At 42.8% G+C, this 143,677-nt stretch overlaps 6 protein-coding genes across 17 annotated transcripts; 4 read left to right on the forward strand and 2 right to left on the reverse strand.

Moving 5' to 3' along the window:
• Positions 1–25,903: 25,903 nt before the first annotated feature.
• On the reverse strand, positions 25,904–30,205 carry paqr7b (progestin and adipoQ receptor family member VII, b). The gene is made up of 2 exons (XM_086218790.1): positions 30,024–30,205; positions 25,904–27,550 (listed from the first exon to the last, which is right to left on the reverse strand). The coding sequence occupies exon 2, from the start codon at positions 27,542–27,544 to the stop codon at positions 26,486–26,488; it is 1,059 nt and encodes a 352-aa protein (XP_086074916.1). The 5' UTR covers positions 27,545–27,550; positions 30,024–30,205; the 3' UTR covers positions 25,904–26,485.
• A 6,888-nt stretch (positions 30,206–37,093) lies between these two features.
• On the reverse strand, positions 37,094–39,933 carry stmn1b (stathmin 1b). The gene is made up of 5 exons (XM_086217289.1): positions 39,809–39,933; positions 38,490–38,522; positions 37,798–37,970; positions 37,480–37,671; positions 37,094–37,393 (listed from the first exon to the last, which is right to left on the reverse strand). Exons 2-5 carry the CDS (start codon positions 38,503–38,505, stop codon positions 37,334–37,336), a joined length of 441 nt encoding a protein of 146 aa, XP_086073415.1. The 5' UTR covers positions 38,506–38,522; positions 39,809–39,933; the 3' UTR covers positions 37,094–37,333.
• A 3,476-nt stretch (positions 39,934–43,409) lies between these two features.
• serinc2l (serine incorporator 2, like) lies at positions 43,410–49,724 on the forward strand. The gene is made up of 10 exons (XM_086217290.1): positions 43,410–43,533; positions 44,195–44,356; positions 44,641–44,828; positions 44,918–44,997; positions 45,088–45,225; positions 45,332–45,501; positions 46,182–46,272; positions 47,267–47,417; positions 47,505–47,714; positions 48,282–49,724. The coding sequence occupies exons 1-10, from the start codon at positions 43,495–43,497 to the stop codon at positions 48,418–48,420; spliced, it is 1,368 nt and encodes a 455-aa protein (XP_086073416.1). The 5' UTR covers positions 43,410–43,494; the 3' UTR covers positions 48,421–49,724.
• A 5,639-nt stretch (positions 49,725–55,363) lies between these two features.
• On the forward strand, positions 55,364–101,398 carry hivep3b (HIVEP zinc finger 3b). 4 transcript variants are annotated; one of them, XM_086218797.1, is made up of 10 exons: positions 55,364–55,602; positions 78,632–78,677; positions 85,653–88,018; positions 88,507–88,796; positions 89,102–91,129; positions 91,890–92,032; positions 97,572–97,747; positions 97,836–97,937; positions 98,630–99,225; positions 99,660–101,398. In XM_086218797.1, exons 3-10 carry the CDS (start codon positions 85,996–85,998, stop codon positions 100,317–100,319), a joined length of 6,018 nt encoding a protein of 2,005 aa, XP_086074923.1. In that variant the 5' UTR covers positions 55,364–55,602; positions 78,632–78,677; positions 85,653–85,995; the 3' UTR covers positions 100,320–101,398. The 4 variants fall into 4 exon arrangements, with proteins under 4 accessions (XP_086074923.1, XP_086074921.1, XP_086074920.1 ...); XM_086218795.1 differs by having other exon boundaries at positions 78,588–78,677; positions 98,627–99,225; positions 99,660–101,397; XM_086218794.1 differs by having other exon boundaries at positions 98,627–99,225; positions 99,660–101,397.
• A 690-nt stretch (positions 101,399–102,088) lies between these two features.
• On the forward strand, positions 102,089–108,120 carry LOC147253556 (endothelin-2). Of its 2 annotated transcripts, none has more exons than XM_086217292.1 (5): positions 102,089–102,180; positions 105,709–105,859; positions 106,019–106,132; positions 106,692–106,757; positions 106,866–108,120. In XM_086217292.1, exons 2-5 carry the CDS (start codon positions 105,726–105,728, stop codon positions 106,915–106,917), a joined length of 366 nt encoding a protein of 121 aa, XP_086073418.1. In that variant the 5' UTR covers positions 102,089–102,180; positions 105,709–105,725; the 3' UTR covers positions 106,918–108,120. The 2 variants fall into 2 exon arrangements, with proteins under 2 accessions (XP_086073418.1, XP_086073417.1); XM_086217291.1 differs by lacking the exon at positions 102,089–102,180 and adding an exon at positions 104,973–105,062.
• A 6,759-nt stretch (positions 108,121–114,879) lies between these two features.
• phactr4b (phosphatase and actin regulator 4b) lies at positions 114,880–143,043 on the forward strand. Of its 8 annotated transcripts, none has more exons than XM_086218801.1 (17): positions 114,880–115,046; positions 116,310–116,437; positions 121,989–122,076; positions 122,650–122,694; positions 128,203–128,373; positions 129,602–129,682; positions 130,983–131,510; positions 133,510–133,854; positions 134,755–134,886; positions 135,851–136,376; positions 138,018–138,331; positions 138,428–138,626; positions 138,804–138,859; positions 139,244–139,305; positions 139,387–139,524; positions 141,327–141,403; positions 141,482–143,043. In XM_086218801.1, the coding sequence occupies exons 4-17, from the start codon at positions 122,682–122,684 to the stop codon at positions 141,495–141,497; spliced, it is 2,658 nt and encodes an 885-aa protein (XP_086074927.1). In that variant the 5' UTR covers positions 114,880–115,046; positions 116,310–116,437; positions 121,989–122,076; positions 122,650–122,681; the 3' UTR covers positions 141,498–143,043. The 8 variants fall into 8 exon arrangements, with proteins under 8 accessions (XP_086074927.1, XP_086074928.1, XP_086074929.1 ...); XM_086218802.1 differs by having other exon boundaries at positions 116,313–116,437; XM_086218803.1 differs by lacking the exon at positions 116,310–116,437.
• Positions 143,044–143,677: the final 634 nt, after the last annotated feature.

Genomic DNA, 143,677 nt, shown 5'->3' on the forward strand with positions numbered 1-143,677 from the left:
CTGCTCTTGGTTTAAGGTATTAGACTCAATTTCTGCAGTTAGATCCCTCTGAATCCTGCTCACCGCTCCTTTAAATAAAGCATTTCCCAGTAGTCCATTTCCCTCCGCGCAATGCTGAAGCACATGCTAAGACAATAAACACCCGAGGAAACCAGTTACCTTAGCTTGGATATATCTAATGATTCTGTATCCTAAAGTCACCTTCTTTTCAAGTGTTCTCTGATTCAGTATCAGAAAGCTTTATTATCATGGCACAAAGATAGTACAAAACACATCTTTTCCACAGTACACAACGGTGTACACAGCAGCAGCAGCAGCTTGTCATGATGACAGCTTTCTGAGGCGAGAAGATCTGGGAATAAGGTCGGAGAGAAAAGAATCCCGAACAAAGAAAAATGCCCGTTTTTCTTTCTATTCATATCCACGTAAACATATCCACACAGCACACACAAAGCGTCTGCTAAATGAAACTGTAGAAATTGTAGCACACTATAGAAGATAAACCTGATTGTGATCTGCGACCGTGACACCAAAAAAAAGGGAGTAGAAACCTAATTACCTGACCAAGTGTGCTGTGACACAGTTTGAGCTTGTGAAGAAATAGGTGGACCCTTTCGAAAAAAGCAGATCAAGTAGGATTCATCAAGGACAGTAAACAAGATGAGACCTCAGTGACAATGTAATAACCCTGCATCCAAGTGTGAAGGAGGACCTGGCGGAACTTTGGCGCGTCCTCCTCTAAACTCAATAACCCTCCCGGAGGTCACACTCGTTTTACCTTTTCATGTGTTAATGTCACATATGAAGACGTTTTAGAATTCCTTCACTGGAGGAAGAAACTCCAAACCACCCTGAGAGGAATGAGATGCTCTTGTAGAAAATAATACCAGCTATCGGAGGTGTGTATCTTCATTCCTTGATTATGTTTTCAGTCGTGTGTGTGTGTGTGTGTGTGTGTGTGTGTGTGTGGTGGTTGAGAGGAGGGGAGCTGTTGTTAGTCTGCTTTGATGAGAGATATTGTGCGATGCTTTGATTATACTACCTTCACATTGCCAGGTGTTAGTACATCTGTGCAAAACTCCTTGAAGAGAAGTTTTGTTTTTTTTGTTTTTTCTAGTACACAATGTGAATAACTTAATTATTCTGCCACACAGGAAATTACGGAAAATTGGAAAATAAGTGGCAATTCTGTTTGTGATGCTCTGTAGAATCTCGGGGGGGGGGGGGGGGGGGGGATCATGCCATCTGGGGGAAAAAAAAAAACCCAAAAAGTGCCGCTGGAGCAGGTAGTTTCAGTAATGTTCTCAGTGATGCTTCAGCAAGATGGATGCAAGCCTTTAGTCTCAAACACACTCTCCCTTTTAAAAGATGAAGTCCCTTCCCACTCTGCAAAACAGCCGTCTCTCCACATTTCTCTAAATCTATCTCACTACTCCTTTCATTTCCCTCTCAATTTCCTCAACACATGACCATCTTTGCAATCCCTCATTTTTCTTCAAGTCCCTCAATCCCCTCTTTTCTCACAACCCAAGCTAAAATTGCTTCCCTTACTGTCTGTAATAAGTACTACTTCAGTGATTTGTGTCTGACCCACCACCTCACTCCACTTTGGGTTGATATTAAAAAGAAATGAAACCTTCGCAGCCCGTAATCGGAAGGATGTGTCAACCTTTAATAGCATTTTTGAACTGATGCCTTTACCCAAATAAACCCTGTATTTTACAGATGCATGATAAAGCTGTGAATATTTTCAAAAGAGGGTTTTGAAAGAATCGCATTCATTCAAGGATACTGCACTCAAATCAAATATAACTATAAAAGCATCAACATAAAGAACTGGAGGGGCCTTGAAAGCCTGCACAAAGACAGAAACGCTCTGTCAACCAAATACATATCTTTGTTTATTGCTCCACATTCTTTTTTGTTTCTCCCAGTTTGGGTGGAGACTGACTGAGAAAGTCGGTCACAATGTGTCCCATCTGCTTCTTAGCCAAGAAGTTTCCACTGTCCTCCTTCCACAAGGAGTGTGTGTGTGTGTGTGTGTGTGTGTGTGTGTGTGTGCGCTGCATATGATGGACCGCCCAATTTGACCTTATTCTGTTGTCCCTTTTCTCCCCAATTGTACAATCACTCTATTTCTGCGCTGTCCCAGTTGGTGCTCCAACCCTTCTGGGAGGGCTGTAGATCTCCACGTTACATGTGGACTCATCCAACCACTTCCAGTCACCTGACAGTAATCCCCAATTTCCACTACACACAGCTGCATCACATGTCCGTCCTCCAGAGAGGTGCGGTTCCAGCCAGTAGTATGTCAGACACATTGTACCAAGAATGTATTTTTACACACCCGGCTTTGTCAGCTTGCCCGGATTCTCTACTGGTTCTATCACAAGCACTTAGAGTACGTAGTTGTTTTGTGTCCTTTTCTGTCCAGTTCGATTTTCTTGGTGAAAACTGATGCACCGGGCTGCACGGTGGTGCAGTGGTCAGCACTGTGGCCTCACAGCAAGAAGGTTCCGGGTTCGAGTCCCGGCTCGGGCACAGGATCTTTCTGTGTGGAGTCTCCATGTTCTCCCTGTTCCTGTGTGGGTTCTCTCTGGTACTCCAGCTTCCTCCCACAGTCCAAAGACATCAAGAGAGGACGAGGCTGATTGATACTCTAAATTGACCGTAGGTGTGACTGTGAGTGTGAATGGTTGTCTGTCTCTATGTGTTGGTCCTGTGATGGACTGGTGACCTGTCCAGGGTGAACCCCGCCTCTCGCCCGTAGACGCTGGGATAGACTCCAGCCCCCCCCCCCCCCCCCCGCGACCCTTAACAGGAATAAGCGGAAGACAATGGATGGATGGAAGACTGACGTTCTGTTTGTCAAAAATAGACTCGTGGTGTATTCTTCATGTGTCGCTTCTGGAGGAAACTCAAGCCGAGAATGTCCTTGACCAGCTCCAGCTGCTGTGGCACGGCTATAACGTGACACAGCCGCATGCATGGTGGAATTTAAGGTTAGTATCCTGGGTGCATGGGAGCATCTGCCTCCCCCATGAGCAACTTCATCAACAGTTTTTCCCTCATTTTTTACCGTTTTCCTCTCAGAAAGGTATCTCTACATTACAGGTGATTCACTTGAATTTCAAATGTTTCCATTTTATGAAAATTTCATTTGCTACTTCATATTTTTTATTATTTTAAAAGTCAAACCATAATTCCATAAAATAAGATCCAGAAGATTAAAGTCCATGACCGCATGTGCAGTAGTCAGCAGTTTTGCCTCCACTATCATGTCACAGTGTCGATCATCCAGCGATGAACAATAATGTTATACTTGTGTGTCATTCTGTAGTACTGCATCAGCAGTTGTGTACTCTGGTATCTCTCTGTAGGCGCTCCAGCTCCAGTCAGCCACGGCGCTCTCCTTTACCTCCGCCCTTTCCTCTTAGATGTTATTATCATCATGTATCACAACCAAATTGCTGCATTAGCGCCCTCTGTTGACTGTCAGTGTATCGATCTGGTCAAACAGAACAATGATTGTGGTGACCAGCAACCATCCTGGGCTGCCGGCTGTTATAAGATTCTCAGGAAGGTCCAGGTAATTCGTTCACCACGGATCGTCAGTCTTAAGGCCAATGTTCCCTCCTTGGATCAAAGGAAATTCCCGGCATTCCGTTTACATTTGCCTTTGGACTGAACTGTCTGACTCGTGTTTCTTTGTAGGTAATTTACCATCTAGTACACACCGAAGAATCCTCCCACATCATTATTTAGATCATTTTACATCATTTAATTCCCTCAACTGGCTTCTCTTGATCCTGTTTTAATTATGACTCACTTTTGCTTTGCTCATTGTCTCTCCAGGATGAATAAAAGGCCTCATTTGACGATGAAAACTCTTCAACCAGTGCCTTGCTGGTACAGGGAAAATCTCTCATATATGCCGAGGTCATTTGTGTCATAAAGCACCAGAAGAGCTACAAAGTAGATCTTGAGATAAAATTGTCTCTGTCAATGGCTCTTACAGAGAAAAGTAATATGGTAGATGGCTTCAAAATGGAAATTCCAAAAATTTCCATGCTTGCTGGGCAACTGCTGAAGTACAATAAAAAGTTTCAGAACAGTCATGGAGTTGGCCTTTAGTCAGTCCCGATGACAGTAACCCTAAAAGAGCAGGTTTCTGCAGTTTTCTCCAACATTAATAATATATTTACAGGCCGTTTACAGCTCCAGTGTTCAAAGACCTGTCACTCCACCAACAGCAAGTTCATCCTGTCTCAATGTTACTGTTGATTCATGATGTTTTCATTCGAACTGTGACTGTAAAGATCCAATATTACGCTTTCAATACAAGAACTGCTACATTTTTCTCATCACATATACGTGTATACGGCATCTTTATGACGAGCAGCATTTTATTGCCTTACCAAACCCTCCTATACTGATTCTCCCAGCTTCCTTACATTCACGAGAAGTAGGGGTGCAAACAACGTACATCAAATCCGGCGCCTCCTTGGAGATCTTACTTCTATATTGCTTACAGTATTTCCTCTCTTAATGGAGCAGACTTGTTGGACTTGAGGTGAACTAATGAGGGGTTAGTGGAGTTGTCTGTGAGGCTCCAGCAAACTATCTTCTTTATTCAAGCGAGCATTATTATCATTAATGCTGTCATTTTTGAGAGAAATGAGCTTAAGCTTGACATGTGCTTTCCAGAACACAGAAACGTTGTTCTTGGCATAATTTGAGCAACAAAAAGAGCCAAAATGAAACTTCATACAATAGCTTCTTCAATAAATGGCTCAGTGTTGAAAAAGCCATTTGAAATTGTTTAATGTGCATCAAGCTTGGTACTGGATCCAATGTCCGTCTGCTTATAACTGCCAAGACTTAGCAATTATCTCCATACTGAGTACCGTTTCGTGGTAGTGAGGCAGGAGGCATGAGCAGAATAACATCTCATACTATGGTTGAGAAAAAGACTGTTCTGAGGCCCCCCCCCCCCCCAAGTTAATCCCTGTAGATTCACCACAGAGATACTAAAATCGGCGAGGCATCACTCAGTACATCATACTAATGGCTCGCAATAACTTAGCAAAGGAGTGAGGGGAAAAAAAACAATTTATTGAAAGAGGACGATGGTGCAGATGTGTGCTGCTATCTTAGAGATAGAACTCAGAGAACCCATCAGAGAGAGAGAGAGAGAGAGGGAGAGAGAGAGCGAGAGAGTAATACCCAATGTGCTGGATAGATCAGATACTTTCCAAGTCTAAAACACAGACTCCCTGAGGAAGAGTGAGCAGATAAGAGGGAGGTGGAGCAGCGCGGCCCGAGGATCAGGTTGTGAGGCTTGAGCTCGCGGGTTGCTTGCACTTGAGCACAACAGATGGTGTTCAGTGTTGAATGTAGAAAAACAGAGGAAACTCATCAAGTTCGACTCATAGGTCACGAGCACAATGCCAAGAATGAAAGAAAATGTTTCCCCCGAACCAAGAAATCAGCAGTGGAGTAAATCTGTCTGTCACAAAAATGATAAAGTTGAGCAGTTAGCAAAGAATGGTTTCACATTTATCCCTCACAACTGAAGGATGCTTCCTGTATCATTAGACCTCCATCTGTGGTATTTGCACTGAACAATAATAACCACGTTTGCATCGCTAAAACTACAACTACCATCCTCCACCCCCTCATATGTACTTGCATCCTCTCCCTAACAACACTAACAAGCACACGCGACAGGTGCACAAGCCACCAAAAGGCTTCACATTGCCCTTCAAACTCAAAATACTTCTGTTAAGCCATATGGAGTCTTAGTTTATGTCAATCAGCCAAGTTTTTACGCAACTAAAGCGATTCGTAATTGCACGAGAGAGAAAAAAAAAAGAGACTGACCTGGTTTCAAGATGTAAAGCAAACAAACACTGCTCATCACAGGGTTCAACGTGAGAACTAAATACAGCACTTACTGCATCTTGATGAAATGATTCATGTCGCTGGAAACTTGCTGAAACCACTAGAAAGATTTCAGCGTGTCAGGACATCCCAAACCGTCATTAAAGTTCTTATTGCATATTTTTCATTCCGAGTTCTGAAAACTCTCTTCCTCAGATCCTTCAATCCAGACTCAGGTCTGATCTGTTGCTCTCCACTATTCCCTCACCTACCTCTGCCATCTGTCAGAGAAGGGCCCCGGCTGCCAAGCATCTCCTTTGAAAAGATTTAAGGCTCATTCTGTCACACACCCAGCATTTTCTGGGATAAACTAATGCTGGCTCCACACTAGAGGATAATCAGGTAAACAGCAGGTCTGACTCTCTCATCATTCAGGTGGAGGTACTCCTGAACTTGAACCCCTTGCCCTCTATTTTCAACGCTCTTACGGGTGTCCTATTTCTTTTGGGGATGGAGGGGTAATGGTCATCTGACCCACCAGATGGCACTCCAAATGGAGCAGTGTCTGATGCAAGTTGATGTGAAGTGGTAGAAAAGAATTCTACAACTACCTGAATGTTTTGGCCCACCTTAAGTTTCAGCGTGGTTCACAGGCAGTACAAGAGGAGCATAATATCCTGCAAATAATCACGATACCTCCAGTTCCCTGACTAGCATAACTCATGGGCACCTACTTCTGGAGACCGCATGGTAGACCCAGAACATGCTGGAGGGATTATATATCTCGTCTGGCCTGGGGACGCGAGGATCCCTCAGGAGCAATGTTGTTGCGTACATGGCGAGGGAGACAGACCGCTTACTGAAGAGGCTGCGACCAAGACCTGATTTCATTAAATGGATGGATAATCATGCACAAGTCTAAAATTCGTCTGAATATCTGTTGATTTAAAGATCTTATGTGGGATGAGATTTGCATTTATCATTGGTTTAGTGAACAGAGAGAGTAAAGCGGAGCAGGAGTGAGTCCTACAGCCTGGAAGGAAGCTCGCACTGCTGAATGTCCACTCCCTCATATCAAAATATGTGGATTTTTTTGGACTGGTTTTACCTGAAGTGGTGTCTGTGGTGAACACACACTTACCATATTTTAAGATTTTGTTCAACAGCATCAAATAAGTCAGTAAAAATAATGGTCCTGGTTTTCAGTGCTACTCAAACAGCACTGACTTAAAAGTTGCTAAATGAGACTAAAGCGGATGTAGAAAACATCATGCTGAATACAGAAGAAGCGTGAAGCTAGTTATGGTGACACTGAAGTCACTGAGCACGGAGTCGTTTGTTCATAGCACAACGTTAGCTTTTTACTTCTAATGATTGCATTGAGTTTCAGAAATTGTAAAAACTGTAACGATTACCTTGCTGAACGAAATATTCAAGTCTCATAAACTTTTGCTTGTCACAAAGTTTATTTCCTGCAATAATCCAAACGGCACTTTAAAAATCTCATTTGGCTTTTATTAGAAAGGTGATTCTGACATCTGGGGACCTGCAAAAATGTGTGCGTGTGTGTGTGTGTGTGTGTGTGTGTGTGTGTGTGTGTGTGTGTGTGTGTGTGTGTGTGTGTGTGTGTGTCCTGCAGCACTAAGACGTGACAGATAAGGCCTGTAGAGACCAGTTACAAGCAGAAGATATAAATAAATGTCACTTATCTGGATAAACCTCTACATTGACAGCAAGATTCCAATAAAGCATTTAGCTGTTACATGAGAAACGAAACTACAGTATAAACTGGCTGCTTGTTCATCCGTGAATGGGAGTGCTTGGAGGCTTATTAAATGAAAGAGCTATTAATTCCTGTGCCATCGTTACAACACAAAGAGATATCAACACTTTTCTTCCATCTTGAGGATTTCACTTAAGCGCTGAATGGACGTCAACCTGAAAGTTTTTGTCATGGCATTTTAATTATCAATCTAATTTGCACACTGTGTTAAAAACAAAGTGGTAGGTTTAGGTTTTTTTATTGTAAAAAAATTACAGCCACGCACAAACAATTTCAAGATGAAACTGATGATGATAAAATTATGTCAGGTTTCAGTAATCGCTACATCCACAGCTCTTTGGCAGGCACCCACAGAACCATCAGACACTAAAATCACTGATTTACATGCAACAGCATAGTTCTGTCTAACTAAAAATGATAATGACATCAGCTTAGAAAGACAGTCATTGAGTACAACTATAATTACAATTCAGCACAATTAAAAATCAAACATTTATGCCTGACAGGGAAAAGAGTTTCTGCAAAGGGATGTTTAAATCAGAGCAGATCAAGAGGTTCTGCTGGCAAAAAAAAAAAAAAATCTTCTTGAATGGTGGTGAAGGAGCACTGGGAATTATTTTAAATAGCATAAAAAAACAGTTCTGTCTGTGATATATCCATATCATAATATGCAGCCGCCACTTCGGTCTTTATTTTGAACATAGTGTGCATCCCCGTATCTTTTTATATTCCGTTGGCAGCCCACTGTGCACTGTATTCTGGGACAACAAATCCGCCATGTTTGTGTCTTTTATTATCTTTGATTACACCCCCACACTGCTCTGGGGTGAATAAAAGTTTCTCCTCAAAATTTTCCCGGAATACTTTGAGGTAGGCCTTTCAAAGCTTTGAAATGTTATTGTCCCAGAGATACAAACTTGTGCTTGATTAAATATTCCGTTTAAATTCCCTTGTGTTATCATGAATGGACCCCTACTCCTTATCACCTCGTGCCAGTCCCCTCCATAAATATTTACCCCAGAGAGACGTGCCTGCAGAAGAATACCAACACTCTGTCAGCAGACCTTCATGCCAAGGGGAAGAAGAGTGCGGCATGCCATTGAGGATTGGATTAACAGTGAGTAAATTAATACGGCAGCTGCTCGTCCTCTCATTCACTTGGCTGTAATATGTTTATATTCAATTAGTATGTGTTCCCTCTGCGTTACCATCTGGGCTGATATATGTTATCATTTCAGTCTTATAGGAATCAGTCTGAAATATATTTCATTGACTTCTTTTAGCTTCAGAAGGGAAAGTACTGGTAGATTTTAGCCCCCTAGCTCAGTGATGGAAGGACTACAGGTAAAGCCATGTTGGTTGGTCTTTATTGTCACCATGTTGTTCCTCAAGAGACGACCATAAGTCAATGTAGCACAAGGGAGCCGTGATTACAGTGCGGTTCCCATCTCAATCAGGTGAGCAACTGTCCCGCCAAATACTCATGGAGTTACGGTAAATAACGACCGCCCCTTCTGGTGCGGACAATCTTACGCCCTGACATCAAGGAACACGGAGACAGAATCGCCCGATAACCAATGTCTGTGTGAGAGGGTCCACAAGCATGGCAGAACAGACCCCCTGTGGTGCTGACACATCATCCGCAACACCAAGATGCTACACAAATTCCACACTGTGCCTAAATTACAACTAGGTTGTGTGTTTGTGTGAAAGCAAGAAAAGTTATTTTTCTGCCGTTCTTGTGGAATCTGTGTAAACGTGGCGTATCTCTCTCCCGAGCTGCTCACCCAGCCATGGATGAGTCTCAGTAGCAGGAGGAAAAAAGCTGCAGCCGGGGCCTGGAAACACAAGTATCATCTGAAAAAACACATGCATTTGTAACATAAATAAACAAGTAAATAGAGTGTTACACCTTGAGCTCGGGATAGGGACGTTGGTCAGAATGTCCTGTTTTGTTTTGTTTGTTTGTTTTACAAAGGGGTAAATACCATGATTTTCAGGAATATGCTGCCCCCTATTGATCTGGAGTGTGAAATCTGATGTAAACCAACAGCAAAATTATCCTTTAAGTGGTTGTACCAATGCAGCAATTTAAATAAATTCAATAAATGTAAAGCTTCTCCATCAAAAATCCCTCTCAAATAGAAGTACGATAGCAGGAAAATGTTGGCTAGTGAAGGTTCAGTTTGGTCCCTGGTTAAACTGTGTGCATTCTCCAAAAATCAGAAATGGGAAAAGGGAATTTATATCATCTTTTACAGCCTAAAAACAACCTTCAAAATTGAGTTTAAATGTTTGATATTGTGAATATATGACAAATGGTAATTGTAGGCAAAGACTAAATGGCATCCTATTTTCTGAAGCAACAAACAAGAAAAACAAACATTCAAAAATAGTTATCATGGCTGCTGGTGACTGAATTGAGCTGGGGAAGTGAGCTGTGCATTATTTTGTGTCTCTCAGAAATTGTTCATTACTTACGGATCAATCTTCCTCATGAATGAGGGCTGCATTCACCTACTTTTATGGAGGAAAATAGTGACTAACTGTTCAATTGAGCATTTACAACATGATAAACGATCATGCAAAGGCCAAAGCGCAAGCTGACATTATTACATTTTAGATTTGACCACCTTCAAGGTTGATCACTTCAGTACATTTCACACCGAACTCCTCCTGATGAGCTGGTTGGCTATTAAATCAAGATGCTTTTTCTGAGATATTATTCTTTTTTTTTTGTTGAAAAAAAAAACCCCAAAACATAACAAAAAAAAAACCTAAGGACAAATATGAGAAATTGTGATACAATAGTAAGTTTACTTATTTGTTCTTCATAGAAATAGTCGATCTGACTGTCAACAGCAGCAGAGGGAGATGAGTCACAAGTGCATGTGGGTGTGCGCTTCATTAAACCACAAAGGCCTGCTCTTCACATAGCTTGAAAAACACTGTGGGCCTTTTCAAGGGTATATTCATTTACAGGACTCTTGAGTTTACACCGAACTGCAAAAGCACTGTTATCCTCATGGCTATGAGAAGGGAGCACATCATCAATCTTTCATAAAATCTACAGCCTGATTTATTTGGACTTGAAAGTGGAAATGCTGGAATAAATTCTTAATGCCTTCATCTTCATATTGACTGCAAATTCAATGTACTCAAGATCTTATTTTGCCTGTACTAATTTTTCACAACCCAATTTAATAAATAGGGATATATTTTACTATGATATATCTAACTGGTAGGGCTGTACACACACACACACACACACACACACACACACACACACACACACACACACACACAGCTCAAAATTTTCAGGGTCCATTTGGATTTTCAATACAGTAATATTTCTCTTTGTTATTCTCTTTCTGGACGAGAATAAAGTGTAAATGTTCTCTGGTTTTGTCTGTTCACTGTGGTACTGCAGCTTGTAATGAAAGAAATGAGGAGGAACACTGTTATTGACAGTTGCATCTGCAGCAAACTCTAAAAAAAACACATGGCTGTGCAGCATGCTAGCGCTAACTCTCGATGTCTCTGGTAGTGGGGACTGCTAGTGTAAGCTAGCAGGAACTGCTCATTTTATTTAGTTTTGGTGTCTCTGAAACTGAAATATGGCGTATCTGACATTTAACCACAACAGGAGACATCTGAGTGAATTTCAGGATGAATTTCCGACATAGGTTGTTTTTGATGACAGCTAGCATGGCTGGCTAATTGCTATGCTAGCTGAGCCTCTAAGTTAGTTGGCTGTCAGCAAGCAGGCAGTTATTACTGACTGTCCACAGTTCAGAGGAGCCGTACATGGGTGAACAATGCTGAACTTAGCCACTGGCAAGAATGTCTGTGGTGGTGTGATGCCAGCGAGAACAGGTCCTGCTAACATTAGCATGCCAGGTAAGCAAACAAGACTGGTTAGCGCTCAAGATGCAAGGCAACAAACGGCTTTAATGAGAATTGTAGGTTTTACCGAGATAAGAGTACCAAAGATGAAAAAGTTTTAACACCTATTATTCTGCCTGAAAGATACTTAAGATGTAAATAAACTATAGTCAGGCAACAACACCGACAGTTCTCCTCCTTTCTGGAAGAACTAAGCTCAGCTTGAAAAATCTCAGTCGACTTGGGGGTTTCCAAAAACACTGAGTCTCAGGGGGCAGCCTTACTAATGGGTCATTAGCCCCTCAGCAGTAAAAGCTCCATGGTTTGTCAAAAAAATATTCTAATCTGTCCAAATGTATGTGCCGAAGCTCTGCTTTTTCACGGATTACACAGGAAACACGTTGACTTTGTATACATTCCCCTGCTCCCAGAGAAGCAGCATTTAGGTTTATCTGGATGCAGTTCTTCACCTCCACCCAGCATCATTAAAACTCTCTCAAAACAAGTTTAAAAGTACTTCTCTCTCACTGTGGAGAGACAGGATTAAAAAAAAAAAAAAGCCCTTAATCAGAAACAGTGTGACAATGCCAGAGTTTTTATCAGCGCTGCCCCTCCTCTGTGTGATTTAGTTAGTGCGCCTGTGCTGTCAGCCCAAGCGCCATCTATCAGCCTGTGTCGATTCACGGAGCCGGGAGCTCCAAACCACAGCGATTGCCTTCACCCTTTCCTTGTTTTCGCTTAGACACTTCTATTTAGATTTTGTCAAGATACACTCGTCACATTATAGCTATTGTTTCAGAGTGATAGGCATGGGGGTTCTCCCTTTTTTGTTCATCAATCTTCACAGTTCTTATGTTAAGTTTCCCAATTCAGCCCCGAAAAACAAGATTTACACATGTTTGCATGACTTTATGGGATCAAATTGTGGTTCAGTTGAGGGAAGCAGGTCTTAAATGAGGTAACCGCATCACCATGTGTGGCTCCAGTACTGCTTGAAGCGTTCCACTGTGTTGAGCTCTTGATATCGAGATTTTAATATGTCAAAATAAACACGCTCACAAGAAATGTTCACCTGTGTAGTTGTTAGTGATAATGTCAAGGAAAATTAGCGAAGCTAACGGTAAATAAACACCCTTTCTAACATAATATTCCCAGTTCTACTATGCAAAGCACTTTCAGTACTCACTTCCTTGCATTATTATCGTCTTTTCTTCCTGTATAATGCGCAAAATAAGACGTATGCTTCTGTATGCACCACGTATAGGCCCTAGCCGTGTGACATGCCATCTGGCTTCTTTCCCAGCTCAGACTTTTTCTGTCTAAAATACAACTGTGATATAGATGAGGCATTTTACTATGGAGCCTGTTTCAGGTGAATCTAAATACATTTCATCTGGAGAAAAACTTTGATAATTGCAAAGTCTAAAAGAACAAAGAGGGAAATAACATCTCAGCACTTTCTCTCTCTCTCGATGTCATTTTACTCAGAGTGGAAAATTATTCTGTCCTAAAGCTAGAATACACTGTGTGTTTTTGGGCCGTCTCAGGTGAACAATTACTAAAAATGTCAATGTCTCTGGCTGTGGCTCCAAGACGGCGGTCAGGCGTAGCACTGTGAGAGTGGTTCAAAGACGGCCGTTATCGCAAGCTCTCCACCGAAGAACGAGGACGTGACAGAGTCAGACATCTAGGAACCGTCACTGTATGACCGCCGCTACCGCCTACGTCTACTAACAAACCAGGACCGCGTCGTCAGGTTGACTGATTCGGGAGGTGGTATCATTGCATCGTCTGCATCGATGACTTCCCCAAGTGTTAAGATCCACGTTGCAGAGTGTTGCTGGAACTGAATTTATAAAATCAATAAAGAAACTCCAGCTACAGCCCTGAATGGCAATAGAGGCAGTGCGTTCAGTTCAAGCGTAATGTTCTCTCCCTCTTATAGTTCCTTTTTGTAATCTTTGTAGTAGCTACTACACATAATTAGCCTACAGGTACTTTTTTACTACTGCTTTATTCTATAATTGGTGCACAACTACTCGCACAAAATCTGTCTCCCACAGAACGTTCAACTGTTGCCAACAAAAAAAGCCAGTTCGAGCTGTAGAAAAGGGATCAGAGAAGGTTGCCATATTGAAGTGGGTCTCAGGTCTTTGAAGAAGAGCACGTCTATTCAGCAAGGCTGAGCCAATATACCATATACCGCTATTTCCTTTCTTCACCTCTGAACCTCCACAAAATTCAATTTAACAATTTCTGTACTAATCCTCAGAATGGATGTAATCCTTGAAAAAGTCACAACCATAATTGAGCCCATCCAGTTGCATAATCCAAGGATTGTATTCAGAGTTACTGCTGAAACTCCAGATAAATCGGGCATATGAGTGATGGTCAATTTTACTCAAGATATTTATCACTTTTTGAAACCACAAAAGGGACTTCCAGTTGACTTGTTTCAACTGTAACTCCGTTCTAAAACGGCTTCAACATTGATGCAGAGCAGCGGGGTTGGCCTTCTATATCCCAACTCCCCACACCTTCGGGGGAAAAAAACGTAACATTGCCGCATGCAGTGCATGGACGATAACTACACTTTATCTTAAGATGAGGTGCATTTTGAATAGCCTTCATTTATTTCTCAATTAATATGTCAGCTTTTGATTTTAAATTTTTCAAAGGAAATGTTTATTTACACGTCTTTATTGTGTGGGAAAATCCCACGTAAAAAACACTCGAATCCACCATCACATTTTTTCATCTCACACACCCTCTAGTGGCACCCCCGCCATCTCTGGGAATCCCTGATGTAGAATATAGGATATATGTCATGCTGCATATGGAAACTGAACAGAGACATTATTTACTTACTTATTTACAGATTTCAGATCAGCTGAGCAAGAGTTTCGAAGATGTAGAAGAAGCAGGATAGCTGAGAGTTTTCATTTCAATAATCTGACTGATAGAACCACAGCAGCAGGCAAATTTATCAGAGAACTGCAGATCGAACAATCGGTGATGCTCAACCCTCAAGGCCAAAGAGTTGATCCAGTGGTCATCAAGCTTCCTACATTCTCGAGGTTCCAGATAATCTGTAAAAAATTTACTTCCAACCATTTCTGCCCACAGACAGATGAATTAGCATTTCTCTCCTCTCACGTCAGCTGGCACAGAGGTGAATCACAGGTCGGACCGTTTAACTGACACCTCATTCGACCAATCAGAGCACTCGGTCTCCGTTCCACAGGCTTCAATGTCCAACACGAGTTAACAATGAATATGAATGCGGTCCCTCATTGTCCCAAGATAAAATCAGAGCCGTTTGCAACAGATTGTGTCAATGACTGATGTTTGAATAGATAGAGAGATGTGCTGATTAAGTCTGGGAGCTTCAAGACAAGAAAATACTCAACAAGAAAGCTGGACCTGATACATCTAAGGTGTAAACCGAGCAAGAATTACCAACGCTAGTTGCAGGATTCAGTCAGTCCAGTTATTAGTGGGTTGTTGTTGTTTTTTTCAAGGAAATCATTAAGTCACATTTAAGTTGACCTTTCACCTTTGACAGGTATAAATTTACAGACATTTTCACAGAACAAAATCCTGTGTCATTGCTCCTTCTTGCTTTTTGTTTGGCTCTGACAAAGCAGAAATATAGTCAGTAGAACTGATCAAATCAAGACATACGTCCAAAAACAAAAAGACAAAGATCCTAACCTTGGTGTAGCGACAAGTTTAAGTCACAGTAATCATTCATCTCTTTAGAAAATGAAGCTGTGTGGTTCTGTGGCATTAAAATGCCCAACACATTCACCCCAATACAACTGAAGTCTCTCCACTCGCAGCTTTGGTGAAAAGGATCATTTTTCCATTACAAAAATATCCTTACGAGATTCAACAGAATCTAGATGGTTCAGACTGAAGCCATTTTCTCTGACATCATTTATCATTTGTGTTACTAGACATTTCTTTGGTATTTTGTCATAATAACCATGTAAAATATTGAATTATGTTTTAAAACAAATGGTTGTTTTTGAGGTCACAGTGACCTTTTGACCACCACATCCTTGTGTCAAAGGGAGTATTTGTTCCGAATATAAAGGAGTTCACCCAGCGCCTCATCGCCTTCACACTGCTAAGAGTATCTTCTGTGGAGCTTCAGTGACCTTTGACCCAGAATCACAAGAACTGAAAGTCCATCACTGCAGTGTGGATATTCACTGATGACGAGGGCAGTTAGCACAGACCTGAGCAACTGCAGTGGGGCAGAGCAATAGTCTACATGTTGAATTAATCCCAATCCAGATGCAGGTAGGTGACAAGGAAACCAAGCAAACACAGGAAATAAACCAATTAACACAATAGAAGGGTAGAATAAAACAGGAAGTGACCTGAGAGGGTAATTTGTGGGTGGGGGTTTGCACTTTAAATTGCATGACAATCTCTGTTTGATGTAAATCAAATACTTTTCGCCAATATTATGTTTAATTCTTGTGAACACTAGGCGATGCTGTGACTTGAACTTGATGTCTCGTGTCCTGTGTTTGGAAAAGTTGTAATCATGCGGTGTCCAGTTATGGCAGTTTTTTTGCTCGTTAGTGAAATGTCAAAACTGGCCACAGTGACGGTGCTTAAAGAGGACTTGTTGTGCTTTTTGTCTTTTCTGACCCGTAAATGTCAGATACTCTTGTGTAACACTAACAAGTCACTGGATGAGGTACATGCATTAAGAGGAAAGCCCTGCAGGCTGTTTCAGACAGCTCTGTACGCTGTTACCAGCTTTTTTTAAAAGCCATTTTTATCAGTGAAGTCGAGGCGTCCTGGACAGCTCTATATCCACCTCCGAGCCCTCGCTTGGCGTCAGAAGTCTTACTGCTACTTCTTGCTGGCTTCATAATGTACCACCTGCAATGTCTCCTAGAAAATGTTTTTTCGGGTGTGATGAAAAGTTAACTTTGTTTAGCTTTCCTAAAGAGTCAAGCACCAGGCAAAAGTGGGCAGAGTTGCTTTTTCCAGGAAAGAAAAAGAAACATACCTACGTGTTTGTTTGCTCTCGGCACTTCAGTCCGGACTGTTTTCATAACTTGGGCCAGTATGAAGCAGGACTGGCGGCTAGCCTGAAGCTAAAGGAAAGCGCTGTTCCTTCATTACAAGGTTTTGTGGACGAGTCACAAGCCCAAGCTGTAAGTAACATTTTAGCAGAGCCGAGCTGTGTTGATTCTGTGTCGGTAGTTGGACAATACGGGTTGTAAGTGACGTTGCTGTGTCTGTGACTGCGGGGCTGAGACGAAGTTCTCTGTTTACTCCGAGATGGGCAGCGTTTGCCAGCATTTCGGAAGTCCTCGTCGTGGTGACCAATCACGGTGGAGTGGGGTTGGTGGGAGCTGTACACAGAGGAGGTCAAGGGGAGTGGTGAATCACACAGTCCATGGAGCAGGATTCAAAAATACCAGAGAGAGACAGCGAGGGGCTCAGCACCCCGAAGATCGGCAAAGCAAATCAAATCAAATCAAATCAAGCAAATAAAAAAATTAGTATAATAACTCTCCTTTAATGAAAACTCACGGTCTTCACAGCTACCCATTACTAAGTGTTGAAGCCACTCTAAAAGTTTCACCAAACCCTCCTTGGACCATTCTACACTGCTCTGCCAGGTTTTGGTTAAATCCTGCTGACAGGAACAAACACCCTGGAAACCTCCCCTTGCTGGTGGAGGTTAGAATAAAAGCCAAAGATACTTCACTCATGTTGGTCCCCATAAATAAGTACAATACTTTCAAAAATAGCAAGACAAAATGTTCCGCGGTGCGACAGGGTACACAAAATTGCTTCTCTTCCCATTAGGAGCGTAACACAGTGAGAGATCTACCTCCTACCACCTATATGTAAAGTAGAGGTCACACTAGTACACATGCCAAACACCCCATCTTGACTGGAACAATAGATAATAAATATATAACTGGGGATTTTTTTGGGGGGGGGCGGGGGGTCAAAAATGGTTTCTCATTTTCTATAGCAACAAGCATGAAAGGCTTGTTCAAACACTTTGGTCTGAAAATTGAAACCAGCGCTGCAGGTGCATGAGAAATTGAATGGTGTGTATCAAGGAAGAGAGATGAGCAGGGGAAGCGTACAGATACCCCCCGACAAAAGGATCCTGAGCCATCTGGAGTCTTTTGAGAAAACTCATACTGTGATGGGAAGGGGAGGAGGAAGGGAGGACTGTACGCCAGGTGATGGATTTTCTGAAATGGAACATAAAGACTTCTATGAGTCACAATGAGAAAAAGGGAAAAGCTAGATTGGGAAAGAAGGTCACGGGGGGTTGGGGGTTTTGTCAGTGCAATAATTTATTCGCCGCTACAAACGCCGCGATGCAAAGTTTTTCTGCAGAATGAAGCAATTTAGGATTATTATTTAAGTTATTAGTAATTAGATGGTAAGAAATCTAAAGGTTTCAGTAGAACTGGGCGCCAGACTTAGAGTATCAGTTATAATGTCTCAACTCGTACTGAGCAAAAGGTTATTCCAACAATAACACCCGTAAAACCCAGAGGGCTATACACCCCTAAGCTGCACTAGCATAACCCTGCTGTGAGAAAAACACAACATCCAGACTTCTTTTACTTCCCTACTTTCTGGTTATCTAGGTATAATATGCTGGGAGTGTGTAACCCTGCTGTACACAGAGAGGTGAAGGGCCAGGAGGAGGGAATTAATTATCCTTGAGCAGCCGTGAGCTTTGGCAGTAAAGAGAAAGAGAGAGGCCTTAGATAGAGCCCATGCAGTACATGCCTCCTCCCCACCTCCACCAGCCTCCAGTATCTCCTCAACCAGCTCATGATGAATAGGCCTGATCAGCGGGGCGGCCTTATTGGTGAAGCAAGTAGTACAGAAGCAACCGCAGAGATGAAGGGGACGTAGGACGTGTCTCTTTCAGGACAACGTGAATCTATTAGGTGTGTAGCACATTCTGACAGTCTGGGGAGAAAAGTGCGAGGTTATAAATCGCCAGTGAGGATAATGTAAAGTTTGGCTGATTTGGTGGACCTGCACTACCGGTTATATTATTATCAGGCTATGAAATGAGCCACTGCCTCATTAACTTTGTGTGACACCAAAGCTAATGGCACGCTGCGACTTTAGTAATCATTCTAAAATTGCATTGATTGGCTACTGGAGACCCACAGTTTAAAATTTTACGTGTTTCCTGGAGCAATCCTCTGCAGCGTCTTCTGGTTTGTAATAATACGGTGAGTGATTAGGATTTGTGGTAATGTCAGAATAGAACACAAAGGACACATCTGAGATGGGATTGCAAAAAGTATTATTAAAGAGACGTTAACTGCCAAGTGTAGTTCTGATTAAGTTCAGCCCGTGATGCAATTTTTTTGCATAATCCTAAGAATGTCCGGCAACACCAGCAATCAACGAAGTGTGAAAGCCCCTCTTTTGAGAACCTCGAGCTAAATGCCAGACATTCCTTTTCGTCGCGTCAGCAAATGCAATAGTCGTGATAATGATTTGTTTATGGTAGGGATATGTTTTGGCACAGAAGTCCTTGAGTTATTGAAAGATCACGTTTAAAATACGAATAAATAAATGAGACAGCAAACAGCTGATGTCTTGCTAAATAAAACCATCCAATTATTGTGACAAGAACAACAGCTGCGATCATGATTATGGGGTTATATCTGAATCCTAGTGCATACGAAGAGTGACTAAAATATGCCCTAAACACAAACTGTAACCCAGGACGAAGGTCTACGTCAGAAACACCTACCCAACGATTAGAAGAAGGCACTCTCTTAAACCTCCTTATTCCGTATTGTGTGATGTCAGGATAGCTAACTATTTAGCCAAGCTAGGCTAATACTGCTGTATTAGCTAACCTCAGTTGATACCAAATACATGAAACAAGTTTGTCTTTAGTCCTTTATTAGTTCTGACTTCAGGAAAGCAGAAATAAGGTCAAATTATCCCAGAAACTATTTTAGCTCTTAATATTTCTGACAAAGTCACATATCCTTTGATGACTAATATTCTTTCACCTGGTGGCACGGTGGTGCAGCGGTCAGCGCTGTCGCCTCACAGCAAGAAGGTTCCAGGTTTGAGTCTCGGCTCCAGCACAGGATCTTTCTGTGTGAGTCTCCATGTTCTCCCTGTTCCTGTGTGGTTTCTCTCTGGTACTCCAGCTTCCTCCCACAGTCCAAAGACATCAAGAGGGGACGAGGCTGATTGATACTCTAAATTGACCGTAGGTGTGACTGTGAGTGTGAATGGTTGTCTGTCTCTATGTGTTGGTCCTGTGATGGACTGGTGACCTGTCCAGGGTGAACCCTGCCTCTCGCCTGAAGGCTCCAGCCCCTGCCCCTACAAACCTTAACAGGATAAGGGGTAGACAATGGATGGATGGATTTTTTTCACCTCCACTGAAAGTGTCAGAAAAGCATCATTGTGATGAAGAAGCTCAGTGTCCTGGCTATTCATGAAATGGTAACCTGGAGGTTAGTTAGCTTAGCACAAACTATAACACAGGGGGAAACAACTATAATGGTTTGCTCTCAACCGGGAATTTGTAGGAGACTGAAACAAATAATTCCAGGCGAGAATGTGATTTAAAGCTACAAGCTAACTCCATTTGATGATGAAACTACTCTAAGAGTTTCTCACGTTTTCCTTCTAAGGTCCCAGCAAATGTGAACTCCCCAGAGTCACTGGTTCTATTTCCTCGTTTCCAACACTTGTGCCCTCTAGCTCTTGTCAGTCATCGGCTCAAGGGACGCTGCCCCTCAGTAGGAAGTTGGTGAATCAGAAGAAAATGAGCTCCCCATGAAGCTTTTTTTTTTAACGCCATCAAAGCAGGTGAAACATAACACAGGTTAGTTTGTGGGCTCTAAAAGGTGCCGTAGGTACATTTGCTGAAAAACTCTCACATTAGATTCCAGTCTGCGTAATACTACAAACTTGCTTCTTATTTAACAGAGCGTGAATGAAATCCTTGTGAAAAACTCAGTTCTCTAAAAATCAGATTATTTCTTTGAGTCTATCCCAAAACAATGCCAGATGTTTCAAAACCCTGCTTGAGCGTATAGATTGAGTGCTAAATGTTATCCACCTTTAGCTCTGTCTGCCGTATAAACATTTTAAACAAAGAATTCAGGGAACCTTTCAAAGTCTTTACCCTGCCTCTTGTATCCTTCTGAGGCCATGGAAGATTGTACTTTCTGTTTCCATTTATTTATTTTAATTGACAGTCTGATAATGCTGTGTTCAAAATCTCATAAGACTTCATCTCACTAAACAAACCGTTTTTCACCACACAAGAAAAGCGAGAGGCCACGTTTAAATGGACACAAAATAGTTGGCAGGAGGTTCGTTTAAAGAAAGAAAAGTTGTCTTGTCACCTGGTGAAAAGAGAAGGTGGTTTAATAACTGAACAAAGCTGCTCCCTCTTGCAAGTCAACCCTTTAATTACAAAACATGATAACACACTGAGGCCAACCAGCATCACCTCGGCAACCTCGAATCAAATCATACAAAGCAAATGAGGCGTTTAGGAGATGGGGTGGGGGTGGGGTGGAGAGGAGCTAGAGCTTTGTAACTTCTGGTACTGAGAGGAACAAAGTCAGCAAGAGAGGAGTGAGGGAAGAGGAGGAAGAAGCACGGCGAGCTACTCCTGAAGCAGACGTTTGAAGATTGATGGAGTCCAGGGCGAAGCTATTGATAGTTAGGAGGACAGGAAACAGGCTGAGGCAATTATCTCGGGCTCTGTCATTAGACTATTATGAATTAATCACAACCAAGGTGGAGCTCACTTCTGCTTTAAATTTCACTCATCCTCCAACACTGGAGCTTTTTAATCAGCAAATCGCGTGAGTTTATTTTCTCTCTCTCCCTCTAAGGGTATAAATGTTACATACATGCGTTAATGAGAACTTGCGAGCTCACCGGGTCATTAAAGATCCTGATAAAAACCCCAAAAAACGAAATGGGGCGTCATAAATCCACACTAAGACGTAACAAATGAACAAGAATAAAGTTTAAAACAAACAAACACCTAAAGTCGCCCCATCTATACAGAGCGTGCATATATGCACATCAACCATATGTTCCTCGCACGCGCATGGCGCTCCAAACTGTTCCCACTGACGTTTGCATGACTCGGCTGTGAAGCAGACATTTACTGGGAATAATTATCTTTTGTTCATTTGAAGTGCGAGTGGTGGTGGTGATGTGATCCCACTTTCAGATTGCTTTGAATGAATAATCCAATATTAGCGGGGCGTCTTTCGTGACTGACCGGCTGGTTAGTGTTCGACTACAGTGATGCACGAGTATCAATTTAGGGAAGATGAGCAAATCTGTTGTGCCCCCTTCTGGAAAAAAAGTTAATCCTTTTAGATTCCTGGATTAAAATCAAGCTCATGAAAGTGATTTAACATCTCTGTCAGTTCAATGTATTTCCAGGTTTATGATCATGCACACGTAACAGGAGCGAATGAAGAGCTCATGCTGGTCAAAATCAAGGCTATAATGTACTTCTATTTGTTTTTATGATGACATGCCTTTGGAATAAAACTGCACTTCAGATTATTCACAAGTTTACCAAAATAAAACCCTTTCCTCTTTCTACCTGAGAATACCTTAGTTTTACCTGAGCTGAGACAAATGTTCTCACCTTTGCCAGCGACCTGTATCTGTCATAGCAAACAACAACGCTGCCCTCTGGGCGGGAGGAATCTATCAAGTAGAGCTGGGGGGGGGGGTGAGAAATCAATCAAACTGCTGTAAATTTATTATAATCTATCTTGACAGATTCCTCTATGAGGCTGAAAATTGAATTTTTTTAAAAAATTAAGCATAACATAATATCCAAAGTCTTTATATGCCTTCTAAGCCTAATAAGGCTTTAAATACATTTTACATTTTCCTTCATTTCCAAATGCTGCACTTTGTGAACCTGGAAAGAAAAAATTGAGATTCAAATACTATTAAGTTCTGTTCATTTGAAAAATGTGTTATAACTGGACACATAGGACAGCTTTTCTAATTTGACATTTGAGGAATTTGAATATATTCGGATTGAATTCTCCGCTTTTTTTCCAGTGTTGAATTTCAAAAATGGTCTGACTGATTTCAGTCCAATAATTTGACTAAATTACCTCCATCCAAAATGACGGTCTGAAGAATGTTGCAGTGGTAAACACACTTTTTGCAAACACAGTTAAAAACTTATAAATAGTTGTGTTTCTATAAACTAAAGTATACGGCGTATTGAAGGAGCGTATTTACCATATATTCCATAATCATAGGTGTGATTGGCAAAGGGCAAAAAGGTAGGACAATATACGGTGCGCTTACCATGACATGACACCCACACACACACACACACACACACACACACACACACACACAGTGACGTACATTGATTGAAATACAGTGCACAGTGCAAAACAGTGTACATCGTTTCTCAGCAGAAAGCTTCAATGCCTGCAGCCGTAAAGAAAAGTTCATGTGGACAAGGAGCGGACAACAAAATCTCTTTTAGTTTTGAACTCTTCCCTCAATTCGCTGCATCACTAACACTTCTGTATGAATTTGAGCTTTTAATGAGACTGCCATGTTCACTGTTATCATTGAGTAACCAGACAAAACCACTAGCATTGGCAACACCAAGAAAATCATTGAACGAAAAGGAAGCTCAGCAAGAACTATGGAAAAAGAAGCAACAGTTACCTGGTATGTGTCTGACTGGTTGGATACAACGGCTGAGTGTGTGTGTGTGTGTGGGGGGGGGTGGGGGGGGGGGGGGTTAAAGAGTGTTTTCAGGTGCAACTGTACGTCCTAAACCCTCATAAGTCTCTGCTTCGTAATTATACAACAAATACACGACAAACAAAAACATACAATATGAATCAACACTAGTGCTTTTGTTTCTTGGCAGCAAGCTTTTTCAATGCCTGCAGCTGAAGCTTTTGAAAAAGCTTTTGGCACTGACAGCTGCGGACACTAATAAGTCTTTGGCTGCCTTCTTTTTTCCGTTGTCGGCTTCATCTAAAAAAAGAAATAGTTCGCTCCAGCCTTCCAAAATTCGTAAAGGCTAACACAACAGATTGTTCTGCAACAATTGCAGGCTCTTTGGTTGGAGCTCTGCTCTCTAGTAGCCTACTTGCAGAAACATGAATTGACAAACACGTTAGCGGTGCCGGTGAGCGTCATTCCAGGCCTGTCCGTCTTCGGTCTATGGTCTTACAGTATGTAGGGCAGGCACCCGTCTGTAGCTGCCTGCATGAGGGAGGCCTATGGATCATTTTATTTCCACAAGTTTAATTAACATACCAGGCTATGCACCCCCCCCCCCCCAAAAAAAAAAGCCGTATTTCCGTCAAAATCTGGAAAAATCACACCCCTGTGATACCTAATCCACTTTCACAATTAAGATTGAAATCACTGTGGCCTTCCATATCTTCCCTAAACTGTAGAGAAAAAATGATTGAGAAGCTCAAGTGGTTTTAACACTTTATTTTCTTAAATACCACAGAATATTAGTACAGTCACACATGTTTCAGAGGCAAAAGACATTCTGATCCCTCTCACCCAACTTCAATAAAGAGATGAAGGGAAACCTGGGTGGCCCCCACACACACACACACACACACACACACACACACACACACACACACACACACACACACACACACACTTTTACAGAATTCTGCATATATCCCAGTTACATTTTTTTTCATGCGATTCAGTCAACAACAACAAAAAATACTGGTCACAGATCTTCTGAGTATGGGGGGGGGGGTGTAATCCCAGTTAGAAGTAATCATTTGGCCTTTAATTAAGAGCTGCAGGATCTGTTTGCAAACTTACCATCCTACATCAATACATGTCTTAAAAGTACAAAATTTGTCTCAGGTACAATTTGGGAGCTTCATTATCGCAGCCAACCACTTAAATAACTTTGCACGATAAAAGGAGGCCTCTTGCACAACCACGCAGGTCATTGTGATTCAAGACATGTGCGAATGTCAACAACACAAAACCAGAATACTCACATTAACAGTAGAAATCTCCATGCATGTAAACACAGCCAGTGTTGTCAGCTACAGTATATACAGTGTCCATTCAAACAGTGCGTCTACGAGAGCGGGTCAGTAAAATTCACCGTTAGAAGATTCATATTGGAGGGCTTGTTGCAGTCAAATCATGTCTGACCATCTCTGAATTCATCAGTGCCATCGCTGATGCAATAAGGAATTCATTAGACACCATCATGGACAGAGTGAAAGATCATTTGTGATGTTATAATTTAAGACTTTGTGAGTTCAAAACACTTAGCAACATCATCAGCGAGCCATGTCTGTGAGATATTTCCAGATCAGAAGTCATCGCACAGGGAGAAAAACACAGAGAGCAGCCGTATGAAAAGATGTTATTAATGTCTGCAAAGTGAAGGGACACCGAACATGAACCGAGTAATAATGCAGACAGCAGAAATGTGCTCCTGGAAAAACAGGCATTTATCACTGAGTGTTATTAACTTGAGAGGGAAAAAAAATAACATTAATTGAATGTTTGTTTGTTTTTTTCTCTCTACAGAGACACAGCTTTGTTAAAGGGGAAGAAAGATGGCTAAGTTTTGGTGGACATTCACGCCCTAAAATCCAGAGTATATACCAGAAGACATGCTTTGAGGCACAAACAGTCATACAAAAACAACAAACGATACAAAAGCACAGACACAGCTTTTGAATCTGATCAAGTAACAATGAACACAATGCATGCGAAAGCATTGACATCATGGGATGTGACAAGGCAAAAGCTGAAGTTCCAGCCCTTTGAATAAAATATATTAACATTTCCCCAAAGAGACATCAGTAATCTTTTTATCTTCTTTTAACCAGTTCTGAGTGCCAGCCTCAACATGATTGAGCAGAACGGCGTCGCCCAAAGAAAATATCTCCTTTTAGGACGTACAATATTTGGTTTTCAAATTGGGTTCTCAACATTTCTGCGCGATGCTCTTCCCTTTGTGCTGCACAGTGCCAGTGCCTTGATTTTTTTTTTTTTTTTAAAAAAGCCCCACTTTGATCCCTTAAGAGGAGGGCAGACTAAAAAATGAAAAAGAAATCAGGAGTCAGACAGGTACATCAAGGACACCAATTTAAATTGGACTGGAATCGGTACCTGACTGCAGTATAAAGATGTTAAATTCTAAAAAAAAATAAATGCTTGAGTACTTTGAAACTGTACAGCTTGATTTAAGCGATACTTCACCCAAAAAAAGTGCATTTTTCCTTTCAAGTACTCACAAATCGATGTCTTGAGCTCACAAAGATCCCCCCCCCCCCCCCCCCTCCTGCATCACTTCTTTGGGACCTCAGAATGCAGACAGAATCAGCCATGTATATTTAGCTTGAAGCTAACTGAGACTGACTGCTAACAACTGCAACTAACAGCTGTTAGCAGGTCATTATTGGCTTCACGTTAAGTACAGGCGGCTGTTTATTTCTGCGTTCTGGAATCAAAACTGAGTGGAGCAGGAAGAAAAACATCTCCATGAGCTCAACATGCCTGACGTGTTCGTACTCAAAAGGAAAAAACAGGTTTCTTCAGTGAGGTAAAGCTTAGATTACAGATTCTTCTGGTCACTCCCCCAGAACCTTTTGGAATGGTGAAATAAAAGTAAAGACAGACACAACTGGTGACTAGTAATTGCTACAAAAAAATTGTGAGTCTTATTTCCGCACAATGTAAAACACAAAAACACACTAAACCATATTTTTTGTTCACTGTTGTTTGGCAGTTCACACAAAGAAATAAGAAGTCACTGTCACAAACCGATAACTTTAGATGTCAAATATTTAAATTACTTTTTATTACAGGTTTAAGTAAATTAAACTTGGGGTTTTTTTTGCACATCGTTTTTTACTCCTCCTTCTCGTGGAGAGAGGTGCGTACACGGTTGCGCACGTAAAAAGCAGTGAGAGCACTGCAGCACGTAGTGAAGATGAAGAGTGCAACGGCATCGTGTGCAAGATCGCCATGGAGACGCTCGTAGAGGGGACGGCGCTCTGTGAAGTCAGTTCGCAGCGCTTCGATCTGCATCAGGGTGCACATCACCACGAACACATGAAAAATCTGGTGGCCCTGACCAATGAAGTCACACCTCCCAGGGAGCAAACTCTCCGGGTGAGGGCAGGAGAAGAAATAGGCGCCGATTAGGAAAAAGAGCACATGGTAGTAATGGTACGCCACGACCGGGTCGGAGCAGCCTTCGTGGTAGCAACTGTAGATGCGGTGAACAACTGGGCTTATGTCTAAACAGTAAGCCAAGGCTGAGGGCACCACTTGGAATAGCTTGTGGACAAATTTGGGCAGCTCAGGGCTGGCGTATTTACCGTAGCAGCAGCCGAAGCAGGTAAGCCAGGCCAGGAAGGCTGCAGCAGGTAAAAAGAGCCCTTGCACTCTTGAGTGCCAACCTTCCTCGATAGCATAATAGTAGTGGGCTAGAGCGCTGCCGTACTGGTAGACAGCCACACCTACGTAGTCGAGAAAGTAGAAGGTGTAGTGGGAGAGCTCCGACTTGGCAGAGAGGAGATGAGCGAGGGCACTGCAGGAGAGGTAGGTAAAGGCTGCCAGCAGGACAATGAAGAGGGGTTGAGCATGAGGGTCTCGCAAAAAATCAACCGTCTCTGAGATCTCCTGCCACTTCACCAAGATGATGAGGGCCGCCAGCAGATGGGTCCATACATTGATTGTCTCATTGTGCCTTTGGAAGAGGGTGAGGAAGTAGTAGCGCCAGCTTTGGTCCGGCTGTCTGTAGCCGGTGAGGATGTGACGCTCTTGGAATACCCAGGGAACATCCGACACTTTCACAGTACATGGCAGAGTGGGGAAGGCCGACTCGAGCAGCTGAGGGATCTGACGCAGCTGCTGAGCATTGATAAACAGGCGACCAATCTGCTCCATCACCACCGTCGCCATGGCAAACTGGAGGCAGGAGAGGAGGATGGAAAAAATGAATGAATGGCCTGGGTTTGAGCTTCTATGGTGTCAGACCTGAGTGTGTATCTGCGACTGTAGACTACTACAATACTACCACAAAAAAGAGAAGAGCATTCACAGTACAATGAAGAGCCTAGCCTCAGCCAAGGAGACCACATGTAAGCGTTGCAGAATCAACCAGGACCAATTCCAACCTTGGCGAGGAGCAGAGCTTGGACCATGTAACAACCCACTCCATTCTGGTACGGATACGCCAATTTTTTTTTAGCTCTCATTAATATTGTGAATACATTTTTGGAAGAGTGGGGAACCTCACACTAAGACAGGGATGAGGTCAAAAGAATGTGGTCCTGATTTGCCACAGAGCTCTACAGCAGGGACGGTACTCCTAGAAGATGAATGTGGTATAAATGTCATTTCAGCCAACCCTGCGTGTTTATTTGTGTACAGAGGAGGGAGGCGAGATGCAGTCGCATGTGGTCCCTCCAACGAGCATGGAGGAGTTGGAGGGACTGTCCACTTGTGATTAGATCAGCCATTCTCCATCTAACAGGTTCTAACAGTCATTGGTTACAAACATCAACTGCAGACAGAATGCTGACCAGAGAACAGCACATCCATCCATCCATTTTCTATACCACTTATTCGTTAAGGGTCGCAGGGGCTGGAGCCTATCCCAGCTGACATTGGGTGAGAGGCGGGGTTCACCCTGGACGGGTCACCAATCCGTCACAGGGCCATCACGAGCAATTAAGGTTCAGTATCTTGCTCAAGGATACTTGGACATGGGGAAGTGAGGCTCGAACGGCCACTGGACCTCAAAGCCATGAGAGCAACACAACTTCTGTACTTCACAATGTTAATGAGTTACGGCTGATCTAACATACTGGTAACATGCTGACCTGTGACCAGCTACAAGTAGAAGCCTGCGACTACCTGTATGGGTTCCATTTTTCCTTGAGAGAAAACATCTCTGTTATCAGCAGCTCAAAATACTCACAACAACAGACAATAAATCACTTTTCCAAGTCTCACTGTCAGGGATTTAAAAGAGGTTACCATGATGGGTATTGGGTACTTTCTAAATGCTACAGTTGGTGTAATGCATATTTGATAGCACATTTAAAAGGAATTAATGGGGGAAAAAATTATATTTTCCAAATAAATATACAGACTGAGCAGGAATTTTGTATCTTAAATGTACAACATTTTTGAACCTGCCAAAACTATGTCATTGCTGTAAACTATTGAGCCTCTGTGAATAAATTTTCAGCTGCGAAAAATGTTCACTCGCATAGTTTCAGCCCTGCATTTCTATTTTGTTTTGTTTCCAGCCCCTAAATTTATTTGTGTGCTGCAGATTTTTTTTTTTTTTTTGTCTTGTCATTTGCATTGTTGGCAGCTTGTTAGCACGATAGGTTACCTGGTCATTTGGATAGAATCTATTCTTATAAAGTTGACTTGCACTCATGGTGTCATGTACACAACCACGGTAAACTGTGGCCCAACGCTTGCCCACACGCACACACACACACACACACACACACACAGAGCAAGCAGCAAGGCGGATGCCACGGTTTACACACTTGTGCCTGACCTCTCCTCCTCAGCCATTACTACAGAGGAGCAGCGACATCAGAGCCCTGGAGTGCGACGGTTATTAGACTGCGAACGTGCATCAGTGTCTGTTTGATACGATGATAAGTTTCTTCTCAAATACAACCTCGGTCTGACTTTTAAGTGGGAGGAAATCAAGGAGCTGTGCATCGTAGCACTCAGATCTGGCCTCTGGGGCTGCAGCTGGTTTGATTGCCTTCCATACATTAATGTTGGCATAAGATCATGCCAACGTTTGGAACTGATTTTCTCTCTTCACACCTTTTTAAGTCCATGCTCTTAATTTCCCAGCGGTGTATGTGTATGTGTGTGTGTGTTTATATGCGTGTGTAAGGTGATGAATAGAGGCCGGGGTTCAAGGAGGAAAGGCGTGGAGTGATGAACGGGGACAGCTTACGTAACATAACCCATCCGACGTCCCCACCCTGTTTCCTACAACCATTGCAATCCTCCTGAAATATTCATGAGAGGAGAAAAAATTGCTCTATTGTATCCAGGAAGGATTTTACTGGTTTGTGTATTAGACCTGTAGGGCCTCGGTGGGCCTTGATGCTTCCTTCAAATGTGCACCTGATCGACATGCCTGCTCAAATTTGATATCTGAAAATAATTATCCCTCTACCCGCGAGCCCGGGGGCTAGCTTAACTCCCCCGTGAGCATCCCACAGCTCGGCGGTTTGCTGCTCGGTGTTAAATTAGCAATATCACGCTTCCCATTCATGGAAAACTTGACGGTTTAGCCTCGAGGCGCATTTGAACGTATTCCAAACTCCATTTTATTGTTTTCTCTGGGAAAAAAAAAATACCATGATAAGAAAAAACGCGAATAAGAATGACATACCTTTAGAAGGCGAAATCAGCCAAGAGTCTTGAATTTAATAGTCGACGAATGATGCAGAGGCAGAGGAAATATTAATAACATTGTTTGACAATGTGGCGTTACATGGTGGAGGGGAGATGACCATGACGAGAGAGAGCAGCAGCGCCCGGCGGCTCCCTCGGCTCTGACGCTGGGAGGATACGGAGACGTCTTGACGAGCCGCTCTTCCAACCAATCAGCGAGCACGGCGCTGCTGTTTCTCAGACCCCGTACGTAATTTTGACCAATGGCAGCCGTCGTCTGCTGTAAAGCCCGCCCACTCACCACAGAAATTCTTCCACTGTCAAGATGTGACACTTTCATGAGGCATGTCTGATAGCCGGGCTGTCAAACCTGTTTCTTGTCTTGTAAAGATCTAAAATGTGGTTAGTTGATTTATGTCTTTGAACATCTTGCCTATGATCTATGTTACCAGGGAAACTAACGTCATCAGTTTTTCCTGCATACTGTGATGATAGTAATAAAACGAACTTTATTTTGACAGTTACCTTTAAAAAAAACCTCATACAACCTGCTTAGCACTCCTATCAAACAACATCAGTGAGATGACAAATGTGTGTGTGTGTGAGTACACAATTTCTTTGCTTTAGTAGAAGTAGAAATACCCAGACCAATTAATATTCAAGTGAAAGCAAAAGTTTACATTAAAAATTATACTCAAGTAAAGTAAAGTATTAGACTTTAGAATTAGACTTTTAGACTTCATTCGATGACATGTTTGCATAGTCTTGGGCAAATGTGTATGTGGTGATCAAAGCCCCAGAGATTAAAGATTACAGAATGACAGAGATCAGGCACTGTTCTGATAGAATGATTAAGATCAAAGTCAACTACGGACTGGTAGGTTTTGTGATGTCACAAAACCCCTGGCCCTGCCCCTTAAAGAAAAAGGGGTGGGGTCATGTTGTAATCCATCATCCTCTTCCGCTTATTCCTTACTAGTAAGGGTCGCGGGGGGTTGGAGCCTATCTACGGGCGAGAGGCGGGGATCACCCTGGACAGGTCACCAGTCCATTGCAGGGCCAACACATAGAGACAGACAACCATTCACACTCACAGTCACACCTACAGTCAATTTGGAGTATCAATCAGCCTCGTCCTCTCTTGATGTCTTTGGACTGTGGGAGGAAGCTGGAGTACCAGAGAGAACCCACGCAGGAACAGGGAGAACATGGAGACTCACACAGAAAGATGCTGTGCTGGAGCCGGGACTCAAACCCGGAACCTTCTTGCTGTGAGGCCACAGTGCTGACCACTGCACCACCGTGCTGCCCCATCATGTTGTAATGTCAGAGATAAATAAGGTTTGAGTGGACCTTTAAAATATACAAACCACTCTGCACAGGTGTTTAAAATAAAATCTTACACTGAGGCACTGAGAAGATATGATTTGTTTCTAAAATAACAGCTGAAAAAAATAAAAGCATGATTTCTCTGTGTTTTCAGCCTTGATGTGGACCTTTCAACATTTGACTCCGTTATCTGAGGGGTCACACGGTAGAATAAGGGGTGAGAGACAGATTCCTGGACGGTCTGGAGCAAGAACGCGGGGATTTAAAACTAATCAAAAGAGTATTGAGTGGAATTTGGTGAAGAATAGGGTAACGGTGTAATTCAGCCAAAGATGGAGTCGTGTGTGGGTACACCAAGTGGTCACTGCTGTAGTCTGTGCTAAGTGTGCTACATTGTTTAGACAAGTAGATAATGAATTACTGTAGTCGCGTCACAGTTGCTCAGCTATGTTGGGGGGTACGAGTAGCCAGAATGGGTCGAATGTAAGAACCTGGGTTATGAACCAGGTTTCTAAGGGGATGAGTGATACAACCACAAGCACTGAAGCAAAGACTGAAGACGCAATGCACGTGTATGCAGCTTGCGGAGAACATGGAAGAGCAGAAATGTAGTTTTGAATCATATAAAACCTCTTTCAACAAAATAAAAAGCCTCAAGAAGAGAGAGTACATGCCTGAGTAATAAAAGAGCTAAAGCAACAGCGTGGCTCCTGTCTAGGTGATGACGATGAGGCAGGCTGAGAGACAGTTATCAAGAAATTAAAATCTCCTACCAATAACATCTCACTCTGTTGAGGACTAAAGATCCAGTATGAAAACCCTTTTGTTCACCTTTATCTTTGATGCCCGTGGTCCCGCTACGGTCTCGACCCTGGTGTCAGGACCATTTCTCTGGGTTGGTCTTAGTGGGGTCTGACACCCGTGGCCGATTTTGTGCCCTCGAATGCTCCTCAACATCAGGATCCTTTACCGTCAAATGTAACTTCTGTTGTCATCGATTGTTGCAAAATGTGTAATTTGTTTGACCTGCCGTGTTCTTAGTTTCTGACCTTTTTGGCTCATTCAAACAGTTTTTTTTAAGGAAGTTTTTCCTCACTGTTAAGAATCTAAGGACAGAGGCTGTTTAATAAAAACTCTGATTTCAGTGAATTCCATCCATCCATCCATCATCTTCCGCTTATTCCTTTCTATTCAGGGTCACGGGGGGCTGGAGCCTATCCCAGCATCTACTGGCAAGAGGTGGGGTTCACCCTGGACAGGTCTCCTGTCCATCACAGGGCCAACACATAGAGACAGACAACCATTCACACTCACAGTCACACCTACAGTCAATTTAGAGTATCAATCAGCCTCGTCCCCTCTTGATGTCTTTGGACTGTGGGAGGAAGCTGGAGTACCAGAGAGAACCCACACAGGAACAGGGAGAACATGGAGACTCACACAGAAAGATCCTGTGATGGAGCCAGGACTTGAACCTGGAACCTTCTTGCTGTGAGGCCACAGTGCTGACCACTGCACCAACGTGCCGCCTTTCAGTGAATTCAAGTTTTATAAATATAACTTGGTTTATTGATCGATTGAATGAATAACATGCGGTTTCTAATAGAAAACTGCTGGTTTCAGAGAGGGAGGGATGATCGTACAGCACACAGTGAAAGCTGGATCTTGTCATATATGGAGTACATTCACATGACAGTTTGTTGAAGATTGCAGTTGTTATTTTTTTAATCACCCACTTAAATTTGGGTTGTGGTTGTTTTTTGGTTCCACCAACTGATTATACACCGCTTGCATGAGTCATCCGCTTTATGAGAACACGCTAATAAATGAAGCAGATAGCAGGAGGGGATCTCTTCCTGCCAGCTTGACTTTCCATCAGTAAAAACCACAAGAGCTCAGCGCATTGTGACGTTGGCAGCCGCCCGGAGGATAAATGGGACGGCCTCTTGACTGAAGAGCGCACTTCTTACATTTAAATATGCCTTTGATTTTAGTGTCAAAAGTCAGAAGGCCATTTCTCATCTCAGGTTCCAGGATAGAAGCAGTACAAGTATATTATTTAACTTAGAATTGTTAAAGTTGACAAGGCGAGGCAGTAATATTTATTTCGAGGTGTATTCAACAGGTATATATGCACATTCATATATATATATATATATATATACATATATATATATATATATATATATATATATATATATATATATATATATATATATATACAGATAGATATTTGCTGTAGATACCAAAAGGTCATTTTTCATATTTTAAACACAAAACATAAAATATAAGATTGAGCTTGAGTTAGTGAAATCATTATGAATCATTAAAAACAATAAAAATAAATGAGAACATTTATAGGGACAGAATCCTCACTCAGGACAGCATATCACATAGATAGATAGATAGATAGATAGATAGATAGATAGATAGATAGATAGATAGATAGATAGATAGATAGATAGACAGACAGACAGACAGACAGACAGACAGACAGACAGACAGACAGACAGACAGATAGATAGATAGATAGATAGATGGATGGATGGATGGATGGATGGACGGACGGACGGACGGACGGACAGACAGACAGACAGAGAGGTAGGTAGGTAGGTAGGTAGGTAGATAGATAGATAGACAGACAGACAGACAGGTAGGTAGGTAGGTAGGTAGGTAGGTAGGTAGATAGATAGATAGATGACAGACAGACAGACAGACAGACAGGTAGGTAGTTAGGTCGGTAGGTAGGTAGTTAGGTAGGTAGGTAGGTAGACAGACAGACAGACAGACAGACAGACAGATAGACAGACAGACAGACAGACAGATAGATAGATAGATAGATAGATAGATAGATAGATAGATAGATAGATAGATAGATAGATAGACACTTCACCTTTGCGCCTGCCATAAAAAAATGACGGCGTCTGATGGAGATTTATTGCAAAGCCCTTTTTTTGCAGAAATAATGACACATACACTGCAACAGCCCATATGGCTACGTATTGTACAGATGAAATATTGCTCAAGCCGTACAGCCTACGATCTGTTGCACAACCCTGACACCCTTTCCACCTCACTCACTCTCACGGCAGCTGCTCTTGCTGTCATATTTCAATTGTTTTGATATCTTATTGTTATTATACGTGAAATGTAGATGTTTTTTCACCGTGATTACATATTGTTTTGTGACTGTTTTAATATTGCAGGGATTCTTTTGTCTGAGATGTTGCGCCTGTCTCCTGCCCGATGGCTACGGATGCAAATGAACTGAGGAGGTCAAATAAATGAAAGACAAATAATCAGTAAACGTAGTCACATACTCATCAAGACATCGAACACAGGACATTCAACGCAATAAGATGAGATATTAATGTTACTAGGAACATGCGCTACATCCGACACCATTGTGCGGGCTTATGAGACGCTAACTGAATATGAAAAGCAAGTGCACTATGAATCCACCCGTCACAATCATTTAACACAAATATATGGCAAGGTAACAAGAAGCAGCAGGTGACAGGCTGAGAACATGAGGTGTGATTGAATTGTAGTGCTGATGAGTATTAATGAAACATCTCTTCAACTTGGCTGGGACGGAGCTGCAAAGCGAGGCTGGAAGTTGTTTGTCGAGGTTGGATAATTTAATCAGTTCCTGCTGCAGTCGTTTGGAACGTAAACTGAATACAACATGAGTATTGTGCCTTATAGGGAATATAATCAGGCTTCATTCAGGGTCCAAATACACTGCGCTGCATTAAAAATAATGGCAGAGGCGAAATAGAAGTGATTTAAAAATGTCTCCATTCTGACATCAGTAGGCTCTAAATGAAATGTGCGACGGAGGTGTGGATTTCTGGGTTGTGCCTACCACATGACGGTGGAATCCTACTGCTTCTCCACAGCCTGTGTTGCTCCTTTGTCTTTGCGTTCGGTGACAATGACTCCTTTATCAAGCTCAGACGGAGAGGAGCTGCGTTGGGCCCTCGCTCAAACGTCCCACAGACTGAATAGTACAGGATTCAGGGTGTGTAAAACCCCAAACACCTGCTCACTGAAGGATTTATGACACGGAACAGAGGAAGCAGAATTGGAAGGGGAAAAAATGTCAGTGTCATGGGCAAGATGGTACCACCGGCTGGGAAAAGGAGCCTTGGAGTTCAGCTGGCCTTTGTCGCCTGAGCGTCACAGAGTGAGCAGGCTGGGCTGGTGAGTCCAGCTGCATCCAAACACATGACAAAGACAAGATTGTGCAGCCCGACACGAACCAGTATATTTATGCATGTACAAGTCAAACAGCACTGTGAATACAAAGTGTACCATCACAAAAAAAAAAACACACCACCAGATCGCGAGATTAGGATGGCGACGGCAAGTTCACAAACAAGCAGCGTTGCTGTTTGTAGGGTTTAAGCACGGAATTATTTTTTTTTTCCCGTTGTTGCAACTTGTCGAAATATGTTAGAGGACTGTAATAACGAACATCAGAGCGCTGCAGATGAAATTGTCGAGCGGCTCTGAGCGACATTTGGCGTGACAGGTTTGACACTGCCTACAAGCCTCTGCAGATGCCAGCGAGTAAACAAGCCCACAAGCTCTGACAAGTCTGACTGCTTACTTTGCAGATCATGTAGCATTCAGGTGTTCTCAGGAGGTGTTTCATATCCCAGAGAAAAATCATTCTAGGTTCTGTTGCACCTAAGAATTCAGAGTATTTGTGAAAAAAACAAACAAACAAAAAACGATGTCAGGTACTGACACGAATCATTTCAACTTGATGTAGTCTGCATGAGAAGAGATGAAGAAGTGCTGGATCTGCGAGATTGTTGTCTGGTATATAAAGCTAAAAAAAAAAAAAAAGTCTGCTCCAACAAGTCTGGCTACAGGTGCATGTTGCAACTTTGTCTTCTTCCACTGTGTTAATTACAGCTGATTAATCTTGCCTGTGGTGCAGTTTAAAATCTCCAAGGTGCTTCAAAGACATTAGAGATGCAGTTGAGATTTTAAAACCGATCAAAATAAACTAAAGGAGGAGCCCAAAACTAGGATGTGTACTCTTATGACTAAATCTCATCATTCTGATGACTGGTCATCATCACAGGTTATGGGCCCATGATTTGTAAACTTTTGACAAATTAAAAAAATGTTATCTATCGATTCATGATTTTTCTCTATGCCAAGTTTAAGTATGGTGCCAGCCATGCACTTTTGTTTAAAGAATCGCCGCTAGATGGCAGCAGTGTGAATATCATTGCATTTTCGGGATTTGCATTCTCACTGCTGACCAACAGATGGCGACTTGTATTTTCAAAAGAAAAAAAAAGTCTGATTATATGAAAATCCATCAGAAAATGACATCACTTGATTTATTACCTTTTCATGGAAGGATTTTTTTTGTCTCTGTAACTAGTTTAGTCTTATTTAAAGCAGCACGGCATTCATTATGTAAATTACACTCCCACATCGAGGACAATTGACAATAAATCAGGGTTTGCTTTAGGCCAGATTGTGATTGATCTGTTGCTAAAATTGCAAACTGAGGGCAAACCAGGGGAACTCAAGGCCAGAATGAATGGCTGACGCTCCAGCCTGTGGCAGCAGGGTACCGCAGTCGCATTAAAACTTCATATATCCACATACTGGTCGTTTTATCAATGTTACAAACATCAAATCATCTTAGTTTTCACCTCACACACACACACACACACACCAGGACAGAACAACATCAAATTGTGAAAATTGATTTTAATGATACAGCATGTTCCAAAATCGAGCGGTGGAACACCAGACTGAAAAATAGTTTATACCTCAACAGTTCAGCGAACAGCTGCCAAAGAGAAATCCAGGAGAAGGGCGAGGACGCTCCACATCTAGGCTACATCACACAGTGAAATACTTCACTACCACGCAAACTAACAAACACAGCACATCAGTTAGAAAAATAAAGCTTATCTTTGGAGATGGGACAAGTTCAAGAACCAATTAATGCCCCCCTTCTTTCATGTTCTCCTTGTTTTTCCTCACTTCTTCCAGCTTCTTGTCCTAAAGAAACAAAAAAATTAAAATTAATACTGCTTTTAGGCCCCGCCCCCCTCCAACATTCAAGACGAAGCCCGCGTCCATCTTACCTTCTCCTTGAATTTCTCATTGAGCGCAGCCATTCGTGCGCTGCGGTTCTCTTTGCTCGCCTCAATTTTTTGAGTCATTTTCTCTTGTGTCACCTTTTTGAAGTTGCAATCTTCCTCCAGAGCTTTCTGGATGACTTCCTTCTCGTGCTCTCGTTTCTCGGCCAGTTGTTTCAGCACCACGGCCTCCTTACTCTGACCAATGAACGACCAAAATGAAAAAAGACAAGAAAAAAAAAAAAGACCTTCAGCAGCAAGAATTTCTCAGGTTTTTTTTTTTTTTCCTTTTTAAACTCTGGAAGCAACTGATCCTGAAGATACCTTGCGTCTCTCCTCTGCAGCTTCCAATTTCCTCTTAATCTCATCCATCGATGTTTCCCGTTTCTTGAGGGGGGACAGAGGAAAATCCCCTTTGGCATCGGGGGTTGGGGGGCTTAGGATGACCTCGAATGCCTGACCCGACGCCCGCTTGTTCAGCTCCTTCACTTGGATTTCTGTAAAAATGAGACATCTGTAAGCGCTTCGCTAATGGAACAAACTGAGATGGTGCATCCATGTCCTGCTGTGGGTAATGACAGGGTTAACCTGCACCCCCACCCCTCCCTCCTCCTGCAGTCTTTCAGGGTCACTGCTTTGTCCGAGAGGTCAAAAGGAAATAATGATCCCAATAAGTGTGGGGCACCCTGGCGATTTTCTATTGTGGACGACAGGAAAACAACATGTGACAGGACCACCGGGGCCTGCTGTGAATATCATTGGTGCCACACGATGCACCCACAAAATCAAATCACTCACTACAATAGATTAATTAATCTTGCGGCATGATTTCAAGAGTTCCTAACCACAGTAACTTCATTTTCTACAACTGCTCAAATGAGAGCCTTTCATGGTGCGACAGTTTGATGATTCTGCTTGTTGAAGTGGAGGAAAATCGGAATCCTTCTTAACTGAATTCCAGGTATGGTTGCCTCCAGAAATACTGGTTATTAGCATAGACAGGAGTTTAAACCCACCTCCAACGGTTTCCATCTCAGCTGAGTTGAGTTCTGTAATAGAGGAATGAAAATAGAAGTTAGAATCATGCGAGATATAATTTTATAGCAAGAGGACCAGCTGTCAGCGGCAGCAGGAGTAGTAAATGTGACAGTTAGCGATCGTGTTTGGCTAGAACATTGATCAAGCATGCAGACATGCAGGGAACAAAAACAGTTCTTCTACTGGAGTTCTCTACAGAATCACAACCCCGCGCTTATCGCTCATTTCTATAAATACGCCTGAGAAAAGTTTGATTGCTGCCAAACACAAGCAGAGGAAACCGCTCTACTCAAACACCAACAACTGCTCAGCGGCCCTTACAACATGACAAAAATCTGTTACCAGTCACAACATGTCACGCCATTACCACTTTATCGATGCTTCAACTATTTCTAAATGATAGCAGGAGATGGACAAAAGTACAGATAAAGTTTCTAACATTTAAAACGTGCACAATTGCATGCAAGTAAAAAAAACAACAACACATACAGTATATATGGAGAGAGAAAAGTCCCCGTATGCACACTTGAAATACATAAGTTAGTGTAAACTCTTAAGTGGGATTTAAGGACATTATTATTGATGTAATTTCGACTGAAAACATCCTTCAAATGGGGTTCATTATAAGACGTGCCTGACTTTTTCTAAAGGTTACAGTCAAATCGTAAAATTCACTAGAAAATCTGTTTACACATGAAAAATAAATGTCGAACTTAAATGTGGTTCGACGGAAAATAAAGAAACAAAGTAAACCAATAACAACCAAAATAGACTTTTCAAGGAAAAAAAAAACTGACTGTAACGTTATGTAACAAAGATGTGCTTCGATTCGACGTAAACACGTATCAAAGTACATCAATGTAAACCAAATTGTACTTTTCTCATTCGACGTAAACTGATAAGGGACGTTTTTGATGCAAATATCTATTGCTTTCCCTACATTTTCTGGCTAAATTTAGTTTGCCACTTCTTCAGACCTGGGAATTGCTGTTTTCATGTTAACAACTTTTCCAGGTTTCCATTACCGTAATAACCCGATATATGTGACGGGAAAAATATGATCAAGATTCTGAAACCAACTGTAATGAATACAAAGAGTTTTCATATTGAAATCACGTGTCGCATCGTCCACTAACGACCTTTGTGCGGCGGTTAGGACCATGAAACTCCGTTAAGTTGACTTCGGTGATGTTGAAACAAACTTTGAAAGCTGCTAAACGCGCGAATTCACCTTTAACTCCATTAACAAAAAGAATGAAAGCCTGTTAGCGCATTTGCATAAAACCATTGTTCTCACCGTCGAGTGGACAGCACGGCAGCAGGGTTCCTTGTTCTCTCTGTCCGGACCGCCAACCTCAGTATCTTCGCGCAAAAAATCTACCCAGCTTTACGTCACAGCCATTATTTACACTGATTGGACCAAATCCACCAATCACAGGTGCGCTTGTTGATCTTAGCGCCAGGAAGGAAACTGGCAGAGATGTTTTTTTGTGTTTTTTTTAAACTTTATTTCAAGTCGTTCAAAATACAAACAGTTAAGGCACATTTTGACAAATGAACTTAGGAGATGTTGAAGCAGCTTCAAGGAATAAAAGAAAAGAAATACTGATAAAAAGGAGAACAGAAAGAAAACATGACTGTGAGGGTCTCATTCTAGAAGAGAAAAAAAAGGTCCATTAAAGAAAATAGAAAAGAGGCTCTGGGCATTACTGTTAGTCATGTAACACAAGGATTTTTTTTTTTTTTTTTGGAGAAGATTCTTCCATCCGTTGATGTGGGGCCTCGCCTTGAGGTATTTGCATCCATGAATAAAAGATTTCGCAAGTGCAATTAAATTGTTCACCAAAAAGTCCAAGTTCTTCTCCTTTAAATGAACTCCCACTTTAATAGACACGTAATTTGTTTGGTTAAAAACAGCTCTGTAGGGATAACCAAAACCATTCCTAAACACGCTCACGTTCAAAGAGAATAGTCAGGAGGGAAACAGGCACAGACGTAAGCTGACATGTACTCACCCAGCAGCCGTGATGTGAAAACGGCTGACGTCGAAAAAAGAGATGTCGGGGGACTTGCTGTTAAATAAAGGTTTAATTGATGAAAGAAATATGAATGAAAAATGACAAAATATTAGGAGCAGCTGCCACAGCACCAATAAACTACAGCCAAAAATGAGCTCATCTCTCAGACATTTTCGATAATAACTGAACACCAGGACCTTCCAGAAGGAGGGTTGCTCATAGGGCTGTTCTTTTATACGCGGTGTGAAACCTCCTGATGGTTTTAATGCTGTTCATCTGTCTAAAACAAATCAGGCCGAGGTTCGTTAGCATCCTAATGTCTTACCATTGCTAGGATAAATTGCTCAAGGTTGACCTCCCTGTTGTTGTCTTGATAATGCACCAACGGACTGAAATGTCTTTGCAGTGTCAAATAAGGTTGCTTTATGGAAAGAAAATGCCTTGTTCAACATGTGACACGCCCCCCACATACACGCACGCACACGCACACCCTCACGACCCCCAACAGATGTAGATTTAGATTGACTGCAGCAGTTGGAAACCCGTGGAAGTTATTTTCAAAAATGCGGCTGGTGTCAACCTAATCTAAACTAACCATACTATAAGATTTCCACACCGACACTGCAAGGTCCTGTGCTTGGAGCTGGGGATCCACATATAGGCTCGATATTGGCAGATATCCATCCATCCATCTATCGTCATCTTCTGCTTACTCCTACACATTAAGGGTCGTGGGGGGGCTGGAGCCTATCCCAGCGTCAACGGGCGAGAGGCGGGGTTCACCCTGGACAGGTCGGCCAGTCCATCGCAGGGCCAACATAGAGAGACGAACAGCCATTCACACTCACACTCACACCTACAGTCAATTTAGAGTATCAATCAGCCTCGTCCCCTCTTGATGTCTTTGGACTGTGGGAGGAAGCTGGAGTACCAGAGAGAACCCACACAGGAACAGGGAGAACATGGAGACTCACACAGAAAGATCCTGTGCTGGAGCCGGGACTCAAACCCAGAACCTTCTTGCTGTGAGGCCACAGTGCTGACCACTGCACCACCGTGCAGCCCTTGGCAGATATCCATCATCTTTAAAGTAGATCTTCTTTTCTCATCATCAAAAAATTAATAAATGTATGAGTTATGGGCTTTTTTTCAAGTGTTTTCCAAATTCTGACTGTTTACATATGTTTTTCAGTATGTAGCTACATAATGTAATAACAATAGAAACTTTTTATGTACAGAGATGAAAAAAAACTCAGTTTGTATCAGCTAAACCCTCTAATATCATACATCCCTGGTTGCAGCAGTTGTTCAGAAAGGAGCAGAAACACAGGAACGAGAAACCCACGGGGATGGTGGAGTAAACTGGTCTTTGAACATAAATATTACTGAATCAAATAGTATCTCTCCTGCTCTGTGTGTCGCTCTCCGTGGTGCTGATTCAGCCCATCAAGATCTCTGAAATGAAAACCGTTCGTTTGTTTATTTGTGTGTTTCTGAACTAAAAAAAAAAAAAGAAAGAAAACTGCATTTTTAAAAAATGAATTCTCTGGTCAGTATGCTTAGTGTTCTTCCTCCCCAGATCCAGACAAGATAACTTTGTCTCCTCTGTGCTGCGTTAGAAAGCTGAGACCCACAGACACCAGCTGACCGCTAGTTAGCTTAGCACAATAAATGGCAGCGGTTGGGTAGGTTAGCATACCTGTGTCTAACCATCTTTGCTTCCAAAAATTCTTTAGTCCTCCTCTGGGTATTCTGGTTCTAGTAGATAATGTCCCAGGTCTTGGCTTTTCTGTTCTCATCCTCTCTTTCGCATTTGGCTATGATCGACCATAGAAGCTCTTCTAGTCATCAACAAACACCAAAAGTTTTAAAATACTGCATAAATCACTGCACCCAGTTAGAAAAGCAGTTTTGGCCGTATATATGGTTGTTGTTTCATTAAAAATGTTACACACAACCCTAGTTATATTAATGTAGACAGACATAATTTTGGAGAAAAGTTTGTGTCTTTGTGGCACAATGGTGCAGAGGTCAGCACTGTCGCCTCACAGCAAGAAGGTTCTGGGTTCAAGTCCCGGCTCCATCACAGGATCTTTCTGTGTGGAGTCTCCATGTTCTCCCTGTTCCTGTGTGGGTTCTCTCTGGTACTCCAGCTTCCTCCCACAGTCCAAAGACATCAAGAGGGGACGAGGCTGATTGATACTCTAAATTGACCGTAGGTGTGACTGTGAGTGTGAATGGTTGTCTGTCTCTATGTGTTGGTCCTGTGATGGACTGGTGACCTGTCCAGGGTGAACCCCGCCTCTCACCCGTAGCCACTGGGATAGGCTCCAGCCCCCCCCCCCCGACCCCTTTGTAGGATAAGAGGAAGAAAATGGATGGATGGATGAATGATCAAGTGACTACAACTTAACCATGAAAATACATCTCCTGTGTATATCAACATAGAAACACTTGCTGTAACTTAGTTCCCCAGTGACCCTTAACAGGAGAAGCGGTAAACAATGGATGGATGGATGGGTTAATGATGGGATTTGTTTTGAAAAGCTGCAGCAGAATCATGTCTTTTCTGTTTGAATATATGTGGGTTCCAGCTTGATAAACGGTCAAGAACAAATGATTTTAGACACAGATAGGAGCTTTATAACTTCACATGACATTGGGGCAAAAACATAAAAGAACGAGTGTGTCGAGCAAAACTAATAGGGTCTTCGCCTGAAGTACCTTCTGGCTCAGGCCCTAATCATTATTATTTTATGGGGAATAACTAAGGAGAGACGGGGGGGACGCCTGTAGATTAAGTATAGCAATAACACTCCTGCCTGGTAGGTGGCGACAGTGCCCATAAACGCTGGTTGCTCGCCGCCATTTAAAAGAAGAACAGAATATTTATCTGTCGAGGTCTAAAAAGAAACACACACGACGAGAACCACCAGCCTGTTAATATCTGGATTTGTATGTCACCATGGGAGCTTGTCTTGCGTTGTGCTCTTTAGCAAGCTGCGTAAGTAGGCTAACATTATTTCATGTTTCCTGTATAACAATGGTTTTGACCAAACATTCGCGTTAGGTTGACTTAAAGCTCGCTAAGATAGAAAGGTAGAGATGAGCGTGTAAGTAAATACTGCTTGTGTCTTGACATACGAGTCCGTTAAAAGGTTAAAATCCTCTGTCTGCCGTAAGCCGGACGTGATATATTTATGGGAAGTTAGCATTCTAAGCTCGGAGATGTCACCACAGTCAGGCCGCTGAGGCACCAGGCTCGTCATTCTGCTGGCGTCTCTGAAGGCGGTGTCTTATTTCTCTTTGACCCTGGAGTCATTTATGATTCACTTTTTCCTGCTAACCCTAAGAGATTAACCCAGCTCAAGAGGGACTGTGAATATAGCCTATAATGAATTTGGTGTTCCCATTAGAAATGTGTATGAAGCTTACATTTCACGTTTAATGTCCCCATCCCTAATGCATCACCAGCGTAGTACCTCTTCATTTGAGCAAAGCTTATTTATGTATTGAGCTAAAGAATTACAGTCGTGCATTTGGCTTATTTTTATTACTATTATTAGTATTACTATTAGTAGTAGTAGTAGTAGTAGTAGTAATTTTATTTTGAAATTCATGTCCATGCATTTATGCTGTTGTATTTCTGGGCTCCGTCCCCGCAGGCCTCCTGTCTGTGCGGCTCAGCACCATGTCTTCTGTGTGGCTGCTGTCCCTCCTCTAATAACTCCACCATCACACGACTGGTGTTCTCCTTCTTTCTGCTACTGGGAACCCTGGTATCTGTCATCATGATCCTTCCTGGAATGGAGGCACAGCTCCGCAAAGTGAGAGCACTGCGTTGTACATGACATTTGCTTAGCAAACTGAAGCATATGTTTATTGTACAGATAGTGTGATACATCAAGGACTGTTGCACTAGTAAATAATTGTTGAAAAAGAGATGTCTCTTTTGACTGTGTATATACATGGTAATATGGCTAACTTGCACTGAAATATGTAGCAAGATGACTTGTTGCGTTGTAAGATTGTTGTGGATTATTTCGAGTAAATACTATCTCGATCATCTTATTTAGGAGTTAATTTTATGTATTTCCTATATCTTTTGTAGATTCCAGGATTCTGCCAGGGAGGAACATCAATACCTGGTCTAGAGAACCAGGTCAACTGTGATGTCATCGTGGGCTACAAGTCGGTGTACCGTATGTGCTTTGCCATGACCTGCTTCTTCTTTTTGTTCTCTGCCATCATGATTGGCGTCCGTAGCAGCAAAGACCCACGTGCAGCTATTCAGAACGGGTATTTATATGCTTTATTTGTCTTTTTAGAGTTGCATGATCCACTTTTGTCTTTTTCCTGAGGGCGGGGTTGACCTTTTTGTTCTTCAGGTTCTGGTTCTTCAAATTTCTGATCCTCATTGGCATTACAGTGGGAGCCTTTTTCATCCCGGATGGAACATTTCACACTGGTACAAATATAATCAGTTAAATTACAATTTTGTCTTTCCTTTATGAGCAGTTTACTTCTACATATCTGATGTGTCGATGTCTCTTTCCAGTGTGGTTTTACTTTGGAGCCGTGGGATCCTTCATCTTCATTCTAATCCAACTAATTCTCCTCATCGACTTTGCTCACTCCTGGAACAAGGTGTGGGTAGGAAATGCTGAAAATAATGACAACAAATGCTGGTTTGCAGGTACAGATGTTTAGCTAATAATTTTTCATATAAATGACCTTGTTATTTTCAGCCCTGCTCTGTGGTTGAGGCCATTAATGTGCATTTATTCTCATGTCTTTCCCAGGCTTGCTGACCTTCACGATCCTCCACTACGCCCTGGCCATCACTGCTGTTGTGCTGTTTTACGTGTACTACACACTCCCAAATGATTGCACGGAGCACAAGGTCTTCATCAGCCTCAACCTCATCTTCTGTCTCATCATCTCCATTGTCTCCATCCTACCCAAGATACAGGTACGGCTTACTGGCCCAGCTTCTCTCATGGTCATGCTAATGCAGATTAATCCGAACAAGCGTCTCCTTGCCTTTTTGACACCTCAGCCTTTGTTAGATATGAGGAATGACTGAAACTTCTACCTAAAGTTTAGCTGTTGGAAAGCAGGGTCAGCCGTCAGTCAACATTCTGCTGGTTTTTCTCAGTTTGAGAAGACAAATTCTGCTGTTGGCTTGTTTTCAGTTAAATGACTACATGAACTCACAGATTCCAAATCCACATTTCTGCCATGAGATTTTTTTTTTTCATAAGCATTTAGAAAGCAACTGATTAGAAGAAACAACCTTTTTTTGATGTTTATTAGCCTATGCATGTGCGTAGCTTAGCTCCTCCGAGGAAAAGGGATTACTGCTTCATCATCAGAAGTTGCTGTCATTGTCAGTAAAATGTTTTATGAAGGAATAAATCATGATCTTCACCCCTCCGTGCCTGAGCAGGAGCGTCTAGCTTTCCTTTGCAATACAACATTCAAGCAATAGTTGCTTCCATTGACTTTATTTAGGGTAGAAGTTGTGATTGTACAGTCGACTGAATCAGAGCATTCAGCAACGTATTGGTGATTATTTTCATGGTGTGGTTTTACAGCATGGAGCTCAGTGTCACTGCATGTGAAAATCTGCACTCGTCATGTTTGTTTCAGGAAGCCCAGCCTCACTCTGGCCTGCTCCAGGCGTCGCTCATCTCCCTCTACACCATGTATGTCACTTGGTCTGCCATGACCAACAATCCAAGTGAGTTTCCTGTTGCCTCTTTTAACGATTGTGTTGTTCTCCTTTGGAATTAATGTCAACGTCACCTTTTCTATGAATTTGCTGTTTTATCTGCCGCAGCATTTTGATCACACCGGTGAGTCTTTCAGTGGAAACCCTGTAGGAACACAGAGTTGCTTTCTGCTAGTAGTTTGTTCCACCATCCTTGTCTGGTAATCTGCCTTTAACGCAAAAGACACTTGGTCAGTGTGTGTAAGCTAGCAGCTAGAATACACCGTGGGCACGAGCGCAGGAAAATCACCCGTTGTTGCACGCCGCCTCTGTTCTAATCAACAGAAGCTGCTACACAGCAACTGCAGCAGGAAAGCTTTCTATTTTTGTGCAGCTGATCGTTTTTCGATACATAGATTTATTTGAAGATTGAAATACATAAAACGATTTTTCATGTGAAGGTCATATCAATCACCATATGCGTCTCAATCTCAAATTCCTATGCAAGAGGCAACAGCAAAATGTTTTGGGTTGAATTTCTTTCCATTACACATGAAAATAAACAAAGTGACTATGCGTCCATACCTGTTAGTGAGTGATCAACATTGAACGATGCAGTCTTATAGAAGTGGAGATCTACTGGTATCAAGGCTATTCTGCTAGTGTACATGCTCGCTGTATTTTACCTGTTCAAGTGAATATTTGAATTGTATTGAAAAAGCATCATAGAATTGGATTTAGTTTTCCTTTGAAAAATGTAAATGAACCTTTAAAAAGTCTGTTTATTTTTCTCCCTCTCCGGTTCAACGGATGGATGTTAGTGTCAGTATGTTGATATGATGAGCAGTTGCTCATGTACGTATTCAAAAGTCTCAAAGAAACTTTATTTTGCATTTGGAGTCGTGCTTCTGCAATAGAAACAATTCTCGGCAGGTAGGTATTAATCATGTAAATCTGTAATATCCATAGCCTTTTATACGCTATTAAATTTGTGTGTGTCTGTGTGTGTGTCTGGATGTCTTAGATCGGAAGTGTAACCCCAGCCTGTTGAGTCTGGTGTCCAACATCAACACGACGGAACCTTCTGGCGACGGCCCCCCAGGACAGCTGCAGTGGTGGGACGCTCAGAGCATCGTGGGTTTGGTCATCTTCCTCTTCTGCACTCTTTATGCCAGGTAGGTTTTAGCTTTGCTACACTTTTTTTTTTTTTTTTTTTTGGTTCTAGTTTTGTAATCTTTTCAATTGTTGTCCCTTCCCGCTAGTATCCGTTCATCCAGTAACACCCAGGTGAACAAGCTGATGCAGACAGAGGAGGGCGAAGGGTCCAGCGGGGAGGGCGTGGTGGGCGAGGATGGCATACGCAGGGCCGTGGACAACGAGGAAGAGAAAGTCTCTTACAGCTACTCATTTTTCCACTTTCATCTCTGTCTGGCCTCCCTGTACATCATGATGACCCTCACAAACTGGTACCAGTACGTATGTTTCTGTCTGAGCTTAAGTTGTCACCAAACTATGCAATACCCCCCCCCCCCTTTTTTTTTTAAAATTAATTCATGTCCAAAATGAACAGCTGTTACTATCAGGTACAACCACCAGAGGGCGCACACCTCCTGAATATCACTTCCCAAAATCATCTCCGCTAAATCCTCATCTGTTGTGGTGCTTGTCAGGAGCATTGTGACAAATATCGACATGACAACGAAGCTGTCGGAGGGGAAAAGGCTGCATTTTGCGGTATATGGGGGGGGGGGTGCATCAGAGTATAAAACAATGAGATGTAATAAAAGAATGCATTCCAGTCTAGTGCTGATATCTGGTCCCTGGTACTCAGGGGAAAAAAACAACATTTTCTTGTACATAGAAAAAAACTGCACCAAATTATGTGTGTGTCTCACACTTGAGTCTTGTACTGATTTGGAATCCCCAGGTCACATGACCTGGAAGCTACTGAAAAAGTGTTGTTGTTTTTTTTGTTTGTTTTTCACTCCAATATTCATATCAATATAATAAAGACTGTTACCTCCCTGTCCTCCTCGCAGACCAGACACCACCACCCAAGCCATGCAGAGCAGCATGCCGGCCGTGTGGGTGAAGATGACCTCCAGCTGGCTGGGCCTGGGTCTCTACCTGTGGACCCTGGTTGCCCCCCTCCTCTTCCCTGACAGAGATTTCAGCTGAGCATCTTTTTACCTATGTTTGATTTTATGTTTGTGTCTCCATGCCTCGCGTAAAGCGTACCATAAACGAAGTGTGAAGGGTATTATCAAAGGAAATCCATGACAATCCTTATTTACTTTGTCAAATCTGTAAACTGCCTTTACTGTTATTGTACATCTGTTGTTTTACTCTTCAGAGTGATGATGATTAAGTCCGTAGGTTTCTCACTTAGGCAGGTTTAAGTTGTTCTATTTGCCGATGACTCACCGACCTTCTGCCTGATTACGGTGCGTCTGCATGAGCTGTGCTGGTTTTTGCTGAATTTTAGGACTGTCGCAGAGACTCAGAAAACAAGGCACTTTCTCAATACCTCAGATATTTCAGATTACCAGTTGAAGACCAGTAAGATCAGACTTCTCGGATTGGCCAGGTCTGGAATCCCCCTGATTAGCCGTACTATTTTAGTCCTGGGGTCTACGAAAGGGGGGAAACCCTTCAGAGGAACCCCAGGAAGAGGTGAGTGTGAGCGTTAGATAAGACTCGTGGGGCCCACCCTCCACATGCTAGCAGGGCTTTCCTTTAACTGCTCCAACTGTATGCAAAACCTGTGTCGTTGAAACGCCGACGAGACCGCCAGTCTGTCTAATCTCAGCTTTTCCTCGTCTGCTCCAACCTACCCTCATGTATCTGAGGAATCTTCAGACGGAGATGATGAGATCTTTAACACTACCTGCGCTCTCACACTTGCCATTATTTCCAGACATTGTACGGTATTAAGAGTGGTATTAAGAAAAAAAAATTCTTAAATGTCAAGATGTAGAAAACTATAACAAAGCATTTCAGAAATGCTGTGACTCGTCTCGGCGTACAGTATGTTTATGGTTGTAATGGTACAGTAATTTTATGCATTATATAGCACTTACCTCAATCTCTGTATGAATGGAATACAATGAAATAAGTATATTGTGTACTTATGGGGGGGAAAGGGTTTTGATACAATCCTGCAAATATCATCCTTGTATATCTCAAGTGTCAATTATTGTAAAATTCATGTCAATGAATCGGATGTCTGTTTCTGTGGTAATCTAAAATAATTTTTTTTAACAAACGTTTTAAATGTACATTTTAACATTTAGAATTGAAACAAAGGATTATCGAGACAGAATTAGCAGTGTTGTAACATTTCAAGGTTATCAAGTGCCTTCTTGTTGTCCAAGGTTTCAATGCGAATGAGTCACTTGCTTATTTTCCTTGTCTTACACGCGCTGTAAGACACACGGGACATTAATGTATACATATTGATTTTAATAAAGCTCTTTTTCTCACTCTGTTTAGATGTATGTTTTATGCCCAGTAGATGGACTGAATAAGACTATTTTTGACAGGCGCATTGTGAAGCGGAAGCCAAATATTTGATACAATTTTAGTCCTTTTTTTGTTGTTGTTTGTTTATGTACAGTTGATTTAAGGAGTCATGTGACTACCCTGGACGCTATTAATCTCTAGTGTGCCACCAGAGTGATAGCTCATCCTTTTAGTGTCCGTTCATCTAATCAGATTTGGGTGGTGAGGTACCAGAGTTGAGGAGGGGCTAGCAAACTCGTCACAGCACGTCCTGTACTCTCAGGGAGGTGCTGGCTGTGACCGAGGCAAACATTCTTGACACTTTCCTGTGGTGTGAGTGCTTTTCAACTGATTATTGTAGAATCCAGCCTCCCCACCCCACCCACCCCCACGCCATGTGTACTCACTGGAGTCCTCTGCACTCTCTGTAATGACTCTTTCCTGGCAGTTGGTGACACTGTCTTGTCATCTTTTGCTCTGCTAGTTATCCTCCAGTGACAGAAGTTTAGTTGAATAACCGGATTTCACTTGTTACCCGGCTGTAAATGAAGTCAATCCCTGGATTGGACGTGTCCCTCGTTCTGCCACAGAAACACAGACCTGTACTTGCTTGCAGCTCCTCTGTGTTATTTCCTTCTGGCCTGGCTGGCAGACGGGGGTCTGTTGGTTTTGGCAGCCACGGTCCCCCCAATCCACTTGGCACTGTCTGGAGCTGCACAGGACGCACACTACCTCCTGCATATGGACATCCACCCACCCGCAACACCTCCCCTCGCTGGGCCCTGCCAGGTCTGCTGATCACAGTTCAGTGATGATGAGGATGAATTCTCAATCCTTCTGTAGCAAGAGAGGAGGGCAAATATTTCCTTAAACTTATACTTTAAAGCGCTTTAAACCCAAACACAAAGTGAGGGATCTACACAGTGAAAATGTAAAAAACTTAAATGAAACGAATACAGCTAGAGACATTATTTACACGTCTCATTGAAGTTTGATCAGTTTTGATATAAAATGCCATTTAAATATTAATGTGAAATTTCATCATGTATTGTGTGTCTAAAATCGAATCACTTTGTCCTCCAGTGCGTGTGAATATTTTACCCATATATGAAGACAGTCGTCTACGGTCAATGGCTGTCATTGGCAAGGTGTTAAGAATAAACGGTATTGCTTTATTGTCCAAGTAAGGAGCACTTGTAGGTCAAACTGAAGGAATAAATTATATCTTGTGGCCTCAAAATAGCAAAATTGAGGGAGCAAGTTCAACCTTGTGGCTTTGACATTTTTTTGTTTTGTTTTTGTTTCTTTGCATACACACAAAATAAAATCTTTCTACGACGACTCCGGGGCTCCGTAGTTTGAGAACTATTTCCATCGTTGTTATAGTTTTGAAGCGCAGTCACACTGTCGTGCTCAGTACAAGCAATGCCAAGACAAAGTATATCTCTGTTTCAGGCTGTAGAATATAGAAAGAGATTCTTGTCTGTTTTTTCTTTCGTTTTTTTATTGACCTGACCTGAGTTGAACTGACACATGGCTTCATGGGTTCGACGCATTGCATCCAATTTTGTGTAAACACAATCATCATCATCATCGAATACTCAGACACTGTTGTAATCTCACCACCGGCTGTGATGTCACTCCTCTAAAAAGGAAAACACACGGCAGCATTTCTTCCAAATCTCTGTTCTGTCTTTATGGTTCATATTTAATTGCTGAGATAATCTGACTCTTTAAGGAACCTCTCTCACGTCTTTAAGTTTTACGAGACTAAAGAACGCTTTGCGGTATCAGTTACACGTGGAATTTAACAGCCTCTGAATGCTGCCGACAAATTAGCAAAGCCTCATAAATCACGTTTTTTTTAAATTCCCTTGTTATCATCCGAAGAACAATTGTGAACTCTCAAAGATTTAAGACACTCATCCTCTTTACCCATTGGTTCCATTCTCATAAATCCCGCCTTCATTTCCTCTGTTATCATCAGAGGCAATTTGTCGCTGTAATAAGAGATCAGAGGCTATAATGTGCTGATTATGAACCACTTAGTACAGCTCTGCAGACATGCTTGGCTAGACCTCCTGGGATTGCTAATTGCGGATTGACTGAACGGTTAGGTCCATCACTGACCTTATCCCTCTCCTTTCCCCACATTAGTGGGAAAATGTCAACATATAAGCGTATTCTGAAGTTAGAAGGTCGCGACGGTGTTGTCGTGATGTTTCAGCGCTTTTTATTATTGCGACAAATGATCCTCTCCTGCTTCTGATTTGGAAAGGCGCTGTTTTGTGCACCCCTCTCCACCTGTTTGACAAAATGACTGGAAATGCCTGTCTGAGGTGTAATTGGGTTTTAAGAGTAGGATCCAGGCCCATTAAATTATATGCTGCATGCAGGGGAGCTAATTGAGTTTGGGCCCTGCTGGTATACTGCATGTGCACGGGAAACATTTAGCAAACATTAAGGCCCAATTAGGCTTTTCAGGATGAGAGACTTGTTACTGGATAATGGGGACGTGATGATGCTGATGCCTGTCAGTGGACATTGTTAACCTAATGAACTTCTCATTTTCTTACACTTTTTTTTCCTTTTCTTTTATCGCGTAAACCCTCACTGCAGAGTAAGCTGGAAATCCAAAAGTGTGTGTGTGTGTGTGTGTGTGTGTGTGTGTGTGTGTGTGTGTGTGTGTCGGGTTCTCTTGTGCGCATGCTCCCCCCCAGCTCTGAGGAGCAGCTGATGCTGTTATATAACAGTGAGTGCAGCCGGCGTCTGCTGTGAGCCAAATGCCAGGCCGGCCTGGTTACATAAGCCTGTCAGAGTCATATTGTAGCAGTGAGGAGCGCTCGCTCACACCACAGCGTGTCCCTGCTCCGTCTCTCACTTCCTCCCACTGTCTTTATTCACTCTCCTCTTTACCTACAACTTTCTCTACCTATACCCCTCCCCCTCCCCCCCACCTTTCCTTCCCCTTCCTCTTCGCCGTTGTGCTGTTGTCAACACTGGAGGACAAAGGCTTAGCTGGTGGGCCTCCGCTTAGATGGAGGTTGGAATATGGCGCTCTTGGCCTTATTTATATTGTTTCTGGATTCCTATTCAGTCCTGGTGGACATTTGAGCTGAATGAAAATGTCCCATCTATGGTCAATGACTGTTGTTGGCAAGGTGTTAACAATAAACAGTATTGCTTTATCGTCTGTTAAAGTATGGAGCCCTCGAGTGGTCAAATTGAAGGAATATAACTTGTTGCCTCAAAATAGATTATTATGTCGATTAAGTTATTTGCTCCAATGTCTCTGAGTACACGAGTACACATGAAATTGTCTGTCTTGACTCCTTGTTTGTTTCTGAGTAGTTATAAAATATAATTTTAACCAAATCAAAGGCAGTTCTCCACCTTGATCCTCAACTCCCCCCTCAACTCCCCCCCCCCCCCCCCCCCGGGAGGCCTACCTCACACTCTGGCTGATCGGATGGATGCTGTTCACTTACATCCAGAGTGTGTGTTTTACATCAAGCACTTCTCTAGCAGACACTGTGAGACTTGTCGTTCAGTTTTTGGAAATCTTATAATCCCCCAAGGCTATCATGTTCCTTTATTTAGGCTTTGGGTTCCTTTTGTGCACCATGGCGGTTCTGTGTCACGTCACTCATGACCATGATTCCCAAGAAGAAGAGATCCTGCGTGTCATTGAGACCAGTCTTGCTAAATAAGGGATGAATAAACTCTGAGGTAGGTGTAAAGATGCTTGGACTAAATTTATTAGCTCATAACGAACAAAGCTAAGTGTAAAGATGAGGTAAGCAGCTCCTTTCACCACCACCTGGGATCAGGGATCTAGGATGATGTCCGCTGGCCTTCACAGCAACATTACATCTCCAGGATACCCAGGCTGCCTCTGCGTGGCCGTCGCTCTATCTGACCATCACCATCCCACCTCTGATGGTCGCTCAGGTACAGCTGGACCAGATTGGTTGAGTCATCAGGTCAGCATTAAAACTGAATGGTTAGAATAAAAGTAAACTTCTAGTCCAAAATGTGTTTTTCTTCTTGATGCACAGTTGAATGTTTGAGCTGTGTAGAATGATGGATGTGCAGAGTTTGATGTTACATTCAGTGGCGAAAGTGAAAGTTTCCTTTGTGCTCAGTGAATATGTAGTCTCAAGATATACTTCACCCAAAATGGTGTATTTTGCCTTTCAGTTACTCATAAATAGGAGTATGGCGCTTACAAATATTTTTACGTGTCTGCAGCACTTCTTCGCGACTCCAGAATGCAGACAGAGCCAGCCACGTATTTCTAGCTTGAAGCTAATGGCTCTCAATAGCCAACAACAACAACAATCAGCAACAAAACTACCATGATTATAATGTGGTAATCACAGCTGTTTTCTACACCAATGATGTGACACACGTCATAATAATGCCAAAAAGAATTGTGTATCATGAATACATGTGGAGAGTGTAGCTTCAGTTACATTAACTGACCCCCAGATAGCAAGGAATGCATGTGTGTCTCTGCATTTGGCCTTGAATGACAGTGGGCTGCTGGCTAAACCAGCATTGGTCCATCTTTAATGCTCCGTATCTGACGCAAGTCTTTATATTTGGGCCACATCTGGACCACAGTGTTCCAAAATAGCTCCAAACATGCCTGGCATCTGTGAGATGATTATAAATATCAGGATTGCTGAGGTATAGCAGAAAGAGTAAGTCAGTGTGTGTGTGTGTGTGTGTGTGTGCGTGTGTGTGTGTGCGCGCGCCCGTGTGTGTGTGTTTGTGTGAGTTTACCTGTTTTTTTTTTTGTTTGTTTGTTTTTTTTGCTCCCCCCTATTGGAGACCTTTTCTGGTATAAACACTAACCTTATCAGGATCTCTTGTCCTCATGGGGTCCAAAGACGGGTTCTAATGCTGCACACCATTTCTGAGTTCCTGGTGGAAGTTGGAATTGAGGTGTGTATTGAGGTTAGGGTCAGGGATTAATTGGTTAGGGTTAAGATAAGAATTAGGGCTGCGATTAGGTTTTCCAATAGGACTGGAGGTCAATGGAATGTCTTGATAAGAATAGCTGCACACTGTGTGTGTGTGTGTGTGTGTGTGTGTGTGTGTGTGTGTGTGTACTTGCTTTTTGTTGTCTTTTGGAGACCTTTTCTGATATAAACACTAACCTTATCAGGACCCCTAGTCCTCATGGGACCAAAGACCGGTCCTAATGCGGTAGAACTTAATTTATGAACACCTGGTCAAAGTTAGAGTGAAAGTGTAAATTGGCGTTAGCTTGAGGTTGAGGTTAGGCATCAATTGGTTAGGGTTAGGATTAAGATTAAGGTTTGGGTTAGGATATTCACATGAATGGAAGTCAGTGGAATGTCCTAATAAGGATAGCTACGCAAACCTGTGTGTGTGTGAGTGAGTGTAGCAGAATCATAAAGATATTTGTCAGATCAAATAAACCGCATGACTTTGCTAATTACAATTAACTGTATTAACCAGGAACTAGTCCTCTCACCAATGGCTGCAGCTCACACTTCATTAATATTCATGAGGCGGGCCGGATCGCGCCAGCCCACTGGCAGAGGCTGAGAGGGGGGCGGGGCCCATTGGACCTGCCGTGCGGGGTGGTTCGGAGCAGTGGAGGGTGCTTTGCGTAATGTTGTTTTGTTGTGACGATCAGCTGAACGTGTCACTGTCCGGTCTGACACAGCAGCGGGAAGCGCTGCGAAGCCCTGCGGCTCACACTCGCCTGAAGCCCGGCCACCGAGAGCGGCTCCATCCGGCGGCGCATCATAATCCAGGAAATGCGGACTCTTGGCTCATTCGCTACGGGATAAATGGCTGCAGCGGCCGCGCTGTAGCAAGCTGGTAAATATGAACCGTCATATCATCGCCGGGTTAGACCAGCGGCTGTCAGAGAGAGAGAGAGAGAGAGAGAGACAGAGAGAGAGAGAGAGAGGGGTGTTTCCGTGTGAGGAGTGATACGGTGTGAGGCTGAAGACATGGGCTCTCTGGTGTGTTCACAGCGTGAAGTTGAGTCGGTGTGTAAATGAAACGTGGTCCGAGAGGAGCGGATGGTCTGCACCGTACAACGGTAGCATCCATTTTCAGGTCTTCCTGGGACTGTCGCGGCTTTATTTGCTTCATCTGCTGCAGATACGAATGACAGCTCCATTCACCGCTAACGTCCTCATTAATGTAGCAGCTGGAGGGAGCAACAACCAGCAGGAATGTCACGATCAGGCCTGGGAACTTATTAGTAGCGGGCTACACCTACACTTGCCAGATTTTTAGAGGGTGACATCATGCTTTCTTACACAGCTGATCCAGTGTGGGAGGCTGGTTTTGGTTCTCTGTAGATTTTCATACTGGTTTCATTTTAAGGTAATGGACATTATTGTTGAAATCAATCCATGTGTGTGACGTGTGTGAGACAGTCTCATCAGAAGTTGTAGTATTGTATGTGCAGAGCAGTCCCACCATCTTTACGTTGGCCATCATTCACAATTTTTGGATATCGCCACTCGTACCCATACCTTGACTTCCTGAACGATATTTTTTCAGATACTGATTAAAATAAACTTATTATCAAATGAAAATTACATTATAATAAGTTACTTTTTTAACTTTGGATTCTAACTTGCTAGAACAAACAATTTCATTAGAATTAAAATTTGCTAAAATTTGATTTAAGTCTATTGGCTGTTTTAACTCGTTAAATTTTTCAGTGCATTGACATTATTTTCACTTAAAGGAGTTTTGCAGCATCAAAAGATTAACTATAACTTGGAGATTTAGTCCTCAGCAGTTGAAATGTGCTATTGAATGACACTGCATTTTTCTATCCTTGTGAAGCAATTAGATCGGTGCCATAAAAGTTTGGTACTCAGCTCTAAACCTCTTCCTTTCTAATGTTTCTAATGCTGGGTGATGTGGCGAAAACAAAAAAAAAGAATATCCCGATATTCTAGAAGCTCTACTTTCATTATATCACAATATCTGCTTGGGTATGAAATATCACGTGCACTTTTATGAGAATCGTGATTGAAACAATTGAAACTGACAAGCTTATTTTGCGAGAAATCTTGCTTGCTATTATAATTTCAGAAATAATAATAATAATAACTACTGTACTCGGTGGTGCAGTAAATGGCTGAGAGCCTCAAGAGACTTGCTGACTGCTAGTTAGCTTAGCACATTGAAGGGTAGTGAGTGGGCGGGTTAGCATACCTCCATCAAAAGCCACCAAATACCCTTTTCTTTTCTAAATGGTTTTTGCCTGCATTAAGATAACTTGTATCGTACGTAACATTCACTGTGAGACAGACATTCAGAACTGCAGCGTAGAACAGATTCAGATGTACTGCTGAAACTAATGAGTGGGTGCAGTGATGTGATGCAGCACCTTTGTTGACGACTAGAAGAGCGACTGCTGCTACTAATCATGGATTTTGTAAGAGAGGACGAGGAGGATTACTGCTGGACAAACCTACATCCTCAACCTGATCTATGAGAATCAGAACACACAGAGGACGACCTCTGGAACACAAGCAGGCGAGACCGAGGCATGCTAACCTACCCATCCACCAACATTCCTTGTGCTAAGCTAACTGGCAGGTCTCCTTAGGTTTCAGCTCCAAAATGCACACAGAGGAGACAGAATAAAGGTGTCTATCTCCTTGTCTGGCTCTGGAGAGGATGGTAAATAAATATTTTTTTCAAAAAGTTGTTCGGTTAACATTCCTTGCTGGAAACTCACAGAGCTCAGTTAGAGAGTTCATGAATATAAATGATCCTTGTCAGACTGGAAACAAGACAAATTATCAACAACATCTTTTATATTATTGACTTCTTTGCTCAGTCAGAGTCTCGCTGGTGACTGGGTTCTCATTTTTTGTAACCATCGTTACTACATTACAGCTCATTTACTGTATATAATTCACATCTCACATCAGGTGAACTTTTAAGTCATTGCATCTGTAGTGCCAGTGTGGCAGGAAGTGGGTTAAGGGTAGTTCTTGAACGGTGGAAGACCACAAGCTGCTGAGAAGTGCCTTTTATATAAGTGCAGGTTCATAGAAACAACTTGCTACCCAGTCCAAGGGAATTTTTTCATCGTAAAAAAGAACAATACTAGTGGCAATGCTGCAGTGTCCTTCCCCAGCTCCTTCTGCGCCTGAACTGGAAATTACTCTAAAGTGTCAGGCCACAGCGGTGAAGCGGGATGAGTGGAGAGAGGCCAATATGCAATTATTTCTTATTGAATCAGCACAAAGTGGCAGCCTTACAGGGCTCCACTCCGGTCTGGATCAAGACCACTTGTGGTGCTGGCTGAGGAAAGGCGCTAGCTCAGCAGGCACCCAAGGAGAGCGCTGCTCCATTTCCTTGCACATTTCGGAGAGTTTGACATCATGAAGCATTTGGATCGTTGAGAAAATCTAGGTTTGGGGGATTACTGCCATTTATGGTTCGATGGGGATGAAAGCTGCGAGTCAGACAGCCTTTGATATTTTTATTTCATTGGCAGAAACATTAGAAAGTAGCTTGTTAAGAATAATGACTACGTTTAAGCGCTGGAAACGAGCGTGCTATTAGCTGTATAGCTGTAGAACCTGTTTTCCTACCAGTCAACAGTTCAGCTAAGCCAATTTATTACAAAAAGCTCTGGTATTCAGTATTGTAGCTGTTGACTTGCGCAATGAGTTTGCTCAGGTACAATAAAAGTGAAATACAGTTCTTGTCAGCTCCAGCACTGATTACAGTAGACCTTAGCCAGTTATTGAGGCAGGTTGTGTATGTTTCTTTGCTTGTCTCTGGCAAGCAACACCCCAGATGGAAAAGGGTAGTTTACTGCCAATTAGCATAGCACCACTCAACACTTTATACTCTATATTCCAACTTTCACCTGGCAAACGTTCTCTGCTTTTCCATCTCTCGCACACTGAGTGCAGGTGGCGACGTGTTGATTTGAACACATGAAATGCCAACAGCACTGAGGGGGTCATGTGGAGTTCCTGAGACACACCTCCAGATAACAAGGTCTGATAACACTCTGAACTTCAGGGACTACTTGGCAGGGTTTGTGTTATCTAGAAAGAGGGACTGTTATAGGTGTCATTTCTGTTAAAGAAGTGAGCAAGGGTGTTAGATGGCAGTCTGGCTGACTTCACGCGTGACTGTTGGCTTGACACAAGTATTACATGGCATGTACAAGCATGTCTAAGTTGTGTTTTCTTTGATGCAAGAAAGATGGCATTGTTATGAGACTCCTACAAGAGAAAACACAAGCATGCTTGCCCAGGCTGTAAAATCCCAGTGGCTGGTGGACACAACTTTTTCATGTCCCTGCTGCTGGTCATTAATCTGCTCTCTGAAGGGCCCGAGAAGAATAGACCCACTGTGGTGCTCGGAGACCAGGAACCTTGGATACGCACACAAACACAAACAAATGCCCCACTAGCCTCATATTTTTATTCAGTTGCATTGTAATGTACTATGAATACATCTTTTATGAGGATGATTTCTGTTATTAAGTCTTACATGTTTGGTTTTGTATCATTTGGGGTCAGTGTATGTTGGAGTGTGTATGTCCGTGTCTGGCCTCCACTCAACTTCAGTCCCGGCCAGTGTGTTGGCTGCCCCTTCAACTGGAGATAGAATATCCTCATGTTTGCCAGGGAGCAGAGTCTACTCCGTATGTGTGTTAGTGAGGCTGCCTGGCCCTCTCCCATGTGTGCCACCTCCGGTTATGTAATGATATATGTGGACAGTGATGTATAACCAGGCAGGCAGCACTGGTTGTGCAGAGAGAGGACACACAGCTGAGTGATTCAAACACTCCCGTGATAAGAGTTAATCTTTACCCACCTCAGCACAGTCGCCGACTTCAGTGCTCGCAACACCAATCAGAACACGCCACGGGTAGAGCTGGCTATTGGCAAGGACATGATACAGACCCCATACATGGATCATGATATAATTCTATCACAATATATATCAATATAATAATAATATGGTAACATAAATACTGTGACGCTCTACACAATGAACTGAAATTTTTCAAATAGTGCTTTAAAGTCCAATTTTGCTGTGTACCACGTGGGTAGTCTAATAATGTTTACATTATCAATAAGTCTACAGACAACCTGAGTCAAAACTATGTCATTCAGAATTTCTGTTCCTATGTGATAGAATTAAATTTGCATGCACGCTATGACTTAACACACTAAATATAGCTGTCAAAACATCATATTAAAAAATACAGTACACAAGTACATAAATTATAAGTGTAAGTCTTGTGTCACTCACTGAAGAGTTAGCCTGCTAAACCGAACGCAAAGTAGCAAGTTAAATTGAACAGAAAACTAGCACGCTAAAAGTCAAACAGAAAACCAGCACGCTAAAAGTCAAACAGAAAACTAGCACGCTAAAAGTCAAACAGAAAACCAGCACGCTAAAAGTCAAACAGAAAACCAGCACGCTAAAAGTCAAACAGAAAACCAGCACGCTAAAAGTCAAACAGAAAACCAGCACGCTAAAAGTCAAACAGAAAACTAGCACGCTAAAAGTCAAACAGAAAACTAGCACGCTAAAAGTCAAACAGAAAACTAGCACGCTAATCATCATGTTAATTTAAAGTGAAAATTAGCAAGTTAAATTGTAATTGCTCTTCGACTTACATATCATTGATCAAATGCACTTAGCCCAGTAATATCATCAAAGCTTACCTGACTGGGGTCAGATAGTTACATTCCCCCAAAAGCCTTGCTAGCCTGCACAGTGTTAATAAACTGTGAATACCGGAGAGTTGATATGAAGTACGCCAAAATGTCTGCTTTATTCATGTTTATTCACAATAATTCCTATAATGTATAAATTCCTCTATATTTCCATCCATTTTTCTATTCTTTTGCAAAAAAGGTAAAAATAGCAAAAATTCAAAGGCTTTACTTCCAGTGGATAATTTCCTTTACGTTTACACAAATTCACTGGATACCTCCTACCCCTTGGCAACTGTATTTCTGACTATTTTCTATTGTTCTACTGTATATATTTGTCATTGCTGTGAAGGATATTTTGTGTGTTCACTTTCCACAGTGGCCAGTGTTGTGTAATAGTACGATTGTAAGCTTTTGTGCCACACACCACAGGTATGTCTGGGAAGGGCTCGGCTGGGCCGTCATGGGTGAGATTTGTGTAATGGAGAGGAGAGGCCAACGGCTGTCTTAAAAATAATAGCACACGCGCAGGAGCAGCTTATCAATGACTGTAAATCCAGGTTTGAATGAAGGATTAAAACCTCGGTTTCAGGGGAGTGCAGAGTTCTCCAGTTCAGTGCCGTCCTGAAAGATAGATGTACGCCTTGTGTGTATTGATCAGTGAAGCAGAACAGGTATTATATTTCACGAGTAGCTCCTCCAAATCTCCCTCCTTCCTCTGTCTTGATACATCAGGGTCCCAACATACCCTCGAACCACACCCTTCACAAAAGCAGCTGCTTAGATCATGATCTCCGCAATCATCTGCATTAAAAACAACTGCGCGGATGTTTATTTACATTTATTTTGGGGCCTCTGCACCCATCACTGCTGAGTCTCTCTCCCTCTGTATAAATTCATCCTTTCCAATCCTCATCCCAGGGTCTTTGTGTTACTGTGGGAGGCATCCCTGCAGTAGCTCAAGCCGAGACGGCACGTAAGGATTGAAGGGGATTTCTACTCTGCGGGAGGTTAAGAGCACTTTGGGGAAAGTCCTTCCAACACTGTCTGGGATCCACTGAGCAAATCAAGCTGATGCTCCAGCACACACGCACGCACACACACACACACACACACACACACACACACACACACACACACACACACACACACACACACACACACCACCAGCACACTCCAGCACAGCCTCCCCTCTCTCTCTATTATTATTATTATTATTATTATCATTATAATACCTCACTCTCTCAAACTGGCATCAGCATTAGTCCCTCTATCAGTTGTGCCCCACATGAAAATAGTCCAGTCCACCAAGTAGAAGGCGAGGTGTGAGTGTGGGTAGCACACTTGTGCATTTGTTGTCGCCTTCGTCGGTGAGTGCCCTTCGGCAAGCTGTGCCCTGACATTGTCAGGTAAGGTCAGTGGAAAGAATGCCTCATTTTAGATGCCGTTAATTATGCAGCTGTGCGGTCGACTGCCATCACTTGGGAAGGTCATTTGTTCCTCATCTTATTAAAGGACACAAAACTCAACAGATTTTGGTGTGTGTGTCGGGGTTAAGCTGCGTTCTTTTTAATGGTGGCTTTATGAAGTTAAAACTCAATTTAAAAGGCTTACATTTGTTTTCTATTCCATGTCAATGTTCCCAAAGCTGTTTATATATATATATATATATATATATATATATATATATATATATGTTTTGTTGTTGTTGTTGTTTTTTTGCTGATGCATCAATACTGCAGCCCCTAAGCGAGGGCGTCTGTTTCACCTAATTGAAGGTCAATATTTGCTTGAGCGTTCCCACAGACAACTTTCCTAGCTTGGTCTAGACGGGACACAGGCTACCACTGTGCTTCAATAACATCAGACGGACTGTCATATTCTAGCCTAACGCCAGCAGACGAGACCAAAGACGGATCCTAACATCCATAGCAGCAGAAAGGGCTCTCGGGGTCAGTTATTGTTCCCACAGCAAATGCCCTTCTTCATTGTTTGGTTTTGTTAAACTAATAAAACTTACCAAAAGATTTAAACTTTGCAAAGCGCTCTCATATATTCTGCAGGGGGATGGTACCAAGTTGAAATTTGCACATGGCTAATTAAATTCAGCAACCATGGGAATTTCCCCAGGGGATTGTAAATTAATTTATTTCTTATGGAGACAAGGGCTTCGAAAATGGTAACAGTTGGGGAAGAGAGAGAAGGAATGCGGGAATCAGTAGTTGGTAAATATTTCAGGGGTCCACATCTGGTGAGTCTAGCTAATTCTACTGGTAAGCTGGTGTGGTGTACAGAGCTGAAAGAACAAAGGCCTAGACAAGAAAATCAGCCCATTTAGAATCGGGATGATACGCTTTCTTCACAATTTGATTTAAATTTCTACTCCACTCATGTTCTAATTCAGTATTATACCATGTTTTTGTTGGTTTTTTTCTTTAAAGCAAAAAAAACTGAAACAATGTGAAAAAATGTTGAATCAACAGTTCTAGAAACGAGGGGTGCAACGGTTCTACGAGGCCAGGGTTTTGTCCTCATTGTGTTTTTTTGGGGGTTCGAGATTTTGGTTCGTTTTGTTTTGCACAATGAGTAGAAAAACATCCCGAGCAAATGACCGAAAAACATAGAGACACCCGTACTGAGCTGAAATGAATAAATAACATAAATAAGTACAGTCGTTACTGCTTCTTTAGTGCCCCTGCTCTTCTCTGCACTTCCATATGTGTGATATAAACTTATGTAAATGTCGTTTGCTGAGGGAACCAAAAAATTCCAGTTCATGTGCAAATTGAACCTGGGGTGTATTGAACAGCTGGGACGATATTTTCATCCGACTCTACTGAGAGTATCTTTTAGGTGTGAGCTTGAATTAGGAAGCTGCCAAGCCTGCATTGAACTGCATGCAGCACTAAAATGGTAATTTTATATTTTGCAGTGTATATTCTGTATGATGGGTTGATACAGAAATGGAGGAAAAATAATTGCCTGTAATTAACTTGACCTGTAGTATAGAAACAACCAAGAATCCAATTGTTCCGTTGCCAGGCTAACAGCTTGGCCCCTGACACTGTTTGTCTCAGTTTGTTTGTCGGTTCGTTCACACGTTACTACATTCTGAAACTATCATAAAATTTGCTGCCCAGGCAGTGAATTCTAGTGTCTGTGACGATCCTCTGTTCCTCTACTCGTCATCTACCGGCTTAATTAGCTCCAAATTCTTCACAAACTCTGTGGCAGGTTGTCGCATCGTTTGGTATAGGCCGTTATGTTGCCATCCAGTTGAACTCATGATCCCTTAACTGCTCATCGTTACTTTGGAATGTTTTCTATAACTTTGGTTTCTGTCAAATTCTATGCTTAACTGATGACATCCCAACCAGGCATACGTGTCTAGTTAGAAAAACCAGAAGAGGAGAGCTGGTTGTGAAACCAGGAAACACTTGGATTTGCCCCTTGAATCTGTCAGCTGGGATCAGCCGTGTTTATTATCAAAAGACTCATTGTATTATTAAAAGGTAACATTTGACTGACTGAGGAAAGAATGCTGGCCCCTCTGTTCATGTCATGTGACTTGAACTGCTGGGGAGTGCATTCGCAATCCTCCAAGTTGAATATTGTTCCGACCCACGATGCACTGCAACGCCAGTGAGGTGATCATATGTCCCATTTGTCTCACTGTCATGGTGGGTGAACAGCTGAAGATAAATCAGGAGGTCAGGAGGACAACATTTGATTATCTGTAGCGCCAACATTCCCCTCCTCCCTCCATACGAGGGTATCTTTCAGTAGCATAGTATTGTCTGCTTCCTCATCTAGAAAGTTCTGCTCCTCTGGAGAGGATACCCTCCTCCTCCCTCTTCTCACCACAGCAAAACCCCAGAGCTGCTGACACAAACTCACCCATTGTAATTGAGAAAATAAACAGCGCTGCTTGTCATAGGGCTGCATGTTTATCCTCCGCTGCTGCATGTTACAGCCACGGTTCCCGTCACCTTTTGGAGGACCAGGGATGGATATGATGGGATGGTTTGTAGGTGAGGGAGTCATGGGATCCACGGCACATAATGACATGGCATCATGTTGTAGAAGGACAGAGAATGCTGGAGGAGGCTTCTCTTCGATCGGAGGTGTTAGAGTGTTGTCTGTTATGTAATCCTGCTGTCCTCAACAACCTGAGGCCGTCAGCAGCACCGCTGTTGCACCCAGGTAGTCCCTCCAGCTTTGCACCGTCAGCGCTGCTGCGGAGCAACTCCAGCCAAGTTGCTGCTGGTACTGATTTTTCATCAAGTTTAATATGCTTAATGGCACTGTGCTCACACTCTGTGGGACCCCCTTGCCCCGGTGGAGGCTGATTGACAGTAAGGAGGAGGTGGGGCAGTAAAATGGCACTCCTGGTGCATCTCTGGCTCAGGGCTAGATGCTATATTTCACCCTGACACCCACAGCTGTAGGGGAAGCAGGAACTGCACGGCTGGTAGCATGTGACCGGTGGAGGAGACAGAGAGTTCAGCTCCCTCGACTCTCCTTGTACTCTAGGACCCTCTGTCTTTCTAGTCGATGCCAAAAAGCCTCTACAGTGGTTGCTATCTGAGAAGCTGATTGGGATTCTAGCAGCTGAAGCAGCAGGGCTTGTTTCCCACTCGCTGCCCCTGAGTAGGTGTCCATTACTGTGGGAGTGCCCAAATTACAGAGAGGAGGGAGATCAGGAGAAACCCTAGTGAGAGGCAGAGTTTCTGAGGGACAGAGAGGAGGGGTGAAGGGTGAGGAAATCAATTCTCTCTGAGAGAGAGAGAGAGAGAGAGACACACACACACACACACCCACACACACACACACACACACACACACAAACATTGTTGTTGGCGTTAGAAAGATGCCCTGAGTGCGATTACATTTCGAAATTGGCTTTATGACGAGGCAGCATAACATGATTGTAAGTCTCAAGTTAACTTGCTAAATTCCAGGAGAGAGAGTTTTTATGTGCTAAAGTATCAGGTTTCTCTGTCAGCCTGCCGGATGGGTTTTTCTGGTCTTGTGAGAGCGAGCTGTGCCACTTGGCCGTAGTTGGCTCTTGCATGGTCGGTCATCTTGTTACCGTTGCTGATACTCCAGTCATAAATTGCTTGTTGTTACTGCTCATAGAATAGAAAGAAGGCATATTTTTAATTCTAACGTCTTACAATTCTCCTTCTACGAGTGTGCCCCCCCCCCCCATTAATTTGTGTAATGCACTATTTATTGCTTCTCTGTGTGACTACAGTGTTATCAGATTATCCTCAAGTATTTTTTTTTATGGTGAACATTTTGTTACACTGCTCTCTTCCTCCCATCCTCCAAGTCTTTACTACATTGAGTATCTTCCAACTTGCCTGTGTAAATATTCGCTAACGTTTTATCCTTCCAGCTGCACTAAAACTCTATCATACGATAGTTTTACTCTAAAAAATCATCAAAATTCTCATTAAGAGCCAAAAGTCAGTACATGAGAGCACATCTGGGTGAGACTACTTGAAACGCAAAGTTGGCCTGGCAGCACATCTAACCTGCAGAAACACTTTATATCATAAAACACCAAATATAGAGAAAATCTGATGTGTGTGTGTTGTACTTGAGAGTGCGTTGTAGCAGCTGTAGCTAACAGCATGTTAGCAGCTGAGGTTGATAGCTAACATTTGCTGTTAATGTTGAAAATCGGAAAAGCATTCGGGAATTGAGAAACATGAACGTTTTCATCACAACTGGATTTCAGTATTTGTCATGATAGAGAATTCAAAGTATGAAAAAGTACAAGTTCCAGTTATGTAAATCCAATGTGAACGTTACGCAGTGTTTAGCACAGTTTTAATGCTACGCTAAGCTCACGGGACATCAGTTTACTGCTTGAGTGAACTCTGAATTCAGCAGCCAATATAGAAACAACTTTAAATAAATAAATAAACAATTCAGAAAGGCCTTCTTCATTTTTTCCTTATAGTGATACTTCACCCAAAATGAATGGCGCTGGATTGGAAATGTTACTATTTTTGAGGACGACTGATCATACGGCTGGATAAGGACATGGGATACAGTGGATGATGTGCCAGAGAGTTTGTAAACAGACATTTTTGACAGTTGTGCTGCTGTTAACCTTCAGTTGCCGTCAGCTTCAAACTCGATGTACGTAGCAGTCTCTTTCTGCTTTCTGGAGTCGCAAAGAATTGATGGAGTGAGTAAAAGAACCAATCTAGAACTCAAGACACCTGTTTGTGAGTACATGAAAGACAAAATACACTTTTTGCTTCAAGTAGGACAAGATAGTACTACACTTTATAAATAGCAGCTTACTTTTAGATCAATTTAAATTTGGCTGTTTGCATAGGTCTATTAGTGCGTATGCTCAAACACCTTTGGGGTTAGTTGAGAGTCTTTGGCACCTTTATTTTGGAGATCCTGAGCTGAAAAGTTTGGGAACTCCTGACTTAAGTCAACAGAAAGTTTTCGTGTCGATGTGAAGGCAAACCTGTCAATCATCCCTTATACAGCTTATTTCAGATGACAACTTTTCCACCCAAATGCCCGCTGACTCTTGCCAGACCACGATGAATAAAGAGAAAAATGCAGGCTAGCATCCTGGGCCTATATGCTTGTGTATTTGAGTGTTTATGTTTTATGTTGGTGTCCGTGCAAATGCACTTATAGACAAAATGTGTGACTAGGCAGATGTGTAATGACCGGGATTTGTTCTGACGCAGATGAATTGCATGGAATGTAGAGTTTTAGTTGAGTTTGTAGTTTGATTGTTTCAACATTGCAAGTTTTATGACCTGCCAATCTCCAGATTAGATTTTCTGGGTCTTTAGTTCAGATTTCCTCACAGGCAGCTCTCTGGCATCATTTTGCATGAATGTTGAAAGTCGTGGCTGAAAACCTCTTCATCTGCTATTTACAAGGAGTGAAATTCATGTTCCGCGTTGATCCTGTCCTCTCGCTGGGAACTGCACATCTTTCTTGCAGAGAATCGGCTTCTTAACATGCGATTTATACATGGTTATAAACATCATCTATAAACAAATTGCCATTCTTCCATGAATGCATCTGAAGTTGGTTTGCAGAAATACTTTTCCTGCTGTTTCATCTCCTCACTGGCGCCTGTGTTTGGTGTGATGTCTACATTTCACGCTTGTTGCGGTTTAGAAAATCATATCGTAAGATTGTTCATTTTAAAATAAACATCGCGGGTTTCCAATTAGTTCTGAATTAACTGAAAGGAAGCAAACGCTCTTACACCTACCGTCAAGCCCCACTAGTTCAACACCAAGATTTAATTATAGAAGTAGAAGAGCAGCGAGTATTTATATTTGAGAGCTGGAATCAGCTGCTTTATAAAGGACTTCAACCAAAAATCGACTTTCAGAATAGTTGCTCTCTGTTGACTAATTATATCCGCTCTAATTCAATTTTGGACAACTGTACCACTGTGCCTATTTGTTTATTTTCTTCGTCTTTTATTAGCCTTATACGCTGTGGGTTTCTGATAAAAATACTGTCATTTTTTTACTATTTTCTACCACCGCCAAGGAAGTAATGTTTCTTTTTGTCAGTCTGTCAACAGGATTACGCAAAAACTACCAACTTTCATTAGATTATTTTTTTTTCACTCGTCTTAAAATTGTTGGATCTTGTGACACTTTTGTGGAAAAGAACACACAACGACAGGGCTGAAGTAACATCTGTGAGTATGTGTATAATTTATTATCGTAAATGCTTATTTAAATGTGGGCTACTGGCCTCGTCTGGTAGCTCTGCTGGTAATAAATGTTACACTCATAAATGAAATGAAATAACCTTTTTAATTTAAGTGCTCTTAGCGCATGATATAATCGTGCATTCGCCGTACTTTAATGCACATCAGAAAGAAGTCTCCTGAGCAAATGACAGTGAGGTCTCTCACAATGATCTCTACAACGCCTCGTGCTTCAACTTGGTGAACAGCAGAGATCCATAACAGAGGTGCACTGCTGAATCAAGCAGGGTGAATTAGAGCTGCTGGAGGAGCAGTGAAGCAGTGAATTCAGAGCATGCAAACTGTGGAAAATCCATTTAAAACAATAAAGTCTGAAATGGTTTTCTGAGATGCATGAAAGGATTCTTCCTGTCCTAAATATCTCCTTGACCAATTACATTGTCTGCTTTCGACTCATTAGCGGCCGCGTCCTGATGTGACTACCACTCAGCTGGAGAGCTTTGCATTAAGTTTGACCCTTTTGAATCTCTGAATAAAAAAGATTCCAACAACCCTTTTTTTCCAGTGTCACTCAGCAGGATTACTGAAGAATGTTCATGCAGATTTTCACCAAATATCCTCAGGTTTCACCATCCTCTTGTCTTATGAAACAACCACACACTTGGGCATGCGTGTGTGTGTGTGTGTGTGTGTGTGAAGATAATTTATCGTGGTTGTAGCTTCAATGGAAGTGCCAGGGCTAAAGTTCACCTTGGTGTAGGGACGCGCTTTCCGAGCCCTTTCCCGTAAGCACGAAATGATCTTTAGTTAGTTCGGTTGTTGCTGAGCAGGTTCTCCCAGTCTGAGTGAGTCTGGTGTGAGATGAGGTCATTCATGGTTTAATGTGAGATGAAAAGACATGTAGTTGCAGTCTGGTGTGCGTTTTGAGGAGGGATTTTGCTGTAGACTAAAAAAAGCTATTGAATCAGAACTGATAACTGGAGCTTTTTTCTTCATCATGCTGCTGCCGCTGCCGCTTCGTAACACGTTGTGCAAATTATGTAGGTGAGCCAACAGTGAAACTGCAGTGTTATCTAGTAATATGTCCAGTAAATACCCCCGGTGGGGATGCATTCTCTGAGGTAACGGAATGATTCAGTGTGTGTATATCCTAAAGCCCAGTTTAAGACATGATAGAGAATGCGCCTCAACTTGTATTGGATGCCAAATCAGCTGCACGTAACCAGGCAAGAACTAACAGGAAATCAATGTATCCAGCCACCTATAGTACATCAATACAGCATCTCGCACTCTCGTCGTAAGCCCGCTCCTCTCATTGTCTTCCTCGCTTTTGTTCTTCTGCTCTCTTTTCTACTTGATGTATCCCCGCAGTGCGCTTCTTTGAAAGCCGTCTCTATTTTAAGGAAATCTTTGTTTCTCTGCTCTCAAACGATGAGGCTCACAGGCTGGAAGATGCAGCTCTGAAGAGGAGGGGAAGAGAGGGAGAGGTGGCGAGTTGGCCTTTGGAGTCGAGTTTGTGCTAGCCAGATCTTTATGAGGCGATGACAGCTGGAGGAATGCACCGCTAATTCCCCTAACACGGGTCATGTGGCCTTTCGGGCTCGAATACTGTTCGGAGTTAAATGAGCAGAGTGGGTGGTCGGGGGAGGGAAACGTTCAACTGTAACGTGTGTCTCTATGCACCATCGTAGAGCGTGTGTGGAGCACGCGGGGCTGCTACTGTAGTCTGCTGTGGTTGTCCCTAGCGACCCAAGCAGACTGAACCTCCCAGCAACAATGAGTACAGCCATTTCTGTCTGTCTGGTAACGCAAAGTGGGCCAGTTGGTCCGCAGCAGAGTGGGTCACTTTCAAGCCCTGTCACATGAGTGCACTCCGTATTTTAAGTGTTACTATACAGCAAAAAATGTCTTTGTACACCAGCGTCTTTATTTGCTCGGTTCCTAGGCGAGACGCAGGCATTGACAGTGATCTTAATCCTCCATTGTGTTTGTTTCTTTAGCTGCTGTTAACAACTGCAAAGCCAAGAGTATGACAGTGAACACAGCGTGTTGTTGGAACATGTTTGGTTTCATTCATCATATTTGTCATTAAACTGAGATGACGAAGCCCAACGCAGAAGAATTTGATTTCCCTAAAACGAACGTAGCAGGATGAAGTTGTTTGGGGAAAAAAAAAAAAAATCTGAATGGCTCAGTTGTGACAGTTGACATCTTGAATAAAAACACAAGCAGATGTGCAATATGAATTAAAGACACATTTTCATTTATTTCCCAAGAAATATTAAACAGATCAATATGAAAAAAAAAATAATTTTGACCACGATAATATCTGTAGGAATTAGTGCGGACCTCGATAAAAGCTGTGGGCTGTCAGGCTTTTGCGTTGGTCTGTGCTGTCTGAGTGCACTTCTAGTTCCATTCATGCAAAAACGCTGGATTTGTGATATCTGCCTCTGAGATTTCTACCTCATTCAGCAGAGATAAATATAACAGGATTTTGTTTCCTAAAGAAGTAACGTTAGAAAATACCAACAGCAGCAGCAGCTGTTGTTGTCATCCACGGAACACAGTCAAGACTTTTCCTTGAGGTATAACGTTTCCTCGCAGACAAGCTCTCAAACGGATACAGTAAATTATTTGTATTATCTAGATTAAATGGAACACTGAGCGTGTTAGATATCGACTCTGAAAGTTTTCTTTATCAATTCTTTGAAGATTCCTCACGCCATCATTGCTAAATCTCCATATCTAGTAAAACCATATCCATCTGCAGGACGGGACACTAACTAGTCTCTTAATCTGTAATTGGACCAACTCTTATTTGACTCATGACTTTTCCCCGGCCTTGATTTCACCTCAGACTCTCATCTCAGTCCATCAAACCACATTAAGATACATATCATGATCTCACAGTCCACACTTCCCTTGGAAGCAATTCCAGAGAAGAAAGAAAAGTACAGCCTCTCTTGCCAGTAGATGCACGACGACTGATGCATTTTATTTTATTTTGTCGCTTTTTACAACATTCGAATAAATTCACCACAAGATAACGAGCCTTCAGCTTGACGATGGCATGTTAGCACCAAGATAAACTTGCAACAAAAAACCCTGATGAAAAAACCCACGGACAAGAAGTTGCCTTTTGGTTTTCGTCTTGTCTAGCCCGTCATGTTCGACGAACGCAGTCAAAGCTCTGGGAAGCAGATTTAACCAATAGTCAGACAGCAGCGCGACGTGACGTTTGTTATCGCTTGATATCTTTTGCCGCAGCCTTTTTGTCAAATTTACAGTCGGCTGAACATTGTCAGAGTTCTGCTGAAACACTGATGGGTTGAATTTGAGGCCGAGTGGACAAAATGTGACGAAAGTTAAAAGATCAAGACAACGAGCTTTCATTTCCTCCACGATATACACAGTTTATTGTTGTGTAGGTGGTGGCAAAGTCCCGCGTTCAGCTGGGTGATGTGTTGCATGCGTGCCGATCTGAGCCACAGCCGATGTCGGCTGCAGGGTCATGTGACCCGGACGCGAATGCTGACTAAATCTGTTACAGGAAAAAAGCCAGATGTTATTCAGTTTCTTTTTCCAGTGACGTGTGTCAGTGTTACTGTTCACTGAGTCGCACAATAACATTATGCACTTTATTTTTTATGACACTTACAACCGTGCAAATATTGCCCTGTAAATGCTTGATAAATTGGAATGAAATTAAATTTTGTTTTGACTCAATTTGTCTGTTATCTTAGAAATGTAATGTGATTTAGTTATTAGCAAACAACTCAAATGGAACTTTCAGCTTTATTTTTCAGGAAATGATGGAGAATATCGCGTTATTTATAGTGTGGTAATCGCAATATCCGTGTATCCTGATACGTATCATATTCAGAGGTCCTAGACAGCACCCAAGGCACACATTAGCATGTGGTACGTTTGCGGGTTTTTTTTAATTTATCAAAATTATTTTGAACATCAGAGTCCGTGTGGTTGAGCAGCTGTGGTCAGATGTTTAACCGTTGTTGATAAATACTGTCAGGAAATGCAGACGCCTCGATGGTGACAGTGAGTGAGTGAAAGTGAAGTGAAAAACTGAGCAACCTCCAGGGACATATTCTTGTTTTCTGTAGATTCAGCATTTCACAACTCCATGGGCACACCCTCGCATGCACACACGCACACACACACACAAAGACACACACACACACATTCAGATTTACCAAGAGGATGTTTTAGCTGTACTTGATTGTCATGTGTGATTGATGAGCTGTCTCACTCGGCCCTGGAGCTGCACTCTCATGATATTGAGGCTTCACACACACACACACACACACACACACACACACGATAGCCTCTCTAGCCTCTCATAAGATTATCGCAGATGGTTGATAGTGGATGTCAGAGCTGTGTACTGAAGTGACCATGTAGAGGTCTCTCTCTCTCTGTCTGTCTCTCTCTCTAGTTCTCTTGCTCTCCCTATCTTTCCCTCTCTCCCTCAAACTCCTTCTCACAGAAACAAACACATAAACAGACTTATGGCACATGTATGTGTGTGTGAGGTTTGAAGGGTGGCTGACGAGGCAGTGATGTGTGTCCCGAGAGCCTCCGTTCACAGGCCACTAATGCAGCGTGGCAGCAGGCAGAATGGGCAGCGGGGGCACACGGCAGTGCAGTGAGAGTAAACTGTAAACCAACACCTAGTCTGAATAGAGTTGTTTGTCATGGAGGGTAGCAATTACGGGGGCTGGCTTGGCCTTGAGTAAACTCACTAATCAGAAGGGTGCCCCTCATCCAGCCGGGGGGAGGAAGGCGGGGACGACGGGGTTCTTGTTGATACATTCTGCGGCCTAGTCCTGGTGTTTGAACATACTCAAGCTGAGCTTCCACCTGTTGACTCTGTCCCGTGTCGGTGTTTGTGCAGGCAGTACTAAAAGCACCAGCAGCACCCAGGTTCACCGCTCAAATTAACATAGTCACAGGTTACTGAGATGTGCAGATAAGGCATGGCGCCAGGTCATGCACAGTGTCACAGCAGCGTTTCTGGTGGTGCAGCTTCACACAGGATGCGGTATAGCAGCTGCAGAAAGGAGGGACTGGAGGAATCCACATGAGTGACTTCAGAGAATAAGAGAAATATGTCAATATATTTATAATTTCTAATATGTGGTCCAAAACATATACATACAGATATTTTCATGTATTCATTGTCAGTTAGCCACTACACTTCCCAATATTATCTCAAGTTAAATAAGTCCCCTTAAGTCCCTGCAACCACAAGGTGCCTATTTTTCTCCAGATAATAAGTTTCATTGTAGCAGAGAGTTTTGTGCGTAACCTCTCTCCCATCACATTGTCAAATTTGCCTCCACCCCCCCCCCACCCTTTTTTTTTGGGGGGGGGGGGGTACCATGACAGATAGAAGAAATACAAAGCAGCCGTCTGTGACCAGCGGATCTTGTAAGCAGCGTGGGAGAATTTGCACTGTGATCTCAACATCCATGCACCAGTGGAACTTGTGGTCTCGGAGAGGACAGCTTTTGAAAATGTCAGTTCCTCTTTCTATATTTATCCGCCCATGCCCCCACCATCACCGCCACTCCCTGCTTTGTCACTGTTTGATTTGGTTTGCACACCATTCATGTTGCATTTTGACGTGTGGTGCTGAGCAGCCCAAAGGCAGATGAAGTTTCTTTGATAGACAAACTGCATCTGTTTCACTTCTGTTACAGTAACTCCCAACGAGGGCCGGGCTCTCTATTGTTGTCACTCACGTAGTTTTTTTTTTTTATGCCACAAGATTGTTTTGCCTTCGAGGGGGTAAATCAAATCCAACGCTGAGGACGGAGGATGTGCTAATACGGCACAGTTTCACCATTATTATTAATAATTCAAAGAAAACACTGTTTTAATACGCTTATTCGCCCTCCTCGCTAGAGCTAGACGAGAAGAGAGAGACCCTTCTCTGTGTTCGCAGTGGTATATTTGGTATGATTTAGCGATCAGGGGCTTTCAGTTATCACCCCACACAGCAGCATGGACACATGACTTCCTGTTAGCATTCCTCATAACATTCTTTAAGTTTACTTTGACGCATATAAAGACAGTAGTTTTTTTTTTTTTTTTAACATGGCTGGACTAGGAAATTCATTCGGGCCAGGAAATACAGCGTGAAATGAGACGAGTTCATGCAAAATGATGAATTCATGAGTCATTCAAACAATACTGACCCATGTCGAGACGGACACAGAGCTGTGTGGAGGTTGTTTCATGTTGAGACTTCAGCATTTCAAAGACGTTCATTCAGTTCATTGGGATTGTGACGAAGGAATGATCACGTTAGCATGTCTCCACTAATTCTGAATTAAGCAAACCCTGGAAATGCTGTAAAAAAAAATTCCACCTTAAGCAAGAGTAAAAGCTATATTTTCTGTTCGTTTGTTCTATTTACTAATTTTGTAGCTTCTTCAAATCTGATACTTGAAAATGTGCATCCAAATACTCGGTCTCTTTTTGCACTCTCTGCTCCACCCTTCCTCTTTTTTTTTTTTTCCACATCTAGCGCTACTCGGTTATGCTTGACTAATATCATGTTTCTCCATGCCTGGCTGGCTGCCTCGTGTCTACTGGCCGTGCAAGTATTCGTCACAGCACCGCCGGAAAAACTCCTGGTGCTCCTGATGGCCGCACCGGACCAGCTTTATTAGTGTGTCGTGGAAAAGTGTTGTGATAGTGAAATTGAAACCGCTGTGATCCGCGATAAACTGGCTGCAAAAAAAAAAAGAAGAAGAGAGAATTAGAAAAAAAAATTCACGTGAGGAGAGAGAAAGAGAGAAATAGAGGGCGGTCAGTCTTTCAGTGTTTTACAGGATCGGATATCTCTTCTGCTGAGGATAAATATCGATCTACATTAACAAAAGACTAGCACGCTTGACTCCATTAGCTGCCTGGTTGGTTGCCTGTAATAGAACTCTGTCCTCTCTCTAAAAATCTCTGACATTTGCATATATATTTGGGTTACAAAAGAGTCACATGAAGCCACTCTTACACCTGGTTAAGTACAAACCATAGTTTATATATTTTTTAAAATATTTTTTAACTTTTAACTCCAATATGTATCATGGAAAAACTACACAAAAACAACCTCAGAAAACATACCGTATTGCGGCGCCAGAGGCGAAGGAATCATCAAATTCACGTCTTGTTCTGCAAACCGCCGTTGCTGTCATCTAATATTCAGGGAGATATTTCAGTAGCCAACCAACGAAATGTTGGTATTCCTAGAGTTATGGTGCGAGCATGTCTAGCTTGGCTAGCACCTTAGCTGGAAAAGTGTCTCGGGACAAAATTTCTGGAAAAGTGAGCCAAAAGCTGTCAGTGTGGTGGAGGGCGAAGGATTCAAATAGCTGGTCTGATACCTGCTCATGTTATTCCATCGAGAACTACTATAAAAACAGAAAGATGAGTTCAAACTGGAGCTCGCCAGGAAAAACAGCTTGCTCTGACCACTGACGGCTAGACAGCTGTGGTAGTGCCTTCATGAGCAACTGGGAAGTTGAAAAAAATTCCAACCTGTGTGAGGTGGGAGAACACACTGAACGCCTGTCAAACTTCCCACAAGGAAATAGGGATGTTTCTTAGAAGCTGGTTTGACATCACTCGACATGGCAGCGTTCGTGGCAAAATGTGATGAATGTTCTTGCTTCAAGCATCAATGACTTCCTTTATTTTATTTTTTTAATTTAGGGAGAGCAGATTTTCTGGGGGAAACCGTGTTTGATGTCGAAATGTGAACGCTCTTTCCAAAGTGAACGTTCCCACTTTCCAGCTGCATGAATATAACAAATGAAACAGCCGCTTGTTGATTCATAGATGTCTCGGCTTTTGTTTTTGGATTTTTATCGAACATTTTCACTTTTCTTACTAGAGACCCAGCTTTGTTTCACATTTCTGGCACATCCACTAAATGCTTCTTCACAGGGTTTTGGTTTCAGTACTAAAACACAAGCATTTGGCCGGGCAGGTGAATTATATGTGGTTTTGTTGCTTAATACTGTTGACTTTAGAGCTACATCTCAAACATCGATAGATGCTACGCTCTTATTAAGCCGAGATTCGTCATGGCTGCACTTCAAGTGGAGGTTTTCTACATGAGGTTTGGTTTTATGTCCCACGATAAGATGTATTTAAGTTTTATGGTTTTACAGTAGGTGGAGGGAGCGAATGATGTAATGATACAGTTAGCTGAGTAATAACTAAATTTAGAGCTTTGACATCCTGTTCCCTGATGACCAACTGAGGCAACTCAGCCCACATGATATGTAGACGTCTTCTTTTCCTTTCGGTTATTTTCCAAATGAATTCAGACAGGTAGAGTAAAACCGAGCCACGGTGGCTTAATACACTTGGTGGGCTCGCTCTATGAATGGATCATGTTTCTGTCATAACACCACAGTCGTATGGGCAGACGGGGGTCCGTTTACTGGAAGACCACACTTCTGAAATAATCTGCCCTCAGAGCAGAGGCAGCCCTCTATGAATTCCACCCTTATCGGTGCGTTTTACTGCCTATGACTGCAGTTTACCGGGTGTAAGTCCAAAAATATGTCATCTGTAGGCTCGTTGGTAAATGCACAAACCATTCATTTGGCCAAAATTATAGTTTGTGGTTGCACCAAAACAACATTAAACGCTTCTTGTAAAGCATGATGTTTGCATTGTAGGTGTTGCCTCTGTTGTATAGGCCAGTGTGCAGCGTATATGTAAAAGTATATGTACCACACCGCAGGGGGGCTTTTTTCCCATTTATTGTACATGAGAACAGTTTGCACATTGTAAGCATGACATGCTCGCTACCAGTGGGTAGCATATGGTTTCTATTTATTAAAGCATCTTGAAAGTTTCACAATATTTGCACGTCCCATTTTGAATACTCAAAATTATCTCCTGTTGATGCTTGAGGGACCGTTAACACCTCCCCCCCCCCCCCCCCCCCTCTCTCGCTACTAACCAGACTGTGTGTCTCCTTCAGCCTGGTCCCCGGCCTTGCTAAATGTTACGCCTTTGTAGAACAACTTTCCTGTCAATCAGTGCCACAGTGGCAGTTTTGTTCACGGGGGCCCCCACCACCCCAACCCCCCTCCACCACCTTCCCGTCAGAACCCCTCAGTCTGAGGAACAGAGGACAAAGGGATGACGGATGGGTGAAGGTCCCTCACAGGGAAGTACAGTATAGAAGGTGTGCGCTGTAAAGGGTTGACAATGAGCACATTCACACAGACACAATGCAATGCCTGGTTGAGTAAAGCCTGCGAGCGTAGTACTGCATCAGGCCAGCACAGCAGCCGCATGGAGCTAGAGGCAATCACCGAGTCCCAAACAACCCTCCTATTGACTGGAACCAAATAAAATCAGAGGAAACACTGGAGGCGAGGGGAAAGAATAGGGGACACGTGGATAAACCAGGAAGATCAGCACAGGTGAAGAGGAGAGGGAGATCAACTGGTGGTAGATTTAAGAAGCCTCAAAAGAAGCGCGTAGTAATTCGACAAAAAGGGAACCAGTTCTTCTTTTTGACTCATCCCGTCATCTGGCTGTGAGTCCCACCAGGGTACCACGTGTTGCTGGCCTCTTTGGATCTGTGTTCCCCCTGCCTGCTTTCTGATAAGTAGCCCAGCCATCCGCTCGCTCGCCCGCTCGCTCTGTGTGCCGGCTCGTCGCTGTGTGAGTGTGTTTATTTTAGAGCGTGTGACTCACACTTCCTGTACTCTGCCAGTGAGGCAAAGCTCTATGGAACAGCAGGACCTCCGCTCATTCTCAATTCTCTCTTTCTGTTTCTCGGCGTCTCTCATGTTGCACCGTTGATAGGCCAAGCCTCGCTTCTGCGTAATGCGGGGGCTTGCTTGAATGGATGCCACTCTGGAATTAATTTACAGATGCAGTGCAGTAGCACTGTGGCTCCTGGAACTGGAAGATTTACATAAATGAGACATGCAGGCTGAGGGTTTATCACGGGATGAAAGATTTATATCTTCACACACACGCTCCACTATAAAAAGATAACGTCTCTGATGAGGTGATAATTGCAAGGGACCACCTGCGGGGATGTGTGTGTGCTGGGGGGGACCCCATGTCGGACCTGTTTGTAATTCTAACTTCGGACACTGTGCCACTGAGGGAGCAAACATAAATCTGTATAGGTGCATGTTTCACTTTCCTGGTTTGTAAAAACAAACAAAAAAAATGATTTTTTTTTTTTTACTCATAATTCAGGAATATAATTTTCTTCCTCCATCTCTTCCATTTATAAAGTGGTAACTTTTGTTTACTGTCTTCTCTCTTTCTCTCTCTCTCTCTCTCTGTCTCTCTCTCTCCATCACTCTGTTTTTTTGCCCCCCCCTCCTCCAACACACCCACTCAAACAGTCATATCCGCTCTCACTCTCTGGCTCTCCCTGCTTGTCTCACAGAGCCTGTGAAGCGTCTCTGAGGGGGAAGACCAGACTGCGCTGTCAGGTAATCTACACTCTGTCTCTCTCCCTCTCTCTCTCTCTCTCCCTCTCTCTCTCTCTCTTTCTCTCTCTACAAGCCCTCCCTCCCTCCCCTTACTCTCTGTCTTCCTCGCTTATTTTTAAATCCATCTTTGTCTTCCTCTTCTTGGACCATCCCCGCCCCCTTTTCTTTCTCTACTTCTCAGGTACAGTAATCCAGTTATGTAGCGGTATGCAGATGATGTCATAGTATAAATGATGTTTGCTATTTGTGTATTTAGATTAACACCTACAGACAATTTGATTTCATCGTTTAAAGGTGTTACTGAACTACTTAGACTCCCTAGAATTTACATATTTTTGCAAAGTTGGGAGCGTCTCTATGATGTATGTGACATCTACTGCTATTGTTGCACCAGGAAGAGTATTTATGCCTGAATGGAGGCTGTGAAGGTAGACATTGTTGTGTAATGTGTAGATTGTAAATTGCTCATGGGGATGATGAGGAATTAGACAGCGTAAATCCAGTCCTGGCCATGAATAAAATGAAGGGAGAAAAAACCTGTAATTGAGTAAAAGTTGCGGTCAGTTTGTTGATGTCACCAGTGGGCCGTAATTTCAGCTGCTAGGGGTACGACGGAAACTCTCAGTGCAATGTTGCAGTTGAGGTGTGCGTTACCAGCTTCTACTGAGCTGCTAGTGTTTGATTTAAAGGCCGGTATTGACCTGTAGTTCACCAGCTTGTGTTTAATCAAAGTGAACACGGCCGCGGCTGTGAACTGCCTGTCTTATCAAAGCCTCGTGAAATCCGTCTCTACACCCTCAGAGGTGCAGCGATCTTAATGCTTCCTGCGTACAGTTGAGAGTGAGAGCGAGAGTGTGAGTGAGGGCTCTGGTATGTGGTGTGTTTTTTTTCAGACGGTGTCCTCCGATCTCTGCGAGTGAGAGAGAGGGAGAGAGAGAGAGAGAGGGAGAGAGAAAGTCTTGCTCTCTGAGGTTTTACACTCTGTCTGACGTCTGGTTCTGTCTTCTAGGTTTCTGTTCCACTCATTTACTTCCAAACCAAACAATTTCTTCCTGTGGTTCTGTTATGAGTTCATGTTACAGACTAGGATTTTGGGGCTTGAGTTTGATTGACAGCTCTGTTGTTGGTGGTTTTGTGTGTGTGTGGGGGGGGGGGGATTCATCTTAACGTTTACCTTATATAGAGGGAACGCTTCTAGCTTCAAATGCGTTGTTCCACTGAGACGTGCTGTCAAGCAGACAGCACCATATGTACATCGTCACTCCGAGGGGGTTTGATGTCAAGGGTCATGCCAGCTTGTCAATGCGTGAAGAGGCCGAGCTTTTCTCCTCTTTACTTCCTGATGCCAGTGTGCGTTTGTAGTCAGAGAGGATGCTGGGAGATAAATTTAGACCTAGAGCTCCCTCTCCATCTGCCGTTGCTCAGAGTAGGCTGGTTACCATGGGAACCTGCACCAGGCTACCACCAGTATGAGAGAATAGAGAGGTGTGTGTGTGTGTGTGCGTGCGTGTGTGTGTGTGCATGTGTTTGGGAGGTGGGATGAGGGTGACAGCAGATTTTTTAAAAAGTACTTAAGAGTGTTTATCTGTTCTCAAGGCATGAGGTAATTTAATGTTTAGCTCATATTTGTATCCATCATTACCAGCTACACGAACACGTCTGGGTATTGACGAGGAAATGAACACAAACTCCGCCGTTGCTCCTCTCCTCTTCTGCATGATAATGAAGTTTTGACTGTAAAACTGCTGCAAAGCTCCTGTGCTACTTACTGAGCATGAGTTGTGTGAAATGTTTGTTTTATTGGATTTATACAATTTTGTGTGTGTGTTTGTGTTTGCGTGCGCGTGTGAAGGAGGTACGTTGTGTGTGCTTCTCAGTGTGTCCCCTGGATACCTGCATCAGTGCCTGTTTTCTGCCGACAAAGCCCCTTTGCGTGTACACACATACACACACACGTACAGAGCACACATTCCTCACTCAGTCTCTCTTCCCTCGGTGGACCTATCATTAATCACATGTAAGGCACAGACTCCAGAAACTAGTTCACACAACAAAATTACTGCATAAACCATGAGTCTGGATGATTCTACAGTGACTCAAGGAGTGGCGGTGGACAAAGGCTGTTGATGTTTGTGGCGGCGGGTGACAACATGGGATGTGGCACTGTCATGGTTTTGATCTGACCTTCAACTAAGTGAAACACATTTGTGTATCAGTGTCTTCCTGTTGATGCAGCAACCTAAGAATAGAACACGGTGAAGAACCCCACCCTGGATGAACAGGTTAGCTAAATTAGCCTACCATGTTATTATTGTGTTGTTGCTGAACCTGGAAACTGGATGCTGGCTTAGATATTTCTGACAGACTCTCCATTGTTGAAACATGCATGGGTGAGTTGTATCTTTAATGAAACTCAACTAGGAACCTGTGAGATTTGTACTGATAACAAATTGACAGCTATCTTTTGCTAGAATGGATACCAGGCATAAGGTTACCAGCCCTGTTCCCACCACAAACCTGTTTCAGTTCCAATTCATTTTGACTGTTGCGTGTTCTGCAGCTATTTTTGCATTGTGTTTCAACATTTGTTGTCATCATGATCCCGTTTCACTTTTATCGTCTACAATATTTAAACTGTGAGTTCCAGCTGGATAGGGAGTCAAATAGCAAATCCTGAATATTAGGCTGAACCCCAAACCCCCAAAGATTCTGTTTGCGTCTGGTTTTAAAAGGAATCCTGGTCAATCTGATCATAAGTGGGCAGCGAGACAAACCCCCATTTCCACCTGTGGCTATCATGCAGCTTCGCCTGGAACATAGTGCCTTCGTTGCTGCCTACGCTTCACTTTTTCTTTTTCTGCCTCTATGGAGACGAGGCATCATGTTTCGGTTAGACTCCAACCACATACGCTTTCCTGTCTCTCCATTTTTCCCATTCAACAACCAAAACATTCTGAGATGATGATGTAGTTTCCTGTTAGGTTTTTGTCAGGGGCGCATCAGGACGTATTAGCTTCTACATTACAAAAGTTATTAGGTCAAACCCTCAGACCACCTTGGCAAGTGGTTTGAATGTCTGGATCACAAATATGTCTTTGGATCATTTAGATGTGTGTGTAGCATGCATCTCAATGTTCCCTTATGGTCCGAATGCAAAAAAAACCCCAAACACCCTGATTTTATACGATACTACCTGTGTGTTTTCCGGTCACTTCTGCTCTACACGCAGTATTTGCGTCAATCTGTCATCAAGGCCCAGGTCCGCTTAACATGGACTTGCTATGAAAACAGCAAGGATCTTCTGTACAAGCGTCACATCCTGAATACATGGTGTATTTTCCTTTTATGTGTTTACTTGGGGAAATACATGGAATCAGTCCTTCTACTTTCACATCTTTTCCACAAGAGTAATGAATGTGTGTACTTTTGCCACCCCTACTTGTTAATATGTAACGTGTTTCTTTCAGTTTGTATACAAGCCCATAGTCCATTCAAGTGTTGAAAGCAATAGTCCCCACTGATAACAAGTCATGTCAGTGGAATGAGGATGATGATGATGAGAGAGGAAAATCCCTCGTCAAACATCAGGAGGATCAGCTGAGTGGAAGCAGGTGAAGTCACCTCAGGACGCTGCAGCTGATTGGCTGGTCAGATCTGTCAGAATAGATTTAGAGCTGCTCTGCGTTCGTGGCCACTGCGCTTTGGGAAGTATGCTTGCTGGCCGGGTGTGCATGTGTGTGTGTGTTTTGGCTTGTGTTCGGCCTAATGCAGGCTGGACTCTGGCATTCCTTTTGCCTCATCCTTCTAGCAAGGCCCCAACTGTGTGATTCCCCCACTCAGAGCTGGCAGAGTAGACCGTTATGAATAATGTAAGCAGTGCTCTCCCCAACCTTAAAACCCTGTAATCGCCCTGTTTAAGGACTGCATCAACAGCTACGCCAGGGATCATTAAACTTACTCTATGATGGCCAACTACATGATCAAAAACATTTATGACAGCGATGGTAGGAACAGTTGTCACAACCAGACACACTCATTTAATCTCCTACTGTCAGTCTAACTCGTTCCTTTGCTTTTTTAACTGTTTTATTACATCCTAGTTTCCTATCTAGAACACGCATGCTAGTATGTGAGGAACAATGCTGGTCAGACAGCTTGATGTGTAGCTCTTTGTGAGCCTCAACCTCTAACTTATCTACACGTGACTCCGGAGAACCGTGTGTCTCCTTGGTTCAGTAGCACAAGACTAGAGAAAGGCTGCTACCACATGCAAGACTCTCCTTGCCGCCGCCAAGTAAAGGAAAACAATGAATTTTAATGTAGCGATATGGTTTGTTGTGCTGCTTAATTGCTGAGTGTTGATGGTAAAAAAATCTGCTGTAATCAAATCTGTTCAGAGAAACACAGATGATCAACCCTCAGCAGATGTGTGTGGGGGGGGGGGGCGACATGGCGATTGAGTCGAGAATCTGTCAAGTTGTTTCCAAGAGGAAGGGCGATTATCCTTTCTTTATTTCTTTTAACCACTGTAAACCAGCCCTAATGAAGGCGGATGGTGCAGAGCGTTTTGTTTGGCTCATTAAAAAAAAGAACTGTCATCGCTGCGTGGCCATCACTGGTACCTTAACCTGTAGTCATCTGTTTATTCAGCCATCGTCTTTCTTCATCGCCTGACTTCATCTTTCTCTTCCTCTTATTCAGATCCATTATATTTCTGGACTCTCTAACTGCCTTTTCAGGTTCTTAATTCCTTCCTGAACTGAGATGGTGCACGTTGTCTGATATGAGAAGTTGTCAAAATGTAAGGCCGGTCTCCTCAGGGGGTCTCCAGACAGTTTCAGGGGAGGATCACTTCATGGAGGACAAAGAATATTAGTTATCAAAAGGAGAGCATGCAGATCAGCCTAAGTGTTTGTGATTGCTTAAAGTTATAATGAAAAGTTACAGAACTGTTGAATTATGTCTGCTTTCCCAGAGTCAGAAACTAATAAATGAATATTTTTTCATGTATTTGGGGTACTCTGAATCTATGTAAAACAGCATTAGCTTAGCTGAACAATTTATGGAAAGGTGAGCAAAAGTGGCCAAATTTTACCCACCATAAGGTTTGACTTGCTAGATGTAAAGAGGAAAAAAAAAAAAAAAAAGCTTGTTAAATTTGTAGGATCTCCATTCATTACGTTGTTTTACAGCATTTAAATGCATGGGAGAGTGGCACCGTGCAGGTCATAAGTGTGGCACAAATGCAGAGTCAGTGGTGCACACACAGAAGGCATTTTAACAACAAAATATCTGTTTGCTTTTTGCTTCTAGTCCGCCTCTTCGTTTGAGTTTTGGCTCTCTAAAGCAAAAAAGTTTGGGTTCCCCTTGTCTATGGGATGGAAGAATACATTTGTTATCCTTTATTGGCCTCCAGAAATAATATAAGGAGGGGTAAAGGGGTCACTTATTCCAAGCTTTGTATAAGGGTAGGTCCACCATCTCAGACATTCAAAACCCCAGTTCTTTATCATCAACAGAGATCTAAAACTGTTTGCAGCACACACACACACGCACACACAAACACACACTCACAATCTCCAGAGAAGGACAGTCAGGGTGTTGTCAGTGGTGTCGATGTCTTGGGCAACGATTGATTCTCTGGATGAGCCTTTGATGGGGCTGTCAGTGGTTAGGCATGGCTGCTCAGGGAAAATGTTATGATCGGCTCCATCCATTCCCAGAATGTGTTTTGATTGGCTGCGGTACAAGAATCCCGTGCCTCGAGTTTAGACAGAGTACAGGATTTGTTGTAGGTGTGGGGAATATTACAGTACACACATCTTGACAAAGTTTCATTGTAGCGTGATCTCTTCGTCTTCATGATCAGACGTACCTAGCTCTGCAACTTAAGCAGCACAAGAGTGTGAAATATTACAATACATCCATCTTGATAAAAGGTTTTGATGTACCCTTTCACAAGAGGAACTCTTAACACTGCACCCTGGTGGCTGTTTGAAAATATAGTGTAAGAGGTGTGGGTTGACACAGGTGCAGTCGAATCCTCTAAAAAACATCCCCCTTCATTTACCCCCTGTAGCTTTTGTGCCGGATCAGGTGCACATCATCTGTATTTCTTGCATTTGTTTTGACTCCTCGCCCAGACACTGTGGTCTCCTCTGTTGGTGTATGTGCTATGGAGCCACCCCAAGCTGGTCTGAGGAGGCTAATCATGGGTCAAATGTGTATCAGTCATGTCTTTATTTAGCAGAAATATGAGTTTAAAATGAGTTTTTAATTCCTGTGTCAATTCGAATGAGATATGCAAGTGTTGTAAGCCATGCTAGATGATTGTTTGTTAAGGTCATGGTGCCCTTCAAAGTGTTAAAATAACAGAACATCTTGACTTAATATTTCTAAAGTTACACTAGGTTTGCCTCTGTCTACATTATCCTTGTGCTTTATCTGTTTTTTGAAGCCAGCTCAGGTGAGAGCAATAACATGCTGCTCATGTAATTATCTTGCTCATGTTCCTATTATGAAAGTGACACCATTCAATATTAGACGAAGACATATCACCCTAAATGTCAAAATATCACATTGTGGAAGAAATTATAATGAAGTTTAGACTGGGAAAAAAAACACCTGATAACCATTTCCTTCTTAACTGCCAACCTAACCTACTGAGAAATTCCTAGAAAGTCAAGAAGCCTTCTACTTTTTCATGAGGTCCCGTGTGTCTTCTTAATTTTGTTGACTACGCTGTAATGAGCTCTGAGATTGACTCAAGTCAACAGAGCAAGACCTCGCTTTGTTTTGGGTTTTTTTGCTTTTATCCAGAAAAATCATTTTCTGTTTTTATTGCAGCTTGAAGAAGACTTATGATTATTTTGTGAAGATTTCTGATGCCCTTCACAAAAACCTTAAGAAAATCAAATAAATGCAATATATTTCAACTTTAATGACCTCCTGTTTTTCTTTTCTGTGTTTCTTTAGACCCATTCTGAAGCTGAACAGCTAACATTCGAGAACTAACAAGGGGATGAAGAGAAGACCTTCAGAGGGATATTAGAATGGCTGAGGTTGGGCAGAAGCTGAGCTGCTTTCTGCAGAGATGTGATCTATGTTTACCTGCATCCATGCAGCTCCAGGGCACCTTTTAATGATGCCTCGTTTGGTCCTCTTGAATAACTTTAGGCCCACACTTAAAAAGGCCCTTTATTGTGATTTACACCACACTCTGTCAATGACCCCTTGTCCCTGACCTCCCTGCTGCCATGCGGTTAGCCCCATGAGGCTCAGAGAGCCCTTCCTTGCGTGTCTGTGAGGCCTCCTCCCCATGGAGGCTGAGCCCAGCCATCCGGCTGATGGGGAGCGCTCTGGAAGGCAAGAGCAGCAGCATGTGACAGCTGAATCCTCACTTGGATCTTGTCCATCTCAGCAGCCCCAGCAGCCTTCTAATCCCCGTCCTGTACACAGAGCCTTGGGTCGACTGCAAAATCGCCAACCCAAACGCACTGACCTTCTGCTTCGGTTACAGCAGCAGCAAGCAGTAGCATGGCAGCATTCAGACACCCCAGGTCCCTCAGGAGGCAGCTTCTTTTCTCCAGCTTCTGCATCAACCTCATCTCTCCCCTCCACTTCCTCCGCCCAGGGTGAACATGGACACACTATCCCATCACAATCAAGCCAAGACAGTAAAGAACGGGTCAATTCCCCCAGAAGAGGAGAGAAGAAACCCCAAAAACCAGGGAAATATGTTTGCACTTACTGCGGCCGTCCCTGTGCCAAGCCAAGTGTTCTTCAGAAACACATTCGGTCTCATACAGGAGAAAGACCTTATCCTTGTGCTCCTTGTGGCTTTTCTTTTAAGACAAAAAGCAACCTGTACAAGCACCGCAAATCCCATGCTCATCGAATCAAAGCGGGCCTGGTGTCCAGTCGTGACGAGCCTAGTTTGAGTGGAGCAGAGGGCAGTGGTGTTGGAGAAGACCCTGAGGAACATACAGAGGCAGAAAGCACTGAGTCTGAAGAAGAGACAGGACAACACAGAAAATCCTCTTCAAAAGAGATGTTGGGCCAGCAGAAGAAAGGTGGCAAGGATGTGATAGGAGGCCCAGAAGAAGGTCAGAGACCTGAAGACTCCCAGGCTGTAAAACAAAGGCTGGCACTGAGGCTTAGTGAAAGAAAACGTGGGCCCATGGCTTCTCCAGATGACCCACCTTCCTCCCTCTCCACCTCATCCTCTTCTCTGGGCCCTGGTAGTAAAGGTAGCACAGAGTCTGGCTACTTCTCTGGATCAGGCAGCACTGACTTGTCCCAAGTTAGCCCTCCCAGTGCCAGTGCCAAAACCTACGCAGAAATTATTCTCGGGAAATATGGAAGGCTGGGAGGGCAGCAACGTAGTCCCCATCAGGCGCATCCTCATTCTCCTCTTTCCTCGTCATCAGAGGAGAAGACTGTTCCCTTTACTGTACCTAAAACTCAAGTGATAGAACACATTACTAAACTCATCACTATCAATGAGGCAGTGGTAGACACCAGTGAGATTGATAGTGTGAAGCCCAGACGTTCTTCTTTGTCAAGGAAAAGCAGCACAGAGTCACCCAAATTCACTACCCATAAAGATCCCTACGCATTTGATCCCAAAGGGGAGGTGCCTGGCCCCAGTGGCTTGAGGCACCACCACAATCCTGAGACAGAAATACCAGCTATCCAACAATTGTCAACAGTGCCTCTGTTTAGAAGTCACTCAATGCCATCATCTACCAGCCAACAAGAGCCCTCCACCTCTGGCTCCATGTCTTCCAGAGGTTACCGTCTATGCCAATCATTTGATGAGCAGCAATCAGCGGGAGCAGGGATAACAGGTGGTCATGCCCAGCGTATGCTGCGGCGCCAGCCTGCCATAGAAGTTCCCTTGGGAGCTGAGTTAATGCTGGAAGACCCTGGCCCCTCATCCTTCTTAGCTAGAGGCACTGAACTGGCAAGGCAGCCTCAGCAACAACAACAACAACAACAACAACAGCAGCAGCAACAAAAGAGTCTGAGCCGGTTTGAATGTGAAACATGTGGGTCCCACTTCCAGCATAGTGATGGCTACAGGGTCCACAGAGCCACCTGCCCAGCGCAACAAACACTGGAACAAGAGAGCGTGGATACAAGTAAAACAAGCAGGGAGGATCGCCCCCAGATGATGATGCACTATAAATTCAGAGCACTGGCCATGGCTGTGAGGAAAAGGAGGAAAGAGGAGAGTCTGGAGGAGGATCCTCCCAGCCCTGGGTCTGTAGCCATGACTGGGAGCTCTCCAGGCCTCATTCCAGTGGCAAGCAGACCGGAGATGAGCCAGGCCCTCTCAGGTTTGTTCATGTATTACAAAAGCAACAGGTGAAATCAGAACCTCATGGGAGAGCAATAACTTTCTTTTCTCTTGAAACTTTTTTTTAATGGTTTTATTAACATCACAACCTGACGAGCATAAAGCAGCAATATTCAAGTAAAAGGTTCATGCCATTAAATGTCTTAAATTCGTGAGTTCTATAGTTATATATGTCTATATATGTATGTGTGTATGTATATGTGTGTATATATATAATATATATATATATTTGTGTATGTGTGTATATTGTATGTATATACATGTGTGTGTATACTGTACATAAGAGTATATAGATAGATAGATAGATAGAGTCATCCTCATCTAAATAATTGATGTAAAACTACGATACAGAAAACAGAAGGGCAAGCTAATGTGTGAAATTCCACTACATTTAATTGTCTTCATTCAAAAGCATATCAGTGTAATAGCATGAAACCCTTTTTGTTGTGTCTCTTTGTGTATTCCTAGGTGTTTCTTTACCGACTGAGCCAAGGCAACAGCAGCAGCAGGACAGGAAAGGTGTGTCTGTCATCCAACACACAAGCTCTTTTGAAAAGCAGGAGAGTATATCCATTGAAAGTCAGGAGCCCGACCTCAGAGAGGGTCCGCAAACACAGCAACCCAAGCCAAAACCCTCACCGTCGACATCTCGCCTCATCCGCCAGCCCAACATCCAAGTGCCAGAGATCCTTGTTACTGTGGAGCCTGATGCTGACATGCCATCTGTGTCACCATCAGCCATGGCGTCCTCATCCAAGGTACAATGTTTATTCAAGGAAATATTTGGTCATGTATATTTTGAATTATTTGAATCCCCTGGCTTTTTATTAGAGTGAATGTCTCACTGAATTTATACAGTACTTGAGTTGTTTGTCTCCCTAAAACAACACAAGGGTGTTAAAAATCAGTGTGGGATCATCCAACATATACTCATATATAGCATACATTAATTTAAGGTTATTACCTTCTTGACTGATTTTTTTTACTTGTGTTTTTTTTTCAAATTCCATTTGTTGTCAATAAGCACAGATTGTTAAATTACATAATTATGTATCTATCCTAGGAGGCGGAGAAAGTAGAGGAGTTTCAGTGGCCTCAGCGTAGCCAGACTTTGGCCCAACTCCCTGCAGAGAAACTGCCACCAAAGAAGAAGAGACTCCGCCTAGCAGAAGCAGCACAGTCCTCGGGGGAGTCTAGCTTTGAGTCTGTGTCTCTTTCTCGCAGTCCCAGTCAAGAGAGCAACATTTCCCACACATCAAGCCTCTCCGCGTCTTTTGAGGATACAGCAAGGTCTGAGCCAACAGTCTGGGCTTCCGGTAGCCAGAGCTCCCAGATGTTGATGGTGCCATCCTCATCCCACCAATACAACCAAAGCCACAAGGAGATGAGGCGTTCAGCTTCAGAGCAGGCCCCGGCCAGCACCCAACCACCTGAGCAGATCCCAGAGGCCAGAAGTAAGTCCTTTGACTATGGTTCCCTGTCCTCTCAGCATTCAGCGTCCTCCTGGAAAGAACGAAGAAAATGTCTCCTTGTGAGGCATGCCACCCTTGGGGAACCTGAACTGGAAGACGGGGCTAGTATGAGTCAGTTACCCAGAGCAGAGAGTCCAAAGCCTGGACCTTCCCACTCCAGACATGCTCTTGTCCACTCAACCACAGCAAGTTCCCAGTTCAGCATGGAGGAACCAGGAAAAACATTGCAGCTGTTACAGCCACAAATCCTCTCTCAAGATGTGCTCCCATTTCAACCCAGATCCCAGCAAGCATTCCCTTCAGGATCCCTATCGCAGCTGGTCCCAGTCACCACGGCCATCTCTGAAGTTCTGTCCACCCAGTTCATCCATAGAACTTTCTTACATTCACAAACAGAACCCCCACCTATACAGGTACACCCAGTGCAGATCCACATGACGGAACAATTAGGTATACCACTCCATCAGCTTCCTGCTCTAGTTCCTCTCCAGTTTTCCTCCAGGACTAGAGCTAGTCAGGCTCTATACTTGCCTGTTCCTCCAAGAAACACTGCTCATGTTCTTTCCCCTCCTACCACAGAAGGCAGACCCCCAGCGTCTTCCATGTCCTTTGCTCTTACCCATCAGTCCCTTGTTACAGTCTCTTATCCGCACCCACAGCCAGTAATTGCCACATGCCTGGCACAGCTTTCACCAGTAGTGTCCCTTGTGGTGCCAGTGCGGCTCCAGACCCATATACCTACCTATGCTAGTGCCATGTATACCACCCTGTCCCAGATCCTGGCCTCTACTCGTCCACATGAGCCCATTGCTTGCACAGCCATGACGATCATGGGCCAGGTGGAGCAAGAAAAGCTGCAGAGGTCTTACTTGAAAGTCCCCTCTCCAGACATCAAGAGCCTCCTTCCCCTGTCGTTGCCCTTGGAGCTGGCCTCAGGATCTGTGGAGGGATATGGTCCACTTGGGCCTGGAGGAAGCAAGCGCATGCTCTCTCCTGCAGCTAGCCTTGAGCTCAGTACAGAGGCCCAGCGTCACCAGAAAAGGGTAAAAGAGGAAGAGAAGGTTGAACAGCATAAACCTGGACTGGATGAGGCTGTAGGGAGCAAAAAAGAAGAGGAGGAGGAAGGTAAAGCTACTGGGAGACAACTGGAAGAGGATGAGAAGAAACAACTGGTGATGCTTGAGGTGACAACTGTAAAAGTTGAGGGGGAGCAGGATCAAGAGGAAAGGAAAGGAAACAGGGAGGGAAAACAGGAGCAGGAGCCAACTGAGAAAGCAAGCCAAAAAAAGAAAGAAGTGCCAGTTGTGGAAAAAGGGATTGAGAGCCCTAGCACCCCTTCATACCCCAGCCTCCACACATCCACCTCCGTCAACTGGTGCTACCTGAACTATGTCAAACCCAACCCAACTGCCCAGAGGGACCCCAGCACCTCCGTTTATTCTACCTGGAGTGTCAGTGCTCACAACCCCAATTTGCCAGGCCTCAGCACTAAGGTGGCCTTGTCTCTACTGTGCTCCAAACAGAAGCACAGCTCAGAGACATACACCATGGCCACAGCCCCCAACCCGGCCAAAAGCAAATTGACCCCTGCAAGTAGCAGCGCCCCACATGTGTCAGAGGTAAACAGAACCACATCATACATAAGTGTGCTGCATGAGTTGATCCGAACTCACTTTTTATCATATGCAGTGCTTATAACTTTTATTAATCTGTCAGTACATTAATATAAAGCTGTAGAATGTTAGATATGTTACTCCAAATAAAACTAGACTTTTGAAATACATGTAAACATACTTGTCTGATTGAAATCTTTCTTAATTAAGATTAATATACCAAGGTACTACAGTTGATTACGTCGGCATGTGTATATTATATACACTCCTTATCGGCCTGGTGTTCTGTGCATGCTGCTTAGGCTCAACTCTGGTATTTAACCAGTCATTTGAACAGCGAGGGGTCAAGGGGGTCATCACAAAGCATTTCTGGATAAAGATCCAACCTTTATTTTGTCTCAGCGTTAGGAATTGTCCATTTCTCGGTCACCACCTTAGAATTTAAGTTTGAATGACACGCCATTGATATGCCAAGAGGTGGTGAACCAGAGGAAAGTCTAATTGCAACCAGCTGTAAGGGGGTGTACTGCCACCTACTGTTCCGGATGCTGACATCCATGTACTTCTGTACTTTGGTGAATAAATCAATGCCTCCCCACCTGTGTACACTGGGACAATGACAGCAGTCCGATTAAATGACATAATTGTGGATTTAAACCCACTGAGTAATAGGTTTCACATAAAACTCCATTCATGTGCTTAAGAGGAAATCAATTAACATTTTATTTTAAGCTGTTATGAATGTTCCTGTGTGTCTCGAGTGTAGGTACAACTCACCCCACCCAGGTCCGTCACTGATGTAAAGGATCAGCAACCAGAAAAGGAAGAGAATAAAGAGATGAGAGAAGAGGAAGGACCCTCAACCTCACAACAGAGCGAGAGTTCTCGTGTTCGCATCTTTGAAGGCGGGTAAGAGAGTGAGTCTGTTAAAATGCACATCTTTTCATAGACTTTTTGCATTTTTCAGCATTTTGTGTTCCGCCATAAAAAAATGTAAACATAAATGTCTTCCACAAACGGAGTGCACAGAGAGTTACAGTAACAGATGGGAGGAGGTGGAGTCCATAGTGACTTCAATTGTACCTGTAGCCAAGCTTTTTCCTCTTCCTCCTGGCTGCAGTTCTGTGCTTTAGGAGTGTCGATTTGGAAGGATGGCAGCGTGTGAGCGCATGTGTGAGTGAAAGAAAAAGGTTGTCTCTAACTTCACTTCATGAAGCTCTCATTAATACCTGTTTTCTGCAGTTATATAAGACAGAGAGGCACAGTACGAAGCAAACTGCAAGCGATCACAGTCCTGATTGTCATGTTGGGGATGCAATGTGTGTTTTTCTTCAGACCTACATATGTTTGCACAGTTCACTGCCTTCATATATTCACATACTCAATGTGTACTTTCCTTAAATGCCCAAGTGATCTTTTCCAGTAGAGCCTGTCTTCTTTCCTGGGTTTACTCTTTTTTTGAACAGAAAGTTTGCCCAGAAGCTGATTCACTTAAGATCTGTTCACAATGAAGCAACTGTAGAAAAATATAAGATTAAAAAAGGAAGGGGAAGAAAAGATGGGAACAACAGATTAATGAGAGAAGTAAATGTTTCCACACACTGGTTTTGCCTTTTGGACATGGAAAAATATATCAGGGGAGGGGGGACATAAGAGATTTGCAGTCTGCGTGTGTTTCCCAATTTTACAAAATAGAGGGAAAAAAAAGATTAGTCCCAATTTGATAAAATACTGTTAGAGTTGGGAAAGTGGAGTTTAATTATTAATCTAATGTAAGTCCATGTCCATACACCAAATATTTGTGTGCGTAGCCTCATGTAAATATATTTTTGTATATTCTGAAAACCAGAAGTTCATTCCTGAGGGGTCTAGCATGCTAAAATTGTTAAACCCCATAGGTTTAAATAGAAATTGGAGGGTTAAGACTTGGTTTTAGGCAGCCTTGGGGTAGGGGTTAGAATTGTTACAAGAATCTTTATAATTTTGTGTGCGTAATCTCATCAAATTCTACTTTGTAGTTTCCAAACACAACAAAGGAAATGAGAACAAGACAAAAAAAAACAAACAAGAAATTGGAAAAAGGAAATGTGTTAAATCTGTGCTAAATATAATTATGGAGGCTGTGTTTATATTACCTACTCACAAGGTCAAAGGTGTTACGTATAAAAGTGAAAACATTTGACTACAAACCGGGTCTTTGTATGAATTTAAGTTCAGGTTTAGGAGTGCTTGGATCATATAGGGTCAGGGTCATTGTTGGGATTGGGCCTTCAGGTGTGATTCTCGAGGTAAAGGGCTGCTTATGAGTGAGTTCTGTGTGATTCTGGCCACATTTGGGGACACTGCTGGGGACGGTATGTGCAACTTGGGGGGACAAAAGCCACATGTGTTCCCCCATTGGTAGGAGGCTGATTTTGAGGTCAGTGGTTGTGGTCTTGGTTGTAAGGAAATCTCCAGTAAATAAATGTAAGTCTGTGTAAATACCCCAGAAGAACATGTGTTTGTGTGCAACTATTTTTGTGAGGACCAATTTTAGTTTGAGGACTTTTTTTTCTTTTTTTCTTTTTTTCTTTTGAGGACACCTTAAGTTTGAGGGATTGGATTGCTTTTAAATGTTAGGTTAGAACTGGTTTTATTTGTGATGGTTAAGATTTGAATGCATGTCCTCATTAAAAATAGCAAAGCCGCATGGGCTTGTCAATAAGACCCCATAAGGCTTGAGTTTTTCGTGTTTATGTGCGAACAGATTTCGTGTCAAGCAGTTGTCTGCTTAAGTGTAGATAAGACACAAATTACCAGTCTTTATCAGTTGCAGCCACATATTTAAGAAGTGTATTTTCATCCGTAAACAGACGCCAGTTCTCTCCCTGTCCTCTCCGTGTTTGTTTGACTCTGGTAGCTCTCCCAGTTTTACTCACCCATGTATTATTTTCTCTTTATTCCCTCAAAACCTCCTGTGTGTACCTGCACCCCTTGATGTCGGACCATATTTTCCATCCAGGCCTGCCAGTAAGCGCAGCTATCCACTCTTGGAACGCAGAAAAAATGTTTTATACTATAAAATCGTGACTCATTATCCCAAGCTCCCCCTTTTTTTGTCGATGCTTTGAAATCAGGATTCATTCCTTTTATTCCAGAGAACAAGCAACACATCCTGATCCAATTTCAGATCTTCCTATAAGGAAGTAGAGTCCCTAGAAGTTTATTAGTATCACATAACTTCATAAAAAGTTATGAGATCAGGGCAGCTTTCTCCCATTTAGCACTTGTCTCTGCAATTAAGTGAGCGTCGCTGTTCTTTCTTCGTGGCAGAAAAAGGAGATGGTACAATTACCTACATTCATTACTCCAGTTGAAGAACAGATACTCAAACTTATGAATCAAAAAGTCTTCCTTTCTTTTCCCTCTGCCTGCCTTGTTAGTTGATTCACTTTCATTCATGTCGCTGTTCCTTCTTCCTCTCCGCCGCATCACTGGATGTGTCTCTGACTCGTCTCTGTTCTCGTTTTAATGACTCAATGTGGCGAATGTCTTCTTCAAGGTTCCTAACGTTTGGCAGACCTCTCCTCCTTTCTTTATACAATTTTTTTGGGCAAGTGGCAAACAACATTTCCAAGTATCACAGCCGCCTGTGTTGTCGGAGAACAAGTTGTCTGCCTGTTATTGAAATATCACGAGTAGAAGAAGCACAGACCCTTTGAAAAAAACGTCGGCTTTCATCCGTTTCAGAGAACATTTTTTATTTCGTTAAAACATTAAAACATGCAACTGTAATCAGCTGTCAGTCAGCTGATCGAGACACAAGCCAATCACAGCCTTGTCCTACACTAAGCCTCCACCTTTGTAGTTGCGAACGCCGGATATTTGGTTCTTGCTCTTGTGCACCCTTCGGAGAGCTTTTGTGTTGCACTCTCTGTTTCAGCTTTGTGTGCTGCTTGATTTCATCTGTATCTTCTTATGTCATTGCTTTCAGTAGTACTGCATGAGTCAGAGGAACTCAATTTTGGCCTAAAAGGTACCTGAAATACCCTATGTTCCACCGCCTGCTGTAATGCCCTTAAAAGTCATTCACTAGGTTTTAATTCAGCAGGCTTATCAATCAATCCCTCTCAGGTGGAATCTGCCGCCATGTTTGTGTGTGCAGCCGAGATGTGCGTGGGTATTTTTAGCAGTTGCAAGAAATTCATGCCAGTAAACAGTAGGCAACTCTTGAATTAATACAGCACACACTACTGTTGAGATGTTGTTGTTGTTGTTGTTGTTGTTGTTGTTTTAATGTGCCGTTGCATCGGGGAGCATTCACAGCCTGGATTCTTGTCGATTTGCTTCATGTAATTAAACATCGTCGGCACACATTAGATATTTACAATTCAAACTGGATTGTACGTCTCTCCGCGAGCAGTGTAAGCAGATGGAGGTTTTCATAGAGGACAATTCATTTGGATATAAAATGCCTGTGGTCCACTGTGTCCACAAATAGCCTTTTGGTAAACATCAAGATTGTGTATAAACAGTATTTTTATAGAGTGGACCCAAATGTGTTGCTTGATTTGTGTATATAGTGTCTATTTTAGGTTGCGGGCCATAACTAGGCTTCCCTTCTCTCTCTCCGTCTCTCTCTCTCTCTCTCTCCCTCTCTCTCTCTCTCTCCGTCTCTCTCTCTCTCTCTCGCTTCAGCTGCTGCTGTTGTTGGCAGAGCCACCTGAACGCAGCTAAATAGCTAGCAAGCTCTGTGTGCCTAGGGTGTAGTGGAAGGCACCGCCAATGGGCTGAGCGCTGGTTTTTGGTGGGGCTTCCCCAATCCACCTCCATAAAGAAAAGCTTGTTTCCCACTTTCTCTTGTGTATTTTGGGTGCATGTTTGCGAGTGTATTTTTGCCAAACACACAAACCCAAATCCGCAATTATTATTTTAAAAAGAATCGTAGGTGAAATTATTGTGTAATGTGAAAGAGGACACTCAAATACACAAAACCACAGAGACCAGGCACCAGAGATGAGCAGTGCTGGGTTCATTACTCCAAAAAAGTAACGCATAACATTCCTTGGTTGTATTGTAAAAGTAATATTTTACTTTATCGTATTACTACTGTGCACTGGTAATCATCCCAATACAACTACTTCTTTTGAATTACTCCCCAAAAGCACCTGTTGTTCAATTCAAGCTGAAGTCCTAAATGTTAGCACACGGTTTTACTCACAGCAGTGGCTAGCAGGGAATGTTCCTACAACATTAGCTAGCACAAGTTCAGACAGTGTCACAGGAAATGTTATTAATCTAATATTGAAATAATACGTCAAGGATGTTTAATTATTTATATTTATGTTCCTAGACAAAGACTAGGATTTCTGGGATTTTGAATATTTGATTGATAATCATTTTTAAACACAGACTTTTTTTTTAACATGTTTTTAGGGAATATTGTTTTCAGATCTTTCTGGAAAAGGAAATTCTTGCTAGGTTTTTCTAATTTTCTAATTACTGAATTTACAGTAGTAATGCGTCCCACTGCTCTACACAGACTAATATAATGTGTAACTCATTACACCCAACTCAGGATGAAGAAACGGGCCTGACCAAGGCTTTGCCTTGATAAGCATCTATCACTCTTCTAGACACGGAGGCCCAAGAAATGGTGCACTTTTAGTAGCTGAGAAGTTATTTGGAAAAAGAACTGGAATCAATATACTGACTGACACAGTATGTTATTTTATTAATAAAGAAGGGGTGGAATTTAAAGTTATACAGACACGATATAAATACAGAAACAAATACAAATATAAAATTGGGTGTTATTTTGTGGATAATGATATGAAGAGGGTGTGGAAGTGAGTTATTAAATGGGTATTCTGGAAACTAAAAAGCCCTGTAGGTAAACAGTTTAGGTGAAGGGGAAACGCAAACCATAAATGACTTCACTTTAACAGATTGTAGTTGATTTCCCTAGAATAAGTAGAGTGGAATAATAATGCCACCATTTATAGAAAAGCGATGTGCTCGCAGGATGTCCAGCTGTAAAGAGGAAGCCTTTCACACTCGTCATCTTGACACTGTTATTCTCTTCAGACGTACATTGGGGTCTAGATGTTACTCAACATGCATGTCACAAGTTTGTTTTAAATTTTTTATGAACACATGTCAGTAAATCCATTAAAACTCAGTTAAACCAGATAAATCTTTTAGAATTAGGGGTTGCTCCCCAGGGAAACGTCCCATCTTTGTTCCTCTTTACATTGCAGACTGTTTTTTTTTTTTGTTTTTAATTGTTGGATTATGATGGGGGCACTTTAAACCCAAATGAAGATGTACATATTAATGTGCCACATTCTACCAGCCAGTGAGGTTCAGTGTTCTATAAGAAAGTGGCTCCTAATTTGTGATTTTGTTGTGGCCAGATCTTAAAATCTTGTATCTTTCTGTTTTGTTATTTTTTCCTCTTGTCTGTCAGGTACAAATCTAACGAAGAGTATATTTACGTTCGAGGTCGTGGCAGGGGAAAGTATATATGTGGAGAATGCGGCATCCGCTGTAAGAAGCCCAGCATGCTGAAGAAGCACATCCGAACACACACCGATGTCCGTCCGTACATTTGCAAACACTGCAACTTTGCCTTCAAAACCAAAGGTTAGGGAACAATTTGAAATGTACGCCTTGTGTGCGCCCTCGTGTCGGTCGGGAGCGACTTTAATGTGCTTTTCTTGTTCTCTCCTAGGGAACCTTACGAAACACATGAAGTCAAAGGCTCATGGGAAAAAATGCCAGGCTATGGGAGTATCTGAATCATCACTGGATGAACCAGAGAGTGAGGAAACAGGTACTTAGGCAGGGATGGGGAGTCATCCCCTATATTCCCCCTCCACTGCAGAGAAATATTGGTACACACTTGGATGAGATTCTGCCTGTGAAGAATCGTAGCTGCTCAGCGCTGACAGCTTATGCAACACTATGTTCTATTCTCCTCCCTTTTGGCCTTGCATAAGAAAAAAAAAAGCTAAATAAGTGAAGAATACAGTGCATTCCACAGTTTCCTGATGTAGTTGCGACAGTCTGGCAAGTATACCTTGTTCTCAAGGATGCGCTGTTGGAGTGTAACAATACACATTCCAGCGCCTACGTCTGCACTCCATTAAAGCCTCAAAAGAGCCTCAAAGCCAGCAACCTCACCATCTCCTCCCTCACCTTCCTCTACTACCCCTCCCTTCGTCATCTCTCCTTTGCTGAAAGACTCACAACAGCCAAGGATGCGTCATTTAATCCGTGTTTCCATTCACAAGGCTGTTGATATAGTTTGTGAATAGAGGCATCGTGTCATTCAGTTTCACTCCGCTCTTTTCATCTGTGGTCTATTTTTAACATAACTTCGAGGGGTAGTGGGTGAGGTTTGTCAGGAAGATACAGTACACAGTCGTGACCATTTGTACTCGGTCTTGGAAACCTTGGTGTTGCTGTTTCATAGTTGAGGATGTGGAAGGATGCGGTTTTAAGAAAATGTATGTTTCTCAGCAGGAAGTGATGAGCGTGTGTGTGGCTCCGAGGAGCAAGAAGAACATCAGTATTCCGATGTGGAAGAATCTGAGGATGATGACGACAATGAGGATGATGAGGATGAGGATGAGGAGTCTCATGATGACCCGCCATCCTCCTGTTCCTCAGACACTCATCCATCAACGGGGGGGCCTTCCAAAAGCGGTTTACACTCTCAGCAGGGTACTCCTGAGCCTGAACCCCAAGGCCTCAGTCCTACACCTGGCCAGGAGTCTTTCCAGAGGGGAGTTTGGCGAAGCAGACGGGCGGTGTTCTCCCGGCGGAGCTGGAAAGCATCTCCGAGCGCTTTCTCCCCCAGCAGTGAGAGTTGCTCCCCTAGCCACAGTCTCTCCCCTCGCCTGGAGTTGTCCTCACCTATCCACAGCCTCTCCCCCAGGGCCGAGCTTTCCTCACCCAGTCGGCATGTCTCACCCTCCCCTGAAAGAGGACCATCTCCTATCAGACCCCTTTCTCCTCTTCGTCCCATCTCACCCAGCTGCTACCGCTCACCACAAGCTTGGACCCCTGGATACCTGCCCTGGGAGAGCCACGGTACCAAGGGTAGTCCTGCGAAAGCGGTAAGCTGCTTAAACGTCTTATCAAAAAAACATCGCATAAAATATCGTCACTGCACTGCTCTGGCAAATAGTAGATATTCGTCCTCATGTTCTTCTGCCAGGAAGCCGTTCTAAAAGGTTGTTTAACCCCAACAATGCTTCTACATGTATGTAACCAGTTATATAAGTCATCTGAAGCTAAAAGGAACAAAGCAGTAATATAAAAAGTTTCACACAGTATTTGAACCCCAGCCTCCTGGGTGACATCCCAGTGTTTGACCCAGTCATCAACCACAAACTGCTCCCCAAGTGGACTTTGTTGCCAAACTCTCTGAAGCATTTCTGCCAGAAATACTTAAGGCAAACTTCCCCCTGTCCTCCTACTAAGTTTCTGTGTTCAGTACCTCCTGCTCTGACAGAACAGAGTAATGATGATGTCTTTGCTCCCCCTACAGGATCAAAGTGGTACAGCAGGGGAAGGGCAATCGTGGTCAGACAGCAGCTTGTTTCCTCCTGCTTTTCGCCTTTCCACCTGTGAGGCTTATCCTGGCCAGCCAGCAGCAGACAACATCTTCAGCCATCTTCCCATGCACTCCCAACAGGCCAGGGTCCCATATCTGATGATCCCTATCGGAGGGATCCAAATGGTACAGGCCAGACCAAGGTCCCATCCTACCAGTCCCTTGTCCCCAACATCTCCCCCCTCGGAGGGGCCATCACTGGCCAGGTTTGAATCATACTGGGGCGGGACCCCCAGAACTCAAGGATGTAGGACTCTTGGAGGCAACTGGTCAGAGCACCAGAAAGCAGGAACCAGCCAGTCAAGGCAGTGCAGTCTCAGCACAGCACTGACATGTTCCAAACTGGAGTTGGAGACTACAGACTCAAAGCAATATGGCAGCTCGCATAGCTCCGCCCACACCCGCAGGCCTGCTGCTGAGACCAGCGAACGCTGCGTCAGACACAGTCGCTCAGGAGCATCCCTCAGTCTAGCAGCGCCTGTAGCCCCGAGTGTCACTGGACAGCAGTCAGAGGGGGAGGAGCCACCTTCTGGAAGCGATCTGGTGGAGGGAGGAGCTAAAGGAGACTCTGCCAGAACAGACCAGAGCACTTAACAGAGTCTACACTTTGATGCATCGCGCATCCCAAATTTGCTTTATTAGTTGCTACACTAGTCTTGTTTTTTAATTGCTTTGTTTTTATACAGTTTTCAATACAATTGTTAACTTAAATGTTTGTTCTTTGGCAATATTCAGGTTTGTTATAAAAATGCACTTTTTTCTTTGTGAAAATGTCTCTGTAAATCTATATATATATAAATATATATATGAATATATCCCTCCTGTATCTCTATTGATACTGGTAATCTCCATGTCTGTTTAAAAACATGTAAAAGGAATATGAATACATTTGTAAATGACCAAACTCGAAAATAATTCCATTTTTGTTTATCCAAAATTTGTCCAGTATTACTCAAATAGTAGTTACTTGTGCCTTTTCTGTCCAGGTTTGTGTTTTGAGGTGTACAGCTCAGATAGACAAAGAGAAGGCTGTGAAATTTTATATTCGCTTTTTGTGTCGTTAAGGAGGGTTTGTATTAGTGTTTTATTTGTTGTTCTTAAGGCTGTTGCTTTAATAACGGGGTAACCAAGAGTCACATCGTAGATTTATTGAAGGAGCAGCAGAAACCTGTCAAAAGAAATGCACTGAAGTTCTATTTTTCATTACAAAAGACTTTGGTTAGAATATATCTCTGTACAGGGAAGAGCGCTCCTTATTTATTGTTATTTGATCACTATGATCATTGATTCAAAGTTGTTGTTTTGTTTTTTTACTTTTCGTTATTTGAAAAAAAAAAAAAAGGTTTCTTTGTTACGTCTGTGTGTCTTTTTCATGATGTTCTTGTGACTTGAATAACTGACAAAAATGAGGGATTGAGTTTGGCTGGTACCGGAGGATCAAGTGCCCTGCAGATTTCACATACAGCAAAATTTCTAGTCATTGAAAAAAAAAAAAAAAATTAAAGGAAAATGCACCCTGGAAGTTTTGCCTTTCTTCAGTCTCATCGCCTCAACTGTCTTTTTACAGGGCGAGAGGTTTTGGTCTCATTGTGTCCTTTTCTGGCAACCCCACCCTTTCACATGTGCACTCACTTTAGAATGTGTTTCCTTTTTCCTTCCTTCCCAAAATAAGTGGCTAAGTCTCAGACACCATTAAAAATCTTGTTTTCTTCCTCTTGGGGTTTTTTTTGGGGGGGGGGGGGTATTAAAGTTTCACACTGCAGAATGATGAGCTTTTAATTATTACTCAACTTCTGAAACTGGAAAGTTCAACTGTGCTCACCTTAAATCTCAGTTGAAGTTGCCGACCTACAAGCCACATTTCTGGAGCCAGTTGTTGTTCAGTGTCCAACTGAAGACAAACGTCATGTGAAGCCACTGGAAACCACGAACACTAGGAACACTAGGAATGCGTAAAGCAAATTAAATTTTATGAATAAAATACTTTTGTATTTATAGATTTAGAAAAATTATTGGTCTAAGCAGAGTATTTAAATGTGCTTTTAAGGTCTCTTGGCTCAGATTTTGAAGAAATGAATACCGCTACACAGACTGTATTTTCACACACGGACACACACACACACACACACACACACACACACACACATAAACAAAAGAGATGCTAGTGAACTAGTAACACTGATAGAGATGTTTTATTATCTTTTAATTTTCATCGCTCTGTTTTGTGGTTCAACCGGATACCTGTGTGCCACAACCATCACCTGTAGGTTTCCGGTTGTACCACTAGATGTCCTCGGTACACACTACAGTGCCAATTGCCTCTCTAGTTTCCTTGGCTTGCGGTTTATTTGGGATCAGGATGTGCCATTGACACACCTTACACAAGAAATTGGTCTTATCACCATCTTTTCATCCTTCCAGTTAAATAAGATCGACATATCAATTTGGGTCAAGGGTAAGTACTTCTACTGTTTCCAGCTGACACCTGTTTTTTTATAAGATAGATATAGACATGAACCTTAACCCTAACCCTTTGGGTGTATTCCTGGTAGTATACATCGATCCCCAAGCCTAAAACACAGTTAACATACCAGCATCAATCCACTATACCATTGTTTCCAGTTCAATCTCACTGGTCCTTTACATGACAACACTGAACAGCTCAGCCAGACGTAGATTACGTAAAGCTTCCTCAGGCACGGCGCAGAGTGTGTTGACAAAATGATTGTTGATAGACACGTCTCTAAACAGGCTCTTATTTTTAGAAAAGCCATTTAAAAGAAACTGTTTTGACTCAACGATGCTTCGTCCTCCTCTGGAGCCCTGAACATGCTGACAGCAGGGTTGCTCCATTACGTTTTCAAAGGAGTATACTGAGGCGGTAACATTTCTAATTAAAGATAAACACCTGCTTTTGAAAACCGAAAAAAAAAAAGATTCTGAACAGCAGGGATGTGGCTAAAGGAACGTAAAAACATCTTCTGTTGCATCCTTCATTGCATTCCATCCTCTCAGAGATGAGGCGGTCTGGTGTGATGGGAGGCCCGTGTAGAGGCCACATCTGTGCTCCTGAGGGAACTGTACTTCTAACCTCTGGTGCAAAAAGTGTTGTAAAATAAGCGCTATCATGATGCTATGTGGCAATCCCATCACCATGTCACACATTCCACACTTCTTCATTTGAAAGGAAAATATTCTCCCTTCCCCGTGGGAAGTCTAGTGAATTATGTATTAGGAACCAAAATACTCCGAATTCTAGCTAAATCTCCTTCTTATAGAGAGGATGTAGATAGGATGTAGATAAATACCTGCTTGTTTCTGTTTCCAACACGCTGGTATTGTTTTGTTGTGTTTCTTTTTTGCTTTTTGTTTTTGTCTTTTTTTTTGTTAGTGTCATGCAAGTGTTTTCAACTGGATTTTTATATGCTTGAGTTGTCATAACCATAAACTGAGGAAATGAGTCATGCGCACATATGGGAGATGAGATGAAGTTCACAATAAAAAAAGAGATACACAAGATTAAAGGCAGCATGCAAACAATTAGTGCAGGCTGAGAGGCAACAGTCCAATAATGTGCAAAAGTTCAAGCATGAAATATCTAACGGTGAGGTCTGACTAAGAGCTGGCAGTATGAAGGTCTAGGGATAGTCTAAAACTTTTACACGAGGGATTAACACACACACACACACACGTGCACACACACACACAAACACAAACACAAAGAGAAAAACAAGGAATAGTGTAGTGCCCCAAACTGGACTGTGATCTCTCAACATGGAACACCCTGAGTAAAAGGGGCCAGGAGGAACGATTCAGGTGCAACAACCACAGCTGATAGCTGGATTCAAAGGAAAAGGTCAGTTGGACAGATGAGAGATCCGGGGTGGGCCCCCGGTGGGCCCCCGGTGGACCGGTGGGAGACCCAGGTGGGAAGGTGAGAGACCCCGGGTGGGCCCCCGGTGGACAGGTGAGAGACCCCAGGTGGGCCCCCGGTGGACAGGTGAGAGACCCCAAGTGGGCAGCCTGAGCCTGAGAGAGATTCTCGCCAGCAGCTGAATAAAAGATGTTGGACTCCACATTCCACAGCCTTAACATTTTTGCTGAAAATAAGAATTTGTCTTTCTGATGTCAATCTCTGATGTTGGAAGAACAAAATAAGTCAGAAGAGTATTAAACAACATTGCGTGGACACAGCAACAGCAGTTGGATTTGGAAGTGGTTGTTGGTAACCATGGTTACCATGGCAGCCTAGGTTTTTCAAACGGGGGAAAACCTGGAAAACTCTGAATATACAGTACTCATAGAGACACAGGTGAGAAATGACGGAAAAATCAGGAGACAGGAGGAACAGTCATTGGACACATGAGGGAAATTTTCCAAATAAAACCACAACAACAGAGCCCACAACAGAACAAACTCAAAGAGTCTGGTGCTGGGCTGTGATAAAGGCGTCTCGTTTCATGGAAAATGGAGGATAAGCATCTTTAGGTGAACAATGTCACGATTAGGAGTGCAACAGTGCTGCAACCGCTCGGCCTGGTTAGCCTTGTGTTACAGTTTCTGATGAGCCATCCATGCTCGACCGTGCTGATAGTGCCTGGAAGAACAGAATCAAACAGAAGTTCATATGTGAATTGAACATTACAGTGGGATGAACTGTTTAGTTTTGTATTCCAATTGATTATTGGAAAGAAAATGTGTTTATGTCTCATCTAATCTGATCTAAAGTACTCTAATCTAATCTAATCTAATCTAAAGTACTCTAATCTAGTTTAATCCAATCAAATCAATCGGAAACTATTGTGTGTTTTATCTATATTTTTGGCCCACAGGAGAAACTGGCCTCCTCCTGTCTCCTCCTACTACGTTCTCCACCGTGTGACTGCAGTTCCTTGAATTCCTTGATCATTGTTTCAGATAATCCAGCATCCATCTCCGGGCTTCCTCTCTCTAATCTCAGTTTAACTCTGGTATCTGCTGTCATGCATCTCCTAGCACCTCAAACAGCGTGTTAAACCAGAGAGAAGACACAAACCCTGAGTCAAAGGCAGGCGACTGCGTTGTCACGACAAGGCTGCAGACTAGTAGACATCCCTGGAATGTGTCACAGGTTGGAACAGCCTCCGGTTGTACACTGTGGTGGCTTGTGGGCGGAGCTTTCACAATGACATCAGGGGAGGGAGAGGGAAAAGTATAAATAGAAGCTCATAGACACCTGCCCACAAACATAGCAGCTGTATTTGTCGGGATACAGGAACTCCATCAATCAGCTGTCAAGAATGTCATCTCACATCAGTGTTTTTCTTCTCTTTGCTCTTTTGGCTTTTGTGGAAAAGGGTGAGTTAACTTTCTACTTTCCGTGTTTTGTTTTTAGAAGCATGTGCGGCTGTATGTTCATGCCACTTTGCATGAAGCTCTGTGTCAATTATGCTTGAAAAGGGAAACATATTCCGATATGTTTTTGGAAGATTACACAGGAGAGCATGATTCTCAGCTGATGTACATTTGCATTAATCTTCACACGGCGCTAAGCAACAAGGGTCATTACTGTATGTTGGTGCAAGTACATGTTTTAGCAAGCCCACAACATTGAACAGGAGCCATTTATCACACAAGGCTGCTTATCAGTTTGCAATGTAAATTCTGAATTTAAAGCAAACCTTTCTTTTTAGAATTATTTCAAGAAATAACCAAACAAGAAAAAAGGATTTTGAACTAACTGAGTGTGCATGACAAAGGCGAGGAATTCACACATTTGCTCCGAGATCAAGAGTGATGAGTCCTGTAGAGTGACACCAGTGAAGAATGACTCCTCATGTTCTCACCTGCACACTGAAAATGTGATGTAACAGCAGAATAAGGAGTCATCTTCATCTTCATCTTCATCTTCATCATTTCTTACTTGGTGTAGCATTGCTGGATGTGATTTTGTGTCTGGATAACTGAGAGATTTTTGTCTCTTTTTTTCGTTCTTTACGGGCAGGTTTGGGTTTGCCATTGATGAAACCTCAGGTTGAGCAGAGCAGGGGTGAAGTTCTTACTCATCGGCCCAAACGTTGTGCTTGCAGCAGCCCGCTCGACGCGGAGTGCCACTACTTCTGCCACCTGGATATCATCTGGGTCAATACGCCCAGGTGAGTGTCAGAAAACACACAAGCATTTCAATAAAATTTCAAAGTCTGCAGAGTGTTTAAATCCTACGTGTGTGTGTGTGTGTGTGTGTGTGTGTGTGTGTGTGTGTGTGTGTGTGTGTGTGTGTGTGTGTGTGTGTGTGTGTGTGTGTCTTTCTTCAGTAAAACAACAGTTTATGGCCTGGGTAGTGCTATGTCCCGACGCAGAAGGTCTACTGGCCGCTGCGCTTGTGCCAGTCCTGATGATGGCACCTGCAGCAGTTTCTGCCAGCAGAGGTGCGTCAAGGCTACAGCATCACACATAAAACTATCCTGCCTTTGAAGAGTTATACTTCTCTAGGCAGGATTATTTAAGGATGAAAAGGAATGGTGCGGTGTGGGGAACTTCTAATTACACTGAAATACTATTATTAAGGTTGTTACACCTACGGTACTTCATTCGGGGTGATATCATCAAAACAAGCTGAATAAAATGAGACTGGTGCACAAAGTGTACCTTTTGATTGGCTGTAGGGAGGAAGGAGTAAAGTTCGTAGGAGTGTGGAGCCAAAGGCTGAATGGAGAATTCACTGGCACCAACAGCTGAGGCAGTGAGTGATAGGTCACCTCGTCACACAAGCACATTTAAGCAGAATAAAGATCTCGTTAGAGGTGTTCTTCATGTGTAAAATCTGATTGAGTCTATAAAGATAACGTTGTTTTACTCAGCATGTAAGTGTGTGTTAGGTAGTTTCTTGCATATTGCCTGCAGTAATAAAACAGTTAAAGAGACCAAACGGCAACGTGAAAACGAAGCATCATCATTGGTGTTTACACTGTTTTATTGTGTTTACAGCTTTGAAATCAATTTCCCACAGAGATCTGCTAAAAGACGTCGGTTTAACTTACAGAGCATCGGAAGGTGAGTTTTAAATGACACAGTGTATACAAAGACAACACGCACAGGCTCTGTTTGCATTTTGATCATTTTTGTATCATACATTTTATTTAAAAGTGACTTTTTCTTCAGAGGTGTGGAGAGCAGATCCAGGAGAATCCGGGGTGCACCTGATTCAGACTGAAACGAAGCTCAGCGAGAAAGAGAGAGAGAAAGACAACGCTCACAAAACAATGACAGAAAGAGAGCACCTGAACAAATGATGCTTGCTAGGGCAGGCAACAAAAGGCTGCCGACAGATGCTCGAAGGCCACAGCTCTGAGTGTACAGACAGGAAATCATGAGGATGGTGTGTATGCACATCATGAAAGCAGATGGAGACTCAGCCGTCGAGAGGAGCTGGTTTGGTGAGGGTTTCACCTACCGTTCAATTTGACTCCACTCGCAACAGAGTCGAAGGATTGTCTGAAAGACGCCAGGTCAGCGCTGATTAATGTAACAGTTTGCATAAAATATGTAAAATTGACAGAAAAAAAACATAGATTTTACACAAACAGAACCATCTTACACACTCAACATATTTTACTTCTGTAAAATGTGTTTCAATTTATGAGTTTGTCAATGTTCAACCAGGAAACACATGATCCATGTTGGAAAAACATGTATGTAGAATCCTGAAAAATGTGTGACTGAGAAGAAAATCTTGTGTGAATGCGTACATTTGTCAAATAGTGTTCTTAAAATGTTAGAGTGTATCATTCTTTTGGCTTCTTTCATTTATCATTACTTGTTTTCTCATTTCTGACCTCTCTTCCCTCACTTTAAGAAAACACATTTTCAATGAACCAGAGTTATTCAATGGAAAACAAATCTTCTCAGGGCAGTATATGTGACTAACAGACACATTTGTGGGTTCAAAAGGAGGCCTGAGATGGATGGATGATCCAGGAATTCAAGGCTGAATCAATAATAATTTCACCTGCTATTCAGAAGCAGTGCGTCCTGTGTTATCACAGGGATCTATGGAAAGAATGCAGGCTTTTGTAACGTCGCTCAGGGGGCGAATGAGATGTACATAATGGTCCCTGTTCCTTTCTGATTGCTTGCCCTGTACATACCGTCCACACTCATATGAAAATACAAGCAGACAAGGGAAGAACAACAATCCGACAGATAATTCATCTGCTGACTGCTGAATGAAGCAACCACCTTTTGATGTCTGATCAAATAACAGTGATGAACGATTACACTCAAGTGTTGATGGGGCTCAGATGTCAGGAGTGGATACATTTGCCTTTCATTCCTCTCATACTTCTGTGACTGAGAGAGCGAGAGAGAGAGAGAGAGAGAGAGAGAGAGAGAGAGAGAGAGAGAGAGAGAGAGAGCAGACCCCCTGCAGCAATCTGATCCTAACAGGCCTGAGCACAGCAGCGGTTCACTGTCAGACTGATGCACTGCAAGACATGTTGATTTTATTTGATTGAACTTTATCTTAAGAATTTATTCCATCCATTGACAAAAAAGAACTATAATGTGAACACAAAAGAGTTCCTAAATCTCTCATGAAAGGAAACTAAAATAAACCTTAAATAAACCTTATTTACTCTGCCCCTTTAAACCAAGAAATCAACTTACAAAGGGCATAATGTAAAAAAACAAAAATAAAATTTGATAAAATCAAATTTTCAGTTTTTCGTCTTTGACCATGAAAATATTGCAGTGTAAGCCCAACATAAGATAAGTACCCTTCTGTGCTCTGTGCTGCATATTATTGCTAGCTAGCTTAGCATAATGAATGGGATCAGATGGGCAGGTTAGCATACCCTCATTATCTTACCTGCTCTGCCTCCAAAACCTGAGACTGAAACCTGAAAAGTGCATCTGATGACTTTTGATGGAGGCTTGCGAGGACTTGCCAGCCGCTACCATTCATTGTGCTATGCTAACTAGCAGTCAGGCATACTCTTATGATTTTTCTTTTCTGATTTCCTCTAAAAAGTTAATTTTCTTAAATTGTCATTGAATATTGTAAAATTATTGGTCAGTCATATTTTAAACGTCTACAAAAGAGGACACGGCATCAGTAGTCATCGGTTATTAAAACCAGTATTATATTATACATATGGTTGGGGGTTCAAATACAGTACTATTAATCAACCCAGTTTCTACGTAGCAGTAATGGCCAGTCGATCATGCAAATAATTTAGGTTACATAAAAACCTAATGCTTGTTAATAACTAACAAATGAGGTTATATGAGGTAATGTTGAGAAAAAACAAATCCCTCCGTCTGTCAGCTGAGAAGCCACAAGCAGCCCCAGCAGCAGAACTCTGTCTGTGGTTCTGGTACGGTTGAGACTTTACAGGGTGCTGTCCTTATAAGTTTGATATGTAACACTTGTCTTCCACTTAGAAATCCATCCATTTTCTACCTCTTATCCTGTTAGGGGTCGCGGGGGGCTGGAGCCTATCCCAGCAGCCTTCAGGCGAGAGGCGGGGTTCACCCTGGACAGGTCGGACTTAGAAAAACAATAAATGTAAATCCAGTCATTTGTATTAGTATTCGACAGGCAAAATAATTCAAGTGTACCGAATATTCAAAACGCATCTGAATATTTGTCACTCTAGTATGAGAAGTGAGAAATGGTAAATTGAAATACAGTAAAGTACTCTAAATGTGTGACGCGCAACGACAAATTTTCTACCCATCTGTTGGCATCTGTTTGCGAAAAGCAAAATAAAAGAAGAAAATCTGTAAGCAAAGCATGCATGTACAGTATTTTGTTTTTGCCCTGGACGAGCAGTGGCTAATCTTATGTTCATATAAACATTTCATTGAGTCTTTAAGATAATGGAAATATGGGCCATTTTCGGAAAAAAAAAAAAAACCCATTTAGGTGCTAGAATCTGCTTTACAAATCCATCTATTCATTTAAATGAACTACTCCCTATACCAAAGCAGGGGCTGGGACAACTGAATTACGAAAAGATTATTTTGAATGTAATTGTTCCGAAGGAGGCAACATAATATATGAGTTTAAAATCAGTTTTTGATTATTTCGATATTGAACTTAGGATGCTCGGTTAGGCTTGAACCATTTCTAATGTTAAGGTGAATGGGAGCCTCCGGCAGCTTTAAGTACACATTTTTCCCCCCACAAATGTCATTTTTGCAGCCTCTCCCTTAAAATTGTATCATGTGAAATGTCGATAGCATTACATGGTTCTTTCACCTCGGTTTCGTAAGGCATTGGAGATGCCAGCAGATCTAGCTACAGTCCCACATGTGAAAGTATATGGATTCTGTCTTGGGTAGGAGCTACTGTACTATACTGTACCTGTCATACTATTGCTATCAGAACACTGTTTTACCTGGCAAGATTCCAAATTATACGAGTGATGCATGCATCATGGTTGGAGGTGTGTTTATCGGTGATAAGAAAAAATGAACATACACTGCCCTGACATCTGTTTCCTGAAATTCCAGTGTGACCAAGTAATGCTCTTATGAAGCTTAATCTTATTCATGCATATTATGAGTGTGATGCAGATGAAAAGCCCTGAATCCTCTTAATGACTTGTGTATCGCACTGGCGCTGACCCCTGTGGTATATTAGGCTTCAAATGGTCAAACCACATGAGATAAATCCATATGCAGCACAACCTGTCAACTATCCTTTTATGTCCTGAGTTCTGATTTACTGAAAAGGTTTTGGCGCCACAGCCAACAGGAGGTGAGCCTAACTGGTAATAACTCACCGCATCAAACACCTCTCAGTGAATTCCGATCATGAACTCTTCAATCAATCAAGAAAATGTTGTTCCTAGTCGGAGCTTATAATTACTTTTTTTGGGCTGCCCACATACTCACAAATCAGTGTCACATAGGAGCTCCCAAATATGGTTTTCCTTCCTGCATCAGTTTGAGGTTCCAGATAGCAGAAAGAACCAGCCACGTGTATTTAGCTTGAAGCTAACGATGGCTGATGGGTAACAACGTTAAAACCGTCCAAAAATGTTGCATTAACAAGAGCGTCAAGTCAATTTTATGACTAAAACACGCTTCATACAACAAGCTCAAACTTAACGTGCCTGAAATAATAACAATTTAAGAAAACTGATGTCAAACATGACCAAAGAAAATAAGATATAAAAATTAAAAATGGAATGAATGCTTAAAGGATGGGAAGGTAGCAAATAAAATGGAATCAAGTGAAGTTGTTGTTATTGTTCAAAGTTAAAAAAAAAAAAAAAAGTTTAATAATGTTTTACATGTTGAACCACCATTTATTACCAAGCCAAAAGCTGGTTTAAAAAGCTACGATTTTTTCTGCTTTTAAAAGAGAAAAAAGTTGTACAAGACCTGAGATCACGTGCGTGAGTGTTTACATGATGCGGATCGTCGCATTATGAGGTGCACTTAAACATGATCACTATAACTGTTGCTACTAATTTAGAAAAGTAATTGTATTCCCAATGTTCCATTCAGTTGTCTTGACTCATGCCGTTGTATTTTTTTGTTGGTTTCTTTTCTTTCCTCCGGTTCATAAAGTATGCAGAAATAGGTTTCTTTGGTATTTACTTGAAAGATTTCCAGCTAAAATTAGACGGATAAGAGATGAAGAAAAAACATAACGTTATGACGCCTGACAGGTGAGTAGTACTGATAATCTCATTACGACGGCACCTGTCACTAGTGGTGGTGAGAGTGTAATCCACGATTGGTATAATCCAGGTCTTCTATATTTAGCCAATGTTCAGTAATCCACAAACCAACTCACTTGCGCCTGTAATCACCGGTTCACGGAGGCAGCAGCGGTAGCAGGGACTGATGTCAGATCAAAGTGAGAACTCAGAGATTGCAGTCAAAGATCAAAGCCAGACCTCTGAGCTCAGAGTCAGAACTGCTAGCACCCAGAATTCAGAATGCGATATGAATTTCATGTTAAAAGGGAGGATGAGACAACTGGAGAAGAGAACTTTTGTATCATCCGCAGCTGCTTCAAGTTCAGAACAAGAAACGAGAAGAGAAACCTCCTCAAACAAGCGGAGTTCTGACACACAGGCAAGTGCACGGAGGATCCTTTCAAGGGTTCACATCAAAACAAGCAACCAAAAGCCTGAGACGATGCCACAACCACAGAGAGACCAACAAGTCCGCTGGTGTTGTTAGTGCTCACAATATTACACTTGTGAAGAAAAAGAAAACGAGGTGCCAGGGTATGTGCAACAAAGGAGTCCTTCGGATTCATTTCAGGGCCTAACGTGGCCAGGGGCATCTTTTTTTGTGGAAAGAACAATCAAGGCCAGAAAGGAGAGACAAGCGGCCGTGGATGTGAGACCCCCTCACGAAGGAACAGTGAACTTTGAAGATGTCTGCACAGTTCGAAGGCACCTCGTCACGGTGGTTTCCACTTAAACCCAGAATGACCCTCCTTGGGGTAGTATCAGTACCCAAATCGATATCAGATGTAAGGAACTACATCTACGATCGCTGTAGTTATGGAGGGAGGTGGAACTTAACAACATTTTGTCCATTCTCTTAAACCAACAAACAGGAAAACATGAGGCCTGCAGCCACAGACTCAGATAGAGGCCCATTGGAATCTTCAGTGACGAGAACAAACCTCACCAGCCTGGTGTCATCCTGGATGATTTGCTTTAGAGTTTGGGAACAAATGTTTTTGGACGGTTTTGCTGATTTGTTTTGTTTGCTGAAGCTGTTGGTCATCAGTCGCCATTAGCGACAAGCTAAATATGCACGTCTGGTTCTTTCTGCATTCTGGGGTCACGAATAAGGAGGAAAAAAATGTCTTTGCGAGCTCAAAGCCCCTCTAAGTGAATATTTGAAAAGCAAAACACACATTTTAACTGAAGTATCATTTTAGAGCAGAGGCTCTGATCTTCTTTCGGTGGGGTCAAACATTCTGCAGCTGCTCCGCAAGAATGTGCAGAGCTGTAATATCTCAAAGACACACGCACGCACGCACGCACACACACACACACACACACACACATGCCAACTGTTGTTAAAAGGGGTGTTTCTTAGAGCCAGCAGTCAGTAAAGATGAACTCCCCCATACAACAGAGCAAGTGTGTGTTTTACCCTCAACTGTGCATCGCGATGATTCCTCACCACCAGGCCACTGGATCGTGTTTCTTCATGAGGCTCAGACAGCTGTCTGTCTGGTTTAGGTCAACATCTGAATCATTTAACCCCTGCAGGAACAAATCATACAGCGTGGGCAAATCACACTGGAGTGTAATTTATTGTTTATTTGTCTGGGCCGGGAGGATAGCCCATCAAAGTCTCCAAGGTTTCATACTTGATGACTTTATGGCTTACTTGTCTCTGATATCTGCCTCATTTAGATACAGCAGCCAGAATGAATATCTGTAAATGTTGATGTGTAGATAAATAACACTGTTAGCAAGATAGGTAACAAATGGACAACTCAAAATGATTAACCATAAAACGTACCAAGATAAGGTTCAACAAGAACTGTCTTCTAAGATATGAATTCATGTATTTTTATATGATTTTTGAAAGGTAAGATTATATAAAGGTTAACAGCGAGTTAAAGACCGATTAAACAGTAACATTTATCTTACTTATTTATCTTCACACAGTACAACTACAGTGCAGTGCAGGATACAAATCAATATTCTCCCATTCAATCAGCTGTAAAATACACCACGTAATGAAAACACAAATCTGATAGTTTTAGATTTTCTTTATGTTTTCATCCACAGCAGCTTAAAATGTTCGAATATCAGGCTAATAAAAGTCAGTTCATGTCGAGGTGAAGGGACGCTCCTTCCCTTCATTGTCCTGGATTTGTTCCTTGAAATGAATAGATAAGCATGCCATGGCAGCAGTTGGCCACTAGATGGCGCTTGTTTACTCTTGTTGTGAACTGTCGTCCTGTTGCATTCAGAGTTACTCGAAGTCCATCAACTCTGCAGCGAACACACGAATCTGAGAATAAATCATTTAAAATCGATTTTAAGTACATTTTGGCCCTCCAAATTTGGATTAAAGTCAAAGTAGAACGAAGAGGAGGATAATAGCCACCCTTTGCATTTTAATGAAGTCTTCACACCAGTTGGGCCTGAGCCCTGAGTGGTGCAGGGGCCCTTCTGTGGCTGTTGAGGGGCCACGGAATAAAGGCGTGTTTCCACTGGCTCATTTCGGCTCGGGTCAGCTGGCTCCGCTCGGTACGGGTGCGTTTCCACTAGCTCTGGGTACCACGCTAGTGGTACACAGTGGACCCACCCAGAATTCCCCAGCGCCACTTGTGTGCAACACAACAACAACAACGGACGACATGGAGGCAGCGTGATGCCTGTTGTTCGGTCAGTGGTTTTTGCTTAAACTAAAAGTAAGGGACGACAGACGGGCAAGGCTTCAAGTGGCGAAACAGAACACCCAAGCCGAAGTGGGCCACCTTGACTCCTCAAGGAAAGGCACTGCCTCACCCGTGGGTCCTTGGTCGTAGGTTATCAGTCTGGGGGAAAAACAAACTCTTTTGATAGACATGCAAATTGAAATTATGGCTTGTATCAAACATAAAAGTCGTGTCGGGACATATGTTTATAAAATAGAACCAAAATTAAGTAGAAGGTTCCAGAAGTAATCTTTTTGAAAACCGAGATGTGCTTTCTTTTCGCCAATGTGTCTGTGCTGTCACGCATTGATTTCTGTGTATTTTTATATTGAAACTCAGAGTTAAAGAGCTTCTTCTGCGTGAGGGGAAACGCTCTTTGAACCGCAACCGATCTTTTTGAATAAAAAGAACGTGTGACGTAAAAACCTCGAAGAATGGGGAGATGAAAGTCATTTTGTACATTGACCTTGTTCAGACTAAAATGATAGAGGCGTGACATTGGGTCGTCATGATGTCAGAGTGTTGTACCGGAGACATGGGCGTTGCTACATTCTTTTAACAATGAAATGATGTGTAAGGAAGGGAGAGGAGGACGAGCCGGGCTTCACGATCACGGTGGGAACATGGATGTGTAATGAGGAGCTGCCGGATAATGCCCCTCAACCCCCTTCCTCACGCAGATCAATGAACTCCAGTGCATGTTGGGTAATGAAGTCGTCACAACACAAAGAGCACTGGTTTTAAACGGCCCTGGAGGAGCCGCAGAACTACCGGGACCACCATGCCCAGCTTGGGATGGTTTCCGGTAAGTGCGTGAAATGTTTGGACCTGGATGTCTGGAGCAGAGGGTGAAAGTGTGAGGTGACGAGATGACCAACCGGCTATTTTTACAGCGGCTGTAATTTTCAAGGAGGAGGCGGACGAAGGTGAGTCAGGAGTGAGGTGGAGCGCGGAGGACTGGGGCGTGTGTGTGTGCGTGTGTGTGTGCGTGTGTGTGTAGGGGGGAGGGCGAACAGGAGTGATCCTGGGATTGGAGGGAATATTTCCCGCAGACAATAACCTAAGTTATGCTCCAACTTGGCCGACGAGCTGCACAACAAGCCAGTAATACTGCGCTTTTGCGGCGCGGGTTTGCGCGTGAACGTATTTGGCTCCTTGCAGATTTGAACGTTTGTCTCAAGAACTATTTCACACCCCCCCGAAACTGCATCTTGCACTGATGCTCTGCACACGCTCATGTACAACAAAGGATGTGATCTCCGCGTTGTAAACGTTCATCGCCTTTTTAGCTGGATGTCTTTGAGTGGGATTCACATTCAAGGTCCGTATGGACTTCATATGGTTTCATTTACAACTCTTCATATTGTGGGAACATGATATATTTGTTGGCCTCTGCGATGTTTATAGAATTGACGACTTTACTAATTATTGATGCGCACGACTGTACTAAAGATCTCTGCTCCAAATTAAGAGTTAGAAAATAAAGGTTGACTAACGGATGTGCGCTTCTATCTGCAATGGCGGAGTGCTGCCAAGGGACCTCTGATATAACTGTCTCCCTGGAAAAACAAACAAACGTGTATCCCTTTACAACTTGAGCTCAATAACAAATCTAATTTACTAATATTATTCGGGAGGTTTCACAAATGTATATAGTAAAACACGTGATGACTGTGCATTATTAATGTATTATAGATGTATATACAATTTAAGGCAGCTTGAAAATACAATGGATGTATCCCCCTGTAATTTTAGGTATGATTAGATAACGAATCCATTTAAATGTTACATTAGAACATCGAGGAATAAATAAGGTCGATAGCTACAGAATAATAACAGCGTTTATTTTAATAGATGACCAATGTGTTGCCTTGCAAAAATACCGTTGTTGAAACGCCAACCGTAAAATGATGCATTTAAGTATCCATATGTTGCTGTTTTTCCATGGACACAGTTCCCACCTGGAGTAACTGATACCGGTTTTGAAGGGAAAAAACCTATAATTTTGCGCGATATCATAAACACCCATGCTTCCGACCAAATTCAATCAACATAACTCATCTTGCTTTTAAAAATTATAATTTTGCAGAACAAAAAGCGAAATGCCTCCGTTCGTGGCAGTTTTATTTTGAAAGGACGGACAGGATGTGGTTGTGTTTACTATGGCTGACATCACTCTGGTCTCCTAGCAGCATCTTGAGTCCATTGGCGCGAGATCCGCTCGCGGAGAGAGAGGCAGCAGGTCGATGCTGGAAGCTCCGCTCGTCTCTCCGGAGCTAAAGCTGCTTCATTTGATGCGACAGACCGAGGAAGGCAGGTAATTGGAGTTTAGCCTCCGGTAGTAGGTAGTGAAGTGACAGTCATCGAATTTCAGCGACAAAATTAGAACCCAGCTCTCAATTCACAGCTAATTAGGACGTTTGTTGGGGGCTAAAATGGAAGACGAGTCTGTTCATCTAACAACGAAGACTGCTGATGTTTAAGTATCATTTGGAGATGAAGCACAGCCTGGCTTATTATTTTATCTTTTTTTATATTAATGTATAAAGCCTCGAGTGTTTGTTTTGTCAAGGACATGATTGGATGTTATATGGAGCCCCCGGTGATTTATTCAGCTCGCAGGTCAGTCAGTACTAGCTTGTGAAGCTAACACACCCCCTTTTAACCGGCAGCTCTGTCTTTATGTCAACGCGTGTTTGCAACAGGCTTCAAAAGAGTAGACGTGTTCACAATTTGATTTGCTTCATCTTTCTTATTTATTTTTCTAAAAGCACAGTTAATTCATGTAGGCATGCGGCTGTTGCCTCCTGTCCTTGTTGATGCTGTCTGTGCTCTCCTGCAGTAGGTAGATAGGTGGGTAACATTTCCTCTGGTTGTATCTGCCCCAGGCCTAATGGCTCCTGAAGTTAATTGGCTGTTCAGAGAATATGCTGCCTCATAGCTTCTTGTGTTGTAGCTCACTTCCCAGTGGAAGTACCCTCTGTAATGGGCCGTTAAGAGGCAACCATGATGGGAAAGCTGTCAGCTGGGTATGATTGATGAAACTGATCTGCTCCTGAGATTCCTGCCTCCAGAGATGTCTCTTTTCTGCCCTCCAAGCCTGCCTTAGACAGGTGGAATGCTTCATGGTGGAAAAACTGAATTAAAACATGAGAGTGCCTGTTGTGTATCATTGGTTGTTGCTGATGTTGATGTGAAATGGCAGTGTGGTATGGTGGTAGCAAGGCAGTGCAGCCCTCACGTTGGCAGAGGGACACTGAGGAAGAAAAGTTTAGCAAAGGCAAGGCATTTTGGGCTCCTTGTGAAAGTGGGACGTTGGTCCCTGTGGTGACTGATGCTTTTCTGGGGCAGGCCTCGGTGATGACGTTCTCACCTGAACCGGATTGGGAATGCAAACCCTCATCCATCCTTTTCTCAAAGTAGTGTTGAGATTGTGATGCTCGGATATGCCGTCTACTCAAAAGTGCACCTTTTTTGTTTTTGTGATCCACAAATCGATGTGAGGAAAACTGAGCCAGCTCTTTGCTGTTTGTTGCCGCTTGCTGTGCTGTTTCTGTTTGCAAGAGTTATGCTTGGAGGTTTTAGAGTGGCGGTAATTATTTTCTCCTCTACTGTCTTGGCGGCCTTCGTGCCCAAGTCGTGAGCAAAGGAGTGAGAAGCAAACTGCTATTTAAAGATGGCATAACCCAGCCAGCTGCTGCCATTTCCTCTCCCATCGTAATTGAATCAAGCAGAGTGCGCCAGCGAGGGCGTGTTTGTACCCCACAGAAGATTATACGGTCGGTACGTCTAGGCAGTCTGTAACGGCTACTTTCACATACCTGAGTGGTGTTCCTCCTCTCTTTGGTGAGTGTGTTTGTGTGACATTAGCCAGAAAGAGGACATAATTCCATTTGTCATCACTCACTGTGAAAAATGGATGTATGTTGTTGATGTGAGCAGAGAAGGTGGTTTGTGCTGATAGTAAGACCAGTTTAGAGCAGGAGTAAATGATGGATGAGGCTGGGAGGTGACGTTTCACTCATTTGATTCTTCCTCTGTTAGAGGATTATTAATTAGACGTGTGCTTATGATTAGACAGCTGCTGGCTTCCTGATGGTGAGTAACGGAGGTCCTGCTCTGTCTGGAAAGAGTCATCACTTTATCATTGATCGTGTGTGTGTGGTAGGTAAAGGGTTAACAACTCAAGGGAAGTAGGACACCAACATCCCATTGTTTTTGGCACATTCTGAAACTGTCTTTGAGAGTGGCAGAAACAGCAAGTGAAACAATGAAACGATTGCTTGTGGAGGGCATCTATGCAGGCTGGACGGTGTGTGCTGACCTGCACTGATGCATGTAAGTGTCACATATGAGGCTGTTTTCGCATCTCAATCCTCTCTTGCTGCATCAAATCCGCTCTTACTTCCAGACACTAACAATTTTTTTTTTCTCTTGTGGATGGAGAGAAGCGCTCCCCACTCAGCTCGATTATTTTGAGTCATCCAGCTAGGGCTGCGGCACTGGGCGGCAGTGTAAAAAATTTCATCTTCAACCACGGATACATCTGCCTCCTCTCAGTGTCAGGCTGTTTGCAAAGCTCTGCCTCTGAGAACTACAACCCTTTTTTACGACTGTTTGATGTGCAGGTGCTGTAACTCATGCTTCTTCTTTTGATGGAGAAGTTAACCTTTGACCCTGCCAGTAAGTTGACATTAAATACGAACTATGACAGAATATAGCGTAATAGGTTTATTGTTTGTATGTTCAATTATAACACGACTGCTAGCTTTACTTCATTGTAATGCATTGATCGTTTGTATTCTCATCTAAAGTGGCTTATGTGGTATCGCACAATCGAAAGGGGCTTTTTCTCTCATCTGAGCGTTTGTTGAACATGACTGTAGCCGACAGGAGTGGAGTGCTGCAGTCTGCTTAGAGCAGTAATTGAAGTGCGAGGTGATGTGGAGGTCCATTAGACAAGCAGACGGATTACTGTGTAATGACTTTAGAGTGGAGAGCAACTGAAGGAATTTCTGTCTCTCCGAGGGTTGTGGTTTTGGTCGTACATATTTTGTTCAGTGGTAGTCATAAACACATTATATGCAGCATAGCGCTTTCTCTGCAGGCCCAAGAATGTGGATTTCATAGCAACACAGCATTTGCATTTGCAGGCAGTGTACATAAGCAGCATAATCTTGAAATGAGTCCTAGCACTTGTTTCATTGCAAAATTAATGTGAAATGCTTCTAAGCACTAAAGGTGACCACTCCAAGTTTATTAAATTTTCATTGATGTAAGTCAAACATCTTTAACAGCTGAAACCAGAGGTGAAGCCTTTTAATTAATTATTTATTGATTATCCCAAAAAAAAATGTGTCAGTTGATTTCTGTCTTAACTAATTGCTTAATTCACTATTGGCATTAGCAGTACTACAAATGGACCTCATGATGTAGTGCTCGCTTAGAAGTGCCCCGGTCCTCTCATCTTTTAACTGACAAGTGCAGTTGGTGATATTTGTGTTTTTGATAGATTTCTGACATTTTCTACCAGCTCAGAATGTGTCCTGGATATTGTGCTCCTTCCAGCCTGTGATGATGTGATGCAAAGCCCTGTCCTGTCTCCTCTCCAAACAAAACTGAAATCACAGCTGACTATTACCCCCTGGGCTGCTGCTCTCAGCCCCAGGGCTCCTCCAGGCTGCCCTGCCAGTGGAATATTACTCTGCAGCAGCAGCCCTTGCTGATACAAGGGGTGAAATACAAGATGCTGGTGCTTTAAAGTCTGTTAGTCATTCCGTTGTAACATAATTTGGAATTTGTGATTTTGACTTAGGCGGCATGGTGGTGCAGTGGTTAGCACTGTTGCCTCACAGCAAGAAGGTTCCGGGTTCAAGTCCCGGCTCCAGCACAGGATCTTTCTGTGTGGAGTCTGCATGTTGTCCCTGTTCCTGTGTGGGTTCTCTCTGGTACTCCAGCTTCCTCCCACAGTCCAAAGACATCAAGAGGGGAAGAGGCTGATTGATACTCTAAATTGACCGTGGGTGTGACTGTAAGTGTGAATGGTTGTCTGTCTGTATGTGTTGGCCCTGTGATGGACTGGTGACCTGTCCAGGGTGAACCCCGCCTCTCGCCTGAAGGCTGCTGGGATAGGCTCCAGCCCCCCCCCCGCAACCCTTAAAAGGATAAGCAGAATAAAATGGATGGATGGATTTTGACTTACAACTAGACTAGGACGATGGTGAACGTCTGAGTATTTTGATCTCAGCAGTTGTGTATTTGCAATGTGCTGTTGCTAATGGCTAGTAGCATACTGAGTGAAGCCCCTTCTCCACTGGTTAAAAACATAACATCTAACATCTGGCCTTTGTCTTCACTGGAAAGGGTGTAATCTGCATTCAGTCCCCTCCAAATGACCCTGAAGTAGACATGGATGTGTAAGGGATCTGGCTCTGATCAGCTTTGTTGTAAACACAAACCTGAATGACAGCGTGTATCACGTCCCACTGTTGTTCTCATTGGCTTCCCCTATAAACAGCTTTTTGACTTGATAGCAGTATTAAAAGCTAGAAAGAATTTTTTCCGGTCATGGAAAATTACATATTGTAGAAACAGGACTTTGGATCACAGAGGAGGAATGGAAGACACCGTTCCTACCACAAATCAAAACGATCTTGAAACCATTAATTTAAGCAGAAATATTTCATAATGATTTGGCTTTGATTCCTGTTTTGTTTTCAGTTGCGTAAAATGGTGAAAAGTAAGACCATTGTTATGGCAAAAATCGACACAATCAAATGGAGGATGTTAAAACCCCTGCACGGAGGCACACAAATACCATAGACTTCCTCCCACAAAGCTCAGCTAGGTGTGCAGCATCAACGATTATATTCCTGGTATTGGTAGAGTGATGTCATCATTTAAGAACTGCAAGGATCAGATATTTGAGAAGAATTTTGTCAGTGTGTGTGTGTGTGTGTGTCAGCTGTTACATTTAAATCATTTAATCTATTTTATCCAATGAAAACAAACATTTGGGAGAATGTGAAGAAAGAAAGGATGACAGTTCAGCTTAGTTTAGAGGAAGCCTGGAAGTTGCATATGTCAGGATTCACCCACAAAATTGATTTCAGTCGTGACAGAACTCATCAGTGCAGCAGGACAGACCTCGACAGCAAACGTCACGAAGCACAGCAACTTTTTGATGGTCTCAAATTTAGTCAGTTGAATTTGGAGTGTTGACGGGGCTTGTTCGACAAATCACGGCAATTAAAGGTGACTGAGAGATCGATTTTTTTTTTAAAGAAAATTGTGGTTTTTGGATCAAACAAACACCAAACTATTGTTTTCCAATAGCTTGTAAGGAACAACAGATCTTTTATAGATTGTCAATGTGTTAGCTGCCTCTAAGTCCAACACTGGTGTCTTTACCTATGTATTTATTCTATATTGTTCAAATTAATACACTTTTTTTTTTGTCAGGAATTTCTGTTGGCAGCTTAACTAGTTATAAAAATAATCAGCAGACAAATATTTTGGTTGCACAATCATCCTCTTCAGGCACATAAAAAGCACAGTCTGGTTTCAAAGTAGAACACTTGGCCAGCGTGAGTGTTTAATTACATATTTGAAGTATTTTGACTTGTTACAGCTGGATTGTTTGACCATTGCCCAGTTAAAACCAAAAGGCTGCGAGTCTGCCAAGAAATCAATGACATTACAGCGGCACGTCCTCACACCTCACTCATCCATTTGTAAACATACAAGTTCATAACTCTTCCCTGCTGCCAATGTGTCTAGAAGTGGATCCTTAGAAATTTTTGATCCTCACCCCACGTTTCCTGGCCATGACTAACTATGATCTAATCTTCAATGCTTTTCTTTGTCAGAGGGGATACCATGGATGGAGCTGCCATCTTCAGCGTGCTGGCGACCTGAGAGGAAATCAAGCACACCTCACTCATGAATTTCTACCTTGTATGTTAACCTAAAAAAAAAAACATGCAAAATGTTTCTACATATATTCATATGAATGCTGCATGGAGAATTTATAGATAATTTGATTGTGAATGTAGTAGTTAAAAGTAGTTTTTGACAATGAAGTGTAAATGGCGGTGAATCCAGTTAAACCTGTATGTATGGACATTTAATCCAAAATGTCTGTCATGAGTATTCACTCTGTGTTGACTAAAAGAACTACAAATGATTACTTTTTAAAAATTATATTAATGTATAATCTAGAGAAAAGACGGTGCTTTCGGTTTTATTTTTAATTTAGCTGGAAAGTGGCTAAAAACTATTGGACGAATCTTAAATGCTTCAGATGCTTTTATACTTGAACGGTTAATTTGGGTTTGAAAGGAATTTTTATGAAAACACTTGCGACTAAATATGCCATCCATCCAAAACCATAATGTTTAGTTTCTTTTTTTAATAAATGTGCAATGGGGAATAAACTGATTTTCTACTTCTATCTCACTAATTGAACTGAATGTGTCTCAGCTGAAATCTTAAACTGGTTCTGATACTCCTAAATGTTGTTTTTTTCAGGACCCGTTGATTGGTGTGCCTCAAACTCTGTAATGGAAAATCGTGGTGAGTACCAAGTTGCCCATTGTGGTTTGTTAAGTGCAGTGTTAATGCTGGGGAGAGAGCAGTTGAGCCACTCATCTAGCTGTATATCCACGGTGTTTATGAGGCCTGTCTAGCTTCTTGCCGTTTCATGAGCCACTCAGGAGTACGGCCATACATCGTCTCAACGCCAGGCTCTGATTAAGGATCAGTTTATCCTCCTTCCGTCATCTCAGTCCTTTAAGGGTTTTCCCTGTTTTCTGTAAGTCTGTGCTCACACTGTTGGTGAGGAATTGCAGGAGAATTGTTACGTAATTGCAATTTGTAAATTGTATTCAGTTTGTTTGTGTATTGTGATTGTGATTACACAAAAACTACTCAGCTGATTTTTATCAAACTATGGGAGAGAGCCGGAGTAGCAAGGATAATGACGCCTATTTCAGATTTTTACTGAACTTTTCTGGTTTGGCTAATTTAGCTTGAGATTTGTGAGTTGTTGGCCTATTTTGTGCCCCAGTACTTTTCACTTGTAAACACTGGCACGGTGATGGCTGTGTAAACCTGGTGGCGACACAGGAAAAGGAAGGTCAAACCTTGTGAGCTGATGGTTGTAGCATACGTGCAGTTCTTCACTTTACCAGTTTCTTCTTTCCTCTAATTCACATCAAAAAAGTTAAATCATTCAAATACACTTTCAGTGGCAGCTTCACGTTAATAGCTGTGTACAATATTCAGAGCGTTGAGGAGTTTTTGTGGGGAAAAAAAAAATCTACTTTTATTTTAAATCTGCATTTGGCTATTCTGGGAAAATTATTGTGATGGACGTACATGTGTATATACCTGCCTCAGTCTGCCTGCCTGCTGAAGGGCCCTGGCCCAGTCTGGTATCCAGGTCAGGCCAACAGGTTCTGGGCTCATGCGGATTGGCTCAGCTCTCTCTGGAAGTGGGCCCGGTGTGGAGGCTGTATGTGGGGCACAGGGAGAGAGAAGAAACGCTGTTGAACACACAAGCTCTCCATCTTTAGAAACAGCTGAGATGCAGCCAAACGCTCAGAAAACTGATCTATCCGGGCATAATGACACAGCTCAATGCTCTGGATTCCTCTGAGGCACAGTCGCACGAGCTTTTCTGAAGACAGTCAAACCTCCAAAAGGAATCAAAGCGCTCATTCAGGGGTCCACGCTCCCTCTTTTCTCTTAGTTTAAAAAAATGGTCTTTCTCTCTTTTGATCTTCTTCTCTATACTCAGGTCCAAAATAAGGCAGTTCTTCTTGGCAAGCATTTTTTTAACGTCATGCAAATGCCTCCAAGACTTTTCAAGTGCCATTAGAGATTTGTAAATGTGCATAAAATGGTTTTCTAAGACTTCTGAGCAGCAGTATAAACCCCCTGTGCAAGATCGGAACAGCGGTGGAAAGGAACAGGGCAACGTGTGAATCTTCATACCTCCTTGTAATAAGTTCACTGACATCTCACGTAGTGGCAGCTATAATTGAGCTAGAAATTTATGTTCAGATGTTGAGCTAGAGCAGGATCCGAGACACACTTGACCTTTACATTGACAGCTTAGTAAAACTCGTGTCTGGCGTTATGTAGCATCTTTGATTGAAGGAACTGATCAATATTGCGAATATTTCTTGTCTCTGCATCCATCACATTCAGATTTTTGCTTGTCGGTCAGGTCAATTAGTATTTGTTGAACATCTTCTACAGGATCTTTATCTCCTGTCTTTTGCTGTAAGGAGGAAAATATATTTGACACCATGTTTAATGTCCACAAACCACTACCCTCATCTAGTTTTCTCCTCAGGGGAAATTAAATCCTTTCATTCTAATATTTTCCTTGATTGTGCTGTTTATTTCATGTAAGACCCTGTTCTCATGAGACACATTGCACCACTGACTTCATTATACTTTACATACATTATTGGAAACACGCATTGCACAGCACACATACCACAGCGCACACATCAAATTGAAAACACAACTCGTCTTTCTCCCAGGAATGGTTGGCATCTTTCACTGAATGCTGACCTGTGCTATGAGCCAAGGAGGGAGGGTCAGTGAGCGGGAGGGAGAGGGAGTCCAGCTCCTGGAGGGAGGGAAGGTCTTAAGGAGATTGAGAGAGGGAGGGACGGGGGGGAAGTACTGAACTCAAAGGACGAGAGGAAGGGTGGACAAGAGAAAGGCAGAGAAGAAGAAAGGACTTGAGACAGAAGAGACAAGGAGACTTTGTTGGAGAGGGAGGGAGGGAGGCAGGTGCAGCTGCTTATCTGTCCAGTTTAGTGTGTGCATTTCTGGGCACAGGACAGGTAGAGGCCCCGCAGGGGCTGGATCATGGGACAGAGTCTTCGTGTGGAGACTCCAGCTCAGGACCCACAACAACACAACAATGGCGGTGAGTTTCTGGACTCACTCATACACTTTTGTCTTGAAGACGCAGCTCTGCATGTTCTCATAGTGGTTAGAATTAAATTAGTTTACCACTTTGTAGCTTTTCAAGAAATTCCAGCAGAGTGAGAGATAAGGATTGGTTGTTGCACAATAAACCAGGCCCAGTCTGCACTCTCCCTTTGCTTCGCCTTCACTTTCACCACCACAAGGAATGTTAAATCACTGGGATCACGTGGAAGAGTCTCAGCTGTGTTTTTACATTCTCATGCATGTGTTGCGCACTTATGTTCATCTGTTACAGGATACAGGGATTGTCTTTGCTAAATTATATTTAGATATTTTAAAAGCCATCAATTGTGGTTGACCGTTTCTACTATTTTCTCATTTGATCATCACATCATGTAAACAAACTTTATACCTCGATTGCACCTCATCACCCAAAGTATTACATGATGAATTTACTGGATAACTTGAACCTCAAACAGCTTGTTATTACATTAATATAACATGGCAATACTACTCTGTTGGTTTTAAATGGCTTGAGGATTCCAGAGAAAGCAAGATTCCATGAGAATAGATCACAGTGACTATAACTCCCTTTCTCTGTCACTTAAGTAGATTAAATTTCATAATCTGCCTCGCCAAGGGTTGGCGTAATAATGCGTTTGGAGGTCTTTCCCAACCACTGTACCTTGTGGAAGCAGGTCTCTTATGTAAGTGATCAGGATGGTTTGGCCAGCAGATTGACTGAAACAACAATCTCATTTGACCGTGCACTCACCTGACTATCGCTGCCATGACTCATTGAATCATGAAGTGAGAGGGAAATGCGGCCTCTTTTGCTGATGGTAGGTGTGGCTTGAGGATGGGAGTACGTCATAGCCACACACACACACACACACACACACACACACACACATACGGTCACACACCCCCATGTTTCCTGACTGGTATGTCTTATCTTGGCTGAGCTCTTGATTACAGAGCATGACAACTAAACCCCTGGACTTGCTGAATGAAGACATGTTTAATATCAGCAGCAGTTCTTAACATTACGTATGGTTTCACTGGTGTCACCGGGTTGTGCTGTGCGGAACTGTGTTTCCATGAGTTGTACAGTCGGCTGTGTTATTGAGTGCGAGGGGAAACGGTTGTCTTTGTTCTCGGTCACAGAATCAGGGTGGAGTGCCGTTTCCTCCCTGTGTTTCCAGGCTGCCCCCCTCACTCCTGTACTTTCTGTCTTTCTACCCTTTACTCCCATTTCTAGCCCCAGACTCACTCACAGCTGTAGAGCCTCACCGGACGCACCAGACCTCTCCTCAGTACCCTTGAAACAATGACGTGACTCTTTCTCTGAAGAATAATTGAGTTCGTCCACAGCTTTTGAGTTGGATGTACTTTTGTGTTGTTTTTGTTAATTTTTGTATGAGTAGAGTTAGCATGTCTTAATTATACAATGGTGGTTAATTTACAAGTCTTCTAAGGATTTATCATCTTTTTCAAATGGATGCCTTCTGAGTCCTTTTGCAGTCGTCATCACTGCAGTCCTTTGGAGTGTGCAGGCCTGGCACAGCCGCCTCTTATCCTGCTTCAGTGGCTTCAGCTGAGGCACTGTGTCAGAGGCGCCTCTGACAGAGCAGCCTGCTGTGGGAGAACCTCAGTTCTGGATCACAGGGAAGCCGCTTTAAGCAATGCTTAATCTGGTCGTTACGGCAGCTGGTCTGAATCCGCCAATTTGTAACTCGCCAATGGGAGCTGCATTTTCATGGTGAAGACATCTCCCTTGATCCTGGACCATCTCTGCCGTAGTTTCTACATCAAGCTCCCCAGGCATTTTCTTGCTCAGTGATTGAACTCTTGGGATACATACAGAAAAGTTTAATTTTGGGGAGCCGGATGCTCCCTTTTTCCCCATGGCGTGCTGTTTCAAGTCACGCCACCATGGAAGCTGGACGCTTAACACACCGTTTCCAGGTAGAATCGTCTTGTTTTTTGAAAGATTTGTTAAAAAGAATGCCTTTTCAGGATAAATAAGAAACTATGGTTAAATTTGAGCCGCAAGAATTTTTAGGATTGCATTTTGAACTGTTTAGTTGGTTTGACAGGGCATTTTCTCAAGACTGCTTAAGCATTCAGTTCATATTTTACCTTGCCAACAGCATTTATGTGAAGCAGCTAAGCGATCTGTCCTTCATCTGAAAAAATGTGTTTAAATCCTGTGTCAGCAGCGATCCACCTTCTATAATGTATCTTGCTGAGATACTGAATCCTTGCCAGCTTGAGGTTGCTTTTGTACAGCTAACCCTGACTTCCCTGCAATGGGTGTCAAACTGAGGGTCAAAAGGGTCATTTTCTCCTATGAAATGGTAATATATGGCTCCTGTGTTCTTTAGTAGACTGATAAGCAAGCCACATCAGCACTGTAGGTAAGTGGGAGCAAATTGTTGTGGGAATCAGACTGCCAGGCATCATTGTCGCCAAGACATCCTGTGCGTGTGCATGGGGCTGGGTGTTTCAAATCGGACCCCATTCTCCCTCCGCTGGTAAATATTATGTCTGCTGAATACAGCAGCTGCAGCATTGGGAGAGCCAATGTTCTTTCTCAGTACCCTGTCAGTTGGACTGACCTCAGTAGGCCTGTCAATCATATAACTCATTTTGCAACCATCACCATAGAATACAGTTTAATAGTTCTTAAAGCCTTAATGGCACCTGACAGTAAGCGTTTGTTAAAAGGGCTTGCTTTTAAATTGTTAGCGGTTATGTGCCATGACTGACAGACTTTGACTGCATCCGTGTTTGTGTGCGTTTCTCCTTAGAGGCTGATAAGGCACTAGTCTCCATCCAGCTAAGGAATGTGAGCACTTGACAGTGAGAAATCCTGGCTGAATGCTAGCGTCAGACCTCTCCTATTAACTGTGGATATGTGGAGGAGTCTTTGAGCTCTCAGCATCACCCTGCCAAAGCACACTGAGTCCCCGAGAACTAGCTAAAGATAATAACAGCCATAATGAGCACGGCCCACTTTACAAAGGCAGCAGATGATGAGCACTCACAAGAAAAAAGATCCACCCTGACTGTTGATGGATCCATACACTACATTAACCTCATTGATCGTATTAACTACTTTTATTTTAGATGATGAAGCTGAGCAGCACCACAGCACAATGGTGGGAGAGGTGGGGAGCACGGGGGACAGCACTCCTCCCCCAAAACGCAAGGGCAAGTTCTCGACCCTTGGCAAGATCTTCAAACCATGGAAGTGGCGGAAGAAGAAAAGCAGCGAGAAGTTCAAGGAAACTTCTGAAGGTTTGTGTTGTGAATTTATTTGTTGTGTGAGTGCCGTCCTATCCCCCACTCCCAGCATTCATCAAAATTTCTCAATTTTTGTGTTCCAGTTTCAATGTGAAGTCCACCTAAAGCAAAGATAATCTGTTAACAATATAATTTTTCTTTAAAGATCTTAGAACTTGTATCTTAAAGAAACATGGCAACATCTTGGGATATTCACCAATTAGCTGCCCTCTCCAGAGCCAGACAAGATAGATATCCTTCTCTCCTCTCTGTGTGCATTAAGGAGCTGAGACCCACAAAGGTGGCTGCCTGTTGGTTAGCTTAGCACAATGGATGAGCAGATCAGCATAACCTTGTCAAAAGTCATCTAAAACACTTTTCTTCAACACAGTGTTTGCCTGCATTGTTATAACCAGGGTTGTGTGTAACATTAACAGTAAAATAAAAATTGAAAATTGCTAGATTTTGTCATTGTGGAGGTAGCGATAAAGCCAAACCACATGGTATGCTAACCTGGTCATCTATTGTGCTAAGCTAACTTCCAACCTAAATGGTCACTTATGCAACCTTTATTTATTTATTTAGCGAGTTAAACTTCTACCTAGTAGCTTTTATGCAAGTGCATGATCATTACTATTTTGGTAACATGAGAAGAGCAACATTTCAGATGAAAGCACTCCTTTTTTCATTTGTTGGCACAGCTTTTCTTTCCCCCTCCTGCATTCTCCTCTGTTCTGTGTAACCAGCTACGGATGCGTTGCGTACTGACTGCAACACCGTTTACGTCTGTCCATCCTCAGCTGCAGTTTCCATGGGCAGCTTTGTCAACTTGCTGAGATTCTGCTAATTAGGACGTTGTCTTTTGGCTTCTATTGTGTCCTTCTCTATCTGTTTTTGCAATGGGGAGTTTGCATATGGTGTTTTATGTTGAAAATTGACCTGGTTCATTATGCCATTTATGCAGTATTCCCCAGATCATCAAGTATAATATCTATAAAAAAACACATCTTGAGGCATTATCAATCTTTCACTGATAGCACCAGTGCTACCAGTGGAAAAAAAAGGTAGTCTGGAGCCCAGAGAAGGCTATCTATGTTCTTGTCTGCCTTTGAGGAGGAGGGCAGATAGTCATATTTCACAATAAAGGTGGCATGTTCCTTTAAATTCTGGTGAATGAGGTCACACACGCTTTTAAAAATAACTAAATTTAGGTTGTAATGTGCTGTTTTTGTGTTGCTGGCAGAACTGGAGAGAAAGATGTCGACGAGGCGTACACGGCAAGAGCTTATAGAACAGGGAGTGCTGAAAGAGGTTCCGGACAATGGTACGAGTGCCTCTGTGATTCATCTGATCTCTGTCTGTATCTACAGTAGCAGTCCCGCGGCTATTGCACCCACGCAGACAGTATAGTGAAATCATCAGAACATTGTAGCAGGAACACTGTCCTCCCATCCAGCAGGTGTCTGAGACATATTTTAAAAAGCCATATGTACTTTCACCTTGCTGTTTTTCAAAGTAATGTAATATATTTTTTAAATGGCATGTCACTCTCTAGAGCTGAGAGAAAGTGGAACGAATTGTGCCCTGCAGCAAAATAGCTTTGAGAGGGGGGTGTGCAAGCGTTATGTGGCCCCTCTGCTGTTGCAGAAGTCCATTTATTAAACCTACAGCTGCTCCTTCATCACACCAACAAACACACATTCCATCCACAGGGCAGCTTGCTTTTTTACCACTGCGTGGTAGGGCTGCAACAAATGATTATTTCAGTATCGATTAACCCGTTATTTATCACCTCTACCAAGGAGGCTGTGTTTTCAGTTCCATTTGTTGGTTTGTCAGTTAGCAGGATAACACAGTAACTGAGGTCTAGTTTCATTAACTTGGTTGAGAGGTGTAGTTTGGGCCAAAGAAATGTCCATTAAATTTTAAGACGATAAGTCGCAAAGATGTTTTTTTTTCCCACTTTGATGTACTCCTCCTAGTAGGTGGACCAGATCCATCAGATCATCAAAAAACTTCAGGAAGTTGGTGATGGGTTATTGTGAAGACTTAGGTTTCAGTAAACAGGGTTACCACAGCGGGGTGCCCAATTTGGATATTTCGCCATGGAACAGGAAACCAAGTCTCACGCTCGCCACAACAACTGCTCACTGTGGACGTCACTTTTCACTACTGGCAGCTTTAATTGGGGCCTGAGCTCCAAACTGCAAACAAGCCGACACTTCACCTTGGTGGATGTATATGGTTTCTGAGTGCTTTCTAATTTTACATCTGAACTTCTCAGGTAGGGTGATCACAAGATCGAAGTCTAAGGTGACAGCTTTAAATGGCTGAATTAGCAATTCCAGATACAGATATTTAAAATGATCAGTGACCACAGCGAGCCAGTTTTGCATGATACATGGATTAATAACTTCTTAGCAACTAATGGATTAATTTACTTCATTGTCTTATATTCATGACATCACATCCTACATGAGAAAAAAAAGCGCTGTATGAATGAGTCATTCAGCATCTTGTGCCTTTGCTTGATGACTGTTGTGTTATTTGATGTTGAAGAAAAGTGTTGCACCATAGTAATTTTCAAAGCAAAGTTCAACAACTCTTCTATCCCACTTTGGTAGATGCAGTTGCAGAAACACAAAACCTGAAGCAGGCCTACATAAAGAACGGCCATACTCTGCCTGTAAGTGCTGGGGTTGGTGGAGGAGGAGGAGCAGTGGTCAGTGGTGGAAGGAGCCCATGCAACCAGGGAAAACTCCCTTCGGAGTTGGATTTTAGGATGAACCCACCTTGGCTCACACAACCAGATGACCGTAGAGGCCGGTCTCCCTCAGAGGGGGACAGACGGGGACCTCCAGGCTCCAGGGTGTCTGGACTGCAGGAAGATGGGCGAAGAGGAGGGGGAGGGATGGGGGCTCGTGTACATGGGGAAGGCGAGTGGAAACCTAACATGGTCTGGCATGGACAGATTCACAGCCAGATGGATGAGGGAAGGCGGGCGGGTCGTCTTCACCCTGAAGACGGGCAGAGGAGACCTGGACTTCAGAAGGCCCCATCAGAGGATGGTAGGAGGAGTCGGCCGTCAGAAGTGGACTGGAAGCCTACACTTCCTCGACATGCATCTGCAGAGGAGGGAAGGGCTCGCAGAGGTGAGTCATTTCCAGTGTTTGAACTTTTTCCCTTCTGTCGTCATCTAATTTGTTCAACAGTTGTAACAGGCTATAATGGCTACAGTACATGTTCCTCATTGCGACATCAAAGCAAAGTTTTTCATGGTGACCTCTTTCATACGTGTTTAAGGGTGGCAGTGTGTTTTGCTGCCCTCCCTCTTCCTGTCACTTCACTGCTTATGTGCTGTCCTCCCAGATATAGACAGGCTCCTGTCGGTTCCCAGGAGCCCTGCTCCAGCTACGCTTCTTATTCAGGAACATGAGGGAATAGCTTGTCCTCTCATCTCCTCTCTTCTCCTAATTAATGTGGTGCGATCACTATACCCATCATTGCCCTTTAATGCTAACACTGTCAGTTGAGTGGTAACTGGTGGAGAGATGCAGCTAATTGATTTTTACAGAAACATTACACTTTCAGAAAGAGTGCAGTTTTTACTCTCCATTATTGCTTATTTGACACACAAACCACTTAGATCTCCATCAATATTTCTGTACCTGTGCAAAACGTATGTCAAAGAGATGATCCGCATGGGGAACGTGGATTACAATAAGAGATGTTACACAACGGAGACAGAAAATGATTATTTTGACAGAAAGTGAAGAAGAGAAAACAGTGGGAATGAAAATGAAGAACTGTTTTCAGCTGAAAACCAGTTTCAGTTCATTGGAATTGTATTCCTTTATACAACATTTATCAGTTCCTTACTAAGATGTTTTTCGTCAAGCTCATATGTTGACACTGCTGGTAACTGGGAGATGAAATGGTCGACAAGCAGTGTGTATGTGGGTGTGTGTGTGTGTGTGTGTGTGTCTGTCTGTCTGAATGATGACTTCAAGGAACTCAGCCAATATTTGTCCTCCCCGCCAATCACAAGTGAACCTGATGAGTGAGCAAACACATCAGAAGGTTTGAGTCTTCATTCCTGTCAGTTGCTCTCAAGCCTAGTTGGTACATGTACAAATTCTGAAACTGTAAATATAAATTGCAATCTGAAACACTAGCAATGCACTGAAACACAGATGGGGCCTTAAAACTTCGGGAATTCTACGTACGTGACACATGCAACACCAACAGAGCAGCACCTCTGTTACCAAGGGGAAGTATCTTTTCATGTAATAACACTGATGCCACGCATGCAGGCTTAGTTCATTTCCCCCTAGCCTAAGAAAACATGAACGAAAATGAATTCGGAAAAGATATTTCCTCAACATCAGAAACCTGTAGGCCAACTTGTTTCATACTCAGAAAACTGAGCAGGTATTTTAAAAGAATTAGACCAACAGGAAGAATTGATCATGGTATTTGTGTGTTAAATGTGAGCATTCCCTAGAGATCATCATCTTCCTCAGACTAATACCGAACTACAATTATAGAGTATTCTCTTGATTTTTGAAAAGCTCCCCAACTTTGGTTCATATCACTCTGCTTTAGCTTGTCCCTCTGTCTCACCCTGTATTCAGGGTTTTTTTCTGTCTGATGCTTTCCTTCCTCCCCTACTCTCTCCTCTGTTTTTCTCTCTGGTTCTCACTCACTCCTTCATCTCTGGATCACTGGATCATTTCCTCTCTGGCTGCATGACATCACAATAATAAAAGCTGATCTGTAAATACACTTTGGAGCTGCAGCTTTGAGGCATGATGTGGTGGTGGGGGGAGGGGGGGTCAGCTCTGGGGTGTGGTTGGGGAAGACAGAGGGAGGTGTGTTTTTGGTGGTAATTGCAGCCGCCTACTCTGTTTATCTTCACAGCTGATCCCTAGATAATGCGATTCTCCAACAAGTGTTATCATAGAGAGCGCTTCGAGTGGTAAAGTAGCAGAAAGTGGCTCACTGCTGAGTTTTTGAACTGAAGCATTAATAGCTTTGTAGAATAGAGAGATGTTTCATGAGATTCAACTACATGAAACACTGCCATTTTTTCTCACATTTCTCAAAATTAACTTGAATCCTGCCTCTGCTCTTTGTGTCTTGTTTTCACAGAGTCAGACAGCCATTTTGTCCCTGACCCAGAAACCCTGCGGGACACCCTCCGTGAACCTCTGCCTCCTAAACAGTCTGTGATGCCTCCTAAATGGTTGATGAGCTCCACCCCTGAACCTGGTAGTGAGGGTCCACCTCGCACACCATCCAACCACCCCATAAACCAGTACTCCTCCCCTTGTGCCCCCTCAGCTGCGACATCTAAACCTGTCAGGTCCATCTCCTCTGCGGGCGCGACCACGCAGCAGTTGTCATCTGCAGCTCCGACCTCCACGCCTCAGGCTACAAAACAGCCTCCCCTTCCTCCACCCAAGCCGTCGAACAGGGGCAACGCTGCCATGCTGGGTAAGTTCTGTTGAGTCATGGTTCCAAGGTACCTTCTTCATCGTCAAAAGATACAGATGTGCCTCTATGATGTAGGATTCCTGCTGGTGCAAAAGTAAACTTCAGCACAACAAGCAACACACAAACACACTCTTGTGGAGGCATTTGGGTAATGATGTTATCTAAACAGCTTGAGCAGCTTTTCCCCCGCTAATTACTTATTATGCCTGGGCTATTTTATCAGCAACTTTTCCCCGGCATTTTACACTCTGAAGATAACAGGGGCTCTGGTGGCTATGAGCCGCTGTTTGCTCAGACGCAGTGAAGTGGCTTTTGTTGGTGTTTACTTTGGGATTGTCTCATCTGGGATTTTGCCTTAACTCCCATTTGAACAAGGCTGTCTACTTTGATTCATTTTCAGGAATCTTATTAACAGAGCTTAAGATTTTGGTACCTTGCAAATGTGTGCACTTCTTTTCATGCCTTCCCCAATGGAGATATGCAGGGTTTCTTTAAGTAATGATGAGCTGTGAGGCGTTTTTCTCTGTTGCCAGTCAGTCTTAATGGTCAAATGTGCTTTTTAAGTGACGACAGGAATAGGGACAACATATTAAGCTACTTTAGTTATCATGAGTGGTAGATACTAACAGCAGCTATTCTCACTTGGGAAGTGTGAAAATGGCAGCATTTTTTGCAAAATTTGGACAGTATGCAGGCGGCAAATTAGACATCTAAATTTGTAAGGATATGAGTTGATACCTGTTGAGTTTACTGAAGCTGTCCAGAAATTCAAACTCATGACGCAATAACAGAGGAGACCATTTGCAAGAGTGTATAGGGCTACAACAGCATATACTGTACAGCCATGCACCTGCATCCCTGAAACCCTCCAGCTGAAGGCCTCCGTCTCCTCCCTGTTAGTCTCCGCCCTGCAGGGGGGAGAGAACGCACAGCTTCCACTCTACTGGTCCTGCTGGAAGCGAGAGTGCGACTATGACGTCTACCTGTCCCTGCCTGTCTACCTGTGCCGGCGGGCTGGCGGCCTGCGCTCAGGTAAAAGGGTGGTATCTCTGTGGCCAGGGTGCCCATGTCTGGAATGCCCCCCTTCTGAGTCTGCGTTCTTCATCGTGTCGCGTCTTTTCTAGCTGCCAGCATATTTTCTCCCCGATGCCTTTAACATGTTGACTGGCCTTGATTTGCTTCTCTTTAAATGTCTATATAGGAGTTGCATGCACATAACGAGCTGATACTGAGTGTGCTGGGTGAATGCAAGCGGAAAATTTGGCACTCTCTTATTTGACATTGAGTTCAAGGGAGACTCTAAGGTTTCATCTTTGAATTTTTGAACAGTAACCCACTTTGCATCTGCTCAGTTGGGCTGAATGGATGATATGAATGAATGGAAGAATGAAAGTGCTCTAAGATAAAGGCTGACTTAATTTGAAGTGAAAGATCTTATATCAGTCAAGTCTCCTGCATGTTTACAGTGTGTCAGCACTGATATCGTATGCTTCAGGAGCACGGCTATTGCTTTTCACATAGATTGTAGGCTCACAGCTATTCTCAACACCGTTTTAAGAGCTGTATAGCAAGTGTAAAAATATGCATGGAATGTATAAATTGAGCTTCTTGTTTAGCAGATTTTTTGCATTTAGAGATGCTAAGAAACCAGGGTTTGATGGCAGGTTGGGATTCTGGTTGTGTCAAGCATGTCAGCTGTACGTCTCTGTGACCTGGGGCACATGTTGCACACTCGCGTGTTAGAGCTGTGTGTGCATTCATGTTGATGCAGTCATGTGATCTGACTCACTGTATGTATGCATTCATGCTCAGTCAGACATGTAATCCCAGTTGTGTATTTGTACTCTGTCATGCTGTACAGCTGATGCATGTGCACTCATTTCTACAGTAGATAGAAGAGTAAAGCAATGACCCCCACTAGCATCTCACTAACAGGTCTCAGCCAGAGTTCATTTACCTTTATGACTGGATGCGTTTAACTGTGTTCCACTTGCAGGAGACCTCACCCAGGCCACCGGGGTTGCCAGTCTTGTTCCAGCCAAACCCTCTCCACCAATGCCTCCTAAGAGGACCACCCCCGTCACCAAACGCAACACGGAGGACCCCTCAAGCCATCCCATCAACCCCTCACCACTGTCTCTTGAGGATCACAGCAATCTCTCTGTGAGCTTTCAGCTGCCTCCCCCTCCTCCTTCCCCGCCCCTGCCAACACACATACCACCGTCCCCACCACGCCAACACATACACACCCACCACCTCCACCATCAGCACTCCTACCCCCACCCACTGCCCCAACCTATACCCATGTTGTTTGATCCCCCAAGCCCTACCAATGAGTCTCCGCAGCGCCCAGCTCCCGTCCCGCTGCACATCATGATCCAGCGAGCTCTGTCCAGTCCCGGCCCGGCTCAGCCCAACCCAGACGGATCCCAGCGTGCGCATGCCTTGCTTTTTGAAACTCCTCCTGAGTACCAAGGAGATCGAGGGCGCCCCCTGCCTGTCAGCATCCAGCCATTGAAACTGTAAGTTCCTCTATGTACTGACTCAGTTCTAAGAGCAAAATCCAAAGAAATTAAAGACAACAGAAACATTTTATATCCCCTGCAATATTTCTACCTGCACGGTGGGTATCTAAGGATGTGCAGTCTGAAGATAGAGATCATTGGGAACAACAGTCTGTGACTATGCTCGGGTTGCAGCTGCGATGTCATGTCATTGATAACAAAAAAACAGCATGATACAAAGATGTTGATGACCACTCAAAGTGTGGAACCAGGAGAACATTCAGCACCTAAACTACATCTTCAACGAGCATGTGAAGTGCGTGAGTATTTCAGACGGAGGGAGGAGGTGCTGACATTTGAGACAATAGTGTCCCGAAGCACTTTATTTAAGACAGAGACAACGCCGTCCTGTTTACTTTTTTATCTCCATCCGTACTTTACATATGATGATTATTAACTGGCTGAACAAGTAGTTTCTGCACCACTCTGGTTCTGTCCGTTTTTTTTTAAAGTGGATTGTCATGGCCATGTATGAGAGAAAATATAGGAGGAAACTTGCATCAGCCTGTTGTAGCAGTCAGTAAATCTTTTCATTCATTTTCCTTACTGATGCAGAAATTGATTTTCAGTGATTATGTCTGTTACCCCTTTCACATAATAAATCCATGTCATAACACAAATTTAGGCGTTGAATGCTTGAGGGAAGTGGTTGCTATGACATTCAATCATAAGTCTATTTGTTACAGCAGTCTTTTTTTATTTGAGGGTATTGGTTCTTTTATAACTTTTTTTTTCTTAAAAAAGAATAAAATTCCCCACAAAGTTTGCAGATATAATTCAAAATGTAACATTTTAATCCGACCAAAGATGCATAATATATTAAGACTTATGACTAAGTCTGAAAAAAATTCCCATCTCCAGTTCCATTTCCCATGCAAGATATTTCCCACCATAAATCAATAAAGTAGCCTCGAGCATAACCTGGCCGGCTCCATTCATTCTGGAAACTGAGAACTCCATAGATCAAATCTCCATTAAACTTTAAATTCATTCAGCAGTGCATACTGATAGCCACAGCTGCCTTTGGGTGTGATTACAATTCTGGCCTGAATCATCATTCAAGATAGCAGTCGACCTCTGTGCCGAGTGTTTCAGTGAGACGTTCTGTTATTTGTTGTCCAAAACTTCTAACAGATGCCTACCCTGTCATGACATGTATAACTCTCTGAATCTAATCACACAGGGAAAACTTTGGAGTTGTTAAATTCATCATAAAATACCAGGTTCAATATAGAGTAGTGCAGGGAAGATGTATTTTCCTTGGCCAACCCAGAGGCTGTGATTTGTACATTGGATTTTGGATTATTGCAGAAAATGCAGTCTGTGGCAAGCAAAGATTGACTTACCGTTTTGTTTTTGATATTTGTTTTTTTGAAAATGTACAGTTGTACTGGATGAGAAATAAAAGATAAGTTCTAATTGATTAGTTATCAGTAATTGATTACCACTTGGTGCATCTTAAACAGCACTGCACCAGTAACGGTGACGGTGCAAATGGAACGTGGATCCTGCTTTTGTCATATTGAAGATTGGAAGCATAGTTTTATATTTTCATACAAAAAACTATTTTTCTTGAGTGACACTTTATCTTCCCATTAGATCTGAGGATGACTACTCTGAAGAGGAAGAAGAGGAAGAGGATGATGAGGAAGAAGAGGAGTATGACGGGGAGATCCCCCAGCCGGAGCTGGAGCCACGGAGTCGCAGGTGTTTGATCGGGGACACAGGCGTTTGCGTCATTCCAGGGGGAAACAGTAGTGAGGAGGAGGAGGAGGAGGAGGAGGAAGAAGAAGAGGATGAAGACAACGAAGATGAAGAGCACGACATGCACAGAGAGGACAGTGACTCGGACGGTCCTGTGCTATATAAAGATGAAGACTCTGATGAAGATGAAGAGGATGAGCCCCCACTCAGTAAGCACCTCACTGTATTAATAGGCTGATCATCTTATTTTGTGTTTTTTAAGTTGTTTTTTTTAAAGGCCTTTACACCTCTCATTGCTGATCCAGGTGCGCTGGCCAGTAGGGTGAAGAGGAAGGACACCCTCGCCCTGAAGCTGAGCAGCCGTCCCTCCGCCCTGGACAGAGACAGGTTCACTCAGGAGAGGAGCACCAGAGACGACCAGCCTCCAGGACAGACTGGCCTCACCTGGCAGAGCAGGGAGCAGTGGGAGGCCATCCGTGCGCAGATCGGCACGGCGCTCACCAGGTAACCAGAGCTTCATCATGTACATGCTCGGTTGCTTTTGTACAGTGAGGAGAGTGAACATGCACCTGCTGTAGAAATCCAGAGATATTTACTTAGATCTTTGTCCTACTTATTGCCTGGTCTACAAAGTGATGAAGTTGTTTAAAAATAGAGCTTCTCTTTTCTTCTTTCCATCAGACGACTTAGCCAGAGACCCACTGCTGAGGAGCTGGAGCAAAGAAACATCCTTCAACGTTAGTATCAACTTTGCTTTTCACCTTTATTATCAATCACTGAACCCAGCAGAGGGACTCAATGCACCTAAGATCTGTCCATGGTATGAACTAGTTTATTAGCCCTAACAAATACAGCTCAATTAAGGCTGATGCTCTAGTCCACTTATTGCTAATAAAGACACATTTTAACACGAGATCATGTCTTTAAAAATAAAGTCTAACATTTACACACACAAAAAAAAGCAAGATTTTAGGTCTCAGAAGGCTGCTTGAAATATGGATTATAGAAGTCTAATTTTGGAAACAGCTTCTCACCTCCCATCCCTGCGCATCAACCCAGACATAAACACCTCACCTTTTTTTGCAGTTTATAAAAATCTTTTCCCTCCTGTTTTTCTTCAGCCAAAAATCAGGCCGACAGACAAGCAGAGGTCAGAGAGATCAAGAGGCGGCTGACCAGAAAGGTGAGGACAGCACATCCTGCTCACACTCAAGGGTCAAATGTGTTGGATATTAAACAGCTGTAAAACATCCATCTGTTGTAGCTGAGTCAAAGACCCACAGTTGCAGAGCTGCAGGCCCGAAAAATCCTGCGATTCCACGAGTATGTGGAAGTCACGGATGCCCAGGACTATGATCGCAGGGCAGACAAGCCGTGGACCAAGCTGACTCCTGCTGACAAGGTATTTCCTGAGCTATGACACAATTAAGGCACCCGACAAATGTTCCTGCTGTAGACTGTGTTTTATAATGTTAGCATCAAAAGTGACAAAACAAGAGGCAGAGCTGCGGTCTAGTTGCCTACCAACTAGGGATGTGAGATATAACAAAGACACTTAACAATTTGAATGTGTATGTATGATTGTTCACATCGTGCATCAGAGGACATTCCATCTGTTGCAGTTCTAAGCTCAGACACAGATTTTACTCTCAATCAAATCTTACAGTTTGCTGCTCTGTTCCATTCCATTCCCCCAGAAACGTACACTCATAAACTAAACAGCAAACGTGGCACTCTCTTCCCTCTCCCCTCACAATGTAGTCTTGTAAAACAAAGCACAAGTATCATGGATGAGTCAGAGTTGAGTCTGCATGTTTTAACTTAGTGTTTGTTCTTTTGGAGGAGGGGGGACTGGCCATTTTCTGAGACTCAGAAATGAATGAAACGCAAACATTTTTGCTGCACCATATGAGCTGTGGAGGTCCTTGACAGGCTGGAAAACTTAGTGACAATAAGTCCAGATTGATAATATCATCTGCCGGTGTGTCAAACTGCACACAGCTTAGATGTTTGCGTTAGCCAGTAGCATTAGTTCGTAGCGTTAGCATTGGGGGGGCTTGACATTTCTTCTGTCCTCAACTGCTTACATAATCAACATTTCTGCTATGTATCCATCATGGAAGTCCTGGAAAAAAATGGAAAACCTAACAGTGTTGTGTTTGTGGTCATAGAATAATCCCATGATGTAGAAAGTCATGCTGTAGCAGCTCAGAGTATTAACACGCAACACTGCTGTGACTGCCTCGTCTGTTCAGCATCCAGACGTCAGGTCATCAGTGATGTCAGAAGAATATCAAAACTGATTGGCTGTCACGACACAGCATCACGTAAATTCATCTGATGAGTTGGACAATTTTTTTTCTAATTTTTTTAATACTTTTGCAGAGCCTGCAACAGTTGTGTAACAAAATGCAGCGTAGGATAGGTCTCCTTTCTGTACGTAAGCAAGATGGTGGCCCTGACTTTGCCCTAACTTATAAATATTCTTAACCAAAATTAAAAAAAAAAAAGACTCATGATAAAATGTAGATTGTGATACTGCCATAACAAAATGGGGATATGTTATATTCGCTGTATGGTCCGGCCCTACTGCCAACACAAGGGACTCTGGTTTGGTTCCTCTTGATGCCTCAGCTTGTTTTTGCGTCAGTAGAGACAGAATTGGCCTTCATGATGGTTTGTTGACGGGTTCTTTTTAATGTCAGAACTCAGTTGGAAGTGGAAGTGACATCACACCTGAGCTGACATCTTTGTAGTAAAAGAAGTCGAGATTTAAAAAAAAAAAAAAAAAAGCATCAACAGGTCTATCTATAGATAGTAGAGGAACTGGACTGTGTGTGCAACTGACTGATTTTGATGAATGTGACATATTTAGGACATAAGCAGCAAAAGAGCTTATTATCAAAGTGGTCACACCTAGTGATTTGTGGAACAACCATTTTGAATCATGATCCCAGAGTTTGTCTGGAGTCCAAGTAGGAAGCCTGATCTCAGGGGATTCTAGTGTGAATTTGCAATGGGGAAGTTGAAAATTCCAAGTCCTAAAGTGAACTGGTACTGTAGGAATTGGACAATCCTCCAGAATCCTGCAGTTGTAATCAGGTGAAAAAAATGCAACTCCACGTGTGACCGATGTAACAGAAATAAATGTATTTGAAAAGGGGGGAAGCTAAAATCTTTCTTCCAAACTTGTGTTTCTTCTAGGCGGCCATCCGAAAGGAGCTCAATGATTATAAGAGCACTGAAATGGAGGTGCATGAAGAGAGCAGAATCTACACGAGGTACAGCTTTGATCTGAAACAAGTACTCAGCAGAATGTCTGCCTGCTCCTGCCTCATGACCTGGGCTTTTCTTTGTAGGTTCCACCGGCCTTAGCGTCCTCCAACTTTCCTCGGATAATGAAGCACTTAGCGTCTCCGTGGCAAGAAGCTGCTCCCTATGCAGACAGATCGCCCTCATTCATGTCCAGAATGTACTGCACAGTTTTATCAGGGATCACCTGGAACTGAATCTACACAAGAATGCTTGTCACTTCCCCTTCATCGCCCTCTCACTGCATCCCTTTCACTGAACAGAGGTGGTGGCGGGTAAGGATGCAGTGTTTCTCCTGGACAGAAGGGGATCCACGTGCCACTGAAGTTGAGAACTTTGCAGAGGACCTCGCATACAGGGCTCACTCTCTCTCTCGCTGTCTCTCTCTCTCTCTTTTCTCTCTCTCTCGCTCTCTCTCTTACTCTTTCTCTCTCTCTGCTGTGATGTGATGTGGTACCCCTCAGGGACGTGGATCTAGTTCAAAACCTTTAATGCGGCCTCATTCTGTGTTGCCTTTTTTTCTTCTTTACTGTATATGGAACCGCTAATTCATTCATCTTGTTAATGTGATAACATACAATAACAATAGTAATAATAATGACTTCTAATTACTCCACACAGTAATAACTGAGACAGACGGCTGCAGCTAGTGTGGGCTGGAAGATGGAGACTGGGATATTCTCTTCTAAGACTGGACATCTCTGGGATATTGTGTTTTATATTAACTGTGTACAGATTGTGATACCTTAGAATGAAACTCTTGAGAGATCTAATTACAAACTATTGTGTAATGCACAAGATATTTTAAATTGTAATTTTTGATCACGAGTAGTGACAGCTTTTATTTGAGCCTTGTTTTATTTGGCTTGCCTGTATTTATGGTTGTGATGTGAGGTGGCCATTTAAGCATCAAACTAGATATAGAAAAAGTGCAGATCAGGAGGCAGTTGGTGAGTTTCTGTGCCAACGTACCCTATGCCTAAAGGACTATAGGATATTCATATATTGATTTTTTGCAATCCACTGCATGAGCCAACACAGATTCCACTGGATCTGAATTCATTTATACTTTTTTATGAGTTTTTGTACTTCCCTTTATTCAAACATGCAATGCATTTTTCTGTAGCCTTTGGGAATAAGGTCAGCGCTAGTGTACTAAGAGTTAAATGTAAGTTGCTGTAAGTGTAGATCAGGGATTTATCAAAAAATCTGAAAATGTATAAACGGTCAACAGGGAGTCATTTTGGCTGGAACTTTTGGAAAAACTGCAGAAGTGTTTTTATCTTGTCTTGTTGTCTGGCCAGTAGCTTACAGGGTTCTCTACGCTGTGTACAGGTGGATATAGATTTAACTGATGCTTGTGTATATCTTGTCTTCCTTTCATTTGAAAAGAAATTTTAAAAATAAAAGTATTATAGGTTGCTATTTTTTTAAGCACAAAAATATTAGTTTATGATTAAATGCTACAAGAAGGGGAATAAGAACGTGTACCTTTTTCTGTAAAAGTTCATTTTTAATTGAATGTGGAATTGTATGGACAGACAGTTATTTTCTTTTTAATTGTACATAGTCACATCTGGATCTAATTAAAAAGCTTACAATTCCTCAACCCTTCTGTGTGGTGATCCTCCATAGCTCTGCCATCAGGTCAGCTTTTTTTATTTTTGCACAATTGAGTAGAAGAAGCATATTGAGAAGTTTGGAGTTGGCAATATGTGGCTCCAGTGACACCTGGTGGTACGTTTTAGTCTAACGCGCTGATGAATTCCTTGGAAAACTTGCAGCTGTGGACAAAGATTTGATATGAATCAGTGACCCCTCATGCTGTATGATCTCGGTCAGCTAACTGAACGTGACAGCTGGACAGTAATGATGAAGACACGATTCTAGAACAACATACAAATTTGGTGAATGTAGATGAAATGAATAATGAGAAAACATAATGTGCTGTTGGCTGGTGAGACAGATACAGGTACACAGACCATGTCACACCTGTATCCACTTGTAGAGGGGAGGGGCTGGTTGTCAGTGGCAGCCATATAAGGAAACTGGATGTCCTGATTGACAACTGAGTACTAAACATGACTGGTGTGTTTCTACTGATAGGTGCAAAATCTCAAACGATATCTCAAAATAGGGAATGGGCTAAAACTACAACTGTGACGTACACTCACTTGCTAATTTATTTGGCACACCTATGAAATGTGGATTTTTTTTTTTGTCCACAAAGACACACAAAAATA

Source organism: Aulostomus chinensis, chromosome 11, assembly GCF_037954235.1.
Source record: "Aulostomus chinensis isolate RoL2024-O1b breed Wild chromosome 11, RoL_Achi_v1.0, whole genome shotgun sequence".
NCBI lineage: Eukaryota > Metazoa > Chordata > Actinopteri > Syngnathiformes > Aulostomidae > Aulostomus > Aulostomus chinensis.

Coding starts and splice junctions, on each gene's coding strand:
- paqr7b (XM_086218790.1), bottom strand. CDS start 27,544: ATGGCGACGGTGGTGATGGAGCAGATTGGTCGCCTGTTTATCAATGCT.
- stmn1b (XM_086217289.1), bottom strand. Junction 37,672..37,797: donor CTGCAGAGGAGAGACGCAAG/GTATCTTCAGGA, acceptor TTCATTGGTCAG/AGTAAGGAGGCCGTGGTGCT. Junction 37,394..37,479: donor ATGAGAAATTCAAGGAGAAG/GTAAGATGGACG, acceptor TTGTTTCTTTAG/GACAAGAAGCTGGAAGAAGT.
- serinc2l (XM_086217290.1), top strand. CDS start 43,495: ATGGGAGCTTGTCTTGCGTTGTGCTCTTTAGCAAGCTGC. Junction 47,418..47,504: donor TTCTGCACTCTTTATGCCAG/GTAGGTTTTAGC, acceptor CCTTCCCGCTAG/TATCCGTTCATCCAGTAACA. Junction 47,715..48,281: donor ACCCTCACAAACTGGTACCA/GTACGTATGTTT, acceptor TCCTCCTCGCAG/ACCAGACACCACCACCCAAG.
- hivep3b (XM_086218795.1), top strand. CDS start 85,996: ATGGAGGCTGAGCCCAGCCATCCGGCTGATGGGGAGCGCTCTGGAAGG. Junction 88,797..89,101: donor CCATGGCGTCCTCATCCAAG/GTACAATGTTTA, acceptor TATCTATCCTAG/GAGGCGGAGAAAGTAGAGGA. Junction 92,033..97,571: donor GTTCGCATCTTTGAAGGCGG/GTAAGAGAGTGA, acceptor CTTGTCTGTCAG/GTACAAATCTAACGAAGAGT.
- LOC147253556 (XM_086217291.1), top strand. CDS start 105,005: ATGTCATCTCACATCAGTGTTTTTCTTCTCTTTGCTCTTTTGGCTTTT. Junction 105,063..105,708: donor TTTGGCTTTTGTGGAAAAGG/GTGAGTTAACTT, acceptor CTTTACGGGCAG/GTTTGGGTTTGCCATTGATG. Junction 106,133..106,691: donor AGCAGTTTCTGCCAGCAGAG/GTGCGTCAAGGC, acceptor TTGTGTTTACAG/CTTTGAAATCAATTTCCCAC.
- phactr4b (XM_086218799.1), top strand. CDS start 125,008: ATGGGACAGAGTCTTCGTGTGGAGACTCCAGCTCAGGACCCACAACAA. Junction 133,855..134,754: donor GGGCAACGCTGCCATGCTGG/GTAAGTTCTGTT, acceptor CCTCCCTGTTAG/TCTCCGCCCTGCAGGGGGGA. Junction 139,525..141,326: donor AGCTGACTCCTGCTGACAAG/GTATTTCCTGAG, acceptor TGTTTCTTCTAG/GCGGCCATCCGAAAGGAGCT.